Here is a 144,179-nt window from a genome sequence, read left to right as displayed (position 1 = left end):
TCAAGCAGGCACACCCAGCAGGCTGGAGGTCACAGAAGGTCCCAGGCCTTTCACCGCTACTATCTCCACAGACTAGGATAGAAATTTTGAATTTGTTCTTGATTCATATTGAAGTAATCTTTTTTTCTTTGCTGCAATTTATTCAGGTTTATGGAGCACATAAAGACCTACAAAGGCGGCCTTTTGATGTAGTTATGCAGCTATAAACTTATACAGCTGTAATAATTGCATTTTAATGATTTCTTTATATTGCCATAATTGGTAGAGTTAATGATCATGTCAACTGGATGGTGAAAAGAATGCTCTTTGCAGCCAATCCCCTTCTCATCCTCTCAGGCTCTCTAGAGAGTATGGAAAGATAGATGTTTCCTGATTCTCCTTTATCCACAGCTAATGGACCCCCAACTGGTAATCACTGAACCTCCCCAAGTTCTCCTTGGAAAGGCTTCCATTTGATACAGACATTTAATTTGCCCTTGTTTCATGAGCAAACTTCTTCACCTCTCTCTCTGGAAGGAGCCAGGCTAGCACACGTTGTCCATTCCTTTCCCTCTTGTTGCTACAGTTTCTCTGCACAGTAGTTTTCCATCTCAGGCTTCATTACTGAAGAAAGATCTGGGAAATAAAAGGGTTTGGGGCTGGTGTGTGCACGTGTGCCTGTTATTTAATCATGTCCCAAGTGCTGAGAAAAAAGTCCATCTGAGATCAGAGCTGGATGAAAGATCTTGATTTTAGCTGGAGGGGAAAGGGGAAGCTAAAAATCAGCTTGACTGAAAATTCTCATAAAATTTGCAAAATCCTGAAGCTTAAAGTTCTGCAGTGCAGAGGCACACCCATGCAATGTAAACAGGGTCAGTGAGGGCCTCCTGGAGCTGGGCTGAGGTGGGGGCCATTGTCAGTCAAGCTAATGTTGGGCTTCAGATGGGGGTGGAGGAGCTGACCCTCAAAATAGAGATTGCTTTGGGCAAGACTGGAAAATAAATAATCCCCTTCCTCCCACCTTTCCCATCTGCTTCTGGCAAAGAGAGGAAAAGGAAGCCAGTTAACTGCCTCCCTGATTTGATGTGCATTGCTCAAATTCTGGACAGCTCCCGGGGTGGGGGCTGTCAACTTGATTACTGGTGATAGCAATGATGGTGGTGGTGGTGTTAATGGGGTCACAAAAGAGGCTGTGAAAAGGAAGTGAGGGGTGGGTATTCTGAGCAGAGCATAACCAGAGCTGGTTGATGTTCAATAAGTAACTATTGATCGACTTGATCATTTAAATTGGTTTTGCAATGAGTTAGTGCCAGCAGCCTACTTCATTTCCTGTTTTGTTGAGGCTAATCTGAAAAGTGGATTTTATGCTCTTAACACTCACCAACAAGTGGTGCAGAGAGGAATCAGGGGAACCACCAGTGTGGCAGGCAAGGCCAGCCTAGTACAAATCATTTGGTTACTTTTCATGAAAATGCCATGCAAATGGCTGCAGACTGGTCTTGGATAGGGAGTGAATCTCTTCCATTCCAAGAGCTATCAACACAAAGAACCTACTTCTCTATCCCCCTAGAGATATGAGGGGATAAAAATCCTCTGAGTGGATTTACCTCTGGCATCCAACTTACAGTTGGGGTGGGAGGAAGAAGAATAGAATGAAGGAAAGATTCACAGCGTGACCATTCTGGCCTTACTTACTGAATAATTTGTTCCTAGGAGTGAAACTTGAGGGCCTTTGGGAAGACCCTCTCTTCTCCTTTCCACTCTCCAAATATCTCCTCATTTATTCTTCCTGAAATATCATCTGAAGACGTTAGGGCCAATGTGCAGCCTTTAGAAAACTAGCACTCCGTGATTAAGGGAACTGTCAGGCTGCACTGTACCTTGGTGTGAATTGGCCAGATCAGCACTGGAAAATTCTGACAGTGAGGCAATGTCAGCAGCATTGGAAGAGGAAGAAGCCGATGTAGGGAAATGGGAAGAGTAGACACAATTTGGTAGCTTCAGAGCACCGGTCTTTGGAGGAAGCCTTAGATGAGGGACATTTTTCTCAAAGACAAGGAGAAAGTTGCCAGGAGGTGAGGGAACCAAAGACATGCTTCATCTACTTTGGTGACTTTCATTAACTGAGTTGTGATCAGCGGCAGCCTCTTGTCCTTAAGTGAATTCTGGTCACTTTGTTAATCTTCATATGATCTATTGCATTCTGATTTTTCGGTAGGCAGATCCAACCTATGTAATATGACAACATGACCTGGGATTACAGTGCAAGTAGAAGGTTTTAGGTAACATCTATGTGGACAACTGATCAACTGTAAAACAAATGACATTGTGATCTTGAGCTTTATGGTTCTCACTTTTCTTTCACCATTATCTTATCTGGTCTTCACAAAAATCTGTGAAGGGGACAGGTGAGAACCAGGCATCTTAGACTCGTGAAGGGGGCTGACTTTCCTGTGGATGCTCAGCGGCTAAGTGGCAGAGCCAGGAACTTGAATGCTCAGTGCTTTTCTACACCACAGTGTCAATAGCTGAGCTGGAAACATCTCTTTTATTGAGCATCTTTCAGTATAACTCTGCCTATCAGGAGGATGAGCAAAGTGTCTCTGGAAAGGCTTGGTCTCTGGACTGTTAATTATTCAAGGCAATATACTCAGAAGAAGGATGCCGGATTCTGAGAATGCAGTTGTTGAAAATCCCCAAGAACCCCACAGCTACAGTTGTCCGGCCAATCAGGTTCTTTCCAGCCCAGAACTGTAGCCATTTGGCAACTTCTTCAAGAGTATATGACTGAGAATCAATGGTGTTGAGGTTCCTTCCATTATATCTCCTTCACTTTGCAGAGACTCAGGCATAATAAATGTGATGGAAATGCCTGCCAGATGAAAATTAGAACTGTTGGCCACTAACACACCTTTCCCCTTGGCCTCTGCCAATGTGAGAAGAGAGCTAGAAAGGGAGCAAAGAGTAAGTGACTCAGTTCAGATACAGCAAGGGACAAACTTGACGAAGTCTCTGCTTTTGTGCTTTCCCAGCTACCGGATCCTCTTTTGGCTTGGCTTGTATAAGACAGCTGTTTTAAACCCCTGGCCATTTTTAAGAGCCACTTAGAATCACCTTTTTATTAGTTCTCTTGGAATTTATTTCTTTGTTTTCACAAAATTAAAACATCCTCATTAAATCTTGAAGCTCTTTTCATCCTTTCATCTACCTAATCATACCTAGTCAACTGTCTATTCGTCTGTCCATCCAGCAAATCCAGGAAACTCACTCAGAAAGTCACTGTATCAGGTGCTGGCGGAGACCCAAAGATGAATGAAATACAGTCTTTCTATTAGTCAGGGTCCTAACTGAAAAATAGGGAGACCACTTCGACAATTTACAACAGAGGGAATTTAGTTTAAGAAATTGGTGGTAGAAGAGTTGGGAAGCCGAACAGGAGACGATGTGGCAATACAGAACTTAACAGCACTTGGATGACACTATTGCCCTTAGGCCGAGGACACAAAGAAGGATGAGATGTTATCAGAGCCCAAGGGTTGGAGTCATCAGGTGGAAGTGGAATTATGGTGGATGTGTTAGTGGGAATTGGAACCAGGGTAGATGTGTATAGTAAGGGCTGGAGCCATGGAGGAGTCACAGCTGCTGCAGAGATACAGCCTGAGGCAAAGAAGGATGGCGAGAAATTCCCTGGATTCTCCTTTCCTCATGCTTTCTACTCTCCTGACTGTACCTTCCATTGGCTGAACCCAGCCAGAAGCCTGGGTGATGCAACCTGCAGGGGCCAATTTCCCTGTCCTCACTATGATACAGAATAGAGCAAAAGAAGGGCGAGGGATGGGTCTGAAGGTAAATGGGTTTTGTGCCAGGACAACTCAGTACTGTGGGTAGGGAAGGAGAATACAGGATCTAGTTCACTCAGATCCTAGTAAAATCTGATTTTAGAACATTTTCAGGAAGGAAATTGGAACTTTGGTAAAATAACCTAATGATCCTTTAAGGAATCCAGTAAAAGATTGGGTGCTCCTTCCAACTTGACTGCCCAACGGAAGGGCCAAGTACGATTAGGGAAATTTGGGTTGAGTGTAAATAGAGCACCGTGGTGCCTCTGGCCAGTAAATGGTTGTTGTGATGTTTGATCATCAGTAATCATTCCAGTCCTTATGCACACCACACGCCAATCCAGTCAAGTCAGTCACGCTCTTTCACATCAGCTCGTCTCGGCTGGAGCTGTTCCCTCTTGCCTGAAGAGTCCTTGTCTCCCCTCTCTACTTAGAGAATTCACTCAATACCAGCTCGAATGTCACATCTCCTGGGAAGAGTCCCTCTGTCCTGCCTCTATGCTCCCCTACACTTTCTGCATATCTCCATTACAGACCTGGCACAATGTGAGCTGGTGGTTAGTTGTTTGTATGTAGGTCTCTTCCATGACTCAAGAATTCCTGGAGAATAGGGGCCACATCTTAATCACCACCCATCCACACACAGGCATAGCACAACGTCTGGCACAAAGTAATCCACAAATATTAGTTGAGAGATTGAATGTGCTATCATTATACATACAAAAAAGCACATAGAGGGCTAAATAAAACATCTGAGGGCCTCTTACCCACCCCCCTCAGAGGTGATGGTTATCAGTTATTGTGGTGGCAGGGGTGAACTGACCAAGTGAATCTCCAACTCCAATTTCCCCATGCCTGAGACCCTTGAAATATACCTTTGGAAAGAAACTTCTAAAGGAGCTGTGTCTGACGGCTGTAAGCAGCTACTGGAACTTTCCTTTTGATGTTTTATAAATGTGTCTTCTCAGCCCAGCCCAGCGCGACATGACTAGGCAGAGCTCTCGGCTGTTTTGAACAACTCAGACAGCTTTTACAGCTCGATCACTTGGGTGAATTTTTAGATGTAGAAAACATCTTCCTCCTCCATATTTTATCCTTCTTTCTTTTCTTCTGCCAAGTGAGAGATCGCCTCTGCCCTGTACCTGGCCACATCTAGACCTTTGGGTTCTTGACCTGGTCCAGGAAAAAGCACCATCAGTCTGTCTCTTTCAGGGCACCGAATCCTCTTTCTGACTCCGAGAACTTCTGAGCTTACTGACCAACTCTCAGGCTACTCCATGGCTCCAAGACCAAGGGGGCAGTGGGTCTGGATGGGAACCTCCTGTTGTTCACGTAAAATGTTAGTATTAACAAAGGTGAACACCCTTTCTTTTCAGAGTGCCAATCTTTTAATTTTCTTTTTCACATTTAACACTTCCCTGGACAGTTTTATAGACTAGAAGGAGATGCTGGTAGCCATCATCCCCTTTTTGATGAGTAAAATGAGGCCAGGATAGAAAAAAAAAATCACAGTCAGAGGCAGTGAGCAGAACCAGAAGTCAAGGTGGGAGTCCTGAGCCCCAGTGCTGGATGTCACCCAAGTCTGTGGAGGAGATGGAAACAGCTGGGGTGACCTCAGGTGCCATCAGATGAGGAGCTTGGACCCACACAGGGGACTGGTGAGGCCCCCTTACCTTGGCCGATGACAGAACAGGGACCTGGGGTCCTTCTGGGGCTCTGCACAGCCCCTCCTCTCACACCCACTTTCTCCTGCCTGCTGGGGAAAGATGGGAGATGAGCAGGGCAGCTAAGATTTTCATGGGGACCAATGGCCAAGATTTCTCTGAATCTTGTTTGTTTTTGTGGCTGTGGGCAAATTACATACTCTCTCTGAAAGTTGAATTTATTACCTGTACATGGAGAAAATGCCTGCCTTAAACTGCTTTGAAGATTACATGAGATAGGGGTTTTAGCCCTGTGCCTGGCGCACAGCAGAGCATCTATGCCTATGACGGTTTTTATCATGCAGGCTCACATCCTCTTACTTGTCCCTGGCCTTGCCTTCAGTTTGAGGGCTAGCCTGTCCTCTTGGTCACTCACTACTGGCTTCTCAGAGGACGGGCCACTCCAGCCATAGAAGTCTCCTGCCCTGAGCCCACACCCACAGCCTTCCTCCACTACCTTTCCCAGCTCCTCTCCCCCTAGTTTCCGGGTCTGAGTTGCAGGGGGATCCCCTGGAAAGAGGTTAAGAGGTGAAAGTCTCAGGGGTGAAGAGCAGATGGATGGGCTCTGTGAATGATGGCAGATGAGGGGAAAAAAGGCTGATCTAATCCAAAGGAAGGAGAGGCCCAGGGTTACTCTTTTGAAATGAATGAGTGTGTGGAGCATGGAGTGCGGGGGAGCTGTGAAGATGGTACACACTTCTGCCCAGCTCACTTGCAGATGAACAACAAGAAGCCCCAGCTGAGAATTAAGCCAGAGGAGGATCACAGAGGACTGAGCAGAGGGAGGACAGCCAGAGCCAATCTTCCTGCACAGCGTGAAGCACTGAGCCTGCCTCCAGGGCCTCTTTCCCCCTCCCACCCCAGCCCCATCATCTGCCAGTCAATTTTGCTCCTACTTGTGTTTTACAAGGGAATGTCTGGCTCGTGGTAGAATCCCAGGCACCAGCCCTCGATTTTTATCTCACATTGGGGGCTTCAAGGTGACCCAGTCACTCTCCCTTCATGCAACTTCCGGTGGGCCTCCTGGACTTAGCTGGGAGCCTTACTTTTCCCCCATTCCATCCTTGTGCCCTGTGCTATTTCTCCTCTTTGCTTTTGTTCCTGGTCTGGCTGGAGTTGAACTTTACTGCTGAGCAGGGCTGGCCTTCACTGCTGTCTGGAAAGATTGGATCTGGCTGATTGTGGACATTTCCAGACCATTTGATGAATGGGCCCCTGTAAAAGGGGGTGGCAAGTGGCTGGTGGGGAGGCCAGGGAGGAGACACTCTCCTTACGCTCACTGAAAATTTGGACCTTTCTGCAGATGTGGATTCTTCTCCTTTTTCTACCCCAATCCTCAGCTTTCCTTCCTCACTGTCACTGCCTCTTTGCCTCTACTTCCTCCAATGACTTGGTGGCTCTCAAATAACAAGTATCTTAGGGACACCTGCAGCTAGAGGAGATCTGGTTCTTAGTGGCTCTAGGGTATGCCCTGGCAGGTGACCCCCAAAGTTGGGGAGCTAGGATACCCCTGACCTGCTGCTTTGACCTGGGATGCCAGCCAGCGGCAGGAGAAATGGCAGGGTTGCCCCAGGAAGGGGTGGGGAGGGGCCACATACTGGCAAGGTGAGATATCATGCTCCAGGGAGCTGGCTCACTGTTTTGGGGGGACTGTCTGAGGATGGAGGTTTCAGAGGCTGCATCTCTTGTGGCAATGGAAATGGGTGGGGAAATCACAGGCTGGCCCATTCACGTGGCAGTGTCCACAGTTCCCCCACACTGCGCTGCTCAGATATACTAACATCCTCTGTCTTCTTAGGGTGCAACATATTTCACTGACATGGACTTTTGGCAAGCAGATTAGAACCTACCTATTGGCTACACCGCACTAGAAAGAGCCAAGTTTGTAAATTTATTAAAGATATTGGACCCCTTTCCCCACCACCCCTTTCCCCGCTATGCCCTCAAAATTTGTGCTGATCTAACCAGACACATGGCTCATGGGAAGCTTCCAGAGTTGAAATTCCACTGAAGTCCATCCAAGATTGAAAATCTGAGTCTGTGAGCAAGATCCTCCAATGAACTTGCATCTCATCTGATAATCTAGGAGCTCTGGGCCCATGAAGGAAGGCAGAGTGCAGTGGGGCAAGGGAGCAGATGCCTGTGGGCTCTCTTTGGCCTGGGCTGCTCTCACCAGGTCAGGGCTTAAGCCACATCTTGGGACACAGTGTGACCCTGCTGGCTTGCGAAGACCATGAACTAGACCCGTCTGTGGGGTGGGGCAGGTCTGAAGGAAAGAGCTGTGAGTAAGCACCTGAATGGTAGGGAGCGTGGCCCTGGGGAGCAGTCAGCATGCTTGACGGTGTGGGGCAGGGAAGGAACAGGTCTGATGCGAGGCATCCTGGCAGGTGGATTCAGCAGACAGACACAGAATCCAGCTCATGTGATTCTTAGAAGCCAGACAACCATGCGGCTGTCATCAAGTACACCTTGTTTCTTACAGCATTTATTTATTTATAACATTCTGTTATCTCAAAAGCAATCTCATGTGGCTTCACTGTGTAGATGTTACTGAAATCATTCTTGAGCTTTCAATCATCCATGTAAGATACATAAAATGAACAGTACACACTAGAACTGCAAAACTACTATAAATAGATTCATTGCACCAGAAATCTACTCTTTGACACTTTTCCTTTTGATATAATTTCACACTTAACAGAAAAGTTGTTGTCTTTTTGCATTTGCTTTATTACGCTCTCAGGTGCTTTTGAAAGCAGGGAGCAGCATTGGAGCCATCAGGCCTGGGGAAGGGGTATCTGTCCTAGGGCGACATGCAACCACAGGCAAGGGGGCCCTGAGAGACAGGGAACCGAGTTGGTCAGCAGAGCAGCAGAAATGTGCAAAATGGGCCACCGAGGGAACTTTCCAGAGGGACAGGGTACTCAAAGCCCATTTTGGCCACCACTTGTTTTTTCATCTTCAGGAAACTGCTGAACCTCTCTGAGCCGTCATTTCCTCCTCGGTAAATGGAGCGATTAATGTCGACTTCAGCAGGTTTCTTGTGAGGATGTAATGAGCTGATGGGGGTAAAGTATCTTACAGGGCCTGGCACGTAGTTAGTGCTCAGTAAACAGTAGTTATGAATAAGCTTGATGATGATGATTAGCATAATAAAGAGGTTGAGATTGGAACCTGGCCCAGCTTCATGCAGCAGGTGGGGCCGGCCGGCTGGGCCTGCAGCAGCTGGGAGGGAGCACGCGGACCTGCAGCCCTGGCAGGACTCATGCTTCTCTGGGCATCGTGGCGTGACTGCTGGTGTGGGGAGGACCGCGTGAGAAATTCTTCTGCTTGAGAAACTAAGTTCCTCTGGTCTAACTCCAGGGGTTGAGGATCTTGGGTAAGGAAAGATGAAAACTGACAGCCACAGAATGCCCCTCCCCTGGCCCGAGGAAGGATGAATGGAATATTTGAGATGCTGGAAGCCCTCCTACATGGTAAGTTCAAAGAACAGAAAATATCTTGCTTCTCTGAGGTTTCCAAACAGACTTTGCAAAAAAATGTAATTAAGTTCCAAGTCCCTGGAAATCAATCATGCTCCCAGGAACTAATACCTTGGCTTGTTGATTAGAAGTGAGGGGAGCCAGGGGCAATTACTCTCTGATGAGGGAAATTCTTTGCATGGTGATCCAAGGGCAGGGAGCTAGGGGCTAGGGAGGGGTGGGGGCGGTGAGGCGGCCTCTGGGAGCCGTGTCTAATTACACGTGACCTGTTTCTGTGAGCTGAAGTTCTCCATTGGCTACAAAGTCCATCTTCCGATCTGCACTTGAGTCTCAGGAGCTTCTCTTCATTTGTGGGGAAACTGAGTAGAAATCCCAGGGATCCCAGGGCTCACCGAGGCCATCAGTCACTGCTTAGTCCATTTCCCTACTGCCAGCTAGAGTGAGAGCAAGTGGGGACACAGGACAGCCTGCCACTTAGCCACACCTGCAGCGAGGCTCCTGGTACCCAGCTCTGCCCTGGGCACTGGGACTGGTACTTGCTCCCAGAACTTGACAAGATTTCCTTTGGAAGGAGGTAACACTGAACAGGAAGTCAAGAGTCTTGGGACCCAGCTAGAGTTCTGACTCCAACCAACCTGTGGAATGAAAGATTTGGTCAACGCAATCTGCAAGGTCCCCTCCCAGCCCAGACATCCTTCTCTCCGATTCTTTGCTGTGTGGGAGGGAATGGAGGGCAGTCTGGTGGCTGAGAGGCAGGGTGAATACGGAGAGAAAGCGAGGAGGTAGAGTACCAAGAGACAGGTTAGCTGCAGTAGGGATGATAGATGAAGGCTTGAGGACTGTGCACAGACTCAGAGAACAGTCTGCTGACAAAGCGATGCTGGCTCTGCAGCCGAGGATCCTGGAGGGCTGAGAGGGTGGTGAAGGGAACGGGAGTGAGTCAGCCCAGCACAGATTTCTCTCAAGCCAGATAACCAGTCCCAACCTGTTTCCCCCCCAGCCCCAGGTCTCTCCCAGCACCTCCCTGGCAGATCCCCCAGAATGCAGCGCGCGCTGAGGGGAGTGAAGGTGGAGAAAGGAGACGAGCCGTAGGAAACCCTTATGAAGCATCTCTCTCTGTGTCCCTCCCTGGAGGTCTAGGGCAGCTCCCAGGGGTTACAGATCCAAAGTCCCCTAAGTGCCAGTGAGGGACCGGCAGCAGTGCCGCCTGAGGCCCAGAGGGGCTGAGGGTCAGAGGCCAGGCTGGGTGCAGCCTATAGGATATGGCTGAGCACCCAATGTAGGTGATGCATTTGCCCCATATCACTGCTGCCCCAAGGCCTTCTGCTCCCTAGGGCTTGGGAAGGAGGAGGGACCGACAGGGGTCCCAGAGGGTGTGTGTGAAAGCATCTGGAGATACTTCAAAACCCTTACCATAAAAATATAAAAAGAAAATTATTACCAACCTCTTCCAGCCTGGCCTCTGAGCCCTTGACTCTCCGCTGGGCTGGTTGGCCCCACCCCACAGGCAGGAGCAGGCGGCAGCAGCTCCCACCTCTGGTAGTTCTCTTTCTGAGTTTCCCACAAAACTTTAGGCTAGACATTCTTCCTTTTACAGATCAAGCAACTGAGCTTGTCCTGCTGAAGCTACTGGCCCAGGAGAGTAGTTAAAAGCAGGCACTTTGGGATCACGAGGACTTTGGTTCAAGTCCCAGGTCACCTACTCATTAGCTGGGTGACTAAAAGCCACTTCTGTATAGGTGGAGATTCATTCCTTCATCTCTAAAATGGGCAAAAATAATATCTTCCTCATATAGCTTGTGAGGATTAAATAGAATCATCCATGTAAAGAGCTCAACATAGTACCTAGTTCATAAGAAGCTGTTTCTACTACCACTATTATTATTACTACTACTGTTATTAAGTTCCTGGCAGAGCCAGACCTAGAATCTAGGTCACCTCACTCTAGCGTGTTATCCTGAAACTTCACCTTGACTTGATTAAGTTGTCTTGGGGTCCTTGGCCTGTTTGGGGTCAGAGGCAGGGGGATGGCTGAGATGAACTCTGGGATTTTGGGCCCCAGAGCAGCTCTCCTGGAGTCCGCACTCTCACTGTCCACCGTGGTGGATCTGCATCCCCTCTTCCACTCTGCCTCTTCTCAGACCCATATCTGAGTGAGCTGAAGGTCTTCTGACCTCCCCTTAACCAAGTGGCAGCTTCAGGAGTGGAGCCCCTGGCCCCGACACTTCCCTCCTGGCACACCTGGGCCACTCTCCTGACCCGGTGTTTGTGCTGTGCCATTGAAGTCTGTTTGCTTTCCCAGCTGCTAATGGCTAATTTTCTCTGAATCATAATTGCTTTACCCCATTAGGCAGGATAATTAAGATGGGATGGTGGGCCCATTTGCTCAGTACACAGAGGAGCTGACAGCTGTCCTGGGCTCTCCCCCAGTGCCCGTCCACTCCTTCCGTTGGCCCCTCCCCTAAAACCTCTGTGATCCCCACCCTGAGGGCTTGGAAGAGCTGCAAACTGTCCACAACTCCTGAGGTCCTTCAGTCACAAGATGTTATTGAGCACTACGTGCAGGAGATCAGCCACCCAGTTTGCCGAGAGCAGGTTGTAACTAACATTTACTGGTATTAATTTACATCCATTGAATGCTTCCAGTGTGCCAGACCCTGTGCTGAACACATTATATAAATGATCTCATTTAATCCTAACAACAGTGCTACTGTTATTAACCCCAACTTATAGACGAGAAAACTGAAGCTATGAGCTGTTACATAAGTGCTCAAAATCACACCCAGTAGGAGACAGAGCTGGGATAAGAATTTGGGTAGTCTGCAGAACCAATGCTCTTAATCACCCCTCCCTGATCGGTGTGTGGAAAGGACAAAACTCCCAGTTTCCTTCTTTCTCACTCCCTTCTTCATTTTCCTGCATTGTAGTTTTATTTTTATAAACACCATCCAGGCAGCTTCTGCATTGCAGGGCATGGCGCTGAAATCTTGGTTGTTTTGCAATTAACAGAAGATTACGGATCCCCTAGGTCTCTGGTTATACCCTGAAGACAATTAAATGCAGAAAACTAAAAATGTTAAGGGAAAATAATCCTGCATTCTGAAACTAAATAGAAAGCATCAGAGGTATCTGTTGTTTTTGGATTATCCATGAGTGTGGATAATCAAGAGTTGGCTGTATTTTTATGCACAACTTAATCTGCAGTTTCTAAACAACTTCTGCGGTACAATTTTGGACAACAGATTAGTTTCAGATGAGGGACTCTTGCTCCTCCTTGAAAAGCATTCTTCATTTCAAATTGTCCTCGCTGGCAGCCATCAGGGTAAATAAGAAAGCAGAGAATTAAGCAGGGTAAATAAGAAACAAATCCTGGCTTTCAGTCGGCCCTCATTTTCCATCATAGATCTTGGTGCATCTTCCCCTTCAGGGGACTTCCGGAGCAGGGAGGAGGAGCTGGTCCAGCAGTATGGCCAGGCTTCAAGGCTTTGTGTGCAAGCTCTCCTTTCACCTTCCCAGTGGCTTCTGCTCCTTTGAGGAGCCCTCAGCCAATTCTGGAAGTGGGGTAGGCTCAGAGGGGCCCCTGAGCTTCTGGGATCAAACTGGAAGCTTCTTGTCTAGGCAGAGCACCCTGGTATGAGACCGCACAGCTACCTGCAGCAGTTTCCCTGTGCCCAGGCAGTCAGTGTGGAATAAGGATCTTTCCCCAGGGAACAAGAAAGTGGAAGGTGTGATGGGATCCACAACAAAGCAGACTGTTAGTGCTCCACAGACCTCATCTTAATCAATCTCCATCACAATGCCTGGAAGAGGGTGCATGTATTTCTACCCTATAGATGAGGACACTGAGGCTTGGGGAGGTTGCCCCTTAACTTCTTAAGGGAAGGAAAATTGTATCAGAAATATTATAGAACCATCTTCAAAAGGAAATGAAATGGGTTGCATCTCTTTGAAGAATTAAGTTACAGTTCTCTTTGTTTTGCGATAGTACAGAAGAGTCACAAGATTTTCGTTAAATAAGAAAACACAAAGAGGAGAGGTTGCTTTGGTGTAACTTGGCTGATAACCTCAATACCAGCACATCTACCCAGCTGGCATTCTGCCTTTGTGCCCATGTGAATTTGTTCTTTCATAATGAAAGCAAATGTGGATAGCACTTACTATGAGCCAGGAACCATTCTAAGGGATTTTGCTTCATCACTCACTTGCTTCATGACTTATTTAATCTCTACAACAAGCCTATAAAGTGGGTGCTTTTATCGTTTCCAATTTACAGATGAGGAATGCGAAGCACAGAATGGTTAAGTAATTTGTTCAAGGTCACACAGCAAGTGAAAGGCAGAAGTCAGATTTGAACTTGGGCAGCCCGATTAAGAGTCTGTGCTTTAACTACACCCACAGAGAATCTTCCACAGCTTTTTATGGCTCAGGGCACACATTTCTTGCTCTTCTTCGGTGGTGTGACCTTTCAGCTGTGATCTCTTGCTTGGCTCTCTGTGCCTCTGGGAATCATTCTATGTCTGTGTCCAGCATTTCTGTCTGGGGACAGCTCTTGCCTTGATAATGGAGCTCTGTAGCACAAGGGGCCCAGGTTTTTCCTACTCCCTGCATGGAGTCCAGTGCAGCACCTTGCTAGAAACCTGTATGTTTCTTCACTTGGAAAGAGCATTGCTTCTTTCTTCATTTGCTTATTTGATAAATGTGTGCTGGCTGTGCACTCCGTGCTGGCACTGGGCTAGTGCTGGGAGGTGTGGACGCAACACAAAGTCTACCCAGGAACTCTCCTCTGCTCCACCCTCTACTCAGCTCCACCCTCACTGGGGTGGGGGTGGGGCAGAGACAACTGAAGATCCAGTGCAGCCTTGACGGGAAAAGCCTTGGCACCAGGTAGCCCAGGAAAGTGTGGGAAGGGGAGCAGCTGCAGACTTTGGCTGCAGTGAGGGGTTGTGTGTTGAGCCGTCCCCGGGCAGCAGGGGACTCCAGATAACTGTCCTCAGGTCTCTACAGCCTCAGCTCTGGACGGTGGGCTTCACACCTGAATTGTTTCTGGGTTCCCCACTGTGCCTAGCACAAGGTAAACCATTAGTAACTGCATTTTCGCCTGTGTGAAGCTGCCCCCTGGCCATCATTTGGTGCTGATTACAAGGTCGAGAGCTCAGTATTTCTCAGGGAGGCTGGGGCTTATCTCAGCCAGGGTCCCCCAAAGAAAATGAGTTCATTCCGGGTGGTTCCAATGACAAGACCTCAACGAAGGGAGGGTTTACAGAGGTAAGGGTAGGGTTAAGGGAATAAACAGGGGTTAGTGAGGTACCCAGGCTAGCCCTCAGGCTGGGAGGGAAGGGTGCTCCCAGAGGAACTATGTAAAGAGGGGCGCTCTGCAGGAACTACAGTCCTGCATGGTTAGAACCAGAAAGGAGCCAGAGACGTGGCCCTGAAGCCAGCAGGTTGCAGGGAGGAAATGCTCCAGCCTTCCCTTCTCCCACCCTCTGAACTCCTCCAGGGCCTCCCATTGGCAATCCCTACCTGGAGCAGCAAGGGAGCCTGGGTGACACAGTCCCCCTTCAGGGGCACAGAAGGGTGGAGATCAGATGGAGAATAGACGCAGCTGTAAACTAAGCAGAGCAGGACCCTTCCTGACCCGCCCTGCTGCCCACCCCACTGGCATGAGGCCTGTAGCTTCTCCTCTGCAGGACGAGATTCTAAAGCAGCCAGGGCCTGGGGCTCAGGCTGATGCGGGGGAATCAGTCTCTCTCCCTCTCCCCTCTTTCCCCACTTATGCTCCAAATTTTAGAGGCCCCAGGTTCTAGACATCTGGCCCTTCTTCTCTCTTCTCCTTCCCAGCCTCTCTGTGCCTTCTACTAACCGACTTTGGCAGCCGGGCTGGCCCAGAGCCAGGGGCTGAGCCCAGGTGGGAGGCACAGCCAGGGCGTGTGTGGTGGCGGGTGCGTGACCTGGGTGGTCAGACTCTGCTGCTCAGCCTCTTACTTCCCCAAACCAAGGCCACCAACCTTCTCTGGGAAGCACACAGCCACCTGCCCTCACTGCTCAGCACCAGGGCTCCTGGCCCCTTCCCTCCCCTGTGAGGAAGAGGAAAACAGGTGTTCCTATATCTTTGCAGAGTTTCTCAGAGAGATTTTTTTGAGGGCAGGGTGGGGACAGAATAGGACCGTAGCCTGTATCTCTCTGGAGCCTGGGAAGAAGTTGAGCAAAAGACCCCTATTTTCCAGTGGCCAGCTTGGTGGGGTTTCAGTTGCTCCCTTAATTCAGTTAGTAAATATTTGGGGGCACCCACTGTGACCAGCAGTGCCCCCACCCCATCTAGTGCGCGTGGGTGAACTTTGCCACCTGACTTCATTCCAATGTGTGCCAGGCAGGCTCTTCTGATATCGGATGATGGGACTTGGTTTGCAATCAGCCAGATTTTGTCCACGTGGGCAAATAGGGACAGGGGCCTATTTCCTGAAAATTGGAAGAGCCACTTAATTTCTCCCTCTAGTTTCTCTACCTGGGTGAACGAGATACGCAGCCACACTCCCTTCGAGGAATTTTGGCTTTCCTATCCCATGGGCTCCTAATGGAGCTGTCAATCACGATGCCCTGCCTCCCACCGTCAGCACGTGACACAGCTGGCCAATCAGAGAGCCCCATCTGCCTTGGGCAGGGATTCATCTGGATGTGGGCATGGTACGCTACAATTATCAGTGGGTTTTCCCCGATTGTCCCCTCCCCTCCCCCAAGCCTGCCTTTCTTAGCTCAGCTCAGGACAACTCCGTCATTCCTGTTGCTCAGGTAGGAAATCTTGGAGTCATTCTTACCACTTTTCTTTCTGTCAATTCACATATTCATCGGGAAGTCTGCTCCATTTAAAAATATGTCCTGAATCTAATCACTAATTCCATTGTAGTCAAAGCCACTAGCACCTCTCCCCTGTACGATCACAATAGTCTCCTAATTGGTCTCATTTCAACCCATGCCCCTTGTAGTCAGTTCTCAGCACAGCAGCCAGAACGAGCCTTTTAAAATTTAAGTCAGAGTCTGTCACTTCTCTGTCCCAAACCTTTCAGTGACAACCTATTTCTTTCTCTATAACGTCATACATAATGTCCCCACAACCTTTCCATGATTGTCCATTTCTCTCTCATAAAATGTCCCTTCCCCCTGTTATTTCTCTGACCCTATTTTCTCTATTGCCCCCTTGCTCACCCTGCTCTAGTCATACTGGCCCTTCACTGTCATGCATCATGCCAGGCATACTCCCACCGCAGGGTCTTTGCACAGGCTGTTCCCTTTGCCTGGCATGCTCTTCCTTCAGATGTCCACCTTGTTCACTCTCTTGCCTCCTTCAGCTCTCTGCTCAAGTGCCACTTTCTCAGTGAGGCCTTCTCTGCCCCTACCTCCAATTTAATAATGTACTGCTTGGCAATTCTACCCACCTTCTGTTTTATTTTTTCTGCAATGATCACCATGGAACACACTATTTACATCATCTACTTGTCTCTTTTTTGTTGTTGTTGTTCCCCACCCTGCCTCCAATAGACTGTCTATTCCATAGGGCATGAGATTTACATTTGTTTTGTTAATGGTCATATCCCTGAGCCTGACCATACAGGTGCTTCCTAAATTCTTGTTGAATGAATATATGAACTTAGTGTATTGGCCCCAGGAAAACTGCCCCCTTCTGCGTGGTTGGCTCTCAGAGTACAGGTGTGAGTTCTCTCCCTTACCACGTGGAGACAACTTGCCTGAGAGTGTGGCCCACAAATGTAAGGGGCAGAGGTAGGGACACCAAGTCCTGAGGACACTGAGTCCCTGGATATACTTGTCTCCCCTGGCACAACCCATTCCTCCCTGGGCTTCCCAGTCCCCCCAGAAATTCCTCTGTGGCTTAGCTGGCTTGTGATAGGGTTGATCATTGCAACAGAATGAACCCTGGATAAGAAAGTCTGGCCCTTGGGGACTGTGTTGATTCAGCCAAATAACAGAGTCTAGGCACCTGGAAGAGGAAGCTAGCCACAGAGGTGTGGGCTGACATATGTTCTGCTGAGCTCACCCCAGACAGACAGGGCAGAATATTCTGGCTGTGAGAGAAATACTTCTAAGAGCAGGAGCTGAATTTCCCCTGCTCTGCCCTTTGCAAATCTACTGAAGGCAGATCTTCACCTGAGACTCAAAGTCACACAGGAAGGACAATGAAGACCGATAGTCCCCAGCTGATTCCAGCCCCTTTGGCCTTCTCAGATCACCATGAGTGGCAACAGGAAGGGGAGCCCTGGGTTCTTGAAAGACCTTTGATCGATCATGTCTGAAATACTAGGCCAGAATCTTGGCTTTGCCATTTATCTTGGCAAGTCACCATGTCTCCCTGGCCTCAGTTTCCTCATCTGTAAAGTGAGAAGGTTGAAATAAATTTCACCCAAACTTCCTTTCAGTGTGATGGTCAGTGGAGGAGGCAGACCATTGTGGTTAAGTATGCAGGCTTGGGTGTCAGACTGCCTAAGGTCAGTTGTACTGCAGACTGCATGCCTGACTTTTGAGCCTCAGTTTCCTCACATTAAAATGAGATTTCTAGTTGTACCTACCTCATGGGGTGGTTGTAAGAATTAAATTAGTAGAACACATAGATGGCTCAGAATTGTGCTAGGCACATACTAAGTCCTCAAAAATATTAGTTGTTGTTGTTGTTGTTATTTGCTATTAATACGATTATTGAGAGGATTTTTTCCTGGCTCCTGGAGTGGTTTCTGCTCCCATCTCTGAGAGTGACACCTTCCAAAGGCAGGGCTCCTCGCCCAGGGCTTGCAGCCACCTCACTTGTACCTGAGTCATGACCATTCTTTCCCTCTCCCTGTGGTGACTAGAGGCGGCACTAAGCTTGCCCGAAGGCCAGGAGTCAGCTTCCCCTTCTGCTGCTGCAAGCTGGGGCTTAATTGGAGAATTTCCACAGTACTTTTAGCATATTTTGCTTGGGCTAGCTTATTTACATCAACCATACATCTTATTACTGTCATAAATTTTTATTCCTATGGACATGTCTAAACTTATGGGTTGAAATAACATAATTTACATGCTGTTTAGTATGCAGATTGGGTTAATCTGCTTCTATAAATTCACCACCAGGCCTATGTAGCTGCCCTCTCCCTCCAGGACCTCAGCCTGATTTGAATATCGCACTCTGTTGTGTGGAGGGCGGTGTGAGATGCTTGCATCTTGAGTCACCCCTAGACAGCTTGTTACTGAAGTGGTCGATGGGACCTGCGCCAGGGTCCTAGCCAGGGCTGAGACCCCTTGTCTCAGCCAGGGAGACTCTTTTTCTGATCAGCTTCGCGCAGCCAATAATGATACCAATGCTGAGACTGGAACAGCACAAGCTGTATTCAATGGCCAAAGAACGGAGAAGCGGGAACCTGATTTGCAAATCAGCTTTTCCACCCAATTCGGGTGGAGACACCAAATACATAGGAGGGTCGAGGTAAAAGGGAGGGAATTGGAAAGAGTGGGAGGAATATTCATGAGTTATTGGAGAATAGGGGTGTGGTTTAGACCTGGAACTGATGCACCCCTCCTTTTGGGTTCCTGGACGGGCCTTCCCGGTTGTCGTCATGGCGACCGTCAACTGTCATGGCGTCTGTGGGTGTGTCATTTAGCATGCTAATGGATTACAATGAGTGTATAATGAGGCTCGAGGTCCACTGGAAGGCAAATCTTCCGCCATCTTGGGCCTAAATGGTCCTAACCGGTGCTTGTTTTTTTTTTCTTTTAGCAGCTTCCTCGTGAACTTAGATAAGAGTAATTGGTTTCTGTTCGAGGCGGGCAGGGATATGATTCTGGGGTGCCGGCCTTGGTAAGGCGCTGTGCACCTGACTGCGGCTGCCTGGCGCTGGCGGGCGCGGCGGCACCTCCCCGCAGCAGAGGCCTTCCTCCCTGCGCGTCGCTCCCACAGAGCCCCTCACCGTCTGAAGGTTGAGAAGCCACCCAGAACCAGGTGAGCTCTTTTCTGTCTGAGGCTGTGCACTGAGATAAGGATTTCAGTGCAGTGAGTCCAGGGAGTGGTGAACCCGAGACGCACCAGCAGGTACAGAGGGGAAGGAAGCCGTTGCAAGGTGTTATTGAGCCGGTGACCGCTGTGGGCAAGCGGGCTCAGTCCTCTGGGGCCTCGGGGAGATGGTTCTGGACAGGCCTCACATTTATCCCACTGAAGAGGGCGGAGCTGGGGTACTGATTCCATAACCCCCTGTTGGTATTGGCTGAGACCAGCACCCAGAGACAGCAACTCCCTGGGAACAGGTCAGAGAAGACTAGGGGTGAGGGCAGCAGCACACAGAAGGACACCATTGGCTTTTACCTGAATAAAGAATGATGAGAGGATATGGGCGGGGCACTGTGTTCACAGCCTCTCTTTTCCTGTTTTCAGTCCTGGTTCTGTCGCTGAGGTCTCACTCCCCTTCAGCCCCTCAGGGAGCCTTTCCTAATGGCCTATTGGAAACAACACCCTCTCATACTCTATCCCCCTCCCCTATTGATTTCTCTTTATAGCACTTATCACTCCCTAATATATTGTGTATCTGGGTTTTTTCTTGTCTGAATCATCTCAGTGCGGGAAAAGACAGTAAACAAATATTTAATGTATCAGGCAGTCATAAATACAAAAGAGAAAATTAAAGCAGGAAGGAAGAGTTAGGAATGTCACATGGGGATGGGTTGCTATTTTATATGGCAGGTTGTGTGTATCAAGGTGGTTCTCTTTGATAAGATGTCACTGAGTGGACAGAAACCTTTAGGAAGTAAGGGAGTGAGAAAGCTTTCCAGGCAGAGGAAACAGCAGGTACAAAGGTCCTGAGGTGGAAGCATGTTTGGCTTATCTAGGGCCAACATTGTGGGAGCACAGTCCTTGAAGGGGAGAGGAAGCAGATGAGGTCAGACAGGTAATGGGGAAATCTGACAGACTGTTAGGTCTCAGTGAGGACTTGGGATTTTACTCTGTATTAGTCAGGGTTCTCCAGAACCAACCGGATGTTTGTTTGTATATTTGTTTGTTTATTATAAGGATTTATCTTATGCAATTATGGAGGCTGAGAAGTCCCAATATCTGCCGTTGACAACTCAGAGACCCAGGTGTAGGTTCTAGTCTGTGAGCTCATAGGCTTGAGACCCAGAAGGAACCAGTGTTTCAGTTTGAGTCTGAAGGCAGGAAAAGACCGAAGTCCCAGTGCAAGCAATTAGGCAGGAACGCCCTCTTACTCTGCCTGTTTGTTCTATTCAAGCCTCTAAGGGATTGGATGAGGCCCACCCACATCAGGGAACGTAATCTGCTTTACTTAGTCTGCTGAATCAAATGTTAACTTCATCTAGAAACACCCCTAACAGACACAACCAAAATAATGTTTGACCAAGTGTCTTGTCTCTCTGTGGCTCTGTCAAGTTGACATAAAATTAACCATCACATTCCAAGTAAGATGGGGAGACCTTGAAAGTTTCAGAGATGAATGATATAATCAGACTTATGTTTTTAAAAGACAACTCTGGCTGCTGCGTGGAGAAAAGCCTGCAAAGGGCATGAGTGGATTAGAGAGAATATTTCAGAGGCTATTGCAATAATCTATGCAAGAGGTGGTGATGACTTGGACCAGGATGATTCTAGGTGGATGTGGTAAGTGGTTGGATGCTGGATATATTTTGAAGGGAAAGCCCATAGGACTCATGATAGCTTGGAATGTGGGATGTGAGAGGAGAGACGCCAGGATGATCTCAAGGTCTTGGGCCTGAGCAGTAAGAAGTAGGAGTTTCCACTAATTGAGATGAGGAAGACTGCCTGGAACTGGTGGTTTGATGAGCTATATTAGGTGTTAGGTTTTGGACATGCCAAGTTCAAGATGTCTATTTACACCTAGGCAGAAATGTGGATAGGCCATTGGATATATTTAACTGGAATTTAAGGGTGTGGCTTTGTTCACCTTGGTACTCAGTAAATACTTGTTGAATGAATGACTGTATGACTGACAAGGTTTCTCCCAGGAGCCTCTAAAAGCCTTCTGTACGTCACTAATTTCCATGATCTAGAGAGAGACCACCCCTAGCAGGTGACAACAAAGTGCTCTAGAACAAAACCCCATCAAGCTGTTGGTCATGATGATTTAGCTAATTCTCTAACCTGATAGAATCAGTGATTCTCACTGGCATTGCAATCACCTGAAGACCTTTTTAAAAAATTATTTATTTATTTATTTATTTATTTATTTATTTATAATTGAAGTGTATTTAATTTACAGTGTTGTGTTTCTGGTGTACAGCATAGTGATTCAGTTATACATATATATTCTTTTTCATATTCTTTTCCATTATAGGTTATTACAAGCTATTGAGTATAATAGATAAGCAACAAGCTTCTACTATATAGCACAGGGAACTCTGTTCAATATCTTATAGTAACCTATAATGAAAAAAGAGTATGAAAAAGAATAGATATATATGTATGACTGAAATATTATGCTGTACACCAGAAACTGACACAACATTGTAAACTGACTATACTTCAATTTAAAAAAGATGTTGAATATAGTTTCCTGTCCTATACAGGAGGACTTTGTTGTTATTCTGTTTTATATATAGTAGTTTGTATTTGCTAATCCCAAACTCTTAATTTATCCTTCCCCCTCACCCTTTCCCCTTTGGTAACTGTAACTTTGTTTTCTATGCCTGTGAGTCTTTCTGTTTTGTAAATAAGTTTATCTGAACCTTTTTTTTTTTTTTAAGATCCCTCATATGAGTGATATCATATGATATTTGTCTTTCTCTTTCTGACTTATTTCACTTAGTATAATAATCTCTAGGTCTATTTATGTTGCTGTAAATGGCTTTATTTCATTCTTTTTTATGGCTGAGTGTATATATATACACATACATATAAATGTATATCTTATCTTCTTTATCTGTTCATCAGTTGCTGGACATTTAGGTTGCTTTCATGTCTTGGCTATCGTTAAGTAATGCTGCTATGAATATTGGGGTGCATGTATCTTTTTGAATTAGAGTTTTCTCCAGATGTATGCCCAGGAGTGGGATTGTTGGATCATATGGTTATACTCTATTTTTTTGTTTTTGAAGGAATTTCCATGCTGTTTTCTATATTAGCTGCACCAAATTACATTCCCACCACAGTGTAGGAGGGTTCCCTTTTCTCCACACCCTCTCCAGTGTTTATTGTTTGTGGAATTTTTAATGATGGGCATTCTGACCGATGTGAGGTGATACCTCATTGCAGTTTTGATTTGCATTTCTCTGATAATTAGCAATATTGAGCATCTTTTCATGTGCCTATTGGCCATCTGTATATAGCTGAAGACTTTTAAAACATTCTATTACTCTTCTCCCTGATTCTGATTCAGTTGGCCTGGAGTGGGCCTGTACATTGGCAGTTTTAAAAGGTCCTCACATGATTATAAAGCATATCCAGAGGTTGAGGACTGCCTTAACTGTTCGCTGAGACTTAAAACAGTCAGCTCTTTTGTCAAGCCCCTAGGACAATTCTGAAGCCTTAGGCGGAAATGTTTGAAAAATACCATCAATTACCAGAAGAGTGGGGGAGGGTATAGCTCAGTGGCAGAGTGCCTGCTTAGCATGCCCAAAGTCCTGGGTTCAATCCCCAGTACCTCCATTAATAAACAAGTAAACAAACAAACAAACAAACCTAATTATCTACCCCCCAAAAAAATTAAAAAAAGAAAAGGTTTATGTAAAGAGATTTGTCACAATATTATATTTAATAGCTATAATTTAGAAGCAACCAAATGGAATATTATGCAGCCAGAATAGATGATTTTGTTGACAGTGTAATAACTTGGAAACATGCTTATGAGAGATGGTCAAGTCAAAAAAGCAGAATGGCAGATTGTGTCTACATAATGTATGCAACTATGTAAAATTATGCATGCATAAAAATAAAGCACTGTAAGGGAACAAGGAAAAACGAAAGCAGTTGATTTGTTAGTTTAATAGGATAGTGGATGATGCTTCTTTCTCTTTTAAATTATTTCTTTATTGTTGCAGTAAGTAACAGAAATAAAGAAATGGCAATATTGCTCTAAGCACAAAGCCAGATTCCCTGCCTCCCTGGAGAGAGGCTTCTTTAGAGCCTAAAAGTCCTTAGGCTTTTTTCTCTTACCATCTCTGTGACACTGAGATCAACTTCTGGACTCAAAAAGTTTCTTCTTTGCCTCTTATATGCCTCATACCTGCCAGCACAATGCTAGCTACTGCGGCCAGGGGATACATAAATCAATCACTGCTCTGCAGGAGCTCACTGTAAAGAGGCAGAGATTAACACATAAGTAAATGTTACAATAACTGTAAGACAATTCCATCCATGAGCATGTTAATAGGGATGTGAGCAAAATTCCTGTGTAAGTGCAGATAAATTTGTTCCAAGGGAATCTGGGAAGGCAGAAAAGAGGAGGTGACATTTGATCTGGGTGTTGAAGGATAAGTAGGAGTTTGCCAGGTAGAAAATGGATGGATATAGGTTGGGGTGGGGAAGAAATGGCATTCCAAACAGAATGTGTAAGGGCAAAGAGTTATAAAAGGCATAGGAAAGGTTTAGGAAATGGCAGATAGTTACATCTGGGTGGAATATATTTATTTATTAATTTACTCAACAAGTGATTATTGAGTATTTTTTGTGTCTCAGACATTGGGCTAGATATTGGGAAGACCATGAGTTATCAACCTTGTCTATGCCTTGAATACTGATTGGAAAAATAGCAGATATTTTTTAGTGCTTAATATGTATTGACTGATGTATTCCTTTTAATAGTCATATAGAAGGCACTCTTATTTCCATTTACAAATGATGAAATTGAAACTTAGAAAATTTCAAGGACTTGTCTACAGCTACACAGTCACCATGCAATGGAGCTCCTGGAGCTTATAATCTAGTGGAGGAAACAGACAAAGAGACAAATGATCACAAAGTGATGAGTCTAAAATAGAGGTCAGGGAGCTCAGAGGAGAGGTCTAGAAGCAGTCAAGGTGGACTTCTTGAAGGTGAGTTAAGCTGAGTCCTGGAGGATGAGGAGGCATTAGCTATGGAAAGTGGAGACGTGGGGAAGAAAGAGAGGTGCTTTATGGTGCTGATGGTGACAGAGCTGGTAAGACAGGTTGGGGCCAGTTCATGAGACGTCCTTGAATGTCCTGGTAGAGAGTTGAGACTTTATTCTATAAGCAATGGTGAATTAACAAGTTCTTGTTCTCTTCTTAATCTGGAGACTGAATCACTTTGGCAATGATTCAGCCACACCAACCGTGAACTCTCAGTGACTTGGGCTAATGAGGAGAAGAATGGCATAGATAATCTAAAAATAATGGACAGCGGAAAGGACTTCAGTCTGCTCCTGGAGTGCACCAGGTGATGATTTGCTGCAATGAGGGGGCAGCTGATTGGCTTCATTCATTAAAGATTCTACTCTGGTTGATGTCAGATCTGATATGATGTCGGTCTCAGTACCACAAGGGGCTGGGGAAAGAAACTCCCTTCTGGTCCAGTGTGGCAGAATAAAAATGTTAACTGAGTCCCAGTTATGCTAGAGTTTTCCACCGCTGTATCTCTAAGACATAAAGAGGACTTAGAAAGGTGGAAGTGAGCTCACTGTCCCCCAGGGGCTGTGGTTGCTGGGATGGCTGATTTTATGAAAGCTCTGGCTTCAGGATGAAGGGTGCCTTGTGATTAATACCACGAGCTGCACGGAGCAGCCAATTGAAAAATCTATAAAAGTTGGAGCTGCACAGGAAGCATTGACCCTGAAGACCATAAGCCTGGAGAGGGGATTTTTTTTTCACATTTTTATTGTGATAATGTGGAAACATTCTGTGAGTAGAATCCAGGGGGCCATCAAGTCTATGCTCAGGCGGCTGTAAGGGAAGGGGTTTTGACCCTGCTCTGAGAAAGCTGCCTTGGGGCTCAGGCAAAGACTGTATTACTGTGTTAGAACCCTCAGTAGTTAAGAGAAAGTTCTGGTTTGAATTGGGAAAGGGACCTATAAATGACTATAAGATACTGAACTAACTGTGCCCCTTTCTGTGCTGGGTACAGTCCTGGATGCAGAGACTTGAGGTCAAGTCTCAACTCTGCCGCTAAGTTGGGCAGGTCACGTCATCTTTCTACTCCTGTTTCCTTCACAGTGAAACCAGAGGGTCAGACTAGATGGTACCTAGACCTCCCCTAGGCTCAACTGTCTCCCACGTGTGGATGAGAGAAACCAAAGACCTGATAAAGACTGCAAAAGAGCAAATTTTCTCCTAACACCCAGAGTTTCTGAGAGCTGGATGTTGGGGTGGTCTGCCCTGGGTGCAAGGGATAAGAAGTGCATTGTCTATGGAGGATTTTAAAAGAATAATAAAACCAAGGAGAAGTCAGTCTGCTTTTCATTATCATGATGCATTGACAAGTCCAAGGGATGTCAGTGATAAAATACTCCTCACCTGGGGCGAGCCACTCCCCTTGTCCCCCCTCCTGGGTGTGCAGCTGTTTATCTGTACAATTCTTTTTCTATTCAGTGCTCTTTCAATTCCTCTCACTGTGTAGGGAGAGAATCCCTCTAAGGTGTTAACTCTTTCGCTACCACCTCTTAACGTTGATTTGTGTCTAGTAAGGAAGAGTGATGAGTTACTTTGAGTCCCTTTTTTTAGCAAGGAGAGTGTGCTACAGCAGTGGTTGGGAGTGGCTCCAAGGAAGCAGGACAATAAAAATGGAGACCAGAACATGGAGTGAGATGTGGAATGGGTTGGGTAGGTGGCTTAGGAAGTCAAGTTCCAGCACATGGCCTGTAGAGAGCGTGGGGACAGCCCCACAAAGACCCAGGTTGGACATATGGTGCTTGAGGACAGAGCCTGCCCCATCTCAGTTCTGATTTCTCAGGTCCTGGCTCTTTGGCTTTTTCTTGGAGCTGCCCTTTGCCACAGCTCAGATGGATTTGTTGGATACGTTCTGCTCTGCACTCCTCAAGTCACACCACCCACCATTGTTCTTTGGATTGGTTTCCTCCCTGACCTGTCTTGGGTGTCTAGAATATAAAGGGACTTTGCCACCCTTCTGGGGACTTGTGTATCCTGCATGACGCCTCCCTTCTGTGTGCTTGGTCCCTTGGTGCCCAACCTTCTGGGTGACGATGCTGCTTCAGGGTGTGTCCACACTCTCCCGGGAGCCATTCTCCATCACAGTAAAATCATTTGCACACATTCTGTGGAGCTGGATGGGCTGCTCTGCAGAGGACAGAGGGGTCTCCCAGAGAATAGGAGTGTGATGGGGGAGGAGACTGGAGAAAGGATGTAGAAGCTCAATAGAGAGATTCCTGCCAAACTAAATAAAAAGTTTTGTCTTTGTATCTATTTTGTTTTGTTTTGTTGCAAAGTGAGGGCCAAGATTGGAACCATTAAATTGACAAACAACCCATGCCAACCCAACCCAGTTCTAACCAAACTGTGAGGACTGAATTCTGGTTGCTCACAGATAAACAATTTGCTAAATTTTGTCCTTTACATCCACACAACAGACACATAGTCCCTCTTGCCCATTTATTTCTTGATTGTGATCCTAAAATGATTGATTTATTCTGGCAGGAAGAGGAAAGGGATGGACAGCTTCCACTGGAGTTTGATTTCTTTAACCCTTTCTTTTTTGACTCTAAAAGCCACACATGCTTAATGTAGACAGCTGAGGAAATGAATATTCCAGATCAAAATAACTCCTTAATGGGAATCCCATCACCAGAGATGACTACTGTCACCTTGCAGCTGGGGGATGGCTGGGGACATTCTCTGTGTGAGGGCTTGCTTGAACTGGAGGCCCTCGTGACACCAGCCATCTCTAGACCTGGTGGAAGAGAGGTTGCCTGTCCCAGCCCAACAGAAACTGCTGGCTCTCCCTTGGTTGGTCCCCTGAAGGTCTGGGATGTTGTGCTTCTTCTGACTCTCTGGCCTCTGCTCCAGTCTCTGGAGCTGTGTCGACTGTCTTTTGAAATCTTTCTTCTTCATTGTTGGCAAATTTGACATTTCACACATACACACACACACACATGCAAAATTTCTTTATTTATTAAAATGAAGTCAGTTTAAACTTATTTTATTCACAGATAATTGATTTATAACACCATACAACATTCTGATGTCGTGATGAACATTTATCATTTCTTTGGGCAGCAAGCAGTATCTCCACCCTAGTTTTGAGAACCCCCCTTGTGTGTGAACCACTCTTCTCTCGCAATGAGAAGCAAAGGGGAGAGCCTCTCTCCAGCCCAAGGGCTGTTAGGGAGCCAGCCTGTGACCTTGGCTCAGTCGCTCAAGCACCCCTGTCTCATACATTGAATCTTGAGGGAGCCATGCTAACTAAGGTCAGGAACGGTTCAGACAAGATTTATGGTGGTGGCAGAGATGTGGCACTGCGCTGTATTGGTTTTGTGTATCTCTAGGTGGCAGTGACCTGTGACAGCAGAGACGCTGTCCTGCCCAAATGGGTCTGAGGAGTGACCTGGACCGTTCCTGCTGGCTGTCCTGGGCTCTGGGTGTGTCTTGGAGCTTGCTTCTCCAGCCTTCTGTTGCTTCTGTGAGCTGTATGATGTTCTTCAAAAATACTCATCTTCTCTTAACGTTAGCCAGACTGCTTATAGCAAACAACCCTAATATGTACCATTTGATTTTAGTCTTAAAGATTCAAATGCTACCTAGTAACTCACACCATAGTAATTAGAATTTATATTGTACTTTGTAACCTCTGCTTCCCTAGGCCATGTAAATGGGGCAGAGGGAGAGGAATGGAGGGGACAAAAATAAATTTCACCGTCGTGTCCTCTGGGCTCCACGCTTAGCCTTGATAGTAGGGAACTCTGAGCCTTCCTTCCGAGAACTCCCACGTTTCTGGACTTCTGGCTGCCTCACACATCTCCTCCATTGCCTGTACCTGGAGATTTCTGGGGGCTCTTGCAAGTTTTTCACCTTTCATCCCCATCTGTGTGTGAGCTGCCTGATTTGCTTAAATCGTATTCATGAATCACTTATTCAGGCTGGTTCGTTTTTTTGAAGAGACCTGGCTATGTCAGCTGTTGCCCTGGGCAATCATCTGGGCCTCAGCAATGGCCATGAACTCAGTAGTGACCTCACGGGCAAATGCCCACAGTCCCTCTCCGGCCTATCTGCCCAAGTCTTTTCTTCTCTGTCTTTCCACTTCCACCCATACCCAGGGAAATTATTTTCAAGTCTCATGATCTTATCTCAGGTTACCCCCAGTGTGATCTGGCAAAGTGCAGGGGAGAGAGGGACAGAGAGGGGAGGTGATCTGGAAGAAATCTGTCTAAGAGCTGGAGTGGGAGCTAAGCAGAGACCTATGCACATGCTGGGGGCAAAGCCAGGACAGCAGACAGGACACAGCGCTGAAAGGTGCTAAGGATAATGGGCCCAGGAAGATCCCACCTCAGGCCAGATTGGGAGGTAAGAATGTAGTTTTTCCAAGCTCCTAGGTCTTACAAGATCTCTAGGAACCCAGGAGGCAGCAAAGAACAGGAGTCCGGGTAGGCAGATGGAGATGCAGTGTCCTGGACGCTCAGGGAAGTTTTGCGGCCAAGAACGTGGAAACAAACAGTTCTGGGTTGGAGTAGGGAGTGGTGGTGTGGAACTAGGAAAAATAGAATTTTTCTCAGACCACATCTGTATTCTAGGTATTTCAAATCTAAATAGTCCATGGTTAAGAAAGTTTGGGAATTATAGAATTCCAAATTCCTCTTTTGGAAATTTATGATTCCCATTACTCTATTAAAGGTTTTCAGTCCTAAAATTGCAAACAAAACAAAATCTGTTTAGCAGGCGAATAAACAAGATTATTTGCACAGAAGACATTTAAAAAAAAAATCAGTCCTTTCAACTTCATGAAAATTTAAAGTGGCAGCCAGCTAATTTTTTTTAAAAAAATTATGACTATCTTGCAATTCTAAAACAGTATATGTAATACATACAAATAGCTTTAAAATAGTAATAAAGTATGTTACAAAATAGAATATTACCCATCTGTCTAAAGTCCCATTGTGTGTCCCTTCTGGTTCACATTCCTCTCCTTTCTCCAGAGGTGACACCAATCTAAATTTTACCACTTCTGTTTGTATTCCCAAACAATGTATTGTTTAGTTTGACTTGTTTTAAATATTGTACCAGTTTGAAATCATCCTCTTTGTAATTTCCTATGAATTGCTTTTTTTGTCTTTTTCTTTTTCTCTTCCTTCTCCTTTCTTTCCTCCCTCCTTTCTTCCTTTCTTTTTCATTCTAAAAATGCTTTTTCTCATTAAACATTATATTGGTGAGATTCAGCTTCTTGTTTTGTGTTCTATAATTGCTTCATTTTCATAGTCACTTAATATTCCATTGTATGAATATATAGCAAGCTATTTATCCATTGTCCTATTGAACACTTGGGGGTATTTCCATTTTTTTCATTTTTGCTATTACGAACAATGCCATTGTGAACACTCTTGTACATTCTCCTGTGTACGGGCAAATTTCTCTATGATAAATCCCACAGTGTGGTTATTACTGGATCAGACAGGGAGTGTATCATTGACCTCACTAGAAACTGTTTTCCAGAGTGGTTGTACCAACTTACACCGCTATTCATATACTAACCAACACTTACAATTTCAGAATTTTAATTTTTTTGCACCCTCATGGGCATGAAATGTCTCATTATGGTTTTTACTTGCATTTCCTGGATTTGCCACCCTCACCTCGATTCTTCCAATCTTCTCCACGTGCATGGCCTGGGAAACAGAGGTTACCATTGAGTTTAAAGTTAATATGATATGAGTTAATAAATTTAGCCTTTGTAACTTAAAGATGAAAATACAGCTTATATAATTCATAGTTCTTTGTTATAGGCAAATTCTGGCTGACTTCAATGGAAAAGGAATTTTGGGGTGGAAAATCAAAGTAAACACAGTATTTATAGGAAGGCTGGAGGACCAGGCTCAGGGAAAGGACTAGAAGCCAGGAAGACCAACAGGAAGCACAGAAGGATTCATCTCCACAGGACCTGTCTAGTTATGAATCACCACTGTTTACACAGGCCACTGGTACCAAATGACATGCAAAGACAATGCATTGAATGCTGCAGCCCCTAGAGTTCCAACAACTCAATTTCTTTTCCATTTTATGCCAGGAAATTTGAGCATATCAATTTCATTTATTGTAGCCCATTGTTGAGTCCAGATTTCAGTCAATCCAGCAAATTGTTAGAGATATTCCTAACTATTAAAGCTAATGTATTAAATACAGAATCTCAGCTTAGTGTACCTGTATTGATAAATTCTGCCTTTTCCAAAGCTATGTACCATCCTCCTTGGAATTCACTCTTATACATATTTCCTGGGTTTCTAACAATATAAATGAGCAGAAACATGCAAGTCTTTTGCTGTGTATAAGCTATAGCCTCTTGCATGAGGCTTTTACTGAGGTATGATTATAGTTATGAATCTGGACACAGTAGATATGTATGCAATGAGTTTTAAGAAGAATAAGAATCCCTTGAAAGGCAGTTTCCTCAGGTGAGGTTGTTACAAGGATTGGCTGGTCTCCCTGGGCAAGAGAGGACTGCTCTGTTAGCAAGGGTAGCTCAGGGGGTGTAAATGGTTTAGTTTCTTAGATTCTCCCAAGTCCTCCAAAATGTTTCCATTTAACATCTCAGGTCCTACTCTTTCATAACCAAGGCCTAATTTTCACATATTTGAGAATTAAACTTATATTGTAATTCTGCAACATACACAGTGACATTTGGAATTTTATTTTCAGCCGTATCTGCTCTGTGGCTGTAAGAATTGAGATAATTTTAGTAATGCCATAGACATTCTCTAGCTATCTTTTGGCCTTATGGTGAAAGTTTAAATTTTTATATTTATCATTTTTACATTTTCTCTGTGTGAACTCTTCAGTGTGGTCAGAAATAACTAGCCTACCTCAGGCTCTGTAAGTCGTCATCACTGTCATAACAGTCAAGTGCAGCCTCCTGGCCTTTCAAAGCTTGCCCATTAATAAGCACTGCAATCCAAGCAACCATGAGTGATGATCTGAGAGACTGTAATGGAACTACGAGTCGTGGATCTACAGTATGCCATTTTCCGCTTGTAAGAGATTGTTACTGCACTTAAACTCAAACAGGCCAGCAACTCAATTCCAGAACCCTGTTACTGAAATTCTCTTTCTAGGAGCAATCCTGGTACTGTACTGTATCAGTCAGTGTCTGGTCAGAAATAAAGAAACCGCTGTAGGTATTTTGAATAAAGGGAATTTAATATAGAGAATTGGCTATACATTTGCCCAAGATGCAAAAGGAGAAGCAGAGGTCCTGGAGGAGTAAAAAGGAAGAAGGGCATGATACCTAAGGATTAGAAGGTGCTAATGTCCCTGAGTTGAAACCCATTACAGCACCTGCTGCAGTGCTATTGGAGAAGCTATCTCTGTTGGTTCTGAATCCATCAGAAGGTGCTGTCTTGACCAGGACTGGCACCAGAGAAAAGATGTACCTTGACCCAGGCTTCAGGAGTTCGATATCTTCCTACCTTTGGGATTCCTGCAACAACCAGCAACTGCCACACTGTTGGAGCCCAAAGCAAGAAACTTCTAGATTTGTCCTTTCTGATCTTCCAACTGGTAACTGTAGATTCCCCGTAGCAGAATCTAAAAGAAAGCCAGACGGCAACAAAAGTTGGGAAATATGGTTTGCAGACTTCAAGCCCCAGCAGTACAGATCCCAGTATAAAAGGGCAGATGTGGAATTGAGAAAGATGAGCAAACCAAGGGCACAAATGGTCCCAAGGGAAAATGGCCTGTGATTTTCATTCTTACGCTGAATTTGTTAGTTTCTTTTACGTATTTTATTACTGAAAATTTAAAACATATACAAAAATAGATTAAATTAATGAACTCCCATGCTTCTATTAGCTAATCAGCTAATGATCAACTCATAGACAATCTCATTTCACTTATATATACCACTAACCTTCCCTCCTTTATTTTGAGTATTAATAATACTTTAATAGCTTCAAAATCCAGTAAGCATTTAGATATCTAACTTTTTCTCAGTGCCCTCCCCTTCAACAGTTTGTATGGGTCAGTACCCATATTAAATCCACACATTACTGCTAATTGAAATGTCTTTAAGTTTCTTTTAAATTTATTATTTTCTCTTTCATTCTGCATCCTCTTCCCCCTACCAAAATTTACATGTCTTAAGACGCTAGGTTGTTTGTTGCACAGAGTTGATCATAGTCTGAGTTTTAATGATTGCCTCCTCATGGTATAATTTAACATGTCCTTCTGTCCTTATATTTCTAGGAAATTGGTAAATAGATACAGAGATTTGAGCAGATTTAGACTTTCTATCTTTGGGAAGACCATCATGGGTTTTAAGATTTATTATCAGATTTTAAAATTTATCTTTTTAATTTTACTTATAACTGAATTGCATTGTGTCCAGAGAGTACTGTGTGTATGTGTAAATTCTCTGAAGATTTTGAGGCTTGCTTTATAGTCATAAACATGGTAAATTTTCATCAGTGTTTCATGAATATCTTAACAGAATGCATGTAATCTAAAAGTTGAGTGCAATATTCTATAGTTATTTGTTAGATGAAGCTTGTAAATTATGTTGCTTCCTGATTTTTTTGGCTGTTCTATCAATTATTGAGAAAAGCACGTTAAAATCTCTCATTATAATAGTGATTTAGTAAACTCCTCCTTAGAGCTCTTATGATATTTGCTTTATATATTTTGAGCTATAATTTCAGTGCCTACAAGATTAGATTTGTAATGGTTTCCTGGTGAATAAGACTTTTTTTTGTATTACATAGTAACTCTATTTATCTCATTCTTCTGTGTCTTTATGTTATGTTCCAGTTATGTTTCTATTCAAAAGAATATAACTGGATTCTTAAAAAATTAGGTATGATGGTTTTTGTTTATTCTATTTACATCTGGTGTGATGAATAATATATTTAAATATATTTCTACCTTCTATTTTGTGCTTTCTCTTTGTTTAGATTTAAAAAGATTTCTTTGTCAGACTATGGAAATTCCTTTCTATTTTTAGTTTGCTGTAAGTTTATATGTTGAATTGGAATTGAATTTTTTTCAGAGTTTTTCTTAAATCTACTGAGATGAGCCTATTAGTTTCTTTGTTAATCTGTTAATGTGGTAAATTGATGGATTGGTTTTCTTATGTTAAGCTAGCCTTACATTCCTGAAACAAACCAAATTTGGTCATGACTTTTCACTTCTATCTTTTATTTGTGCCTTCTTTTCCTCTTTTTTTTTCTTGTTCAGAGGTTTACTAACTCTTTTTTTCAAAAAAGAGTTTGGCTTAGTTTATTCTATGTTATGTTTGTATTCTATTTTATTAATTTTGTCTCATACCTTTACTGTTTCATTTCTTTTCTATCCTTCGGGGTAATGTTAAAAAACGATTAAAAAAAACTTGTGGTGGATGTTTATTAATTTTCAGCCTTTCTTATTTCCTAAACTCCTTTGTTAGGTATAGCTTATCTATAGCTCAAATTTTGACATACGTTATTTTCACTATTATGAAAATTAGAATATTTTCTAATTTCTATTATAATTTTCTCCTTTGATGTACAGACTATTTAGAAGTGTATTGCTTTATTTCTAAACATAGTGATTTACCATGCTCGCTGCTGATATCTACCTCAATTGCTTTGTGATCACAAGACACACTCTATATTATTCTAATCCTTTGAAATTTTTGAAACTTAATTTACAGCCATTATATATTCTTTGTGCTTTTGCCACTGTTCTACATGTGTTTGAAAAGATTCTGTATTATGCAGTTGTTGAATATAGTGTTCCATATATGTCAGCTAAGTCAAGTTTGTCAATCTTACTATTAAAATATTTTATACCTTTACTGAATTTATTTGTTTAATTATGGAGAGAGGAACACTAAAATATACCATTATGATCTGTCTAAGTTGTGTCAATATTTGCATTCTATATTTTGAGACCATATTATTAGGTACACACAAATTCAGCATTATATATTTTTGGTAAATTGAACTTATCATTATTAAGTGTGCTTCTTAATCTTTTATATTGCTTTATATCTTAAAGTTGATTGATATTAATTTAGCTACAGTAATTTTTTTTTGTTTTTTCAGCTTAATTGAGATATAATTAACATATAAATTGTGCAGGTTTAAGGTGTACAGTGTGATAATTTGATACACATATATATTGTGGAATGATTACTATAATAAAGTTAGTTAACACATCTATCACCTCACATTAAAATTAGTGTGTGTGTGGTGAAAACATTTAAAATCTACTCTATTAGCAACTTTCAAGTACATTAATACAGTATTGTTAACTGTAGTCAATTTGTTGAATATTAGATGTGCCAATTAAAAAAAACAGATTTCTTGAAGTATAATTTACAATAAATTACACATATTTTAAATGTATAATTTGGAAAGTTGTAATATTATATAAATAACCCATGAAATCATCACCACCTTTAAGGTAATTGATTTTTAAGGGATCCTTGATTCTTTTTCTCTTTTTTCTTTATTTTTGGGTAATTTCTATTGCTATATCTTCAAGTTCATTGATCTTTTCTTCTTCAATGTCTAATCTGCTCTTAATCCCATCCCAGTTCTAACATCTGTGTCAGTTTGGATCAGTTTTGATTGATTAACTTTTCTCCTCACTGGATTATATTTTCCTGCTTCTTTGCATGTCTGATAATTTTTATTGGATGCCATACACTATGTACTTTACCTTGTTTGATGTTGGTTATTTTAGTATTTCTATAAATATTTTTGAGCTTCTCTCTAGGATGCTTTTAAATTACTTAGAAACTAGTCTTTTCAGAGCTTGATTTTATGATTTGTTAGGTGAGAACAGGGTGGTGCTCAGTCTAGGACTAATTATTTCCCACTATTGAGGAAAGACCCTTCTGTGTACTAAACTCAGTACCCCATGGATCGTGAGGTTTTCCAGTATGGCTGGGGAGAACAGGCAGTATTCTCAGCTGTAAGTGATTGCTGGGTACTGTTTCCTCTGATCCCTCCAGCTGCTTCTTTCCCCAGCTTTGGGTAGTTTCCTCACTGTGTACAGTGATCAGTACTCTTTTGAATGCTGGAGGGAGACCTTCTGCAGACCTTTGGCGTTCTCTCTCTGTGTAGCTCTCTCTTCTCTGGTGTTTGTCCTGCTAACTCTCTCTGCACTGACCTGCTTGCACTCCAGCTTTATCTTCTCTCCTCAGGGAGTTCTCTGGGCCTGCCTGGGTGCCCTTTCCCTGCGCTGTGGTTGGGAATCTCTCAAGTCAGTATGCTTGGGCAATTGCAGCCTTATCTCCTTGATTTTCATCTGTCAGGGATCACTGTTTCTTGTTATAGGATGTGCAGTGTCTTGACAACATTTCCTTCCATATAGTTTGTCCGTTTTGGTTGTGTTATAGGAGGGTAAACTAGTCTCTGTTACTCCATCTTTGTTGGGAGTGGAAATCTACCAGCTTTATTTTGGTTGGTATTTCCATCGTTTTCAACCTCTCTGTATTTTTATGTTAGTTAGATTTTATTTCTTCTAGAGCACAGTCTTTATTTTTCTCTTTTAACTGGACAATATAGTTTATTTACACTTAATGTTATTACTGATATATTTTAGTTCAAATTTACCACTTATTTTCTGCTGCCTATTTTCCTGTGCTATTATTTTTCTTTCTCTCTTTTTTTACTTTCTTTTGGATTGGGTTTTTAACATCTTTGCCTTTTATACCTCCACTAATTTGGATGTTATACATTCTATTTCTATTATTTGAGTGATTATCCTTAAAATTATAACGTGTATTTAATTTGTCAAGGAATAATCTTAATAAGTAACTTTATCCCTTCTTATTTTTCATTTTTGACAAACATACTCATTTTATATTCTGTCCAATGCCTGAAGTCTTTGTGGATCTAATTTATGAATTTAAATTGTGAGATCATGCTCACTGGAGCTTAATTGTGAAAATTCTCTGAGCCTAGGCTTAAAATGTATTACTCTAGAGAGAATTTGCATTTGCTGTACTCTGTCTGGGATTATGATCAACTTGAGACCTCTTTAACTTATTATTGGGCTTTTAAAAACTTTACAAAAAGTGTGAATTCCATACATATTCTTCCTGAGTTGGTGTGTCAGGGGAGACCTTTATAGTTCTTCCTTTCTTTGGTTTCAAGACTCAGGCAGGCAAACTTCCTTTTGTCTCCCTTAATGGTGGTGGTATTATTATTATTATTATTATTATTATTATTATTATTATTATTATTATTATTATTATTATTATTATTATTAATTTCATTGAGAGGATCAGCTTCTAAGGTTCAGACTCATACAAGGGTCTCAGATTCACCTTCCCACCCTCTCCAGGAAAAGTCTTTTAAAAGGAAGCTCCAGGTTGCCAGTGACGAAGAGTTAGTTGCAGGGCTGTTGGCTGCTCAGCACTCAGCTCTCTGGGCTGGTGTTTTGTCTGCTTTTTTTGGCTTATGAGGATTCTTCCTATTTTTTTTTTTGACTGTCATGCCACCCCTTCTATGCACTATGCATTTAAAAAGATATTTTGAAATATTTCATACAGCCTTCTTGGTTTCTTTGTACTGGATGAATTTTTAAGATCTCTGGTCTGAAAAAATGCCATAAATGGAAATCAGAGTCCTCATTTTATTTTCTACTCAGTTGCTGACATCCTCCAGAAAACGTTTCTATTAACAGCTGTTTGGGAGCTGCTGTGTCACGGTGAGCTAGGGTTCAGTTCAGCTGAAGGAAGACCTTTTTGTTAGTGTGTCCAGGTGGAGTGTGCTGAGGAGGTGGCGAGCTCCTTGAAGGTTTTAAAGTGCAGAAATGATCTTTTAATTGGTAATTTTGGAGAGCAGTTTATGTATCAAGGACAGAAGAATGGGGAAATAAACAACACAGACATCTGTTAAAACTCATAGTTTGTTGATATCGGTGGTACTACTGATAGTGAGTATAGTGACAAAAATGCACCAACATCCGCAAGTCCCTATTGTATATGTGGCACACATTGCACTGGAAACTTATGCAAATTTTCCATTTGTTTCCTTACAACAATCTTACTGTGGTAGGTAATTTTATTGCTAATGTTCAGATGGGAAAAATGAGGTTACAAGAAAATTAATTTTCTAAGGTCACATGTTGAGCCACTGAGTCAGAATTAAAATTTGAGTCAACTGACTTGAAAGCCAAGGTGCTTCCCTCTACACCATACTGCCGATAGTCCCTGCGACAGGACAGCAGAGAGTGGAAGGCTGTCATAGCCGTCTCCCAGGTAGTTGAGCAGATTCTCTGCTGCTCTTGCTTTAAGCTCCTGCATGTTCCTCTGCTTAATTCCTCACCATTCAGAGTCTCAATTGCTGTTTGAAAGGAAGAATTATACACAACCCCAAATCAATTTTGGCTAAAAAAGGAGAGCTTCCAAGTACATGCCACTGGGGGATCACATAATGGCTTCACTTTGATTTTTATTGCAAATGCTTAGAGATAAACATGGTAGTAAATATGCTACCCTGTTTAGCAATTTAAATATTCTCTGCAAGCTCATTAGGTTCTGTCACCTCTACACATACGGCTGCTCCTTGCGTGGGAGTGATACTCCACCCCTAACAACCTGCTTTCCCCAAAGACAGATGTTGCTGGGCTGGGGACCTGGTGGGTGGGTGTTCCTCACACTGAGGGCAGGGAGTTGGGGAGGCAGCTCTTTGAAGGAATTACTGATAGTGTTGCTGCCGTAAAGAGCCTGACTCTCTTTTTGATGTTCAAATGCCGACAGCATTTTCAAAACCACTCCGCTTTCTCCTGGGCTAGTTTATAAGAAAGCCCAGGTGCCTCCTGCTTTGGCATCCGTGGGAAGCTCAAAGCGCTCAAGCCCGAGTCCTCAGTCCAGCCCCATTCCACAGTCACCACGAAACCCCAATCCAGTTGTCCTTTTCCTGATTGCTCTCTTTCAAGTCATTTTTGGCCTCTTGGGAGCCTACCTTGCTCTTCCCAGAGAGTCTCATTACGTGAGCTATAAAACTTTTCATTTATATGTCTGGCATCAGCAATTTTGACTTCAGAGCCAAATTTTGGGTAGGGATGGCCCATTCTTCCTCTGTGGAGTGATCACAACAGTTGGTAAAGGGAAGATTGAGCAAGAGATGACAGGGACCTATGTTTCTGGGGTCCTTGGCTGTCTGTACCAGGCACTGATGACTCCGCAGGGTTCCTGAACACAGGGCATGCAGAAGGCAAGGTCAGGCAAATGCCCCAGTTTTATTACTATGAGGTTTTGGTCCCAACCCACTACGTGTTCCTCTGGCCACATGTTTGTGCCAGCATGGGCGACTCCTTTTGCTTGGGCTGGAGGCAGCTTAGAACCAAGAGTCAAGGCAGGTTGAGCTGCTGAGCCTCTCCCTCCTTGAGTCTGTGCTCAAATATCACCTGTCCCCATCAGGACATTGAGAGCATGTTAGCCAGCAAACAGTAGCTTGATGTGATGTTTATCTAATGCCTAGAACTTTCCTCTCTCCTACCCTTTCAGGATGAGGAAACATTCAGGCATAAGCATATTCTGAGATAGTTTTACCTATTTGGATTCTTGGAAATGAGAGAGGGTGTCAAAAAGGGAGAGAAATGGATGAACATCCTCTAGCTGGAGCTCAGTACTGAGCTCTTTAACTGTTTAGTCTTCTGGGATGTTAGTCTTCTGGTGGAGGGGAGAAATAGAGAGAGAGAGAGAGGGAGAGGGGAAGGGGAGGAGGAGAAAAGCTAGACCAGACCCTAGCACTGGTATCAGAATGGAAGTCCCTGACTCTATCCAGTTCCAAGCAGTCCTCCAGATGTTAAAGAGAGGAATGGGCAAAGGGGCAGAGTGCATTAGCCAGTGCCCAGCAGATAATTGGGACTTTTCCAAATCCTACTCTGCCAGGGTGATGAGCTTGTGAAATTAGAGAAAGTAAATTTCAGGATACAGAGTTTTACTTCTCTTCTAGTCTGGATGCCTTTTATTTCTTTTCTTGTTTTTCCTAATTGCACCTGAAGGTACTATACCTTCAGAACAATGTTGAATAGGAGAGGGGAGAGCAGATATCCTTGCCTTGTTTCTGATCCTAGGAGAGAAAGCATCCAGTTTTTCACAATTTAATGTTACGTTAGCTGCAGGTTTCCCACAGATGCCCTTTATCAAGTCGAGAAAGTTCCCTTCTAAGTTTGCTGAGAGTTTTTATAATGAATGGGTATTTTGAATTTTGACTGAAATATTTTCTGTAACTATTGAGATAATTATATGACTTTTCCCTTTTAGAGTGTTAATGTGGTGATTATAAGGATTGATTTTTGAATGCTAAACTGATCTTACATTTTGGAGACAAACTCTGGTCATGATGTATTATCCTTTTTTATACATTGCTGTATTCAATTTGCTTAAATTTTGTTAAGAATTTTTGTTTCTGTGTTAATGTTGGAAATTAGTTTGTAGTCTAGCTTTCCTAAAATAATCATTTGGTTTTGGCATCAGGGTAATCTAGGAGTCAGAATGAGTTGGGAGTGCCCCCTCAACTTTTATTTTGTGGAGGAGTTTATGTGAATTAAATCTTTCTTAAGTTTTTGGAAGAATTCACCAGTTAAGCTGTTTAGGCCCAGAGTTTTCTTTATGGAAGGTTTTCACCAACAAATTTCTTTCATAAATACAATACTGTTCAAGCTACTCCTTCTTGAGTGAGTTTTGATGGTTTGTGTCTTTAAAAGAATTTGTTCATTTATCTAAGTTCTATTTATTGGCATAAAGTTTTCATATTCGCTTATTCTCTTTTTAATGCCTGTAAAATCTACAGTTAGGCCCCTTTTCTCATTCCTGACATTGGTAATCTGTTCTCTCTCCCCTCTCCCCACATCAGTCTGCCTAGAAGGTTATCACTTTTATTTTAAAAGAATATTTGGTTTACTCCAGTATTTTTATGTTTTCCATTCATTGATTTCTGTTCTTATCTTTATTATTTACTTCCTTCTGCTTATTTTGGGTTTGCCCTTTTCTCATTTCTTAAGGAGGAAGCTTAGGTCATTGGTTTTTAAAACTTTCTAATTTTCTAATATGAGGTTTTCAATGCTGTAAATTATCCTGTAAGCTCTGCTTTAGCTTCTAAAAAAAAAAAAGGAATTTTCATATGTTGTGTTTTCATTTTTTTTTAGTCAAAATGTTTTCTAATTTCCTTTTTGATTTATTCTTTGGCTTATGGAGATTAATTTGAATACAATTATTTAGTTTCCAAATATTTAGTCATTTTCCATGTATCTTCTGTTATTAATGTCTACTTTAACTCCATTGTGGTCAGAGAAAATACTCTGGATAATTTTAATCCTTTTAAATTTATTGAGACTTGTTTCATGGCCCAGAATATGGTCTACCTTGGTCAACGTTTAGTGTGTGCCCTGGAAAAGAATGCATCTTCTGCTGTTGTTGGGCAGAATATTCTGTAAATGTCAGTTAGATCAAGTTGGTTGATAGCATTGTTTGTGTCCCCTATATCCCTATTCCTTTTCTGCTTACTGCTTGTATGAATCATTAGAGGGTAGTTGAAATCTCTGACTAGATTGTGGATTTGTCTGTTTCTTCCTGCACTTCTGTTTCTGCTTCATGCATTTTAGAGCTTCATGCATAATGGCTCATGATGTCCTCTTGATTAATTGACTTCTTTATCTCTGATAATTTTCTTTATTCTGAAATCTGCTTTGTCTTTAATGGAGCTACTTCTGCTTTCTTTTGACTAGTATTAGCATGGTATATTTTCTTCATTCCTTTACTTTTAATATATACTTAAAGGGTTTCTTGTAGACAATATAAAGCTGGGTCTCCTCCTCCTTCTCTTCCTCCTCCTCCATTTCCCCCTCATCCTTCCTCTTCTTTCACTCTGGCATCTCTGTCTGTTAATATGTTTAGGCCATTCACATTTAAAGGGATTATTAATATAGTTGGATTACTATCTACAAAATGTGTAACTATTTTCTATTTGTTGCAGTGTTTCTTTTCATTTCCTTAAAAAAAAACTTTCATTCTTTCTGCTTTCTCTGGTTTTAATTGAGCATTTCATATGACTGTTTTATCTCAGCACATTAGTTACACTTCTTTAAAATAATTTTTTTTTAGTGGTTGTGCTAGAGTTTGCAACATATATTTACAATTACTCTAATTCCACTGTACTGCTTCATGGGTGGTTAGATATCTTATGACAAGGTTTTCCCATTTTCTTTCTTCTACTTCTTATATTATTGCTGTTATTCATAAGTTATAATCACACAACGTATTCTTGCTATCATTATTTTAAACTAACAGTCAGATAGAAATAAGAAATATAAAGTTTTTATTTTACCTACATTTACTCCTTCTCTAATATTCTTCTTTTCTTTAGGTAGATCTAACTTCCTGACCTGTATAATTTCCCTTCTTTCTGAGGAAGAAGTTCTTTTTAAATATTTAATTTTTTTTCAATTTTTAGTTTTATTAGGTAGAATTGTTACAATTTGGCTGCACATGTACAATATAAATACATATACACAATATACTGCACATATTTTTAAAATTTACATATATGTATTGTTTATTGTTTCTAAGAGCTCTAGCTTTTTCAACTTACATAAGGAAGAACTCCTTTAACAGTTCTTTCAAGGCAGATTTACTGGTGACAAATTCCCTCAGTTTTTGTTTGCAGGACAGAGTTTTAGGTTAGTTGCTTGTTTTTATTCTCTCTTAATACTTAAAATATTTTAATCTAATCTGAAAGCCCTATGTTTTATACTGGTGTGTTTACAGTACTTACATTTATGTGATTATTGGTATGGTTGGGATTAAGTTTGCCACCAAGTGATTTGTTTTCTATTTGGTCCTTGTGTTCTTGCACCCCACTCCCATTATTTTTATCTTAACTTCTTTTTTTTTATTAATTGCATATTTTTTATTATTTCATTTAATCTTCTTTATTGACTTATTAGAATGTATATTTTGCTTATGCTTTTGTTTTTTTAGTGATTGCGCTAGGGTTTAACTTAACAGAATCTACCTTTAACTAATATTAAACCATTACGTAGATTGTATAAGAACTGTACAATAACATGGTTTCATTTTTATTCTCCCCTCCTTGCTTTTATGTTTCTGTTGTTACACATTTTATTTTTACATATGTTATGAATTCCCAAAATGTGTGAAAACATTTAAACAGTCAATTATATTTTAAAGAGTTTAAAACATTAACCCTATTTTATATTCATTCTCATATTTACCATTTCTAGTGTCTCCATGCCATTGTGTAGGTCCTAATTTCCATCTGGCCTTGTTTTTCTTCCATGTGCAGGTTTTTAACATTTCTTGTAGTACTGGTCTACTCATGAAAAGTTATCTCAGTTTTTGTATATCTTAAAAGCCTTTATTTTGTCTTCTTTTGTTGAAAGACATTTTTACTCTATAGAATTTTAGGCTGACAGGGTTTTTTCCCTTTCAGTTCTTTAAAGATATAATCTCACCATCTTCTGACATGCATGTTTTTTCCAGTGGGAAGTCTGTTGTCATTCTTGTTTTTTGTTCCTCTGTAAAATATAGCTCCTCCAACCTCCCTTTGGTTTATTTTAAGATTTTATCTCTGTTATTACTTTTCAGAAATTTGATGATTATGAGGTTCTTTTTTTTAATTAAAGTACCATCAGTTGTAATGTATCAATTTTTGGTGTACAGCACACTGTCCAGTCATGCATATACATACATATATTCATTTTCATATTCTTTTTCATTAAAGGTTATTACAAGATATTGAGCATAGTTCCCTGTGCTATACAGCAGAATTTTTAAAATCTGTTTTTTATATATAGTGGCTAACATTTTGTAAATCTCAAACTGAGCTGCTTCTATTTGTGGGCTTGTGGGTTTAAAAAAACTAGGATAAATAAGAGAACGTTTCATAGGTCAGGTTCTATGGAAACATATCCTTAAGTGGAGATTTTCATGAAGGAGGTTTATTGGGGCATGCACTCAGGAAGCAGGACTGTGCAGAGGGAAAATTTGAACAAATCCAGTTAGAAGAGAGATCCTGGTCAACTGCACGGGAGTCTCTGGCCCTGAAATGACCATTCAGAGTTTTCTCAAACTGAGACAAGAGGTCTGAGCCCCACATTTGCTGGTCATTAGGTGTGGGCTGCCCTCAGCAAGGTGACATAATTTCAGGTCAGGAGGCTCCGTTTTGGCCAAGAGAAATTTCTGGAGAGGGATGCAGCTGTAAGTTACCTATGGCCAGTTCTCCTGGCAGTTGAGAGAGTGTATGTCTCACTCCTAAAGGGGAAATAGGAATACAGTGCAGCTTCCATGACAGCAGTGCTTCCTTCTGTAATGAACTTGAAGTCATCAGTGCTGGAGGTGGTGCTATAGATTCTCAGTTCCTGCAGGATACAGTATTTTCCATTATTTTTGGCACTTCTATCAGTGATGGCCTTGGATTGTTACTCAGCTGCTTTGTGTTTACAAGTCTTATCTTCTCCAATATTTATAAGCTTCTAGAAAACAGGTGCCATCTTTACTACCCTGTGGCTGCCAAAGTGACCATCACAGTATTTTTTTGCTCATTTATTAGTGGAGTACTAACCCTCCAAAGAATCTTTTGGATCACCTCTTCCAAATTCCTCACTTTACAACTGGGTAAACTGAAGCTGAGAGTGGTTTGTACAGTCAATCAGCATCTGACCTGAGACTAGAACCAAGATCTCTCAGCTTATAATTCAGCACTCTTTTCACTGTGCCTGGGTGTGTCATAGCGAGTCATCAGTAATTAATACATAAATATAATTGAGCATCTACTGTTCTACCTCTAGTGAATAAACAGTCCAAGTAGACTTTATGTGAACGTGAATGGCATTGCACAGAGGTTTAAGGTAACACAAGATCTGAAGGAAGACTTAAAGATCCACTCATACAGTAAATTATGAGTAATATGTTTCATATTTGTAAGCAAATATAAATTTTAAGTATTCATATGCATTGAAAAAGACTGTAAGGGTATATTTCAGCATGTTAACATTTATTATCCCTAGACTGTAGAGTTAAGAGTAATTTTTTAACTTACAGTTAAAAATTTTTGACAATAAATATATATTAATTTGTGCAATTTTTGATAAAGCTAAATTAAATATCTAGTCCTTAAAATCTCTCTGACAAGTTGCTTACCATCTCTGTAGCTGACCAAATCCATCTTTGGACATCACTGCCTCTTAGAATATTCTTCTATTAAACTGGAATCTGTTTCCCTGGAGTTTTTGCTTTTGATCCTATTTTTAGCTTGTGGTCATTCATTGGAAGTTTTTTTCTTATTCTATGTGAAAGGCCTTCAGACATATGAAGACAGTTAGCCTATTCTCCTTCCAGCCAAACATATCTTATCCTTTCCTCTTTTCAACTTTAGGATATCTGGTGATGGCTAAAGAGCCACACTGGGAGCCACCTCAAATTAGACCTAAACAGCTCTCTGGGAGCCCCAGCCGGAGAAAAACTGTTAGGTGGATCCAGGGTATCCATTGCTGGTTTATGTACTGAATGAACGTTAATCAGGTGCTCAACGTGCACCACGTTATGAGCCGGGGATACAGGAGTACATGTTAAGATGCTTCCCCTGGGATTCACAGTCTGGGCGAGGCAGATTTATAACAGATGATGATCATGTAGCTTAATTAAGAATATAAAAAGAGATCAGTGGGAGCAAAGGGTTGTGACCAGTTCTCCTGGGGGGAGTGCAGAAATGTTGCAAAGGAAATGGCATCAGAGCCATGTGTTGAAGGAAGAGACTAAGTTTGCCGTGGTCCAGTACATAGACAGACAGGCTGAGGCAAACATCCTTTCCCTGGGGAGTTTTGCTCCTCCAAATACAGCAATGGGTTTCTTCGTGGCTCCTGCCCAGGCACAGAGTTTGCTGGCTAGTCTATTTCTTAGGCAGGGTGAAGAATGGGAACATGGCAAGGGCATGAAGCTACAGGGAGATAATATAACCTAATAACCAAGTCTCTAGGTATTTTCCTCTCCCTGCTCCCAATTTGATCAAAGAGTTTTCCTAAAAGGAAGGTGAGAGACTAAGTCAACTTTTCCCATAGCACTTGGGAAATCAGGTTCAGCCAGAGTGTACTTTTAGTCAGACTCTCTGAACTAAATAAATCTAAATCATTTTCTCCCCATGCCATCCCATTCATAGAAAACCTGCCCACCCACAGCCTACAAAAGGCGATTCTAATTATCATGTGCCTCTACCTGTATAATATCTGATTGTTTTAATGTAGACACCTGACCTTCACTGAGCTAATAAATGGGTCTTTGCAGGGAATATAGAAGAGGGTGTAGACTGAGACATTAACCTCTAGGAGCTAAGCTACAAAATTCCAGCAGTAGAGTTGGGGGGAGGGGGTGGCCACCATTTCAGGGCATTTGTGTTGGACCATGTAGAAATGGGGTGAATGAGCACAGAAGCTGGTCTGAGGAGAGAGAAAAAATGAAGATAACATAGAATAGTTGAAAGACGATTTAGGGTAGAAAGAGGATAGAGGGAGAAAAACAGAACACATCAACTTCCCATTTCCTGTAAAGCCCATTGCATCTTCCTTTCTTCCTTTTTTTTCTTCCTTCCTTTCTTCCTTCCTTTTCTTCCTTCTCTTTTCTTTCTTTCTTTCTTTCTTTCTTTCTTTCTTTCTTTCTTTTTCTTTCTTTCTTTCTTTCTTTCTTTCTTTCTTTCTTTCTTTCTTTCTTTCTTTCTTCCTTCCTTCCTTCCTTCTTCCTTCCTCCTTCCTTCCTTCCTTCCTTCCTTCCTTCCTTCCTCCCTCTCTTTCTTTCTTTTCTTTCTTTCTTTCTTTCTTTCTTTCTTTCTTTCTTTTCTTTTCTTTCTTTCTTTCTCTTTCTTTCTTTCTTTTCTTTCTTTCTTTCTTTCTTTCTTTCTTTCTTTCTTTCTTTCTTTCTTTCTTTCTTTTCTTTCTTTCTTTCTTTCTTTCTTTCTTTCCTCCCTCCCTCCCTCCCTCCCATCCCTTCCTTCCTTCCTTTTTCTCAGTTCTGTTCTAAGATATTCCCCAGGGTGCTTAAGATAAATTCCATTTTATCCAAGTTGGCTTGTGTGGACATCTCTTCCTTGTAACCAAAATGTCCCTGAAGGATTTCATATACTTAGTTTACCTCTTTAATTCTGTATGGTGACTGAAATAATTAGCTTGAACTGGCCCCATTTCCAGACCCCCTGTTGTCCTGGCTGTGAAGCAAGAATCCCCTTTGGGAGAAAGACCAACTTCTATGGGGACTGATATTTGGCTAATAATGATTCATGGCATCAGTTTGGAAATGTGATCTCGGTTACTACTGCTTGCTTTCTGCCCTCTTTACAAATGTCTGGTCTCACAATAGGCAGGAACTAGCGGCAGCTGGCACTGGGACTGCCTGTGGCTTTGAGGACTGTGACACTGTTTATTTCCCTGGTTGTAGCCCTGAGAGGGTGGCTGATTTCCTCAGAGGGTAACACCCGAATCTCACACTGCAGTGCTGGAGAAGTCAGAGAGTAGTCACCTAACATGAGGACAGAAATGCAGAAAATATGCTCAGTGTCCCCTGAGCCACATGTTAACTTTAATGCTCTCCAGCTCAGGTAGTTTCAATTAATTTGCACATTTTTATTAAGCATCTACTGTGCATCAATGATCTCATCTTTCTTTTCCTCATTTGCTCCTCTTCTGACTCCTTTTCCTTAATTTACATCCCAAGAACCTTTTCTTCTCCAATACTCCCTTGGGTTACTGACTCATTTCTCTGCTTTATTGCTGAACTTTCTCAAAGAGGCACCCACAGTTGCTATCTCTATTTCCTTAACCTTTCACTAACTCCTTATCTCTGTGCCATCTATCTTCTGCTTTCCCCTTGATACAATTTGGTTCTCCGAATTTCCTGTATCTTCACCATACTTACTTCTTAAGTTATTTGAAGTGACTTTCGGTTCCTTGTAACTTAACTATTTCTAAGCCATTCTCGTTTCCTCAGTTCACCTCTCTGGGCTCTATACAAGGACTGGTATACTCTGTTTTTCCCTCAAGCACCTAAGGGAATGGGGATTTCTCTGGTACAGACCAAGGGGACCTAGGAAAACCCAAATCTGGTCCTGCCTTAGCTACATATTTTCCTTTTGTGTCCTTGTGGTGGCTGCACACACACAGCAAATGGGAAACCCTGAGCCACTCTGTTACTGGATGGGTACCTCACCACAAGTAAAATTTTTTGGTAAAATTGGTTAGAACATGCAGCTTGGGCTCAAGTCCAGGGAGAATCTCTCTGCAGCTGGTTTTCAAGCTTAAGTAGGCGATGGCTCAGGGACTGCTCCTGAGACAAGAAGCAGAAGAGAGGGCCAGTCAATGGCCTGAAATCTGACCAGTGAGATCAACATTTGACTCATTCCCCACTGGGGCCTTGGAGAAGGAGCTCAGGGAAAAGGGTAGGGATGGCAATGGAGACCTCACTTCCCATAGAGTGACCAGAATGAATTACTTATAAAAATTATTTTCCTCTAAGGTTTGGGTACATATAAAATTAATAAAATTTGGCATTTACCACCTATTGATCATAGCCCATTTTTAATATGCATGCTAAGATATTTAACTCTCTATTTGCACTTCAGTAACTCTTGCCCCAAAGAATGATTCTCAAAGTAATTTGTTATATAATTGTTAGGTCATTTATTCACAAATTTGTTATATTATTCATCCATTCAGCAAATGTTTATTAAGCCAGGCAGTAGAGATAAAAAGTGAACCTGTAAGGCAATGCCCCTAGTCTAAGGATTTCATAGTCCATGGGAAGGAGAAAGGGGTGGGAAACAATTCAGAAACCAGTAAATGTCATGAGGTGTTGTGAGAAACAGTCTGAACAGCATCCAAGGAGAAAACAAAGGAGGGGGGCTCTGAGCAGCTGAGTCCATTTCCTGGTTCCCCTTTTCGTGTTTAGCTCTAGCCCAGGTAAGGCTCTTTTGACTTTGTCAATCAGAGGAAGCAAAGCCCTTTGGGCTGGGCACCCCAGACTTGGTTTTAAACAAACATCCTCAGATACAGATCATTAGTGCTGGAAAAGTCCAAGAGGACATTTGGCCAGTCTCTTGAATTTTAGGAGTTGGAGGCCCAGAGGGGGAAGGCATTTGTCCAGTGTGACCAGCCAGCTGATAACACAGCAGGCCCAGAACAGAGCCATGACCAAATCCTGCATTGTCTGTATTGGAGGGACCCTTAGAGATTTTCTAGTTCAACTCCCTCAGCTATAGGATGAGGAAACAGACCCACCAGGGAAGGAAGTAGATTGGACCAAAGTTGCAGAGGGTCAAGGGCAGGGCCTGAATCCCGGGGCTCTCAGCCCAGTGATCCCCCATTGATGCCCTGCCTCAGACTACCTTACACCCAGCTGGGGGTCCCCAGTCCCTTTCTGGAAGATGTGTCCCAGGGTCCCCAGCTCAAGAGAGGCTGTTCATAGGTCTCTGTTTAATAGTGTTTCCTGGCCTTGGTTTCCAGACTTCTCCTCTCTCTAGCCTTCCCTGGGTATGAACCCTGGATCAGTTCCTGGACCACTTCATTCTTCTCTCTTCTCCAGTTATAAGCTTTCCATAGCTTCCTGCTTCTCTTGACCTTGACTGGCTCATCCTTGGTCTGATCTACTCTCTCTGGTCAGCTTCCCTGACCCCCTTGGCCATTCCTCTTCCAACCTCCACTCCTGGGACAGTTCCTGTGTGCCCAGTAGCTCTGTCTTCCTCAGACACATTCTCTAAGCTCCTGCCATGAACTCTTAACACAGAGCCTCTGTCTGTCTGGTCAAGCCTATGTACCCTTTCTCACAATAATGCTTTCAAATACAGTCAGTAAAATAGAAAAATAAAAGAAAGACATTATTCTGAAAAACACTTACCCAAACATTAAAAAACAAATTTGTAATATAGCAATATATGTGCAAATTTTTAGTCTGTGTGCTCAATAAAAATATCCAATGGTGAGTCCAGTGACTTCTGTGATGTTGAAGTAGTGATAACTACAAATGATATTGCAAGATATCTGTAATCTTTGTAACATGTTATGAAAATATCTATAATTTTTATTACTGACAGAAGTCACAGTTACTGCATATACTGCTGTAATTTGTTATCTACATTCACAGTTGAAGAAAATGCTAAATTTCACTTAGAATTTAGTAAAAATGAAGACATAATATTTTTCCCATCCAAATTCATGGACCTTGATGAGCCCCTTGGCCATTGCAGACTTCAGGTCAAGAAGTCCTATCTTAGATGGTCACAGGGCTTGAAATGCTGTATCTGGGAAGATATTACCTATATTTATATCCCCAGACCAGAATTTCTGTAGGGAAATCTCATAGGCATCGATGAAATTCAACATGTCAAAAAATAGATTTTTGGTTTTATTCCCCAAAATAGCTCCTCTTCATTTTTTCTCATCTCAGTAAATGTCACCTCAGTCCTCCTTAGTGCTAGAGCCCAAACCTTGACATTCATTCTTTAAAAAAATTTTTTTATTGAAGTGTAGTTGACTTACAATGTTAGTTTCAGGTGTATAGCAAAGCACTTCAGTTATGTGCAAACATATATATATATAAAAATATTTTCAGATTCTTTTCCATTATATGTTATTATAAGAAATTGAATATAGTTCCCTATGCGATATAGTAGGTCCTTGTTTTTTTTTAAAATCTGTTTTATATATAGTAGTTTGTACCTGTTAATCCCTAATTCCTAATTTATCCCTCTCCTGCCCTTTCCCCTTTGGTAACCGTAGTTTGTTTCCTATGTTCATGAGTCTTTGTAAATTGGTTTGTAAGTAAGATTTGTATCATTTTTTTTTAAGATTCCACATATAAGTGATATCATATGATGCTTGTCTTTGTTTAACTTACTTCACTTAATATGATAATCTCTAGGTCCACCCATGTTGCTGCAAATAGCATGATTTCATTCTTTTTTATGGCTGAATAATATTCCATTGTATATATATGTATATACGTGTGTGTGTGTGTGTGTGTGTATATATATATATATATATCAATCAGTATATATCACAGCTTCTTTATCCATTCATCTGTTGGTGGGCATTTAGGTTGTTTCCATATCTTGGCAATTGTAATAGTGCTGCTATGAACATACAGGTGCATGTGCCTTTTTGAATTAGAATTTCCTCTGGATATAAACCCAGGACTGGGATCATATTGTAAGTCTATTTTTAGTTTTTATGGAACCTCCATACTGTCCTCCATAGTAGCTGCACCAAATTACATTCCCACCAACAGTGTAGGAGGTCTGACAGTCATTCTTTACTCTTCCTTCTTTTTCACTTTTACTTCTGATTGATAAATCATTCCATCATAAATTTATTCACCAAAATTTTCTCATCACTTATGATATGCCAAGCACTGTTACAAGCCTTGGGGATTCAGCAAAGTATAAGACAAGTCCTTGCTGTTATGGACTTATGAGACATTGTTGTAAGACATTGACAGTAAGAAAATATAATATATATATGCCTCTAAATTACCTGCAAAATATTTCTCCAGTCTTACTGCTACTTTCCATATCCACAACCACCCCTTCAGTCTAAACCACTTAGACTCTTCGCTTGTAGTTGTCTCCTAACTGCAGTCTCTGTAGCCAATCCCTACATCCAAAGATTGTTCTGCTCCAGTCTTTCTTCTAGGCAGCAGCCAGAGTGAGGGGAGGATCATGTGCCTCCAAGGCTGAAACCTTTCAATGACCTCCCACCACACTTGGAATAAACCCAGACTCCTTACCTGGAGGGCGCTGTGCGAGCACTGGGTACACTGTCCTCTCCTACGAATCCCCTGCCTACACTTGGGCCTCACTGGCTGTGCAGCTCCTTCCAGGCATCAGTTTCCTACCTTAGGACCTCTGCCTGCCTCTAGGCCTGGCTGACTTCTAATCACCCTTCAGATCTTAACCTAGTTAACTTTTGTCTAAAATGCCACCTCCTCAGAGAGCCCTTTCTTCATCCTTCAATCTAAATTATGTCTCTCTCTTACTTTCCCTTAGAGGAACTTCTTTTCCTTTATATAAAGAGCTACTAGTTATAATTATTATTTTATACAATATTCAAGTGTCTATTTAATGTCTGTTTCTCCCACTAGACTGCAAGTTCCAAGAAGTCAAGAATCTGGTCTCTTTTGCTCACCAGTGGTGTAACAGTTCCTGGCATGTTGTTGGTGCCCAACAAACGTGTAGCTGTTGAATGAATTATGAGTTACTACACCTTTCATCTCTGACATCTGCCCCCAAACTCATCACGTATTCCAGGTTCATGCTTCTTCTTTTATGTGCAGGCATATTAAAATCTCTATCTATACTTAAATTATTCCTGACTTAATCAGATACAGTTATTCTCAAACTCATCCATCCATTCATTCCTTTAACTATTATTTATTGAGCACTTTCTAATTACAAGGCACAGTGCCAGACAGTATGTAAGATGAAAGGATGAATAAGACATGGTCCTTGTCCTTAAGACATTTACAACCTAGAAGAGGATTTAAGAAGTTATCCAGTAGTTACAGTGGGAAAATGGGGGCTATGTGCCACGATTAGCATGGTCAGCCGCGATGGAGGTGCAGAAGAGGTAGGTAATATTTCCAACTAGAGATTTCAGGAAAGCTTTCCTAGAGAAGGTGGTGTCTGAGTTGGGTCTTGAAGAGTGGGGAGGATGTAGACATCCAGGGGTGGCAGGGGAGGCTTTCTAGATGAAAAAATAGAACAAACAGTGTGCAAAAGCAGAAAACACAGAAATATAGTGGTATTGATGAGTGACCCACAACTTAGGTGACCTGCAGGGAAGTTACGGAAGGCAACATGGGGCAGGTGACATTTTGTTCTTTATTTGATACCTACTGGGGTATCAGCAAAGATTCCTGGACCAAGGAATAAAATTAGAGTTAGGAGGGAACACTGGAAAGAACTAACTGCCTGTACGATTTTAAAGTAGGTTGATTTTTCTTATCCAACTAAGAGATCAACAAAACAGAAGGGCAGGAAGAGCTCATGGAAGAAAGATATCCATGTCATTGGAGTGGAAGGGGAAACTCTTGTGGAGAGAGTGGTACCTTCCTTTGGTTTCAAACTGAGACCCTGACTTTATGGACATTAAAGGAGTGAAATGCAAAGTTATGACAGCTACTCTTATCCTTGGACTGAGAGGCCACCAATTCCACAACTGGGCTGTATTAGTTTGCTAGGGCTGCCATTAGAAATACCACAGATTGTGTGGTTTAAACAACAGAAATTTATTTCTCACAGTTCTGGAGGCTGGGAAGTCCAAGATGAAGGTGCCACCTGATTTGGTTCTTGGTGATCTTCCTGGCTTGCAGACAGTGCCTTCTTGCTGTGTCTTGACATGACCATTCCTTGGTGTGTTCACATGAAAAGAGGGATCTCTCTCTCTCTCTCTCTCTCTCTCTCTCTCTCTCTTCTTATAAGCCCACCAATCCTATTAGATTAGGACCCCACTCTTTGACCTCATCTAACTTTAATTACCTTCTAAAAGACCCATCTTTAAATCAAGTCACACTGGGGACTAGGGCTTTAACATACAGATTTGGGGTTAGGACCTAACATAGTTAGGTCCATAACATGGGGCAAATCAGTCTCCACTCCTTTAGAATCAAAGACTGCGCAGGCCTCTAATTCAGGGGTTTCTAAGTCGTTTCAAGGAGCATCAGACATGCTAAAGAACACATTCTTGGAGCCTTCCTCAAGGGACAAAGTGCAAGTTGACTCTACATGTTTTCTGTATTAGGGCTTCACATAAGATTTCCTCCAAAGAAAAGATTATACTGTTAAAAAAAAATACTACGAACCCCCTGAGCTAATTTAATGAGTTAATTTTACCAGAGGAACAGAGGATTCTGAGATTCAGAAAGATGATGAGACTTGCTCACAGTCGCACAACACGGTGGGGACTCATTAGTAGCCAGTGAGCAGAACTGGAATCCTGTGCATGGACTCCTAGCCCAGATTTTGCCCATTATTTCTCTTAGATTCCTCCAGGCCCAGGAGAGGAGCCATGGATGCCCCCACTGTGGGCATGACTAATGGGGGCTCCTCCTGGCATAGAGTGGTCACTTACTGAAGAGCTTGTCCAGCAGGGGAACTAGTGCCTGGGGACTTCAGCAGGACACTGGTCTTCTATCTGTTCTTCCTTCCCCTCTTGGTCTGCCTGCCCAGACATGCATAATGAGATGACGGGAGTTGTGGACTATTAAATAATTTAGGTGTTTTTCTTAAACAAGTGTGCCCAGAAAATTATGCCATAGATGTTACTCTACGTGCTGTCAGCCACTCAGAGGAATCAGAGGAATCTGGAGAGGGGAGAGAGAGATCCTCACTACACAGGGAGAGGTTGATGTGCTGAGGGTTTTCCGATCAGCTCTAATCCTTTAAGGAGCTAAAGACACATAATGAAGACCAAGAACAGAGCTGTTGGGACAAAGGAAGAGCCTGTCTGGGGCTCCTTCTGATTCAGAATGTCAAGACTCGGGGTGCCAAAGTTATTTTTGAGGAAAAAATTAATTTTTTAAAATTTGATTTCCCTTCTGTCTAAAGGAGAGTGTGAGAGAGTGGCAGAGAGCTCCACATCTGGTCACCCCTGGTCCCTGAAGTAAGGGCTCCTTGACTTCCCCTCGTCCATGGGGACGTATCAACCCAAGCTTCTCAGTGCTCTTCTGAGATATTGTCCTTCCAGATGGTGAAATGCTTTGCCTTTGGGCCATCTCCCTTTCATTACTCACTCATCATCCTTCAGGTCTCAGCTTGAATGATTTCTCTTCTCTACAGAGAGGCATTTCCTGACCACTCTGCCTCCCTCATTGTTATTCTCAACCTGACACTTTTCCTCTCCTTCCAAGCACTTAACCCAGGGTATAATTATATATTTATATATTTGACCTTTGCCTTTCCCAGACTCTGTAAGTTCCACTCAAGGGCTGTGATAAACACCAGTGTATTATTGGTGCCTGAGAAGTGTCTGGCACATCATTGGTACTCAGTGAATATTTACTGAATGAATCAGTGTGTTTTATTTCCACTAATATAGAAGTTGTGTTTTTTTTTTTCTCACTTTGTTGAGGATCAGTTGCCTGTGTCATTTATGTTACATTCAATCATCTTGGTGGATGTGGATTTTCAGCTTAGAGCCAAGACATGAAGGGGTGTGAGAAATGATTTTAGTCTATAATTGGCCAATGAAAGATCAAATCTTGGAATGGATTTCCTGTGACAAATTCACTCACTTAATCTCTCAGCAAATGTTTATTGATCAAATACTATATTACATGCACTGTAAGAGTGCAAGGGATACAGCATGAATAATGTAGAAATGGTCTCTGTCTTCATAGAGCAGATAGAAAAAAGTCAACAAAAATCAGCGAGCTCTTGAGAGCATAAACAGTATGATGAGCTAGGGTGGAGCAGACTTCATTGAGAGGGGGCCAAAGAACACTGCTCTGTACCAAGACAAGCGGGATAAGAATGTACCAGCTGTGTAAAACACAGGCAGAGGAAGCAACAAATGCCAGAGCCTGAAGGTGGCAATGGCTTAGCTTGGTGGAGGGACATAAAAGAGACAAGAATGGCCAGAGTAGAGTCAGCAATGAGGAGAATGGATGAAGATGAGAATGGTCACAGAGAGCTCTGAAGCCATGATAACAAGTTTGGATTTTATTAAAAGAGCAACAGGAGCCATGGGAAGATTTTAAACAGAGGAGTGACATGATTTGGTTTATATTTTTGAAAGGGTGCTGGGTGGAGACTGATTAAAGAAGGACAAGATGGAGCCAAAGAGACAAGTGTGTCCACTGCAATAGTCAGAGAGAGAAGAGATAGGGGCTTGACCTTGGGTGATGGCAGTGGGAATGAAGAGAAGGGGACACTTGAGATTTATTGGAGGTAGAATTGACAAGTTTCAGTGATGGATTGAATGTAGAGTGTGAGGGAGAGGGAGAAATTGAGGATGACTTTAGTATGACAAATGGCCCTTTCCTTGAAGTCATGCATCTTTTCAATTTGCTACTGACTTGACCTACCCTGCTTTCCATCATTATAAACCATTAAGACTTTCACTTTCCCTCCTCAGCATCACTTAGATTCCACATTTAGCATCTTAATTCAGTAATGTACAATCTGTATATCTCATATCTTGAACTTCACAGCTCATTGGGCCTCTTTAAATGGTCTGCAACACATGTGAATTAAACATGGCGGGCAAACTGAGAGAGACTCTTAAGTGGTGGACACCCCTACTCTCTTAGCCAAGTGTTCTGAGCAGAATCCAGGTCAGGCTTATGACTGCAAGGTACTGCTGATGGCCTGTGTCTCAGCAAGTATTTTCAGGAAAAATGGAGAAAGTGAAGTGTCTCAAGGAGAGAAGAATATGGGGAAATGAAGGCAGGAGAGAGAGACAAAGTCTGAAATATCAGGGACTGGTAATCAAGCATCTTGACCAATTTGTGATAATGGGTTGGATGAAGTGATTGGTGTTTTATAAGTCAGACTACGTATGTGTGTAGACACAGAGCCAAAGGGAAGGGAAAGAGGCAGCTGGGTGGGGAGAAATGAGATGAGGAATGGGAATAACTGCAGCCACTATTTACTGAATTCTTATGTTTGTCTTGCGTTGTGCTAAACCCTTTAGGCAATATACACTATTTAACCCTCACAACGCCCCTGTGAAGATTATCTCCATTTTATAGATGAGAAAACTGAGACTTAAGGAAGTTTAGGTAACTTGCTTAGAGGCAATCTGCTACTAACTGACAGAGCAAGGAATGAAACCCAGATTAGTGTGACTGCAAAGCCTGTGTGTTTAACTACACTACACTGCCTTCTTCAAACTGAGAAGGACTAGATGGAAGGCAGAAGTGGGGGCAGGTGGAGAGAGGAAGAAAGAGCCTAAGAGTACAAATGTACTTGATCTTGCAAAAAAGTAGTTGAGTAAAATGAAGGAGAGTCTAACCTGAAGGGAAAAAAAAACAGATTAGTATACGACATGAGAGTGGATCAAATCTTATGAAATTTCAGATGGATACGGTGGGTTAGCAGCCTTTCAGTCTATTTCCCTGCTGGCAGTAGGCTCATAACTTCTGTCTTTTTTGCCATTTCTGCTCCCAGCCGTGAAACTCTCTATCCTGAGATGAGCCAGTAGCCCCTGACACCTCTGACCCACCCTGGGAATGGAGGGGTTGTGGAGAAGAGAGGTGTGGGCATTGATTGCTGAGTGAGGGAAATTCATGCTAGATGAAAGATCCCAAAGGACCAGAGCTGTGCTGTAATTAGCTGATATTTATAACTGGGCACAAAGCTACTCATGTTAGATACTCAGTTTACCTGCTCTTGCTCCACATTTTCAAAGAAATTCCCCTAGCATCACTGTGGCTCCTAGAACCCAGAGCACATTCCAGGAAAAGGCTATTTCACTACTCAAAGAAGGAAGACTAGAAAAAGTGAAGACTCAAAACTTCATCTGTGTTCTGGGTTCACTGCTCTCAGTCTATCAGAAAATATTTACTGAGACCCAACTAGATGGCAATGTGTTGATTAGTCTCTATTAGTCTCTTGTGTGAGCCTTGGTACACTTGCTATTGATGCAATGTCCTGTGCTGGATAGCACAGCCACACACAGTGAACCCGACAGATACAGATCCTATCGTCATGAGGCTTACGGAGTACTGGGTGGATAAACACTGAATGAAAATTACAGCTGTCAAGGTGTACCACAGTACATAAGAAATATAAGCATTCTGACATTCTGGCATCAGAAGACCTCAGTTTGTGCCGTTAAGTGGCTCTTTGATCATGGATAAGTAATTTTTAATCACAGTGAGCCTCAGTTTCCTCATCTGCAAAATAGAGACCATTCATTCATGCAATAAATGTTCACTGAATAGCTCTGGGAGCACTTTGGCTTGAGTGACAAGAGAAGGCATTGCTGCAGACAGTGTTTGAGCTGAGACTTGACTGATGGGAAGGCATCAGTCACATGGAGGTTGGCGGTGGGGGCAGGTATTCCAGATGGAGGGAATGTGCTTGCAAGGGCTGTGTGATGGGAATGAACGCAACCCTGTCCTCTGCAGCATAAAGGCAGAATGCTGTGAACTGCGGATCCAAGAGTGGTTTATTATTGTTCTGTCCTCAACATGTTAAGATACAGTTATTCTGAATCTCCAGCCCTTTCCTCAAGGAGCTTCCTTTATAATTAGGGAGGGACTCTCTAGGATCTTTAGAGAAGATTTCAAGTTGATGGATAGCAAAGTGCTAAATGGTGGGACTGAGAGAGAATGTGCTGTGAAAGGTGAAGCTGGCAAGGGAGGGAGGTCATCGTGGGAAGAAATATGTACCCCCTTTGTTACAGAGGTATAATACTCCAAACCGTGACTGCAGTCTGTGCCAGAGATGCCCCAAGCAGTGGGAACCATAAATACAGCCCTGCAACACACAGATCCAGCCTTCCTGCCCCTGGAGTGGAAAAGCCATGTCGTTGCAATAGTTTGGGCTCCCTGTGGAGCCAGTGGCCTTGGGAAGAGCCCTTGTGGGGTGTAGGGAAGCAGAGGCTGAATCCAGAAAGAAGTAGGAGGGAGAAAGAGAAGATTCGAGGGGGCGAGAGAAGCAGCCTGCCATAAATAGGAGGCTCGATTGGTTAGACTCTTGGTTGTCAGAACCCAAGTTCTCTCCTGCCTCCTGCCCTCTGCAAAGCCCTCAGGACTATGGATGACGTGGTTCATGGAACTGGCTGTTTAATTCTGGCTTTATTTCAACTCCAAGATTGGATTTTTTTGCTGTAACCTGTGTTAGGGACCATATGAGCATTTCAAACATCTGAGGCCCACATACCAATAAATACAAGTGAAAAAAAATCAACTCAAAATATGTTCTCTCTGTCTCTTGCAGGCTGAGCCCCAGGGGTGACAGCTGCAGAGGAGGTGAGGGGTCCCCACACTGCTGCCCAGTTGGCTGGCCCCCAAGCTCCTCCTGCAGTGGCAAGTCTTTGACCACACTGGCACTTCCTTTGAAGGGACCTACTCCACCTGAGGTGGCCTTCTCACCTCTGGAAGGAGGCCAGAAAGCTGCGGTCTATGCCTTGGTATTGAGCACTCTAGTTTTTCTCTGAGATGTGATGAAGAATTTCCCCTCCAGCAGTATGTGGCCCAACTGCCTGGGGAGGAAGAAGCAGGCCCTTCCCATCCTCGGTGAAACGGAACCCTGTGTTGTAGATGCAGTGGCTTCATGAGGAGAGTGGCCTTGTCTCTCAGTGAGTACAGATGTCCCCAGGGCAGGGGAGGGGGCAGACTTGGGTCTGATAGACTGTTAATTCCCAGTAGAGAAAAATCTCAATTCACAGACGAACCAAGGTGGGAGGGAAACTTCCTGACATTAACTGGACACAAAACCAGACAACAAAGGAGAACAGAATCAGCTTTTCCGTGAAACTGGAATTGGAGAACTGTTTATTTATTGGTGCTATTGCCTGAATTCAAGGAGATGGACAAAATGGCCTCTAGGTCAACTCACGGGTGCTTATTGAGCACCTACTGTTTGCCAAGTCTTCTCCATCCTGTCTTTTTTTCCCCTAGAACTGGGCTGTTCCTCTAGAGCAGGATCAGAAACCTACAGCCCTTGGGCAAAATCCAGCCACCTGTTTTTGTCAGTAGAGTTTCACTGGAACAAACCTGTGCCCATATTTCTCATATCCACTTTTACACGACACGTGGTTGAGTAGTGTGACAGAGCTGAAAATACTTGTAATTTTGTCCTTTACAAGAAAAGTTTGCCATCTCTGCATTCAAGACTTGTGTCCTGACAAAGAATTCACAGTGTGGGGGTGGCTGGGGGAGGTGGGTGGGAAGGGAGAAGGGAAGTGATATGTGTTGAATGGGACATTGATGTAGTGATTCAGCTGTAAGCCCTGGAATCACACAGACCTGGGTTCAAGTCCTGGCTCCGTCATTTACTAGCTGTGGGTTTGGGGCAAGTTACTTAGCTTCTGTGTACCTGAGATTCCATGTCTGTGAAATGGCTCTGACAGGAGTGCTTATCTCAGAGGGTGGTGATGAGGGTTGGGGTGACTCATGTAAGCACTGCCTAGTGCATAATATGTGTTCCGTAGAGAGAAACTTATTTTTTATGACTAATCTGATGTTCCAGGCAGTAGGCTAAGCACATCATGTATATTAGCTTGGTTAATCCTGGTGCCGCCCCTATGAGGTAGGTATTATTATTTCCACCTGTCAGGGAGGGATCCGTAGCACAGAACATTGCTTTAAGTCACAGGACTTGTGGGTGGCAAAGTGGCCAATGTGAACCTACATCCTGCAGATCCCTCAGGAGTTAAAATGGTAGAGAAGCTCCAGGAATTGCAGTGGGGGCAGGGGAGGGGCCCAGGAGAGCCAAACCACCCTTCAGAGCTCATGTCAGCGCCCGCCCCAGCTCAGAGAGGAAACCAGATGATGTTTCTGAGCAGGCACAGAGGAGTAGGGCTTCTCAGAGGGCCAAGGCAGGCTGCACCCACCAGGCTGTGGAAGAAATGGGCCTCTGAGTATTTCATTTTGAGAAAGGGAGCAGCAGTGACCCGTGTGTCAGGGAGCTGACAAGGTCTGCTTTGGGACATGGGATGGAATTACATGGTTTCCTCCACCTCCTGTCACCTCACCTTTAATTTCCACCCACGGTCTCTTCATGTCATCCCAGGACTGGACAGAAAGTGCCTGGATTGGGAAGGGGAGGCTAGACCTGAGATGAGGATGGTGTTTAATGGGTACAGTGGATGGAGAGCGAGGGAGGGGTGGGTGGTGAAGCTACCAATTGGTGTCCTGTGGTTAAATCATACATATTTTAAGGCAAACTCCAGAAGCTTTATTCAGTTACCTGGGTCTATTGATGTCACTTGGGCTGGATCAATATATCTTCCTGGAGAATTCAAAGGAGAAAAATCTATGTGGGGCCTGCTCTGTAGGGAGAGCACGTTGGTGGCAGAGTGACAGCTCCGTGAGGAGAGTGCTAAGCACTCACGCGTTGATGTCTATGCCATCCCCCTGGCCCGAGCCTGTGCCTACCAGCAGGTGATGGGAAGGAAGAGTGGGGAGGCTCATAGGTTCACACACCAAACGATCCAGCACTTATTGAGCTCCTATGGCATGTCAGGCTGTGTGCTGGACACTGGAGTTTTAAGACTAACGGGACACCATGACTGTCCTTGAGGGAAGAGCTCTGGGTGTGCTTTGCCGATGGAGTGGCCTCTGAGGGAGACATCAGCTTCCAAGGCTACTGGCAGAGCCAGGGTGTGGAGCTGACGTCTTTGCCAGCTGCCTCCGTGATGCTTTATGGGATGACAAAGGCATAGGTTGTGTCTCCAAAACGAGCTCCCACCCGACCCCTAATTCCCAGGGTACAACACAACACCCAGGCCTAAGGCGGAGTCATCAGGGTTGCTTCGTCTCACATTATTTTTTTCCATCTCCTGTTCCTCAGTTCTCTCTCTCTCTCTCTTTCTCTTTTTTTGCACCCACAAGTAGTAGGGCTTCATTAAGCTAATAAAAAAGGCACTAGGGAAAAAGGATGACAGAAAACCACTTGGGCTTTCCTGAGTGCCACAGGGGGAGCATCGGCTTTGCTTTCCTTCCCCGCAGTCCCAGCTGCCTCTGGTCCTGTGGCGGTGGAAGGGGGAGGGGTGGGGTGGGAGAAGAGGCAGCAACAAGGACGTGGAGGGTGGGTCGAAAATACCCTTACCAAGTAGCTGAGCTGAAGCCCATGCTGCCGGCCCTGAGGCCATCTCCTCACCCCTACATGCCCTCCTTGCTCTTCCACTCACGCCGACTTTTTTTTTCATTAAAAAAAATTTTTTATTGTAGTATAGTTAGTTGACAATGCTGGTTTCAGGTGTAATGCCAACTTCTAATACACTGCAGGAATTACAGTCTGAAAATTGCTGGTTTGCTATGGAAGAAGCGTGCCCACATAGAGCGGTGGGACCTTTATAAAAGGGAATGCCGTAGATTCCTTGACCTGTATGAGGTGCACCCAAACATCATGACAGATCTTTCCTATATCTGGTTTAAGTCCTTTGTGTGGTGTCCAATGCCACAGATCTCTTGGAGAGGAAGAATGGAAGAGATATTTGGGATCATGATCATTTATCTTGCATGGCAACAACTCAGGAGGGCTTCTCCAGCCTGAAAATTTGTTCTGTTCTTAATATGACATAGACTTTGTCCTGCGGTGCCTCACACTTTGTAATGCAACCCATGTCTTGGGTCAATGGGGTATGAAGCAGAGAGAGGTGTGGTCCTAGTCCTGGGACAGCTGGAGGTAGGGAGAGTGTGGATTCAGGGCTGCTATGGAGGCTGTTCCTGCATTTTGATGGCTGAGTACTAAATATATACTTTTCTCTCCAACCTAAGCCTTCTCCTGGGAGAGAGTAACTACTCCCTGGTTTTCAATCTTTGCCTTCCATGTGCTCTTAGAGCACCAGCTATCTGGCATTTGACCTCTGAGGGAGGCAGTTGCTGGAGTGCTTCTCTGCCCATGGAGGAGCCCACATCCACTGCAGGTCTCTGCTAGCTAGGTTATCAGAACAGGGCTGCACCCAGCATGACACATTAATTAGTTAATGTGTGGAATGTCCAAGACTCAGCCTCCCTTGGTGGGAGAAAGAAGGGAGAGAGACAGGGAATGAGAACACAGGTCAAAGCTATAAATTACTGTGTGCTGTTTAAAGCAGGGTACTTAGGTCCTAGGCATTACACTTAATTTCTCCCCAACATTTTGTTATAGAAAAACCTGAACATACATTAAAATTGAGAGACTTTTACAATGAACAGCTGTATACCCAGTACCCAAGTTCTGTCATTATCATTGCACTATACTTGTCCTAACACATAATCATTGATTTCTTCCTTCTTCTAGCCATCCTTCCAACCATCTCAATTCCCACCCTAGACCACAGACCAAATGAATCAGAAACTCTCGTGGTGGCCTCAACACTCAAACTTTTTGACACATTTCAAGATAAATTGGAGACAAAGTGGAGGGTACCCTTCCCCTAAATAGTTCATTCGATAAATATTTATTGAGCACTTTCCAGTGCAAAGCACTGTTTTTAATGCTAGGGACACAATCTTTTTCACAGCTGATAGACTCAAGATAGCTATCACTGAGTTGAGAGAGACAGAGAAGGGAGAATGCAAGGAGGGAGAAAGGGAGAGAGAGAGGCATAAGAGCAAGAAAAGCAGGGTTGAAAACTGACCAGAAGCAAGCGAACAGAAGTCCATTAAGTTTTTGAGATGCTTGTACTTTTAAGAGATTCCACAGTGTCTGTCCAGTGGGATTTAGGCATTTGTTACTAGATCAGGGACTGCTGTGTGTCTTTCATTCTTCCTCCTTTTCACTGGGAATGATTACTGCCGTTGCATTGTCCTTGTTCTATCACTGTGTATAGCACTGTGTATAGGCTGCTCTCCAGGGTGCTGAGGCCAGAGCCCATCAGTCTCTGCCAAGGATGGACCCATAACAAAGCAACCCTAGCTGTTGTGTAGACACTTGGGACCCCAGGGAAAATTTCAGAAATGACCTTCTTGGGCTTTTCAAAAAAAAAAAAAACTGCTTTCCAGATTCCATCAATGCAAAGAGGGAAAAAAGAAAGTGTAAGGGAATGAGAGAGTGAGAGCCTGAAAGTGATTTTCATTGTGCTACTCTGCTGCTTCTCACCAAGTCCGGCAAATAGTTAGACCTAAATAAGCAGCATTAGTCACTGAGTGGTGTTCCCTGTAAGTTTAAAGGGTTTAGCTGAATTAATTTTGATATGTAAGTGAAATGCTTTGTGACATTTAGAATGGTGATTTTTAAAGTGTGGCCCCTGGATTAGCAGTATTAACATTCCTGAAAACCAATTATAAATGCAGATTCTCAGCTTCCACCCCAGACCAACTGAATCAGAAACTCTGGAACTGAGCCCGCAAGTCTGTTTGAACAAACCCGCCAGGTGATTTTGGTGCTTGCTAAAGTTAAAAAAATTTCTGCATTTAAAACAATGGTTCTCAATGCTGGCTGTACATTAGAATCTCCTGGAGCTTTGTAAAATATTGAGGCTAGGTCCCACTGCCCCTCCCCTCCCACAGGAAAATTGAATCAGAGTTTGTGGGAATGATGTTTAGTCTTTCCTGTGTTTTGAAACTTCCACAAGTGGTTCTAATGTACATCCAGTGTTGAATCACTAGCTTAAAAATTTAGAGAACAGGAATACTATTCAGCCATAAAAACTGACAACATAACACCATTTGCAGCAATGTGGATGTCCCTGGAGAATGTCATTCTAAGTGAAGTAAGCCAGAAAGAGAAAGAAAAATACCACATGAGATCACTTATATGTGGAATCTAAAAAAAAAAACCAAAAACATAAATACAAAACAGAAACAGGCTCATAGACATAGAATACAAACTTGTGATTGCCAAGGGGGCAAGGGGTGGGAAGGGACAGACTGGGATTTCCAAATGTAGAATAAATAAACAAGATTATATGGTATAGCACAGGGAAATAGATACAAGATCTTGTGGTAGCTCACAGCAAAAACAAAATGTGACAATGAATATATGTATGTTCATATATAACTGAAAAGTTGTGCTCTACACTGAAATTTGACACAACATTGTAAAATGACTATTACTCAATAAAAAAAAGTTAAAAAAATTTAGAGAACACATAGAAATATCCACTGAGTAACAGGAAGATACAACTGCCAATAATGTGACCTCTGTCTATCAGCTTTGACCTTCTGGGCCCTGAAACCTTCCTGGGGTTCCTTGAAGACTAACTAGACCCACCATAGCTGCATAAGGACATCTCACTGATACGAAGTAGGAGGATACTGAGGATATTTGTACAAAATTGACAAAAGTAAGTGGAGTTTTGTCATATAGATTATAAGGCCTAATTTGTAACATTGTTTAGGCCAACACCATCAGATTACAATTCTGTTGAGGGCATCACATGTTGATTCCTCTCTGATTCTGCCCCCAACCCTGTACCCCTCAATTCCCTGATTCTGGATGGACAGGGAGGCACAGCCATGTGGAGTAGAAGTCATGAAAACAAAAGGTGTTAAAACTTTTCTAAACTATCTGGAGGAGTGAGAATTGGGAGCTCCCAACACATCACTTCTCCACTATTGTAGTGTATAGTTGGATTTCCAGTGGGACAGGATAAAAGGGGGAAAATATATGCTTTGTAAACTGTAAGGCAGTCTAGAAATTTAAGGCAGTATTAAAATGTTTTTCTTCTTGCATTAATAATGATACAAGTGGGCATCCTACAGCAGTGTGTTCTGCTTCTAAAGGCATCTGAATGCTGCATGTTGAGTGAAGCATCTTAGCAGCATTTCCACTGAGTTAGAGTAATAGGAGCTGTAGACTCAGTTGAAAGTTTAATATTTAAGACCAGTGTTTCATCTGCTGGTCACTTCCCTGGGTTTTATAAAAGGATCCAGATCTGAGGTCCTATAAAATCCTATTTGATTACATCTATTTTAAGGGCACTATAAAATGGTATTTTAGAAGGAATTAGGATAGGTTTGGGCCATTTGGGGGGCAATGCAGCTAAAATGCCTTTCATCTGTCTCACTTGTTTTTCCCTTAAGTCTCAGAGACACTTTTAATCAGTGTTTTAGAAACTGGATGTCATTTAAAGAAGTTGAGATTTCAATCATAGCAGGGGTGGTGCTGGAAAAATTTTTAATACATTTATTTCATTTCACTTTGAACAGATGCCAAAAGGTATTTCTTTTTGCATCTGTTTGAGAGGCACTGAAAACTGCTCCCTTCCAAAGTTGCTTCTAGATCCTCCATGCTATTCCCCTGCATTATTTACCATGATGAGCACTCAAAATAGCATTAGCCTGGCAAATATAGGGCATGGGGCGGGAGCTGGGGTTGGGGAGGTAATTACCCAGCCCATCATGGAAGCTGTGCCTGAGTTAAATAGGAAAGTTGAGCTCCTTCTTCAGGCATCATTCAAATTGGAAGAGATTTCAGATCATTTAATCTTGTAAGCTTTGGATCACTGTAAGCGAGGTTAGAGGTTAGCTTGGCAATATAACCATTTTCTCTGCACTGCTGCAAAATGCAATGGAGGGAAAAGTTGATGGGGTAGCATAGCTCATATCCAAGGCTGGCTCTTGGCAGTATTGTGAAAAAGAGTTCTAACCCTGCCATCGTTGTCTTTGTTCCATGCTTTTTTGTCCCTTTCTGTATTCTTTATCTCAGGGCCAAGACTAGAGTGAGGCAAGCATGGTCCCTAGGGTAAAAAGTTTAAGGAAGCAATCACTCTCAGGTTTGTTTAAGTGCCAACTCTGTACTTACATGAACCTGAGAGTGATTGCCTCTTTAAATTTTGAACCCTGGGCACCATGCTTGCCTCACCCTAGTCCAGGCCCTGCTCCACCCTCTCTGAACACCTAGTGTTTACATACTAGTGTCCATATGTCTTCCCTACTTTATCACCAAGAAAATCATCTGATAAACAAACTCATTCCAGAGTGTTGGTAGCATATTGAGCTACTCATTTTCAGGAATACATGTGTGTCCAAAGAGGATTTCTGGAAAGGCAATGTTTAACTCAAAGAAAGATCTATTTTAACCTTAGTGATCTATCCCTTAAGCATTGGAACATTCCTTGTCTGTATCATCTACTAGGCACTTGGAATATCCTCAGTGAAGTTGTAGGCTCCCTCAGGGTCTTATATTCTTAACATCCTCCACAGCTCCTACTTTGTTTTGCATCAAATAGGAACCACTGATCTACTGATATAACTGAGACCTTACGGATGCAAATTTAGATATCAGTAGGGGATATATTTCAGGGATGGGGTTCCTCCTTGAGCTAAGATATGGATAGGAATAACCACCACACAGAATAGAAAATGAAAGCTATGAAAGAAGTGCCATGGGAGGAGGAGGAGACTATCCCTGTACTAAGGAATCAGTGAATGTTTTATGCAGGAAATGGACTTTGCACTTAGTCTTAAAGAATGGGTAAAATTTGACGCTGCAGAGAAGAGAATATAGGCACCTATTGCAGGCAGGTGGAACGGCATAAATACAGGCTTGGAGATGAGAAAACACAGGGTATTCCATAGTGGCTGCACCAGTTTACATTCCCACAGACAGTGTACAAGGGTTACCTTTTCTTCACATTCTTGCCAACACTTATCTTTTCTTTTTTTAAATAATAACTACCCTGACAATTGTGAGGTGATATATCTCATTGTGGTTTTGATTTGCAATTCCCTGATAATTAGCAATGCACACCTTTTCATATACTTATTGGCCATTTGCATGTCTTCTTTGGAGAAATGTCTATCCGGTTCCTTTGCTCATTAAAAAATTCTGGTTATTTATGGTTTTTGGTTTTGTTTGTGTTTTGCTGTTGAGTTGTAGGAGTTCCTTATATATTTTGGAAACTAGCACCTTATCAGATGTATAGTTTGCAAATATTTCCCCCCAGTTTGTAGGTTGCCTTTTCATTTTGTTGATGGTTTCCTTTGTTGTGCAGAAGCTTTTTAGTTTGATATAGTCCCGTTTATGTATTTTTGCTTTTGTTACCTGTGCTTTTGGTGTCATATCAAAGAAATCATTGTCAAGACAAGAGGTTCCTCAAAATATTAATAAATAAACTGACCATAAGATCCAGCAATTCCATTGCAAATATATCCAAAGAATTGAAATTGGGATCTTGAAGAGATACCTGCACCTCCATGTTCACTGCAGCACTATTCATAATAGCCAAGACGTTTTAGAAACAATCTAAATGTCCACTGAGAGATGAATGGATAAAAGAAATGTGGTGTATATACATACAGTGGAATATCACTCAGCCTTAAAAAAGAAGGAAACCCTGCCATGTGCAACAACGTTGAATGAACCCTGAGGACATTATGCAAAGTGAAATAAGTCAGACACAGAAGGGCAAGTGCTAATGATACCATTTATATGAGGAATCTAAAATAGTCAGACTCATAGAATCAGAGACCGGAATGGTGGTTGCCAGAGGCTGGAGGGAAGGGGAAATGAAGAAGTGTTAGTCTATTAGTCAAAGGGTACCAAGTTTTACTTATGCAAGATGAATAAGCCCTAGAAATATACTGTTCAGCATAGTCCTTACAGTTAGCAATACCGTATTGTATATTTTAAAATTTGCTAGGAGGATAGATCATATAATGTGTTCTTATCACAAAATGCATACAGAAATAAACAGGGTGGGAGAAAGCTTTTGGAGGTGATGGATATTTCTGTAGCATAGATTGTGGTGATGGTTTCGCAGGTGTATACTGATCTCCAAACTCATAACTTTGTGTACATTAAATATGTGCAGTTTATTGTCTGTCAATCATACCTTAAAAAAGTGGGTTTTTTTTTAATGAAAGCATAGGATATTTATTATGGAACAAGAGATTCAATTGACTAAGGGGAAGGACTCATGGAAGTAGTGGAAGATAAAGTTGAAAAGAAATGTTGGGGTCAAATTATGAAGGGCTCTGAATAAAGGCTTTGGATGCCATCTTAAGAACTATGAATTCCAGGTCACAAAGAATGATATAACTGGGTTGAATGTGTTTAATTTGAGGAACATGGAAATGGTCCCATCCACGTATACTATCCCTCCCTTTAGCCCAGTAGAGTTTAATTTGACTTTCCAACAGCTACTAAATCATTTGGAGTAACATGTCCTGGGGATTGGACAGCTCCTGAATATAAACATTTATTCACCCTTTAGTGTAAACTAGTAAAATGGCCACATTCCTTGTAATAACTCATGAAAATCAGACAATTTGGGCTGTATTTATAAAAGGAGGCACTGTCTTTGGAGGGCAGAATTTGAGAGTATTCTCTAATATGGTACTTGGGGCAACAGACTAGGACCATGAAAAGATAACAACACACTACAGGAGGCAGCCGCAGAATAATACATATCAATGATGATAACTAATTTACAATTCACAAATCAACTTCACCTCCTTTATTTCATTTTATACTCACAGCTGTTCCAAGAGAGGGATGAGACAGTGTTATTTTTATCAGCAAGGACACTGGACATCGCAGAGCTTCATGCCCAAAGGTCACGAGGTCTCTGAAATCCAAGTGTTCTGTTCACCACTCTACAAAGCTCACCTATTTCACATTCTTGCCAAAGCCCAGCCCTTCAGGGAGTTAAACCTTTGGTTTTTCTATTAAATGCTATCTAAATGCTATCATGTATTTGAGATTGCCACCCTTGAAGCCATCAACACTGACAGATCTGTGCATGACGAAACAAGGCAGCTCAGCTGGTCCTGGTGTTGACCTTTCCATCTTTGAACTTCTGTTTATGTTTTATTTGTAGGTAGATTTTCAGGCTAAGTGGAGTAGAGAGAAGGGATATGAGTGGTTACAGAGGCTGAAAGAGTTTTATTATTTTTATCAAAATGCAGAATATTTAATATTACATTTGTTGCTTTGGCATGTTGCTGGCACTTGGAGGGAGAGAACGTGGAGTCAAACCATTGCTAGAGTCCTGATTGTGCAGTTACTAATACTGCATGACTGATAGGCTCATTACCCCCAAACTCAGAGCAGCTCATTTTCTGTTGAGTCTCTGCATGGCTCTTCTCGCCATGGAGACCTCAGCTTCCTGACACTGGAGGCTGGAGCTAGAAACAGATGCTTGTGGATCTCACTGCAGCCCCAAGGGGGCTGTCTGAAAGCTTGGGGCTGGTGTGGCAGGAAAGGAAGCCCTTTGATAAACTCATTCTTGCACGCAGGGAGGCAGAAAGAAAGGGATCTGCCAAAAGAGAAAGAGCCCATGAGTCACTTCTGCAGTAACATAGTTGACAGAACATTTGCACCCGGGTTATCTCATCAAGTCTTCAGGACAACCCAAGGAGGCAGGCAGAGCAGACAGCACCTTGAGGAGACTTGAGGCTGAGAGAAGTGAAGTGCTTCTCCCAAAGCCATCTGGCTGGAGAATGCCCAGGCTAGCGCACGAACGCAGAGCACCTGAGACCAGGTCCAAAGTGCTTTCTGCCACACCGTGGGCTTTCTAGGGAATGGAAAGCTCTCCAGACTCAGAGAGCACTCTTGTTCTGTTTCACCCCACTCTGACCATTTCTTTTTGAAACATTGGCAAGGTGCACTTGTAGTTGTAAGTTTAAATGTCCAACTCTGGTGTCACCATTTCCAAGAAGCTCTCCTTCTTGACCTTCAGTCTCAGCTTGGGATTACATGTCCCTCCACCGGACTCTCACCTAACCTTTACCTTGATGACATCACTTATTGCTTATTTGCTTACTTATCACTAGTTGGTTTACTTGGTCTCAGCTACGAAGCTGTGAGCTGGTCTGGATCTGGGTCTTATTCATCGTCTCTCCCTGGTGCTTAGAACTATTCCTAAAACATGGTTGGTGGACAATGGAATTTGAGCTAAATGCCCTTGTCCGAGTCCTTTGTCCCTGCATGCAGGTAGGATCTCTCTTTCCCTCTTCACATTTTCATGTCTCCTACTCCCCACTCTCAAGAAAGGATCATATGCTCCCGCTCACTCTGAGCTTTGAGTGACTGAGAACTTGAACTCAGGAGCATTCCTTGAAGTGTCTGCCTTTTAAAAATCAGTTGACACTACTCTTGTAGAATTTCCAGGGCTGGGAATCCAGTAGGCATTTTTTTTTAGTGGTAGCAGTGGTAGGGGTGTTGTCGAGAGAAAGCTTATGTTCCTCTGATGTATCACTGCAATGCAAAGTGACCAGATAAAGGGGAAGGTGTGTCTCTGAGAGCACTGGTCTCTTATCTGTGAGAGACTGTGGGGTACATCTATCAGAACAGGAAGTGTATGTGTGTGTGAGTGTAAATACGCACCTGTGCTCCCTTGAGCACTAGAACAAGAAGGAAAAGGAGAGAAGATGAACCATGCACAGTCTATCTCTCCCCTAGAGACAAAGCCATCAAAGAAAGGGCCCCAGAGGGAAGAAGCCTAATATAGTTGGAGCCAGCCACCTTCTCCCTTCTCTGCCTTTTTTCTCTTCTGAAACATCTGAGCAGACCCTGGCCAGCCCTCATGCCCATCTGGAATTTAGGAATGCCTAAATCAGATCACCATCGGCCTCCTGGATGGATCCAATAAACTTCCCCAGTACGGAGGGCAGTGTGGGCATAGAGCAGGCTGGAGGAAAGGACTACACCAGTCTGCCGGGGAGAACACAGAACGGCATTCATTCACTCTCCAAAACACCGTGGAAGTTTAATGCCCACAAGCACATGCTCTGGGCACTCAGTCTCCGGTCCTTCTGGGTGCACACACTCTCTCAGTCACAGGCACACTTGTTCGTTACTGGTTTAACCACCCTGTGGGGTGTGCCTACCCCCTCCGGGTGCTGGGAGGGTTACTGCATGGGGGAGATTGCACTGGACAGGCCCCAGGACCTCACCTGCACCTCCCTTCCTAACGCTGTCCTCAGCCCTGCTTAGGCTGTAAGCTCCTAAGGGCAGTGTCTAGGTCTTAATCATCTCTCTCACTCTAAATATCTTGAGCAATACTTTGCCCATCAGTCTTACATACACATTTCTTGAAGGAATAAATAAATAAATTTTAATAGATGAAGTGCAAGATATGGCCTCTACCTTTAAGAAGTTTAAAGTCTATTAAGGGAGAATATACTTAAAAAGACTCCCAAGATCTCTTCCAATTGTTTTAATTTGTCTTTTGTGAAATATCTACAATACAATGCAGAATGGAACCCATTTCATAAGAAGTCTGTATATTGTCACAAGAGAGAAGAAACTCAGCTTTAGATTCAACCAATTATTGAGTATCTGCTATTTGTCTGATAGTATTCCAGGCACTTCTGAATTATTACCTCATTTCAGTTTGACAATAATTCTTATCCAGGGTGCACTGTAGCTTAGTGATAATAGTAGGTATTGTTTACCGAGAGTTGCTCTGTGCCAGGCAATATGCTGAACCCTGTGTATGAATGCTCTCATTTAATCCCCTGCAACACGCCTGTCACTAGGATATTATTTTTCCCTTTTAGCAATCAGGAAACTGAGGCTGAAGGACAGTAAACAGTGTCCAAGAGGCACGGTGGTAGTTACTGGCTGCCTTGGGGCTTGAACTCTCTACCTGTCTGACATCAGTATCTGGGCTTTACATCACTTTGGCTGGGATGGGTATGGATTTTGGGAACACGTCCTACGTTTGGTTCCTGACCCATTGCTTTCTGGCTACATGATCTTGGGAACTTCATGTTCTCTGAGCTCCAATTCCTTGATTTGCAAAATGGGAATAGTAAACACTACTGCAAAAGGTCGTCGTAGGATTAAATGAAATGATGTACGTCCTTGCCGGCCACATAGTAGGTGTCAATGCCTGTTAGTTCTCATCTTTTTGAAAAGAAAGTAACTTTAAAAAATGGACCAGCAAATAAGCACTTGTCCTTCAAACCTGCCCTGCTGGATCACCTTTCCCTGCCCGGGGCCAGATTCTCTAGCTTTTCCAGTCCCTTTCAGATATTAGAAGTTTTATTTTCAGGTATTAAAAAGGCCAGGTGGATCTAAATCAGTACTTTCATTTCACATCTAATTTAAGCTTTTCTCTTTCTTCCCTGCCCGTGCTCAGTAACCAGCGGTGGAGTAGGGGTGGGGTTGTTTATTCCTTTTAGCTTCCTGCTGCATCACATCCCACCTACTCATCACTGCTTGGGGCTCCTCTAGGGCTGGGGCTGGAGAAGATATAAGAGGAAGGAGACATCGGACTGCACTGGCGCTGCTGTAATTTGGTAGCAGGGTCCTCCACATGCTCTTTGGGTGCTCAATGCTGGCTCTGGGGTGCTTTTGCAGGTTCTTTAAAGGCCTCCCTCATGGTACCCCAACATTGGGGCCTCTGGATGACCTCCAGTGACTTCCCCTAGGCTCCTTCTCCAGTGTCACCTGCTAGCCTCTGTGCTGGGGGTCACTTCACCCCAGCAGGTAGTCCTCCAGGCCAGATTCCCCTCCGAACAACTCATGTCCGGCTCCTGCTGTGACATCCATTTATCCCAGGGAAGGCTCCACCAGGCAGGACACTCAGGCTTTCATACAGGCGGCTCCAGCCTACCCTTCTCCTTCTGACTCTGCCAGGTGAGGATCCAATGCCAGTCTCCCGTCCCTATGCCCCTCTGGCTCCCCAGGTTCTCCAGAAACTGTTGCCCTGCTTGGCTCCTGTCCCAAGGAGCAAAAATTTCCTTCTCCCCTTTGCAGTGCCTTCTAGAAGTGATTCTCTTTAAGGCTGAGGTGAGGGGGCAGCAATCAGGACCACTTTCTAGGCCAATAGCTCCCAGTGGAACCCCTGCCTGACCATCCTTGATTAACCTCCCGCCTTCTCTTATATATGAGATTGAGGTGGGTGATGGGATAAAGGTCACAGATTAAATTTCCCTCTTTCTCAGTAAGCCCTGCAGATGATACATGTCCAGGCACCCTCTTTAGAAAGTGTGGGCACTTAATCATCATTTTCTTCAGTTTTGGGACTTCAGTCTAAACACCAAAAGAATAAAAAAAGTTGACATGCAATTACAGTTCTCTCTCTCTCCCTATGTACAGTGCATGTATTTTTCTAACTCAAATGGTACTACAAGAGTAGCAACAGGAAAGAGCAGTTGCCTCTCTTATCCATCCTGTCTCAGCATCCCTTTTCACCAAAGCAAACACTTCCAACTTTTCTGCTATTTATTTTGATAATTATATCCTTATTTCCAAATAATATACATTTATGATTATTTCTTGATTTCTAAATTTTAGATATTATTGTCTTCCTAATGCAGAAGAGGAGAATTCAGATCTTTTCACTACACTCCCTCCTTGCACCCACCCCTACCACAAACGTTTCCTTTCCCCCACCTTCCCCATGTAGTTATGTAACATTTGGGGATTAAAACGTGTATCTGTTACTGTTGCTATGTAAATGTTAACATTTAAACCACATAGTGTACTGATTATGTTTCTGTTCTTGAATAACATTTTTTCCCCCTAGAATCAATCTTTGCTCATTTAGTTGTTTGCTTAGTATGTGATACATAAATAATTCATCTTCACACTCCTTGACGAAACTATCAAACTCCTCTCAATAAAGTTGAACACATGAGACGATCTGTTCTAACTTTTTCTAGGAAAAATACCTCAAAAGCCTTCAGCTATCCTGTCCTCTCTGGACTGGCTACACTCCAGGGCTTTCTGCACGGCTCTTCTCCTGGGAATTTCCTTCACTGAGAAATCAAGCCTTTCAACTATGTTAGAGCTTCTCTTTCCTGATTTGATCTCTTTCTCTTTCTTGGGTTTTTTTTTTTTTTTTTTTTCCATTTTGATGGAATGCATTCAGGAGAAAAGCTCATAATGGGTAAAGTTTTTCAGACCTTGCTGAGAATGTCAGACAGAAGGAGAGAAAGTTTGGTTGGATAGTGAATTCTAGGTTAGAAGCAATTCTTTCCTCTCAGAATTTTAAAGGTATTGGCTTACTGTCTTCTAACTTCCAATGTTTCTGTTGATTGATCTAACACCATTTTGGTATCTGATTTTTTTAGATCTATTTTTTCCTCTTTGTCTTCTTTTTATCTTTACCTTCTCTTTACCTTTTTTATTCTGAAATTATGTGTCTTGATATGGTTCTTTAAAAATTCATTGAGCTAAATGTGTTATGTGTCCCCTCATTTTTTCTCTAGAATTTTTATTAGGTGGATATTAGACCTCAAATTGATTCCTCACATTTTTTTCTTTCAGTCAGTTTATTAAAGCTTTTATTTTTGCTCTTACACTTTTAATTTATAAACATTATCTTATGGCTTAAAAATTTTTTTTATAATACTTTTCTTGTTCTTTGTAATATCGTCTGTTTTAGGAAATTGCAGTTAATTTTTTTTTTCTGTTTTCTACATTGTCTATTTCCTTAAAATTTATCATTTCCATTTGTTTCTCTGGATTCTTTCTTCTAGTATTTAGATTCTTAGTTAATCTCCAAGTTTTCATTAAGGTGACTCAGTCCTGCCCTCGACTATGCCTGGTGTCCCCAAGTCCAAAGTCTTCTGTAAACTTCTCCAATGAATAAACTTAACTCAAGACTTACGCAGCATGGTGGTGGTTTAGATTCTTGGCATCTTGACTGCAGGTGGATCTGGGGTTCTGAGCTTTTTACATAAACGTTGAAATATCCTGTCTTTATCCCCATCCCTCACACTTGCCTGCAGAGGGACCTGGAAGCTGTCCATTCTTGGATCTTTTTGTGGTTTTGTGTTGATGTCTCGGCTTGGTTTCCTCAGGAACATAGCCTTTATGTACTGTATACAGTCCCGGGGATGCAGAAGTCAGGAAACTGGGAGGGAGGCAGGGAAGGAGGGGGAGTCAACGCGAACATGTGTTACTGTGCTGGCCCCCACTTGAGTCAAGGGCAACTGATTCTTCAGTCTTGCAAGACTGACTTTCAAAAATTGCACTTTGGTACAATCTATCTGAGGGAAGGAAGCAAGAAGAATGTATCCACTGGTCCCTTGCTCCTGCTAGTCAAACTTACACCCTCTAGGGAGTTAATTTCCCTGCAGCTCTGAGTTGCTTCTGAGGGGCACTGAAGCAGTCCCATAGCCCCAGCAGGAAAGCTCCTGGGGGCAGCCGAGCAGTATAGTGCAATCGTGAGAGGGGTGCTCTTGGATTCTGCCTGAGTAAATTTGCTTAGATCCCATGCACAGCTGGCCATGGTGCACTGGATGGTGAGGATCAGTGGTGAAAGGCGAGACCAAGATGCTTAAGAGGCATTTGATATAGGTGGGGACCAGCTTGCCTCTCATTAACTTCCTCACTATAGAAATTTAGGTTCCTCCACTCTGCTAAATCAGCTATCTCTTTTCCATCTGCTTTCTAGTTTCTGAAATTATGTTGCTATTTCTCACTTGCTGTGCTCTCTATTTCCATGTTCTTTGTCCCTGTGGATTTTTAAAATAATTTTTAATCATTTTAGAAATTTCGAGTTTTGAGAGGAAATAGATGCAAAACTTGAGTGTTTATTTTCTCATGAATCAAGGTCTGTAGCCACCCACGTAGAATGATTTTTATGAGCACCTTGGTCTCCTCTGCCCACTCTCCATTCATTCTGATCCTTAAAGTTCCATTTTTTTCTTTTTGTCCCTGGTGTGAAAGTAGTCCTTTATGTCTATGTGTGGTGGGGGTCCATCATCGAGCTTTCTTGGTCACTTGCTCCATTAAAGAAGGTGGAATCTCTTTGGATGTGCGGTAGTGGATTCTAGAAGTGTTCTAAGACAGTGGAACTTTAGCTATGACTCAAGGGTTCCATATGATTTCCCCGGAGAAAAATGGTATGTGGAGACAGGTGGGACTTTCCAACATAAAGAAGAGCACGGAGTAAAGATGGAGAAGTAGAAAGAGCACATTATGCTCAAAGATTGGCAAGTAGCTTTGACTGGTGTTCGGGGTATTGCTGGGTATGAGGTTGGAGAGGTTGCTTTTGGAGGGCCTTGCATGCCAGCTTGAGGAGTTGGGACTATTCTGTATGCAATGTGAGTGCTGGAGTGCTGAGTGACCCAATCCTGTCAGTGCTTTGGGAGGATTAACCCAGTAGTCGTGGCCTGGGACCTAGAGGAGGTAGAACTGGAGGCTGTGAATGACTCGAGGAATGTGGTAAAAATTTTGAAGAGAAATTGGGGGACAGACTTAGAAGACACCAAAAGAACATTTAAAGTTTTGCTGAGCAGTTCTAAGCCTTGAGGGTCAGCTTGCATGTGCTCCATGTGGCCAACTTCCTGTCATCCTTCAAGAGTCATTTCAAAGGTCACCTCCTCCAGGAAGCCTTCACTGCCACCCTCCCTAGGGAGACTCAGGGGCCCTTCCTCTGCACTGCCATTGTCACTGGGCTTGGATCCACCATAACACTTAGATTAAACTGTAGATATTGAGCTTGTCTGAAAGCTCCTTGTGTGTAGGGCCTGTGTTTTATTCAACCATGTGAACCCAAAGATTAGATCAAGTGTTGCCCATGGTAGATGCTCAATCGATGTTTGTTGAATTAGTGAATGGTAAGTCTACGGGTGCCCTGTTAAAATGTATTTCCTGACATTCTCTGGCAATGTTCAGCAGCTTGGAGCAGGAGCAGGGGAAGCAGTCAGAGGAGCTAGATCAAGATCAGGGGCTGGCATGGTGGTTCTTAAGCCATTGGGACTCTAAGATGTCAGAGGGGGCAGCATCAAAACAGACTCCACAGACTCTGTCTAGATCAAGAGGTACCCCTCGTGGACATAGGCGATAGCTGTAATTGTCAGTAGCATTTATTGATTACAAGGGAGCATTTCCGTTCCTTGTGTCATGAGGTCGTGACAACCTCTGAGATAGGGATGGCCTGTGTTATCACACCCACCTTACAGGTGAGTCAGCTGGGTCTCAGGTCACACAGGAATATGAAATATCAAAATCAGAACTTGATCACGTATCCAACTTTCCATTCAAGGCTCCTTCGGCTTTGTCACACGCACCTCTGACACACGTACACTTGGCAGGTGCTCAGGCGAGCACGGACAAGCCTGCACTCACTGCAGTGCCCACAGAATCACAGAGCCTAAGAGTCGGGGCGGTAACAGTTCACTTCATCCTGAGTCTTCCCCAGACCCAGGTCTCAGGCTGTCAGGCTGCATACGCTGCCAGAGAAAGAGGAAGGGAAATCAAAGACTCTCCTTGACAGCTCCCATTAAGTGAAATATGAGGTGAAATGGAACGAAATAAAACTGGGGAATGAGATGACAGGGTTTTTCTATCTGATGGAAAACGTTTGAAAGCCATTGGGCTGATTGCCACCCATTCATCCCCCGTCTCAGCTGGCGCAGACCCTCTGTGCCGGTCCCTTCCTCACCAGAGAGAAGAGATTTTTGGAAAGGGGGTGCTCCTGCCAAGTCAGTTCGGAAGAGTGCCTGTGTCATGGGCAGGCTTCAGGCCTCCTCTCCACTAGTTTTCTGACTTCAGCTGCTAAGTTCCCATTCCAGTGTGGCCCTGCTCCCAACACCTTCTCTTTCTAGTTCCTGTTTCCTATGTGGTCTCCACCTTCCCAGAGCAGCCCTGCATTCCCAGACCTTGTTCTCCCATTCCCAGCAAGTCCCCTCATTCTACAGTATTCACTGAGGGGAGAGTACAGCTCAGTGGTAGAGTGTGTGCTTAGCATGCGTGAGGTTCTGGGTTCAATCCCCAGTACCTCCATTCAAGAAAAAGAATTAAAAAAAAAATAAATAAACCTAACTACTTCCCCCACCAACAAACAAAGAAATTAAAAAAAAAAATCAACAGCAGCCCATTCTTTGGATCACCCTTCATTTCCAGATCATCCCATATTCCAAGCCCATTTCTCTCATTCTTAACTCAGGCTCCCATTTTCAGGGCAGTCCGGCATCCCCGAGGTCTAGTACCCAGTTCAAAGAACAACCCACGGGTTTCCCAGGTCACTCTCTGCATCCCTGGCCCCACCTGAGCTCAGCCCCGGTTTGTGGGGATTTTGGTGGGTTTCCTGGTCCCCTTAGCCCCCCTCCCCCAAGCCAATCTCTTCATTTTGCCATCACCTCCTACCCCCTGGGTGAGTGAGAACCACAGAGCAGTTTGCAAGGCCTAGGGTATGAGGAGCTATAAGACCACTGAGAATTAAAACAAGTTCAGACAAATCAGCTCCGGCCTCATGGAAGGGTCTTCCTAATTTTCTAAAGCTTTATTTCAATCTGAGCCCATGAAGAGGCTTGATAACTTTTTTCTCTGTCTTCTCCACCCCTGACCACCATGGCAGGGACAGGAGTCATTGCCACTTTCTGTTAGGACTAGATATGAGAATTACCTTCCCTGCTTCCCTCTTTAATCCATGCTTCTCACATCAATACTAATCATCCTTCCTGAGTGCCATTTTTATTTCATTAATTACCAGCTAAAAGAAAGTCCATCCTGGTCCCTAATGCTCTCCTTACAGATCTTTCTCCATGTATCACAAAATAGCCACTCTCGCCTCTCTCCTGTCTAACTACTCTCCTGCACTTGACATCAGAAAGACTATTTTCCTCATCTCTTGTGCACTAGCTCTGTGACCTTGGGAAAGACATGAAGTTGCTGTGCTTCCATTGAAACTGGGGAGTCTTATCTCGTGTCTTTGAGAGTTGAGAGAATGTGTCTGAAAGTGCTGAGCACACAGTGCCCAGTAAGAGGTCTGCCTTCCTCTCATCCGCTGGCTCTGTTAGTCGGTGCCAGGCCAGCCCAGGCCGGTCAGCCCCTGCCTCCAACACATGGCTCGCTCTCCACTGAGAAAGACTAACCCACTGAAATTGACCCAAGAAAAAGAGGGCTTTCAGGAAGGACACGCAGGTATCTCTGAGGGCCCGGGGGCACGAGGAACAACGGGGAGCTGGAGGTCAGCCCCGACAAGCCCTCTCTCCATCGGTCTGCTCTGTGTGGTGCCGCCTCCTCTCTCCTGTTCCACTCCACCAGCCCCATCGCTCCCTGCAGACTGGCTTTCCTGGCATAGTGTGCACATGGCAGAAATGGCCCCCCAGCCCCGCTTGCCACGCTCCCTCAATCCGAGTACCGAAGACCAACTAACCCCTGAGTTCCCAACTCCAAACCTGTGATGCCACATGCCCAGTTTGCCTCCTGTCCCTCTAGCCACTCCTCCAAGCCTTCTCAGGGTTACTCCCCTTTCAGCCTCTTCTGCTCCCGTCCTGTGCTAGCTCCCTAGGTGATGTGGGGAGGGGAGCAGGCATGACCACTCCCAGATCTTCACTGAGCACGCTGATGATTCCCAACCTTTAAACCTTCCCAAACCCCTTTTCTGAGCTCAAGACCCACGAATCTAGTATCCTGCTTTGATGTCTTCATTTTTTTTGCCTCAAAGGCACTTCTAATTTCATATGTGCCAAGCAAAGCCCATGCTCTTTCCACCCATCCCACCACCACCACCATCCAGTTAGGTACTCTCCCCATGTCCCACATGTCATTATCCACCCAGGGGTGAGCTCTCTGTCATCCTTGTCGCCTCCTCTTCCTTCATTCCCTATATCTAAGCCATCATCAAATTTATAGATTTTACTTCCCAAATATCTCTTGATTCAGTCCTCCTTTCTCCATCTTCCTTGACGCTCTCCTTATTCAAGCTACCATTATCTCTTTTATTTATTTATTTATTTATTTTTATTCATTGTAAATTACTACTATGGCTTCTTAACTAATCTCCCCTGAGCCACTTTTGCCCCTTCTCTCATATGCTGGGCATTCTTTATATTGGGCCAGAAGGAATTAAAAAAAAAAACGAACAAATCTGATCCTTGCTTAAAACCCCTTAATGAATTCCCCTTGAGCTTAGACTGGTTGTAATTATCCTAAATAGAATTGTGATTTATCAACCATCCTTAAATCAAAAATCCTAAATCCTTGACATCCTGCCTTTTCTGGCCTGCCTGTCCCTCCAACTTCATCTTTTGGGTGCTCTCTTGACCCTTTACTCCCTCCATTCCTGCCACACTGGCTGTCTTTTAGTCTGGACCAATGAGAGCAAACTCGGTGGAAAAAAAATCTCTGGGCAACCACCCATGATGGTATATTGTTAAAGCACCAGTGCCTTGTGCTGGCTTCCTCTCTGCCTTTGCCTTTCCTTGGTCTTGTTTTCAGTTTCTTAGAAGTGGTAATCTCCCTCAAATGTTGGGCCTTTACCCAGGAAATTATACCCTCCTACCCCATTGTGTTTAAATCCTGCTCAGGCCTCTGCTCTCAGCTAAAATAGCACTTCTTCAAAGGAAGACTTTCTTGATCTTCAACGTTGTCGGGTCAATTTTGTCAAGCAGTCTCAGCATCCTGCCCTGTAACTGTCATCCAGAGCACTCAATTATCACAGTCAAATTTTATAATTTCCTCACCATTTGATTAATACCATTCTCTACTAGAATGTGGTTTAGATGCAAAGAGGTCATGTCTAGTTATTTCTCACTGTTGTATCCTCACTGTCTAACTGTATCTTCTATTACTAGGAATTCAATAAAAATGCATGAATGTCCCACCTTGGGTTGAGTCCATGCCTGGTCCCTTCCCCTAGGGCCGTAGAGATTGGAATCTAAGGGAAGGTGGGCCAAGTCTGTCAACTTCCCATGAGCAACAGGTACTGACAAAGGCTGGGAAGTTGTTGGACACCATGAGTGTTGGAGATTTTCAAGTTATTAAGAGTCTGAGTATCTCTCTAGATTTTCAAGGTGCATAAAATATCCTGTATGAGAATAAAGGGAGTATGATAGTAATTGGACTGTGAGAAAAGGACCCATCATTCTTTATGTCCGTTGGTACAATGAAGGTTCATTCACTCATTCAACAAATATTTACTGAGCCTCTACTGTAGCCTGGCATATAGTAGGAATCTACAGCAAACAGGATGCCTCTAGATGTTATTTGTTATAATCTTGTTTCCACAGTTCTTGATCTGTCAAGAATTCCCAATTTGTCAGCCTGACAGTCGAGAATATATTCTTCCTGTGGTCATAAACTCACATTCTTCTCGATTCTGAGAATCACCCATCTTTCTCCAATAACACCTCCAGTCCCATAAATGGCTCCCTGATGCACCTTCAGGCTCCAGATTCTGAGCAGCAGAGACAAAAGGGAAACTGCCACCAACTCAAACGTCAGACTGAAAACCCATTCCCTGTAAGCCCTCGCTCCGGGATTTTCTAGTAGTCTGGGTGGAGGGCACTTTCCACCAGAGCCACCAAATTTGCGTGCTTGTGGAAGAGAGGAAGAAAGGGAGGGAGGGAGGAGGGGAAGGAAAGAGGGAGGGAGGGGGAGGAAGGCAAGAAAGCAGGAAGGCACGAATTACTGACCCAGGCTGAGCTGTCCCCAGACCTCTGCTCACTCTTGAAATTGTGATTCCTATCATAAACCTTCCCCTTGGAACAAAGATGTTCAGAGCATGTGGCTTTTCTTTTCTACAGTGTTGTCTCATTTGTCTTCCCTGTCTGAGGTGAACATCTGTTGAACAAAATTGATAACAATAGGGGAGCTGATATTGACATGGAGCAGAATGCATCATCCATCCAGATGCTCAGGAGCTTGGTCCTGGGGATATTTCCTGGCTAATGGGGAAGAGCCAGGTGGGCAGGCTGGGTGATGGGCTGGGTGGAATTCTTAGTTACTCAGCCCATTAGCTCTTGCTGCTCCCCTTTTTGCTTGTCACTTTCCATTTGTTTTCCTTTTGTCCTTAGTCAATTCATATTACGCTGCCTTCCTATCCAGGCGTGAAGTTACCTGGTATTGTTCCAATTCCAAACCTGCCTGCTTATTAATCTTGACAATGCACCTGTGGTTTCACTCATTCTTACTTCAGCTGCTAATCCAAACGATCCCATCTGTGCAATGTATTGGCTTGTTAATATCAAAAGGAGAGTTGGGAGCAAGGCATACTCAGTCACACTTCCGCTGACCACTGGTCAAGGTAAGCAGTTTGTTAGGTAACCGACATGCAGGTGAGGGAAGCCACAAAACTGGTGCTATGGGTCATCAGAGTTTTAACTTTAGTGGCTACATGGCCCCTTGGTTCCTCTAAGGAGTGTGTGTGTGTGTGTGTGTGTGTGTGTGTGTGTTATTTGGGAATGTTTTCCAAGTGCTTACCTGCCCTTTGCAACTTTTCTCTTGGAAAGTGTTTCTTGGTGTGGTACCCAGAATACCTAAATTGGAATCTCCTGGAAGGCAGGGATTTGGGAGGTGGCAGGCTTGCTAAAATGCATATTCACAGGCCTCCATGCCACAGACTCAGGGAATGTGAGTGTCTAGGGTGGGGCTCAAGTCTCGGACTTTGACAGGCTCCCCAGGTAGTTGTGATGCAACCCAGGTTTGACAAATACTTGGATGGAGAATCTGCTGCAGCATGATGCAGCATGGGGGGTGCCCACCTTGCGCATTTTCTGCGGGATAACTCTTTGTTGTGGGACCCGTCCTGTACATTGTAGAATAGCATCCCTGGCCTCTACCCACTAGATGCCAGTAGTACCCTCTCCCATGGTTACAACCAGCAGAATTGTTTTCTGACATTGCCAAGTGTCCCCAGCAGGGCAAATTCACCCCCAGTTGAGAACCTCTGATGTAGAGGAGAGAGCAGAGGAGCTGCAGTTGGACCCAAACAGTTTACATCTGGGCTCTGCCACTGACCAGCTGAGAAGCTTTGGGCAACTTACTTTGCTTCTCTGAGCCTGGGGTTCTTCATCTGTAAGATGAGGAAAATGATGATACTGACCTCACAGCATTGCTGCGATTACTACAGAGTGAGTGCTCAGCAAAGATAACTTTCTATCTTCCCTCCTGGAGAGGATAGCAGCTCTCAATGGCCAGATGTTGGGGGCTGGCTTGGGGGACAGGGAATCTTTCTCTTTTGGGGACAAAGAGGCATCACTTGGTGAAATAGAAGAGTTACTAAGCATACTGAAGGCAGCTTTGGCATTAGTGGGGAACAGCAAATATCAGAGTGGGAGACAAAAGCTAAAGATGCCCTTAGGTGTGCCCAGGTACCAGTGTTGACCACCTGCCCCATTGGCCCTGGGGGCGGTGGCCATGAACCATCCCACTGCCCTTGTGCTCTGCAGCCCCATGGCTTCTGTGACCCACTCTGTGGCCTGCTGTGTGCTCCCAAGTGGCTGATGGGTCTGCAGGCCCCTGGCATCTGCCTGTGCTTCTTCCTCCCCTCCTCCCTCTTGCCCAGCTGGGGCCACGCAGCTGCAGACCCCAGGGTTCCCAAAGCCCCTGCCCCGCTGGCCTGCATTCTGTGGGGCACAGGAAGGCTGCATTGTAAGATGTGTATTTTTAGCTGCCCTCGCCCCCCGATGCTTATTTTTAGCACCCAGCAGAGGGCTGGGCAGCTTGGCAGGTTGGGTTGTGATTGGCTCCTGACTGCCATGCTGCTCTGCCAGCCCAGCCAAGTTGGCTCAGCTTCGGATGGGATAATTACAGTAGTAAATTCTGGATTTCTCAGCTCCAGCTTCACCAAGGCGGTGGTGATCACCATTCAGGAGAGTTCATTTTCCCTGCACAGGATTTGAAAGCCTCTGATACCATAATGCTCCAAGTCTACGGGATGGAAAAGGAACCTAGGCTTGCAGGAAACACTGAAGAGCCAAGAAGAGAGCCAGAGAAAGAAATGGAGACACAGGTAGAGACCTAGGGACCTCAGAGGAGAGAGGGAGGGAGCTAAAAGCAAAGACCAATTTACCAAACCAAAGTAGGGGAAGGTTTGGTGATAGACATATGGGGAGAGAAGGGCGCAGACCCAAAGGAAAGAAAATAACAGAAAAAGACAGAGAAGAGAGCAAATATACAGCCCCAGCGGCCAGGCTTATTGAAGGTTTCCAGGTGCTGGGTACTGTTCTGAATTCCTCACCGTATTGTCTCTTTAAATGTTTATACCTCCATACCTGGGTTGTCAAGACCATTTTTTCAGAGGGGAGAGTGGATGGTTAAGCAGTTTGCCCAAGATTATGCAGAATGAGTGGTGGAGCCAGGACTCCAGCCTGTGGCAGACTGCAGGGCCCCCACTTGGCTGACGTGTTCGCTGGTGGAACAGCACATACAGACGCAGGAGAGAAGAGCGGGGCCAAGGTGCACATCCGGCTGTGACAGTCTGCTCAGCCCTTGGAGGCTAACACTTCGTCTGTTTCCCTGGGAAGACAGCTCTCTGAAATGGGCACCATTGATCCAGGTGTCAGGACTGAATTACAGCACTTCCCTGAAAGTGTGTCACGCTGTTCGGGTCCCTGTGCCACCGCTGAGGCCGCCTGACCCGCTTCACATCAGCAACCAGATGATCACAGCTCAGCTCCGTTTCTCTGTTTGGAAATACCATCTCCCACCATGTCATTAAGCTAATTGAATGGGTCAGCTTTTCCTAGGACAGAGGTGGGGCCTGAGGAGAGTGGGAGATAATAGCTTTGGATTTGCTCATTGTCATTCACGTCCTGATCCAACGCTGCCCACTGCTCTGCTCTGGAACCACCAGATCCTCTCGCCCCTGCCAAGGGCACAGATGATAAATGCTGTGCATGGAGAGGAGTTATTCTTGCTAATGATCTTCGCCACAGAAAACTTCAGCCCCTGATAGGAGACCCCCAGTTCATCTTTCTCTATTTGCTGAGGCTTCAACCAACAGAGGCAGCAAGAAAGCTGTTTCCAACAACAAGGGCCTGCCGTATAGACAGCCATCATAAGTCATTCCTTCTACTCCTGGCACCTGCCCCTCCCATCCCCTCATAGCCATCAGTCTCCATAAGTCTCCTGAGCAGGTGGAGATTTATACAGAAACTGTGGCTACCCCTGTCTGTGTGGCCCCCCATTGCCTCTGGCATCTTCGGGAAGAGAACCGTGGGGTTATATGAAGCTCTATTGTATTTCATTACATTATATTTCTAAATCAGAACATATGAAGGGGCAGGTTGGTGCTTACAGGGCAGTGTCAGTACAGGAGGCAGAGAATGGAGTCTGGACCCTCCCCTGATCTGGAGGGGTGTTAGGAGAGGGAATATGTGGGGGTCATTTTTGAGGCCCGATGTGTGTCATTTGTTGCTATTGTGGGGCCCTTTGCAGACTTGCTGTCACTATTGAAAGGGCAGATGCATTCTAGAACTCCTGCCTTTAGGGACGTGACAGGGTACCTGGGGAGGGGAGGCAGAATATGTGAATGCGTTGGCACAGTGAACTGGTTATTAAAACACTAAACCACTTCCGTACTAGTTGGTAAATAGTATAAGTGGTTGACACCACAGACTTCCATTTGTTGTTGCCCAGAGGTGGCTGGGATGGTGGTTAATGAGGTCTGGGAACAGTGGGGAGCAAATATGGCGGACTCCCAGCACATACTGAGCAGAGACCATGGATCCTCCTCCAGCGTGGCGCAGCATTGATGGGACATTGGAACAGGGGCAAGGTTGGCAGGGTTGGTGGCAGCATAATAGGGAGACCGAGGACTGGTATCCAGATCTGGGCCATTTTGGAGGCATTGGCATCAGGTTCACACCCAGACGTGGTGTGACTTCTGCAGGAGGCTCCCAACCCTGGGGACCGCCTGCCTAGCAACTGAGTAGGAAAATCACTGGAAGAGTTTGCTGCAGTCCCTACATCTGATCACAGTCAGGGCCATCATTCAGCTAGTGACAGTGGCATCAAACAAAAGGTCACACCAACAATTATTTTAAATCAAAAAATGAGTAGGGTATTATTGACTTGATTTGATGAGTGGCCTGTAGGACAACTCACACCACTTGTTAGGTGGTTTTAGTTAGAGAACAACAAGGAATAGAGCTTAAATTTTTTAATTTATATATTGACTTACATTTTGATTTCTATTACTATACTGGTAATTGAATATTTTGAATATTACCCTTGCCCAGTTACATGCACTCCAAGTCCAGGAAGAGGTTCAAGGTCAAAACAGCTGACACAAACCCAGTCCCACAAACCCAAGCAGGAAGCAGGACCACAGAGAAAGGGGTCGGGGCAGAGGTCACAGTCAGAGAAGGCTTCTTGGGAGAGGAATTTTAAGTCAGATTTGGAAGATGAGCAAGAACATTCTGGAACATTCTGGAGCAGAACGTTCTGTACGTGGGGCATGAGGGAGCAGGCACTTGGCACAGGACCCCTCCCCCTCTCTTAGAGGACAGAGCTCAGAACATGGAGACCTTGGGGCCTGCCAGTGGCTGCACCAGATACTTGACCTGCAATGGCCTTTTGAAATCTGAGAAAGAATAGCCACCTTCGAATCTTTGAAAGGCTGGGAACCATTAGAGTGGTTACCGCCTCCATAAAGAAGGAAATGGGAGATAGTGAGTCTTAATTAATAGTTTCTTGTGGCTTATTCCTGCTTTGATCACAAGGCTGATATTTCCGCAGTCTATTACAAACTTCATTAAGTTTATTTGCCTGCCAGGTGCCTGCCCTTTCTCCTGTCCTGTCCTGTCAGAGATAAATGACCCCGGTGGCTCAGCTGGTCCCTTCTAAGCATTGCCTCAGACCAGGGATGGGCGCAGGAGACCTGGAGGGACGCCACAGTGCAGCCCGTCCAGAGGGGACCAGCACGTGCAGATGGTTCTCCCCAGTCTGCCTTCTACCACCAGGATGGCGAGCTGGCATTCAAAGCCAGGCTACCGATCAGAATTGAATTCAAAGTACTTACGCACACCCATGAGGTATTTCCTGGAGTTGAAAGTGAATCAGATAATGTGGACTCAAGACTGTATCCAGGCTGGCTAGATGGTAGAGCAAACAATTTATCATGACACTCATGGAATCTCAGCCTTGGAAAGGATCAGAAAGCTCACCTCCTCTAGCCACCCATCCGAAGAAGCTCGAGTCCTTCTGCTCAAAAGATTGCTGAGACCATGCTTGAACTCCTCCAGTGGCAGGGAGCTCATTATTCCAGAGGCAGCTCATTCCATCTTCAGACAGCAATTACTGAGTCCAAAATCTGCTCCTTCTAACTTCAGGCTTATGGTCCTAGTACTCTCAATTGAGGCAATAGGTTAAAAAAGATAAAAACTAATTTATCTTCCACAAACCTCATCATATTTGAAGAGAGATTCTGTTGTTCCAGGAGTATTCTCTTAAATCTGGATAAGAATGTCAATTTCTTCACCAATTCTTCACAGTATGTAAGTCATCTCTCCTTAAATATGTCACTCCAAGAGTTGACAAAATAACTCCAAGTATGGCTGGACCAGCACAAAGCAGAGCAGGTCTATCACCTCCCTTGTTTTAGACATTATGCTTCTAATGGTCACATCGGCTTTTGTGTCAGTCACATTACTCTGCAAATGAGCCTTCTGAGACTTACACATGGGCCAATAATAATATTCTACAAAGTGTGCCAATTTATCAGAGCCAGGAAATAGCTTAATGGCATTGGTAAGGGTGGTATTGTATGTTACTGATGATGACTGCAGATAAACAAACCCCAGGAAGCTTTGCCAATTTACCTGGGGGATTGTGGCATAGTAAACTGATGATTATTTTTCGGTTTTAAATTATATTAATTAATCCATTAATTGACTGTGTTTAAGAGAATGATTTTTAGGAGTGTGTCAAATCTGTTCAAACTAGAATTAACAGGTAACTTATTTGCCATCAGGACAATTACCCAAATAATAAGCTATTAAATGCACATTAACATATAATAATTGTGTAAAGAATAACTAAGCAATTAATTAACATTTAATGGAATTCATAGTAAATTAGATAGCAAGACTTATTAAATGTCAATTAACCATATTAGCTACTGACATCTAACTGATTCAACATGCAAATGCTGATTGATTTCTTATTTCTTACAAGCTTAATGACTTAACAAAAATGTATTTACATATTTAGAGATTCTTGAAGTCACCAGACAGCCAGCCATAAGAGTGGCTGTCTGCATGATGGTTTGGAAAAAGAAATTGATGAATGTTTAATTTGGGGCCTCTTCTCAGCATCCCTTTTTACTGTATTCCTTTTGGAGAAGTTTTTAGAGGGGAAGAGTGTGCAGAGAGTTTATGTGGAGGTGATCCCGGGGAGCACTGAGAGGGAACGGGGGAGTGAGTTAGAGAAGGGACAGAGCCTATAAAGAATGCCTTAACGGGCAAGGTTCTGCTAGGGCAACCCCAACTCACTCTCCATGGGACCCTCGGAGAGAGTGTGTGAAATGAGAGGCAGCAGAATCTCCCTGAGAGACCGGGAAGCTCTTCTTAGACTGACTCCCACCTTAGATTCTGTCTGGTTCTGTCTGTCTGGCTCACTGCTATTGTGCCATGTAAGTTTCATGTGAATGTCCTTTGATGGCATCCATTTTTTCAGTCCCCAAAATGTTTAGAGCCCAAGCTGCAGGGAGGCCAGAGAGTCTCAGCTGCAGGAACATCCTGAACTAGGATTCTCAGGCTGCCAGGACTCTTCATCCTGTGCTCACTCTCATTCATCCCAGACTGACTTTCCCCACATCAGAAACATTGCCTCAAGCTCCAAGTTTTGCATCGTTGAGCTCCAAGCTACCAGGACGAAACGGCTCAGAAGTACTCTCTCTTCTAAGTCTGAAAACCCAGGGAACTGAACTAGGATCAACTTGGGTCAAATGCTCACATGTAGACCAACCCGGGGCACCAGCACTGCTGAGGTCACGCTCCCAGGAGAAGAGCAGCGGGGTGCTGGTTGGTTAATATATTTTTGTAATTCTTGGCATTGAGAAAAAATGCCTTCCAGAATAAGAAAACTGTTTAGTGAGTTAATTACTTTGGACTCTAAAAATATTATACTCCATTGGTCTCTTCGTTCTTAACTCTGCATAAGTTGTTTGAAGTAGTTTCTTCACTTATGTGTTGAATTCACATAACAAGCCTTATGATGTAGGTATTATTATTGCCAATTAACAGATAAGGATACTGCAACTCTGAGACTGAGGACATTGCCTAAGGTCTTACCCTAATCTGTGAATGGTAGAGCCTGTCTTCAAACCCAGACTCAACTGACCTCAGAGTCCATATTCTTTATTCATTCATTCATTTGACAGTACTGTGCAATGGGCACTGTGCTGTGACCTAGAGATACAAAAGACCATGACACTGACCCCACCTTCAAGGGGTTATAGAATAGCTCCAGCAGTGAGGAAAGTGCTAGGGTACAGATAGACAGGGGGCGCTATGTGGACATAGGAAGGACACTGAAGCCAGCCCAGGGTGGAGGTCACCCAGAGGTGGTGGCATGCAAGTTCAGATCTAAGCAATGAGTAGGCACCCAGCAGGCAAAGGGGAGTGGTAAATGTATTTTAGGCACAGGGAACAGCTTGTACCAAAGCCTGGATGGGAAAGTGAGCAAGTGGTCTGACTGAGAGTGTGGAGGGAGGAGGTGGGGGTGCTCAGATGCTGAGAGGAGAGAATGTGGAGGTAAGCAGGGGATAGGCTAGAAAGGGCCTTGAAGGTCTTGTTAAGGAGTTGGACCCATGTTGGACCTCTTGTTAAGGAGCTGGACCCACCTTCATCAAAGGGCCTGACTTTGACTCAGTTCTGGATTCTGGACTGAAGGATATAGTTGGTGGGCAGGAATTCTCTCTGAATTTGTAAGCCCCCTTCTTCATGTCGGGAAATGGCCTGTGTGATGCCCACCCATGGCAGATGCCCTGTACGACCACACGTACTCACAGGGAGACGATGGGAGACAAGAGCTTGCCGCATGAGAGTCACAACACACAAGCTTTGGTGCAAGTCTAGGCTCTGCTATTTACCATATGTGACATTGGACAAGTTTCTTAAGCTCTTCCTTACCTATAAAATAGAAGACTGGACAGGGCTACTATGAGAATTAGATTAGATGCATACAAGTGCCTGTCCCATGGTGATAAACTCAACTGGTGTTAGTTTGCTGCTCCACAACCCTTCCAACATTCAGAAATCACAGTGCACATGCACCAATAATTGTCTACATGAATAACAGGAAGGCTGTGCAATTGCATCTTCAAATATCCAAAGACAACAATTATTTGCCTATTAAGCTGGCTCTTCTCCAGGTTAAATATTACCTTCCCCCAAGTCATTCTTCATATGACACACTTTCTAGACCCTTAGCACGCTGAACGTCTTCTCAATAATTTCTAGTTGGTAGTTGTTCCCCCAACAGGTGTCTTGGCTGGAACTGGACCAGAGTCTGGATATAGTCTAGGGAGAACAGAGCACAGCCAGGCCATCACAGCCCTTGTTCTGGGTTCCATAATCCTGTTGTAGCAGCCTCTGCTACTGTTACCTTCCGAGCAGTTATACATGAATGGAAGTGCAAATGGGGTTTGTGCCCAACTCTAACCTTCTCATTTACCTTACCTCCCCCACCCCAGGTCTTGCTCATTTAACCTACAAAACTGCCAGGCCTCGAGGAGAGGATCAGTCTTATTCAGTCTGGCTGCAGCTCAGCACCAGTGCATGGTCCTGGGCTTTTATGTAACATGGATGCAGCATGGTGTCGTGGAAAGTGAATTAACCATTGAATCAGTTGGATCTCTGTTCAATGTCAGCTTTGAAATATAGGCAACAAGACCATCGGCAATTTAGTTAGCATCTTTAGGCCTTAACTTTGCCATCTATAAAATAAATATAGTGGGATTGTTGTAAGAACAAAACAGGTTATGGATGGAAAAGTTCAGGCATGTGTAGGCATTCAAGAAGACTTTGCCTTTCTCTGTACTTTGCCTTGGGCTCTGGGGTACAAAGATGAGGCTTAGTTTCTCACCTAGAAGGGAAGAAGACCTAATTTTAATAAAATGTAGCATGTATAGTGATAGGAGTCAGCACAGGGAGCTGTGGGCTTGACATATAGCAGGTCCTCAGTAGGCATTGGATGAACAAATAAATAGTCCTGCCATCAATACAGGTGTCCCAAATCTTGTAGTTATACAATTAGTTTTAAAGAAATAGAAGAGCAAGGCTTAACGTTTATCTGATTAAACTGATCTAATTGGCTTTAACCATTATTCCAGCCAATGAGAATATTTTTAGAGTGTTCATTCTATCATGTTGTACATGATCTATTGTATTCAGCTGTGTCACCTAAAGGTCTGGCTCTCTTCCAGTTTATTACAAACATGTTGACCAGGACGGCACAGGAGAGAGACCTGTGGCAACCTACCAGAGACTTCCCTCCAGGTTATTTTTTTGTGCCTAGGATAGCTGGGCATTGAAAAACCTATTAGAAAAACATTCTGCATATGCTGCTGGAAGTCCTTTCAGGGGCCCCAGACTGGTGTGTGGCCAAGCAGCCGTAACTTCTAGGCAATGACAGCTCTCAATCAGCATCCTGGTTAAACTGTTAGGTCAAAAGAACTGGACATGCCTCCTCCCATTGCCATTAACTTGCAGAGAACTTTGCACTCTCCATCTTTTTCTGATCCACTTGCCACACTGCTGCAGGAAGGATCCATGATTAAACTATGTCACTTAACTCGCTTAAGACCCTTCTGGAGTAAACTGCCTGAAACACGAACTCCAAACTTTTTAAACAGTACAAAAGGCCCTCCATGGTTTAGCTCCTGCGTATTTCTCTGTCATATTTCCTGACACTTCATTCTTCATAATTTAAACTCTAGGAATCCTTAATTGGTCACACTGACCCACATAGATTTCAGTATTCTACTACCACACTTTTGTTCATGCATCCTTCTGCATGGGATGCCTTCTTCTCTGCCTGCCGCCTTCTCCTTGTCTGTTCCACTCAGTCTTCCAGATCAGGGGACAACTAACTCCTCTGCCTACCGCCTGCATCTGGGACTGGGTTCGATGGCCCTTTAGGATCTCCTATACTCCTGAGCATAACCTATTATTGATGTGCTTAGTACACTGATGCTAACCATTTGTCCTACTAGACTCAAAGCACTTTGCATGGAAGGACCAAGTTTCAGTTATTCAAGAATTTCCAGTTACTCTCTTCAGGCCCAGCATGTGGTGAAGGTGCAATAAAGAGTTGTTGAAGTGTGTGTGTTCTCAGAGCATTTCTACTAAGTTCTGATGATTTCCTTGAGAGTTAGAATAGAGAGAATTTGTAGGTGGAAACGAGAGAGGTTGAGTGACTTGTCCAAGCTCTCCCAGCTGGGATTAGAGTCTAACTTTACCTCTTGGCTCATAATATCCACCAATAGCAGTACTGCCTTCCTGCGTCTGTAATATCCAGAACTGTGAGTGTTTATGGCCCTGGTTTACCTAGGAATGCTCAAGCACTATTTTGGAGAGAGGAGGTGAATTTGCAGTGGGATGTAAAGGACAAGCCACTGAGTTTATCTCTGGCAAGGGTGTTTTCACCCTAATGGAGCATTCTTGGAGACACCCTGCCTTATCCTATTGGAATGTGTCTTATTGGTAAGATTTTAGACACTCTGGCAACTGGCACAGGAAGTACCACCAAGAAATGGATCTCTCAGTGACTGTGAAATCACACAGAATAGGAAACTGTCTTCTCCAGGTACCTGTAGAGAAGTTCTGTGTAGTCCTGAGGAGCTGGCTGCATGCTAGGTTTAAAGGTTGGAGAACATATTGGAGGACTGACAAGGGGGAAGAGAAGGATGAGCTGGGAGAAGAGATCCCTGGTGTAGGGCCTTTGAGAGTAAAAGTCAAAGGGTACACCCTTCCCCCGCAAAGGTTTACAGAAAAGATGGGCTACAGGTGAAAACTCTCACTCATTTAATCTAGGGTGAGATCCAGGCTGCACCACAGGTCTCTTAAGGATACTGAGCACAGTAAGCTGCCCTCTATGGAGCGATGGGCCAGCAATCTCTCGCACAGACAGAATATTTATGAGGTGGCCCCTTGCATCTTCAAGGCAGGCTTTGAACCCAGGTTTTTCCCCACAGCAGAGCTTTTGATTACAGCCTTGGGCCGCTTCCAGCTTTGTCACTGGAGGCAGCTTTAGTCCTGATTGTCCCCTGGTCCCGATGTCAACAAGGAACAGGAGGCTGCCCTGAGGGCAGCTGGCCACCACCTTCATGTACAAAGCAGAGTTCAGAGCCGGTGGACTCCTGGCCAAGAGAGTTCAGATGCTCATCCCTGTATGGAGGGTGCCAGGCAGAAATGAGGTCTGCAGAGAGAGTGAGGGGAAGGGAGCGTGGGGCAGAGCCTGTGTCGATCATTCAAAACCAAGGGAATTATATGGGACATTACCCTTGTATCTTCGGGCTGGCAAAGGCACCTCAGGGACTGGCTATAAGATGAAGACAGATTGTTGGAGAGTAGCTTCCCTCTCCATGTTTCCACCGCCCACACCCACAAACCTCAGTGGTTGCCCAGTCCCCTGGTCTCCTGAGAGGTGAGTCACCTTCATGCCATAATTGAAGTGCTAATCGCCACATCCTGTCTGCTGAATTTCTCCCAGCAGGACACATTGCTGGGACTTATAAATCTGGCTGGCAGTGCACAGAAAGGCAGCTGGAGTGGGTGGGCTCACCCTTACTCAGCCTTCAGCCTTATTCCCCACTCTCCCGGCTGGCTGTCAGAGACTATACCCTCCTTACCCTTGTTGCCTCCTATTTCAGCTCAGCCTCTCGTGACTACCTGACTTTTGTCCCCTCCTCTGCCCCTCTCTCCCCGCCCCCCCCCTGCCAAATTGGAAATGGATGGGGGCTTCCTGGTCAGGACCTGGGAGAGCTCCAAATCCATCCAGCCTCCTTCAAAATGCAACCACTTGTCGGGGGAAGGGGGCATTCCTACTCGATGGGGCTCCTAGACTGTGTTTTAGGCACCCTCTCACCACTGTGTCCCCTGCTTACCACAGAGCCAGAGTTTTCCTTGCCCTCCACTCCCTAGTCCTGTCTTTGGACATGGCACAGGGGCCCAGGGGCCCAGGAAGCAGTGAGATCTTCTGATTAAGGAAAGAATCTTCCATCTTGTTTGGTTTACTCATTCCCTCTTCCCTACTATTTGCTCTTTATTGCTTCACTCTGCCTCAGTCTCCCTGATAAGTGTGGCTGACAGCCTTTGATGGGTCTAGAGTCTTCAGATCACAGGTCGGGTGTGAAATGTACTCATTATCATTTTGGAAGGGGTGGGAAGAGGTGGAGGGTGCAGTCATGACTTGACATGATTAAATGCTCCCCAGGGACAGGACAAATGGGTGATTAACCCTGATTTCTTTTTAAAGGCCCCTCCCGCCCTGCCTATGGGCAGAACAGTGTTCACACATCCAAAGACAAAACGTGTGGCACCTCGTCAGTTGGGAACACATGTGGTGGAGATGGAAGGCTGTTAAGGAGAGGGAAGGAGAAGGCAGAGTGAGGAACAGGTTTCCAGGATCAGAACTGGCCCATCTGCAAATGCCTTCAGGTCACAAGAAGAATGAAAAAGGGAAAGCGGGAGGGCAGGAGCGGTGCGGATCTGAGCCCCTGGAATCTCAGTGGTCTTGCCTGATATCTGTTGGTCGAGCACTGTCCACACGCTCTGTACACGGCATCTCCCGTAGTCCTCACAAGCACCACTGAGAAAGGCATCGTCATGCCCACCTGCTGATGGCTCCGTAAGGAGGACTGAGAGGTGCTTTTAAGGAACATCAGTATGGCCATAACAAGCTCTTTACCTTTGTATAGACTTTTCAGTTTACAAAGCACTGAATACCTTTTTTTTTTTTTTCATATTCATGACAACCCTGTGAAATAGTCAGGGAAGAAATGTCCATTTTATAGATTTAACCGTGCATTTCTTGAATCCTACTGTACTGAATGCAGACAGATACTTCCTCTTCCAGGAGCCTGAGGTTAGGTGGTGTTTTCCACAGAGCAGGCAGGGTAAATCCTTTAATGAAGATTCATTGAGCACAAGATCTGAAACCTCAGACCACGACTGGGGCCTCATATCCCCAAGAAAGGCTGGAAAGTTGAAGTTAATTAAAATCAAGGCAGGGAAATAGGCCCTCACCTTTCTCTAAGCAATCTCCACTGCTGCTTTATGCAGTACTTCCCACACCGTCCGATGGAGCACACGGACTCAGAAGGATCAAGGCCATCACCAAAAGACTCATGTCTACTAAAGGCTGGGGGAGGACATGAATGCGGGCCTTTTGGATCTTGGTGCAGTCATTTTTCCACTCTGGCACTCTGTTTACTGAATGATCAGGGGTCCTGATACTGGCCAAGGCCCAATGTCTTTAGGATAGTGACTTTTGTGCTGGTCGGGCCAGCTTTATTACTACGCTTGTCCCTCTATTCCTTCTTCCCCTTATCCACTGCTCCTGCCTCCACGGACGTCCAGGGTCCTCATGATGCCCCAGTTTGCTTTGAGCCCTTTCTAAGCTGCCTCAGCAAGCACTCCTCTCAGGCAGGCTACCAGGCCCTGGGCTTGGCTCTCTGAGAAAGTATAGATGCTGGTGCTGTGATCCAGGGCCTGACCCACTGGCAGCCACTGAAGTCTGAGTTTGGGTCTTAAAGAGCCAGGTACTTCTGCCAACCCCGTCTCCCATCAGCGTAATTAAGCCTGGGGACTGGAGCTTTCAGGGCCTTACAGATGCACATCATCTAAGGTCAGAGATTCTTAAGGAGTTCATTGCTTTGCGTTTGTTTCTGTTTATCATTACTGGGTTTTAAGACTCCAGATGTCTTTGGAGCTCAACCCTTGATTGCAAATGGGAGCCAAGTAAAGATGAGACAGACTTCTTGGGTAGGTTAGGGGGCAATTAAAGATCAAGATGACTAAACGGGGAAGACAGGCATCTTGTCTTCTTGCCAGGACTGAGTTAAACATCTGCCTTGCCTGACGACTCCCGTAGCATCCCAGAGGAGAGCGAGAGGGTGGGAGAGAGGACTTGTTACTAGCAGTGCTCTTTTAATGGTTTCCAGCTAATTCTCAGGCTTTTTAGGAAGGCAGTCATGGCACCTGCAAATTGTGATGATCATGTTCTTGCTTTTCAATATTTACTACCTTTACCCACCTTGGTAAATTATTTAACCTTTCAGTGACTTTTTTCCGTATCTGTAGAATGGGTATAATAATAGTGTCATCCCAAGTGGTACCAGCAACTGAAGGGTTATTGTGTGAATTAAGCAAAACCTGAAAAGTACTTGAAGCGGTGCCTGGAACATAGTATTATACAATCACATTTTAGTTATCTTTATTATTATTTGCACATCGTGTCATTTAATTAGCTAGGGCTTTCAAAACACTGATACATAATAGTGAGTGATAATAGGGATCTTTATGTTGTTTCTGAGACTTAATGGGGCTGTATCTAAGATGTTACAATCAAGTCTGACGTTGACTGTTAGTGTGAGACAAAAAAGAAAGAGAAGCTTCCTGATCTTCCTAGGGTGTGTCTTCCATCCTCTGGAGCATGTATGACTAGTGCCTCCTGTGCACTGGTTGCCTCTTGCTCACGTGATCTAATTAGCCTGATGCCATCAACACCATGGACCAGCGTGATGCTCTGTGGCGTGACTGGATGTTCCAGATCTCCTTAGGCTGGAATTATGACAGAAGGTAGCAGAGTAAAATAAGCCAGGGGCAAAACTGTAAACTAATATGATCTGTTCCATGGAAGCGTGAACTGTTTCTGATTCTCTTTCTTGGTTGGGGCAGAAAAGAATGCATTTGCCATATACCTTTGTTTGTATTATTTTTTAGATTCCATATATAAGTAATATCACACAGTGTTTGTCAGACTCACAGATACAGAAAACAAACTACCAGTGGGAAGAGGGAAGGGGAGGGGCAAGGCTGGGGTAGAGGATGAAGAGATACAAAGTCCTATGTATAAAACAGATAAGCAACAAGGATATATTGTACAGCACAGGGAATTATAGCCATAATCTTGTAACTTTAAATGGAGTGTAATCTATAAAAACATTGAATTGCTATGCTGTACACCTGAAGCTAAGGTAATATTGTAAATCAACTCTGTTTTGATTTAAAAAAGTGACTGCATTTGCCACATCAGTGGGTGCATATTCTATGCCTTATTACTGTTCTGGCAGAGACGTTGACACAGCCATTGGGCCCGGGGCCACCAGTTGGTTGAGCCTGTGGGAGTCTACAGTCGTCCTCTAGGATGCATCCAGGTTCTTCTGGGGTCGGACTGGAGAATTAAATAGAGGTATGAAAGGACCTACCATTGTGCATCCATTAACCTTCACCTTCCCTCCAGGGATGCTCTCTTATTTTTTATTAACTATGTTGGCCAAAGGGGGTCAGTTCAGGGACTGCCCCTTGGTCTTCCCCTGATATAAGTTCTCACCTCACAGGCCAAGGACCCACTGTGGTGTTTACTCCAACTGCCAGTTACGTCAATCCCAATGATATACTCAGCGATCAGGGAAATGACCGCCAGGTGGGCTCACAGACCCAGTGGACCACTAGAGGCAGACTGGTAAGATTGCACTGATTACCTCACCCCTCTGTGCCCCCAGTCTTACAGGGGCATGATGAAGGTACAGATCTTCCTCAGCTCAGGATGGGGTTACATCCTGATAAACCCACCATAAGTTGAAAATATAAGTCGAAAATGCATTTAATACACCTAACCAACCGAGCATCATGGCTTAGCCTAGCCTACCTTAAACACACTGAGAATACTTACATTCGCCTACAGCGGGGCAACATCATCCAACACAAAGCCTGTTTTATACTAGAGTGTTGAGTGTCTCAGGTACAGGCATAGCTTGTTTTACTGAGCTTTGCTTTATCTCACTTGACAGATACCGCATTTTTTACAAGTTGAAGGTACGTGGCCATCCTGCATTGGGCAATTGTTGATGTCATTTTTCCAACAGCATTTGCTCACTTCATGTCTCTGTGTCACATTTTGGGAATTCTTGTACTATTTCAAACTTTTATTATTATATTTGTTATGGTGATCTGTGATCAATCATCTTTGATGTTACTTTTGCAAAAAGATTATGACTTGCTGAAGACTCAAGTGATGGTTAGTATGTTTTAGCAATGAAGTATTTTTAAATTAAGATATTTACGTTTTTTAGACATAATGCTATTGCGCACTTAATAGACGACAGTATAGTGTAGACATAACCTTTATATGCACTGGGGAACCAAAATTTGTGTCACTTGCTTTATTGCGATACTGGCTTCATTGTGGTGGAACCACACCCACAGCATCTCGGAGACATACTAATACTGGACTGAAAAGGACAACCAGAATGGTTGTATGGGTATGGAATGATTGCAGCTGTATTAATTGCTTAGCCTTGTGATTGTGTAGCTGACTAGGGGCTGCGGCTTGCTGTAGAGCATCACAAGAGAATATCGTACCACATATCGCTAGCTTGGGAAAAGATCCAAATTCAAATTTTGAACTAAGATTTCTACTGAATGTGCATTGCTTTTGCACTGTTGTAAAGTCAAAAAATTGTCAGTGGAATCATCGTAATTCATCGTAATTCAGGGCCCATCTGTACAGGTCAGGGTGTCATTGTTAACTTGTGTCCAACGTCCTTGAAATGTTTGGGTATTTACCTTTTTCCAGGGTGCAGATACTCAAGTAAATGTCTCTAGGCCCCTCTGGGGGAAGGACTGAAGGAGTCTTTATCGCATATATTTCCCGTGTTGTTGCAGGTCCCTTCATCCTGGGGCCCCAGCCACATCATCAGAGAATTTCCAGATCTGAAAATTGCTGCTGCAAAGGATCAACTTGCAGCAGCTGACCTCCTCCTCCTGATAATACATTCTTACTTTCTTTTGATTGCATATATTGAGCAGAGCCCTTGTTGGCTGCCCATCTGCGTTGCCCCTAGAAGCACCGAGTTCTTTTACCATCCCTATAACTCTCTGTGGGTCAGATCCCTTGGCTGTCACCCTGACTGTGCCAGTCATTATAGTAATTGCAACTTTCTGGCTTCTGGTGGTTAAACGCTGTCACCTGACTTCTATTGCTTGCCATGAGGGTACTTGGAGGGCATCTCCCTTACTGCTAATCAGCCAAGCGCTCTGACTGCCTCTCCTACCGTTAGCCCTGGCCGGCAGAGAGGAGCCACAACTGAACTTAACAGTGATACAGGCAGCACTCTCCCCAGAACACTCCTGATGGCCTGAGCCCTCCCAGGTCACGTAATCCTTAAGTGAGTCTTCTGGCCTCATTTCCCTTAGCCTTTATCTCTGCCTCCATCCACCCTAGCAGTTTATACATTTCAACTTTGCTCAGTGTGGGACTTCATTTTTTCCTAAGCTTCTAAGAGTCACCATAGAAGATAGTTTTTCCTGTCCCGTGCAGTCCTTACTAGAGGGTGTTAACTTTTATTTCCTGAGAAAGTGCCCCAAAGTCAATGAACCCTTGTCTGTCCAGTCCCTTTGAGCATGCGTCTTAAACATTCCATCCTGTGGGTACTTCCTTGGCTCTTGCCTGAACAGATTAGCTAATTCTCACAGCTCCTTTGGAGTACAATCTCTTTCCTCCCTTCTCAGGCCCAGCTTTCCCCAGCTGGATGCTGAGATTTACACCTAGTTATCACAATGGCAACCAGGAGGAAGTAGGGACAGCTCTTGAAGGGTGGCCTTGTGGCTTTGTATGAGAGAGGCCTCTGCAGTACCTTCCCATGAAGGGGAAGTCCCGTCTCTGAATAGGGAAGGCAGGCCACTCTGCAGGCTCAACAGGGTTTGCAGAGACAGTCCTCTGAGGGGTCCATGTAAAGGCACCACCCCCTTTCTCAGGGTCCCAGGTTTTCCCAGCAAGGGCCCTAACCTTAGCACAACAGAACTGCCTTGGCTGAGCCATCAAATGGTCTTTGAAACTGCATGACCCTAACTATGAGATCCTGAGTTATATCCATTCTCCCACAGCAAGAGATAATGGCCTCTACCAAAGAAACCCCTGGCTCTCAACTGAGTTTTTAACTATTAACCCTTAGGGGCTCAGTGTGCCTCTGTAGAACATTAGTGCAACCTGGTAATAAGCTGCCAGTCCCAGTGACCTTGGATGCCTTGGTCCCCTGCACCCTTTAAGTGCCAGGATGTTCTCCTCCCCTTTAACAATGGAGCCCCTACCTGGTGCCAGGGACTAGCCATGGCCCCACATATCACCCAATAGGGTCTTCCTTTCCCTCTGAGCAGTAAGAGATCCAGTCTCAAAGCCCCATCTCCAGCCCCTGTTTTCTTGGACCACTTTTGGAACCAACTGTGTCATTTGGATGCCAAAATGGGTTAAAAGTGCAGGAGATTAATCAGAAGTATGCTCGTGAAAGACAGTGAAGGGAGGTCTGGAGTAGGCAGGAAAAGCCTTCACACCGTGATGCAGATGTGACCCTGTGAAAGAGGAGGAGGAAGGAAGGGAGATGGTCTAGGAAGAGCCTGAGGCTGTGGTGCAGCTCTGAGGAAGTTTCCAGCACAACGGAAATATTTGGTGCAGACAGTTCTCCTAGAGGAGTCCCACATGGCAGAAATGGCCAGGCCCCAGGGTTCCCTCTGTGCTCAGGGATGGACTGGCTGCTGCCCAGGAAGAGCATGACCTTGGCTGAAACAAGGCAGGAGCCTGAAGGTGCTGTGGCTGGAGACTGTCACCAGATCTCAGAGATGCACCTCAACTGCCAAACTATGGCATAACAAACCCCCAGTCATGTCTTGTGATTATGTGAGTCTAGACATGGATAAAGAGCTAGTAATGTACACACCTCGTAATTAACAGAACTTACCTTTCAAGAAGGGAGTAAGAGAACTGAAGGAAGAATGTTCACATTTTATTCCATATATTTTTGTATTGCTTTAATTTTTGTATTAATTTATTCTCATAAAATAATTTGTGTGGCTAAAAGTAAAAATATAAACTTAACCTGTGAATCCTTTTTTAAATCCTTTAAAAAACATTTTAAATTGAAGTGTAGTTGATTTACAATATTAGTTTCTGGTGTACAGCAAAGTGATTTGGTTATACATACACATATAAATATATATTTTCTTTTCAGATTCTTTTCTGTTATATGTTATTACAAGAAATCAAATATAGTTCCCTGTGCTATGCAATAGGTCCTTGGAGTTTATCTATTTTATGTATAGTAATATGTGTCTGTTAATCCCCAACCTCTAATCTATCCCTCCCTGTCCTTTCCCCTTTGGTAACCATAGTTTGTTTTCTATGCCTATGAGTCTGTTTTTGGTTTTTAAATAAAATTTGTATCATTTTTTAAAGATTCTATGTATAAGTGATACCATATGATATTTGTCTTTGTCTGGCTTACTTCACTCAGTATGATAATCTCTGGCTCATCCATGTTGCTGCAAATGGCATTATTTCATTCTTTTTTATGGCTGAGTAATATTCCATTGTGTCTGTATACCACATCTTCTTTATCCATTTATCTGTTGATGGATATTTAGGTTGTTTCTGTGTCTTGGCTATTGTAAATAGTGCTGCTATGCATTCAACTTTGACTTGTATTAACATCCCACCTTTGCTTTTTTAATTTGCATTTATTTGATGTATCTCTACCAACCTTTTTACTTTTTATCTTCCTGATCTGTTTTATTCTAAGTGTTTCCCTTGAGTTTAAAAATTTTAAACTTGAGTTTTTTGTCTTTTGAAAGGGATTTTTAAACCTATTTATTTTTGTGGTGATAACATCTTTTTGAATTTACTGCTATCTTTTTGTTGTATGCTATAGCAGCTGGGTTCCTATCTGTACACAACAGAAACCTAATCTATCTAACGCAGCAGGAAAAGTACATATTGTGGGCTGACTGGGGAGATAGAGAACCAGACTTAGAGAATAAGTAAGAACTATGGAAGGCAAGACAGAGCTGAGATCATGAGATCATGCTCCGGGGTCATGCCAGAACCCTGCAGCTGGATCTCTGTTCCTGCCACCTTCGTATGGAACTATTTCCACCCCCAAACAATCTCTGACTGCACCTGCACTTTGTGCCGCTCCTCACTTTCAGAGCCAGAGTTTGGAGCATCTGATAGGCCAAGCCCAAGATTCATACCTGGCCAGATGCCAAGGAAAGGATGCTCTGATCCCTCCAGCTTCCATCCCTGGAGCCAGAGTCCAGCCAGATGCAGAACAGCCAGGAAAAACAAACATCCACTGTGTATGCTTTGGTTATTTATAACTTTTTTCCCTATCCTTTGGCACTTAGGCTTTATTTCCCTTTGCTTTTGAAAAATCATCTCCAGTGTTTAAAATCATAGGTACCACATTGAATACTCTTACATTTCCAAAGTGTACTTTTAATTTTTATGCTTTTTGTACTTTTACTTTTGTGTCTCACTGAATATTTAAAGTCAACAGTGAAATATCATCTTTGGGTGTCCCATATTTAAGACTAAAATTCAAACATTTCTTTTTTGTTCCCCTTCCCAATTCATTTCAGCAAACCTGCTTACAGTCTTCTTTAAGTCCTCTCTCAGTTTTACCTTTTTGCCTTCTGACTCTAAATTCTAGGAGTGTTTCTCAAATGTGTCCTTCAAATTATTGATTCTCCTTTCTACAATTAAAAAAAAAAGGTCCAGCTTGTTACTTACCTCCAAAGTAGACTCTAATTATTTTAATACACACTTTTACCTTCCTTCAAATTCTTCCATATATCATTGATCTCTCTTTTAAGTACATTCTTTTATTTTTATTTCATTGTGTACTGAGTTTTCGTTCATGTTTTTTGGAGGTACTGTATTTTTGCATTCTATTAAAACCATCAGATTATTTCTGGAAATTTTCTTCTGTGTCCTGTAGTATATCATTTTTGGAGGTGTACAGGTAGAATGACTAAAGTTTGGATGTGGCACAAATTATTTGGATATGGTAGTGGTTTTAATTTTCTGTCTTGATGAAAAGATCATAAGTCTTATATGATTGCAGATGAAATAGGATCAACAATCACTAGTTTTCTTTTACAAATGCTTTGATGTACATTTGATAATTTTACCACATTTCTAATAGAAAAAAATTTGATCTACTCTCCCTTTGCCCTCCGCAACCCCCAGCTGGGCCTCAGAGCTCCGCAGGTGCTCACCAGTACACCTCTCTCTGTGTCTTCTGGGTGACACTCCTCTTTTCCCTTAGGCCCCCTATCAGCCATATTCTTGAGCCTTTTGCTCGCCTTGAGCAAAGCAGGGACTCCCAGGCTTGGTGTTTTCCCACAGGCAAGGTGTGTGGACCGTCTCGGCCTCCTCTCTGTGCACTGGGGCAAGTCAGTGGACAGACCCCTGCACCTGACTTCCAGTCTGATTCTCAGTGACGCAGCTTCTCCTGCTCCTGTTTCTGGTCCTGATGTGCTGTATTAATGGACATACTAGAACTCACTTTCTTACAGTCTAAGTGAGACACACCCCCACTTCCTGCCCCGCAAGGTGCTTTATAATGTCTCTTTCCATGAACTCATTCATACTAGTAATGACTTGTTTCGTGTTTGGCATGTTCCACTAGACTGGCAGCTCTACAAGGATAGAGTCTTTGTCTGTTTTGTTAACTGCTGTATTCAGAGTACTTAGCACACAGCCTGGCACTAGTATATACATAATAAATATTTAGTGAATGAATGACTGGATGGAAAATTATAATTAGCAGTATGTATAGCAGCCAAGATTTTTCTTATTGTTGCTTCCAGCTACCACAACTCTTTTTTTTTTTAAGTGGGTCCTAATAGTATCAGTTAGGAACCAGAGAATGACAAATACATCATGTTTTCCAAACTTTTTAGGTCCTCTCCACTTTGTGAGTGTATCTGGGTAGACGATATTCTATAGCAAACAATTTCAAAATCTCAGTTTATTGATAAGATGATCGTTTATCAGTCACATCCCAGTTCAGTGTGTGTTGGTGTCGGGAAGTGGGTCAGAGGCTAGTTCTACTCATAGAGGGACCTGGAACCCTCCCATCTTGTGTCTCCACCCACTTCTACATGTTTGGAACCCTCTCCATTCAATCAGAGGATGGAGAAAGAAAGCATGGAGGATTGTGCTTGAGAGGTTTTTACGGGCCAGTCCTGGAGGTGGCCCATATTATTCTGCTCATATTCCATTGACCAGAACTCAGGCATGTGGCTACATCCAGCTGCAAGGAAGGCTGTAAAATGTAGCTAATATGTGGACCCAGGAAAAAGAGGTGAACACCAGCAGGCTCTGCCACAATGAGGCAAAACCTCCATGTGATGAGGTTAAACCTGGGAAGGGGTTTACATTCCAATTCTGCTTGCCTCTTAGAAAGCAGAGATTCCCTCCAGATTCTGTCGCTGAGTCATCCATCAATCTTTGTTTCCAACATTGTGAATTTTTATCCTTATCCATGTTTCCATGGGTATTTTAGTGGGGAAGTTGATAAAGGCTTCACTGGTCAATGTTAGGTTCAATTTTAAACTGGAAGTTCTCTTTGAATCCTCCCTGGTAGATGTTTTATTGTATGTTGTTTTGTTTTGAACCTAAATGAGAAATTGTACATTTATTTCCATTACGATTTACTGCATTAGAGTCAGACCGTCATTCAGCCTGCCAAGACTTCTTTGTATCTTCATACCATCCCCCAGGTTACTGTTGTATGTTCTCCAGGAGACTGCAACACATATAACCTAGATCATTCTTTTTTGGGCAGATGGAGATGACTGAGTTGGGTAGAGAGAGCTGGTCTCTCTTTTATAACTTAGGGGCTGGTTGACCAAAGTATTTGTAGCAGCTCCCCTTAAATATTCAGCTGCCCATGGCCTTCTCCTGCATGGTTAATTTGTTTGCTTGGTGACATTGTTAAAAAGCTACAGAGAGAGAAGGAATCGCATGCAGGGAAAGAAGCATGAAAATACCAATCACTGTACCATTAAGGGCCAGCCCGTGCCCCATCTCCTTCCTTCTTTCTACCCTTGGCCGCACTGAGGCCAAGTTTCCGGGATTATTTATTTACCTCTGCTTAGATGGGAGAGACTGTGGTCTTTGCTGGAGGCTCTGGTTGGACAACAAATATATCTAAATTGGGAAATGAATGCTAGGTGCAATGGTCAATTTTATGTGTCAACTTAGTTAGGCTATGGAACCCAGATATTTGGTCAAACACTACTTTAGATGTTTTTGTGAAGGCACTTTTCAGATGAGATTAACATTTAAACGTTAGAGTAAAGCAGATTATCCTCCATAACGTGGGTGAGTGGCATTCAATCAGTTGAAGGTCTTAAGAGGAAAAAGCCTGACCTTCCACAAGGAAGAGGGCAGATTGCCTTTGGACTCTAGCTGCAACATCAAGCTCTTCCCTGGGTCTCCAGCCTGCTGGTCCACCCTGCAGATTTTGGACTTGCCAGCCTTCATAACCACATGACCCAATTCCTCAAAATACCTCTTTTATTCCCTCTCTCTCCTTCTCTCTCTCTCTCCCCACCCCACATTCTCTGTTGGTTCTGTTTCTTGGAGAATCCTAACTAACATACTAAGCAATCACCATCACCTCTCCTCTAGAGATGGAGACAAAAGCACCATCTCCAGACATCCCTCTTTCCTTTTCCCTCATATGTTTTTCCTTAGCTCTTCCATGGTTCATCCCCTGCCTCCTCATCATCGTTGTTATCACCATGGCCATTTATGAAATACTTTTGCTGTGTGGGATATTGCATGGTGTTTATATGTATTATACAACGTATTCCTCACAATAATCCTATGAGGTAGAAATTATTATTATCTTCATTCTACAGATGAGGAGAGTATTGTCCAGGGAAGAAAACTGATTTGTCCAAGGTCATGCTACCAAATGAAAAAATAATTTTCAAACCTGAGATATCTAACTCCAAAGCCCCCGCTTTGAATAATCATAGTACTATGATATCTATTACAAACCCTATTGTACAGGTATTACAGAAATTAAAATTTAGTATGCAGTGATCCTGAGAAGTTGAGTGTCCACCAGGGCCAGGGCTTAGAGAGTACCCTCGACACAGAGAAGTTAATACGGCCATGGAAGAGCACTCTATGGAGATGCTCAAGTTCTGGCTCTATTACACTTTCTATCTGTATAAACTTGGACAAGTTTCTTAACCTCCATATTCTCAGTTTCCTTTTTGGTAAAATGGAAATAACACTATTTACCTATGTGGTTTGTTGAGGATTAATTGAGATAAAGTTTGTAAAATACATGTTTTTAGACATCTGCTAATTATAGCCTCTCAATAAACAAAATAATCATTTATTAAAACAAAACAAAACAAAACAGAAAAAGAGGACAATTGAAGAACAATAGGCAAAGCCATAGATGGAAAAAACTCATTGGCCAGAAGCACAATGTTCATGAGAGCTCTGCTCTCGCTTCTGAGGTTCAGGGTCAGTGACTCACTCAATTACTTGCTGCCGGGAAATCTTCAGCAGTGCCCCGCTGAGCACCAAGGCAGGACAGAGGAGGCAGCAGCTAGTCGGGGAGTTTTGACCCTTCAAGTGGTGGCATTCTTGATACTATTTTGTTGTCACTTTGTCCTGGGCTCTGACTCTAAAGTCACATTCTAGAAAACCTTCTCCTTGCCCTATGCTTTGTAGCTTTGACCCTCAATAGAAGGAGGGGAGGAAAACAGCTCTGAAAACAGCATTTCCTCTGCTGTTACAAATCTTTAAGAAGATCTACAAGAAGGGCAGTCGGGTGATAGATGAATGACCCCCAAAGGACCTGGGTGCCCTCCCTTTGGTGTACAGAAGGGAGATAATGTATTCCGGCACTATCAGAGGCCTCAGTGAAGGATTCTAAACACTTCATTAAAATCTCACCACCAATTCTATTCTATCCTGGGGCTGCTAATGAAAGGGAAGAGTCATTTACAAACCTGAGCTGATGAGAACTACCCTGGCTCCCAGGGAGAAGACTGCAAGTGGCCTGTGTCAGCCAGGTGGCTTTACAGAAAACCCAATCACATAATCGAAGTCTCTGTAATTCAGTCTCAATTACTCCACGGTGTCCCACCGCCCCAGCCAGCTGCAAAGATTGTCCTGCATTTGGTGAATTACCATCTCCCTCCAAAGAGCCATGCTAAAGGAATTTGACTCCATTTACCGTATGCTGCCTCTTTTCTTCCTTTTCCTGAGAAATCATTTTTAAATAGGACCCACTCATTTCTCCTGCAACCTTGAGATACAGCCAGATCCCAAAGAGGGAAGCATTGGCAGAAAGTCTCGTGCATGTAGATGAAGATCTTTGTACCTGAGCAAGCGTCCCGGTGACCAGGATGGAGTTGGGTGTAGTCACCTCACTCCCTGACCAACGAACAGTCTGTGAGATGTTTGGAGGCTTTGAACTTTGGCTGATTTTCTTGGGTTGGTGGTTCTTCCAAAAGGACAGGACCATAATTTTAGCTTCAATAGGCAATGAGACAGACATGAAATGTGTGGGTCTTTGTTGTTATTTTCTCAAAGGTGTTGAGCAGCACCCAAGTTCTGCACTAGGATCTTAGGAAGACCTTGAATATTCCTTTTCCCTCTCATGCTGACTGGTTTCTCCAAAGGGTCAGGAGTATATCAGATCTGAAACTGGATAAAGGATGCCAAAAAAAAACCCAAAAAAACCTCACAAAAAATGCCACAGAGTGGATCAAGTTTAGCTTAGTATGTCTTAAGGGGAAAAGCATGTTCTCAGGACTCAGGGGTGCTGAATGAGTTCCATACCCACCAGTCTCATACTGTGAGACCTCAGACCAGCTGTCTAAACTCTCTTAACCTCAATTTCTTTATCTGTAAAGTGGGGAAAGCTATACTTGCTTCCCAGACCGGTGAGGAAATAATGAGATGCACTTTGTAAATGTACTTTGTAAATGCTAACATGCTTTACAAATATAAGTTATTTTTGGTTAAAATGAAATATTAGACCAAAGCTCTGTTTGCTACATTCCTCTTACTTCTCCTGATCCCAGCTGTTTAGAGAAAATCTCTTGGTCGTAAAGTCAAATGTCAGAAAAGGTCCTCGTTGTGCTCTGTGACTTGCAAAACAAATTCTTCAAGTAAAAGAGGCCCATTCTTTTTTTTTTTTTTTTTGTCTCCAGGGTCTACATGAAGAACAATGATAACTCCAGTTAACAGGTGCATGAAACTTTTTCAGTTTTAGTTTAAAAATCAGTTTTCAGTATGCCTCCTATGTGTGCACAATAACAATTCTTGGGCGATGCTTTTGAATAGATGCATGCCCATTTTATAAACAAACTGTCTGGGCACAGAATCATCTAGCATTTAAGTGGCAGATCCAGGACCCGATTGGAAATCTTTTTAACCACAAGTCCCGGTCTTTCCAGTACTGTTCCCCACGCTGCACTGACTCCCTGTGATCATACTTAGGTTGTAGGTCAGAGAGGGACTCAGGTCCCTTGTACAAGAGTTTGCACAAATCAGCCCCACTATGTTAGAAAAATCTGCCATCCTAGGGGAGAATCTGTTGCAGAGTCCAGATTAATTAATTAGTTAATGTTTAACCCACCCAAGAGTCACAGATTCTACTCTCAGGGAACTCACATGTAATACACAAGACTAAGTCATAGTCAACAAGGGTCTCCATAAAACTGTAGTGTCAGATTGTGTTTGTTTGTGGTGGTGATGATCACCATTTGGTTGGAAAAGGAGCTGGATCAATCCGGGAACCTTCCTGGAGAAGGTGACCCTTGAAATTTAAAGACAGTAGGTAGAGTGACAAATATTCTATAAATTAGGATGACTAGGACTCAAAGAAATGGACTGGAAGTGGAGACAAGGGAGTATATGTTTTCCTGCTCTACAGCCTATGGATTTTCCACTCCACCTTAACTATAATATAAACTTGAAATAGACCCAGTAACTATAAGCTAATATTTACATAATGTGCTGGTACATAATGTGCTTGCAAAGCACTTTGATTGTTGTTATTTTTCAGAATTTAATCTTCAGAGAAGTTTTGTCAAATAGTGTCTTCATCTGGGTTTCCCTGAAAGCAGAGCCTGAGATGAAAGCTCTTGCAGCACCCACTTATTAGGGCATCAAGCCCAGGGAGCAGGAATGAGAGAAGATGGGAGATAACCAGGGAAAGAGAGAGCACCAATATATGGATGCAGGATGGGGCTGGCAGCTGTTACATGTGACTGACGGTTTGATTTCATGGCATAGCTCTCTGAGAAGCTATGTAAATTACATCTAAGGATAGTCAATCTGGGAGGAAACAGGGGAAAAAATGTATCCACTGACTCCTTTCTCTAACTAGTCAAAGATTTGCCCTTTAGAGCATTAATTCCACCCCCCTTTTGGTGTCAAATATGTGGGTGCCCAGCAGACCTTGCAGCATGCTAAGCCTTGGGGACAACAAGAAAGCTCAGTATAGGAAGGTGAGATATCGTATGACTATATCCACTTAGAGTTGGTAAAATCCCATGCAGAGCTAGTTAACATAGTGATGACTGAAACAAGGGACAGAAGTGGTACAAAAGAGGGGTCTGATACAGTCCACCCCATTCACTGCTCAGATCTTCTTGTGCTCCTGATTATATCTGGATCCTATTTTATAATATGGAGCCTCCATTTTTATGAGAACAAAATTACCTTAATTCTCTCCTGAGAATTGAGGTACAAGTCCAAATAACCTGAGAGTCTTTTTTAAGGTGGTGGCCAGGAGCAAAAGAGTGAAAGCAGGAGGGTTAATGAAACAAGCTAGAGTCCCTTTTGCTAGTTCTGATTCCAAACCAGAGTATGATTGATACTCATGATTTCCTCCATCATCTATTCTAGCTAGATTTCCCTTAAACTTGGTCAACACTTCAGTTAGTCTGGATTGCTTGTCTGGTGGAGTGACCCAGACTTTCATCCACAAGAAGTCTGAGCTCTTGTAGAGGTATAGTTGCTTCAGCTGCCCATTTACCATCATAACTTGTCACAGAAGCACTAGAGATTTCCTAGTAAAGTTTCTTAGCTCCCCAACATATTCCCCCTGCCCCCTCCCTCCTCCTATTCTCATTATTTAGAAGCAACTCTGGAGTCTCACAGTAAGAAATTTTGATTACCCTTACAAGTTCAGGAATTTGGTGGCTGGTCTATGGCATGAGGACCCCAAAGAGCAGGCGACAGTCACAGTTTCAAGTTCAGTGTAGTCCTTACTGTGTCCTTGAGTGGAAGCTTACCCCACTGTCTCTTGATAAATAAGTTCTCCTACCTAGTAGAAGCTAAAGTTGCAGGGTGGAGTCAGTGAGAGTGAGGGTGAGAGGGCCAGTCCCACTTCCATCTCTTGGCTCCTGAGTCCATGTATTGTAGCTGTTGGATCCCAGCAACATATAATGGTCTTTGGCTCAACATATACTACATTCTAAAGGAGAATGTTCTGAATTTATAAGTATTATTCCTAAACTGGGACTTAAGATGAGTCTTTAACCGATTATTCCCTCAATCTACTAGGTCAGCAGATTTGATTGACAGGGTACCTGATAAAAACAATAAAACTAATGGTCACATGTTCATTGCCACACCTCTTTTGTTGTAAAATAAGTCCTTTGGTCTTAGCAATGTCATATGGGATACCATGTTGGTAAGTTAGACATGTATAAGCTCTCAGTGCTGCTATTCAGAAGGAACTGATCAATAATAATGGTTCTTGTCTCCTCCAGGGTGGAAAGGGTCCAGTGTAATTGACCCACTACCATGTGCTTGACCAATCTGTTTGAGTAATAGTATTATATCAAAGGATTAGTGCATTGGCAGTGTGTAGACCAGCCTTGGTGAGTGACAGCTCATACTGTTGGTCCTGTGTATAACCTCTATCCCTGTTACCATGTTCACTTTGTTAGTGGGATCATTGTGCCAACACTGGAATGGCTGTAGAAAAGCTTGATAACAATCACAAGATGTGACACCCATTTACCTGATTGTTCAGAGCCTTCTCTGTGGTGAATACTCTGGTGAGCATTAACTCAAACAGGAAGATCTGCATGCTTTGTTCCCATTCCTTAAGACTTCATCCTCTAATTTTCCAAACTTTCTCCTTTTCAATGCTTGACTAACCAGCCAAGTAAATTACCAATACCAAAAATTCTGTGTGTGTGTATATATATACACACACACTTCAGGCCACTTCTCCCTCCATCCAAATGGATGAACAAGTGTACTGCTCCCAGGTGTGTCCTCTAGGACAATTTCTGTTCTCCATCACACTTAGGGCCATCCCTGAATGGGGCTGTATTGTGACAGCAGTTCATTTCCTATTAGCATCAATATACTGTGTTGAGTCATCTGTGAACCTGGATGACATTTTTTGCTCCTCCATCAGTTGTCATAGGGAAACCCCCATGAGGCCATAGGTTTGAGAGGAGGAAGAGACATCTGTGCACTAGAGGTAAATGGTATGGAACTCTGGGCCACGTATCCAGGTGATTTATTTGGTCTTTTTGAGCTTGCTTGATTCTAAAAATATGATTTCTATTAGACAGTTGATTGTTACTGTGTTCTCTTGACCTTATGGCTTGGTGGATATGATAATTTTCAGCTCATGATGGGTAGCTCAGGTCACATAATCACTTTATAATCCAAGGTCAGGCATTTAGTTTCTGCTAGGATCCAGTAGCATACCAGGAGCTGTTTTTCAAATGAAAAGTAGTTCTCTGCTGCAGAAGGTGTGGCCTTTTTTTCAGTTCTGGACTTTAATTTTCCTGTTGAAGCTTGCCAATTGCAACCTTGTCCACCATGGATATCCTGAACACCACTGGATCTGCTGAGTCATACATCCCCAATGGCAGTAGGTTATTCTGCCTCTGGGGCTGGTACAGAGCTCTCTTGTTCTTGGCCCTATTTGAAACTGACAGCTTTCTGAGTCATCCAAAATTTTGGTCAGAGCATTATTCTCTAGTGTGGTATATTCTATCCTCAAATCCAAAGAAGTCTATCAGCACTGGCTTTCTTCAATGGTAAGAAGTACAAAGTGTAGCAACTTGACCTTTACCTTAGAGAGAATGTTCTGGTATGCCCCAAACCACTGGACTTGTGAAACTTTACCAATATATCAGGCCCTTGAGTCTTCCTGTGGCTTCTCTCTCATCTTTTAGCATGCACGTGTCTTGGGGGCATCTAGAATAGTTGCCTCTTCCTGCTCACTGAGTCCAGTTGTAAGATGTTATTAAGAGTGTACCATAATAATGTTTTGTGAAATTTTAGGGTGATCAAAATCTCCGTGGACTATATTGTGATGGAGAGTTAACATAGCCCTGAAGAAAGACAATTGCTGTCTCTATCATAAACAGATAACTGCTTTTATCCTCTTTTTGATGGGGATTGAGAACTATGTATTAGCCAGCTCAATAGCTCATACCAAAGGCTGCGTGAGTCTGCCTCAACAGAGAGATCACACCCAGGACAGCAACTCTGATTGGAGTTACTATTTACTTAAGGTTGTCGACCATCAAATGCCTACATTCATCTGTGTTTTATAGGGACAAAACTCCACTCAGGTAAACTAAATGAAGGTCTGATGAGACCATCACTCTTGCATCTTTTAAACCATTGATGGTGGCACTACGCTCTGCAGTTTCTTCTGGTCTATGTGTCTGATTACTGTTTTGGTCAGTGCAGAAGGTAGGGAGTCAGTCTATTTCAAAGGCTTTTACTTGGCCATGACTTCCATTAATGACCCTTATTTCATAGGTCAGAGAGCAATTGTGAGGACTCAGCCAGCTGCTAAGTACCTCTACCCCAATTATACTCTTGGAGACCAGGGATACAACCATAGAATGGGTCTGCAGACTAGGACTAAGGCCAGGATTCTGTGTATCACCTGGCTTCCATGAACTCTCTACCTTTAGGACTGTGATGGCCTTTCATGTCCCATGGGTCAATGTCAGAATCCATTTACAGCAGTTCTTGAAAGGTCAGGGTATTTGCTTTTCCCTAGTGTGGATATGCTCTAGCAAAGGGCCATGTGTCCCTGTTGGGAATCAGAGGAATATTTACCACGTGTACTTACAGTGGCATTGCATGGTTCTCACTCAAGGACACCCAGTCCTATCTTCAATCAGTGGGCTCTGTGTCTGTGTGCTGCCTTAGATCAAGAAAGTAAATAGAGACCATGACTCTCCACTTTGATGGCTGAATGACAGCCTTCTGCTCACCAGCTCTTGAACATTTTTTTTATACGCAAGTTGAGAAACACTCTCAAAGACTCTAGGAGCATCATGATATATTAGCCACTTCCCAGTGGTGTGCTGAAGCCAGTTCATATCAGTTCACAAGAACGGAATGTACATGTCTCTTCTCAACTTGATGGTCAGTGAAGTCAGATGGGTAGCTTGAAAATGGCCACGATGGGACTATTTCCACCATGGAACCTGGCAAATGCTACAAATAAGGTCTTTGTTTTCCTTCAGAGAGCTGGTTGTTAAACACCTGCCAGCATATCACCACCACTGTCATAGATTCCTAACATCCAAAGCAATCTGATTTCTACTCTGGCCTTGCTGCCCAATACAGTAATTATGTCCACCAAGCCTCTAATGGTTAAATGCAGCCACTTAACTTTTACCACCCCTCTATCCTATCAAATTCATTGCTGCTAGGAATCTCAGTTCCATGGCAGCCTCTCCCAACAGCAATTTTAGTTTACAGGGAAAAACCACTGCTAAGCTTCTCAGAGATGCTACTGCCCCCCTCACCCAAGTGTTCCTTAATGCTTTCGTGAAGAGGTTGTTGTCTAGGCCGTCCTGGAGGACATGCTCAGGTGGGTTCTTAAGTCTTATAAAGGGCATCCTTTATTAAACATTCCTGCTTTCTTGATCCCTTGTGATCCTTTCTTCAAAATCACACCAAGGAAGTTCCAAAATCTCCACCTGATTTACTGTAGGCCATGTGACTGTGCTTCACTGCTCAAGCTGTGCTGAGATCTGATCCTGGTTCTTTTCCTGGGGGCTCTGAGGGATAGCAGAGGATTTGGAAGAGAACAGTCATCATTTTGCAAAGCATCTGCCTCAAGTAAAGTTGTTACGAGCTCCCCAGGCAAGAAGAGGCTCTTCTCCCCTGGCAAGGGAGAAGGAACTACTTTTGCCAGCTTGCAGGGTTCTGAGGAATCTGAGGGTTCGAGATTCTCAGACCTACCCACTCAGACGCCCCCAGTGCAGGTTTTACAGTCTCTCTTTTTTCCTACCTGAGCCCTGAGTCTAATGTAGGAGAGTGGAAGCTGGGCATGTATGCTTATTGGCAGGTATAGCACCTTTACAATTACACCCTGGGCTTGGTTCAGCATTGTGTATCCTGAAGCTTTAGGCAATGAAAGTCTCCTTACAGCTGCCATGAAAGGCCTCTGGCTTTCACGTGGTGCTTTGAGCTGGCAGCTTCCCCGCCCTATCATTTTCTTTAGTCAAGGTTTCCATTGCAGTTAACAAAAGCCAGCTCACTCCATATAATTATCAGTGCTTCTCTACTTTTCCAGTACCACAGCCCTCACAAATGTCAATACCTCATCCTGCACTTCATCTCCAAACATGAAGTGAAGGTTTAGTATTTTTATTTCACTGTGTGGTCCAGGTTATCTCCACCCTGATCGCTCTTAGCAGTGGGATCCTTACTGCCATCAGACTCTGAGTAATCCACTTCTAAAATCCCATCCTGAGAGTCTACTTTCTAGGGGCAGCTTTTTACTCCTGTTACCAACTGTCTTAACTTGAGTTAAGAAAACAGAAACTGAAAATGAAAAGTAGAGACAAGGGTTTATATGCTGTTACTTTGTTAGCAAGTGTAATCCCAGGGAGTAATGAGATCAAGATGGGTGGCGCAGGGAAGGGGAGAGTTACTTCGAGGGTATGTTATCAACTGGCTGCTATAAAGTGTGACTGATTACTTGACTTCACAGCATAGTGTGAGAGAAGCCACGTAAGTAACATCTTAGCAACATTCATCCAGAGAGAACTGGGGAAGAATTTACTCATGGGCTCCCTCTCCTAGTGGTCAAGATTTTGCTCCCTACGCACTAACTCCCCTGGATTTCTGGGTGGCATGTGTGTGTGTACCAAGCTGGGTCCTGAGATATTCCATGCCATGATGTCAACAGGAAAGCCCTAATTTAGGAGGCAAGAGTTGTGCAGCTGGGGCACAAGCCAAGGCACTGTTAGGCTGTGGCTACGGAAAGTCAGGTGGAGCTCAGAGAAACCTGGAAGCTTCAGTGGTACATGAGATGAAGGTACATTGGGTGAGGCCAGGGTGATCTGAAGTGGCACGTAAGAGAGTCTGATACAGGTAGGTAGATTGGACTGTGAGTTCCTCGATGGTAGAGACCATGTCTTATTCATCTCAAAATTAACGATTTAATTAACATGATTCCTGGCACACAGTTTTATTGATCAGTAAATATCTGTTAATGTCAGTTAAGTGAGTGGCATTATTTTCTCCACTTTTTCCCCCAGTCTTATTGAAATATAATTGACATACATCACTGTGTAAGCCTAATGGTTTGATTTACACGTTATGCAAAATGATTACCGCAATAAGTTTAGCTAGCATTCATCATCTCCCACAGATACTATAAAAAGAAAAAGCAAAAGAAGAAAAAGCATCGTGTGATGAGAATTTTCTCCATTTTACAGATGCAGAAAACAAGGCTCAGATGGGGCCACCGACATTCCCAAATCGAACATATTTGGTTGGATAAAGGAGCGGAGGCAGGAACTCTGGATTTTCTCTTAGCTGTGCTGAAGGTAATCAACTCCCAGTCAGCCCCTCAATGGCCATTCCTTGGGAGAGTTAAAATTTCATTTGGCTTTCCCAAGCCAGCTCCTTCCAGAACTCAAATAAGCATTGGAAGGTAAACTGGCCACCAGCCATGGTTTCATGGGATGTTTTCCAAAACACAAGACCATCCCAATCAAAGGGCCTGAGAGCAAACATTAATGAACTTTAGTTCAGTCCCTACGAACCAAGGAAGCCCTGAGCTGACCATGTTTATGTTACCTCCAGACAGAGGGTTGTTCCTGCAGGGCTGACTTCATGCCCCTCGCTGCTCTTCTCATGCCCAGTTGACTGCGTTGTCCCCTCTCCATAGTGGCCAAGCCACAGGCCCCTCCCTCTTCCTGGCCTCAGGAGCCTTGATCGACCTCAACCTTCCCCAAGACCTGGCAGGGGAGAGGCAGCATCTACTCCTTAATGAGCTGTCATTGGAGATGAAAGATGAGTCTGCAAAAGCTCAGAGCATTCCAGCTCCCCAGCCTGCCAAGTGCAGGGAGGGTAGGCATCAGGAGAGAAGTACCTTCCAGGGCAGGTTTCTGTGGACCCAGCAGTAAAGGCAGCTGCCTCCTCCTTCCTCCCTCCTCCTCCTCTTGCCCCTAAGTGCTCCCTCCATGACATCACCGTCTGCAGCAGACTGTTCAGCTGCCTTTTTTCCAGCAAGACAATTTGTTGTGTGGTCTGGGGGTGCAACTTACTCCTCTTTGCAGCAAATGGTGGGTCAACAGTATTTTCCAAGTTGGGTGTGACAGGACCGTAAGTAGAAACAGATTTCCCAGAGCCCCCAAACACTTTGTCCTCCTGAGCTGGGAGGATCAGCATCCTTCCGGGTAGATGTCCGGCAGTTTCCATTCTGCCCGAGCACTGGCCCTCATCTTTCATACCAGAAGCTCAATAAGATGATGGGCTTTCCCTTTTAAAACCACCATGCTGGTTAGAGGTTAAATGTTTGCATGCAGGAACAACATCCAAGATCAGGCTAAAATCTTTGGAATCCATACATGTTCCTGTTTAAACGCTCAGGATGCTAACCTCTCTCTGCGCCTTTCCAACCTCAACCCCAAAAGCCCTTGCACCAAGCAGCCGGGGGCTAATAACTGCTGCTTCCAGAGTTTGGAAAGGGTTGGGCACTGTGCTAAGCATTTTACAGATAGCATTTCATTTCACCTTCACAATAATCCTATTTGGTAAATTGTTTTTGTCAGTCACAAGAAGGAGGTGTTTGAAGGCCAGAGAGCTGAGTGATTTAACACCACGTCATTCAGTCTGAAAATGGCAAAATCCAACTTGGATTCAGGTCTGCAGATTCTATACCCCATTCTCTTCGCACAACCACAACTCTACCTTTTAGGCAAATTAATAAATGAACAAACACTGACTGAACACCAATTATGTACCAGGCTCTGAGCTAGGAAGTTTCACGTGGTATTCTCGTTCACCTGACGACAATCTTGTTTTACATGAGGGGGAAATGAATTCCTGGTACTGGGATTTGAATGCTGCTTGGCTCTAAGACTTTTCTTTTACTTTCTTTTTTCCTTCCCTCCCTCCCTCTTCCTTTCTTCCTTCCTTCCTTCCCTCCCTCATTCCCCAATTAATTATGTATCAATTTGGCTAGGGTTAGAATCTTATTTTGGCATTGTTAAGAGAGAATTTATACATTGTGTCTAGCTCAGTGTTTGGCAGGGGGAGGCACTTAAATAATGTTGATTCCCACCCCACCTCACCCTCAAATCATCTAGAGAAGTTTTATCCCTACTTCCTCTTCGCTCCCTGGTGAGTAGAAAAGGATAGCTCTTTCCGAGCTCTGTATGGGGGAGAGAGCTGTCTCCTCCACTTGGCTGGTGTTTCCTCTGCCTGGAGATCTGTGCCTTGCAGACGGTCTAGCTGGGCCCTTTCAGGGCCGCTTGGAAGAGCTGGGGCATCCTGTCAGCACTGGGGCTCCTTTCTGCTAGTTTCTGAAGAATTAATGAAAAGGGAAAGTTTGCAGGATCTCCATACACAGGCTTTGTTTTTTCCTTCTTTCTTGTTTTGCAAAGAAAGGCTCCTGCTGGCCTTTTAAGCCCAAGGAAAACTTAACAAACACTTACTGCAAACCACCTTGCTTTTTACCCACATTAAATAGCCTCCCCCACTCTGGAGATTCGCGTCCCAATCCCTGCAAAGGAGCAGCAGAGGCGGCAGGATATTGCGGCTCATTATGTTTCTTTGCTGTGTCAGTCGTCTTTCCCAGAGGGGGATGTAATACTGTCTTCATAATACTCAGCCCCTCTCACAAGTTGGCAGCTTCTTTCTCTCAACTTATATTCTTGGCTAAGCATGTGTTCACAGGGATTTCAAAAAAGCCTCCCCAAATTCCTGTTTACCCACTTTCTCAGAGCATTTCTGAGACAGCACAAGGATGTGTTGGCTCTGAGGTTTGGCTTCCTCTTGCTAATGAGGCTCAGGCTGAGCACCGTCCCCAGCCCTCGTGGCGGTGGGGGCGGTGGGGGAGTGCAGCTCTGCCCTACTTCCTTTGCCCTGGCCTGACCCTGTCCCCACTGGATCTGGTCATGTCCTCCCAGTCCTTGGCCCAGGTACCGCCTCTGAGTATCCTGCCCAGATCTGGACCCAGTGTGGGTCTCCACACTTGACTTTGGAATCTCACAAGCTGTTTATTTAATTCTCAGGGCATCTCTGGCCTTGCCATTTCTCCCAGGTCCAGTGGTGTTCTGTGCATCTTTGTTAAGAATGTTAAGAGTTCTTTTCTGATGGAAGTCCCCTGAGTTCTGAGACTGATCTGTTTTGATGAATTTTATTTTTTAAATTGAAGTATAATCAGTTTACAATGTTGTGTTAGTTTCTGGTGTACAGCATAGTGATTCAGTGTTTTTTTTGTGTATATATATATATATATTCCTTTCATATTCTTTTTCATTATAGGCCATTACAAGATATTGAATATAGTTCCCTGTACTGTACAGTAGGACCTTGTTGTTTATCTGTTTTATGTATTTTATACATAGTAGTTAGTATCTACAAATCCCAAGCTCCTAATTTATCCTTCCCTATCCCCTTTTCCCCCTGGGAACCATAAGTTTGTTTTCTATGTCTGTGAGTCTGTCTCTGTTTTGTGAAGAAGTTCATTTGTGTCTTTTTTTTTTTTTTTAGATTCCACATGTAAGTGATATCATATGCTATCTTTCTTTCTCTTTCTCTCTTTCTGGCTTATTTCACTTAGTATGATGATCTCCAGGTCCATCCGTGTTACTGCAAATGGCATTATTTCATTCTTTTTTATGGCTGAGTAGTATTCCATTGTATATATATACACCACACTTCTTTATCCAGTAATCTTTTGATGGACATTTAGGGTGCTTCTGTGTCTTACCTACTGTAAATATTGCTGCTATGAACATTGGGGTACAAGTATATTTTGATAAATTTTATGATGCTAAGTATTGAACCCTGGTTTTGGGATCTCCCCAGGAATAATAAAATAATTCACTTATATAGCTCAGGCACTGTTCTAAGTGCTTTATTCATTTAATCCTATTAATAACCCTATAAAGGAGGTAATATTCTTCTCCCTATTTTAAAGATGAGGAAACTGAGACACAGAAAGATTAAATTACTCCTGCAGTGCCACATAAACTAGGAAGTGGTAGAGCTACGATCATAATCCGGTCATTCTCATGCTCTTAACCATGACATCAAAATTCTCTGAACCAGTGGGTACCTGAGGCTAAGCTGAGGAATGGGCCCTGGAGAAGGAAGTCTCTGATTTGCTTTCCTGGACTTTAGGGTCCATGCGTGAATCCCCTCCACTCTCATCTCAACATCCTCATTTCTCCTCACTCTCATAGCGATTCTGCTCCAGCCAAGAGAAACCGCTCCCTGTCCACCATCACAACCACACCACTCCCTCTGCCATCTGTATTTGTTCATCCGCTACCTCTTTCCTTGAATACCTTCTTCCTCGACCCCAACTGAAATCTCACCTTGCTTTCCTCCCCAAATTATTCCCAAATCTTATCTACTCCAGGAAGATATCCTTGTTTTACTCAATCCTTCCCATTTCTTGATTCAAATTCATTTGTTGCTCTTTGGGGGAAGTATGGGGGAGAAAACCAACTGAGAGTATTTTCTGGGTGGGTGACACTGGAGACCTCACTGGAGAGAATCTCAATCCAAGGTGGGACAGCCTCCTTCAAGCCCCAGGAGTCTACTCTTCTGTCACCTCATCCAGTGCTTCATTCTTCCATGAGCAAGGCCCTGTATTAAAATTGGGGGGGTGGGGTGGAGCTAATATAATAAGGTTCAGTCTTTCCCCTAGATATACTTGCAGACTAGCACTGGGTTGATAGTATAGGTACATAAATAATTACAATTCAAGAAGCAAGACGTCAGTGTCTCAGCAGAGACATCCTGTGCTGGACGGTCCTGAGATGGGAGAGATCCCCGAGGTGGGGGCAGGGAAGGAAGCCCAAATGGCAGAGGTGGCATCTGAGGGATGCGTTCATTTTGCAGACAAGGTTTTCAGGGCTAAGGGACAATATAAAATTGGCAATGCAGAAGGAATATTTGGGATTGAATAAAGAAATCTGTGTGAATTAAACATGAGCAATAAGACTGGAAATGTAAATTGTGGTCAAAATAGAAGGAACCTTACGTATGAGAGCATACTTAAAAATCATAGCTATTAGAGAATAAAGAGTCAGGATTTTATAGTGCATGCAATCAGCAGCCTTTGTAGGCTTTTAAGGTGGGGAGGGAAATAATCAGAATTCTGAGAGCCACGTGGAAGAGCTCAGGTGTTAACAGCTATTGTAGAGGCCAACAGGCCTTTGTAGAAATCCAGCAAAGGGATCATGGCCTAAGCAAAGGCAATGGCAGTGGGAGTGGACAGAAAAGGATGAATGTGAGATGCATTTTATTGGTAGATTAAATTAGATTTGCTATCTGACTAGATATGAAAAGGGAAGGGGTAAAGATGAGTCCAGGACAGTAACAGGTTTAGGAAATTAGGAGGAAATGGAGATTTTGGTAGGTAGGGGTGGGATGGGAAGAACTGATAATGAGATCAGTTGAGACCTTTTGGGCTTGAAGTGCCAAAAGAACCTCTAGTAAAACCATTAGCACACAATTTGGAATTGTGACAAAAGCTGGGGCAGGGGTAGTCCTGGTGGTCCCTATCAGAGAGGGCTACTTGGGGCCATTAAGGATTTGGATCTCTGCTGCTACCTCCTGCCCAAGCCAAGGACAGGTATTTCCTGATCTACTTCTCATTCAGGTGAAAGCGCATGTGGTCCACAAGCACCACTGTCGTGGGTTTCTGCCTCAATTTAATGACTTATCTTTTCTTCCCAAGGTCACCCTGACCTCTCTGCCAGGATCCTGGGCCACAGGGGAGGAAGCTCCTGGATGGAGATACTGATACCTGGTCTTTCCTCCAGCTCCCATTCACACTTTTTCTTAATGTTACTCACAGAGTGACTTTTCTAACGTGTTAGGGAGAAAAATGCCTTGTTAATTGCTCTCTACTTTTCATTAACTAAATCTAGAATCCCTGCCCCTTCATCAGAAAACTGCAGAATTAGGAACATCTGTTTGTCTCTCCATTGACATTACTGACCTTGACACTGATTGAAATTAGTGAGAAACTTCCTTTTTGAGCTATTGTCCCATAATAAGTAAACATGATATTAATTTTCTAAACATGCTCTGTTGGGAATAAATCTTTGACAAATGTGCATCCTTGCTGAACATTACTCACTCTTCTGCTTTTCTAGAGGAGGAATCTTTCCTTGTTTTTGGCAACTTTGAGGAGTGTCATTGAATTGTCCAGGAGTTGAGGAGAATCAGGATGAGAGAGAAAGAGGAAGAATAGGAGAAAAAAAAAACCTACTTATTTTCCTTTCAACAATAATTGTAAACATTTTAGAGTTAGTCATCATTCCTGAAGAACACTCATAGATATTAGTTCTTTGGATTCTCAACCCATGAGGAAAAAAGATAAGTTCAGTCCAAAAGCATTTACTGACCATCTGCTATTATAAGCCAGGAAATTAAAAGTTCAGGAAACATGAAAACAAATAAGACACAGAGTAAGACCCATAACAGAGCCCATAGTCCCAGTGGGAAAGACAGATAAGTAATACAAAAAAAAAAAAAAAAAAAAAAAAAAGTAGGGTCCTATGAGATACGTAAAATAGTCCAAGGATGTACAAGGTTTAGAACCAGAACAAAGACTCATTTCTCTGGTATAAGGTAGAGAGTCCACAGGGGATGGGCTTCTTAGTAAGATTTTGAAAACAAACGGAGAAATTATAGGAAACTCCAGGCAGAGAATTCACGGGTGCAAATGAGTGTAACAGCATGGTGTATTCATAGGGTTGTGAAGGGTCTTGCCTTGCTGGAGAAAAACGGGGGGAGGTGCTTCAGGATGTGTTGGAGGGTCAGGTGGCTTTCAGGAGAGGTAGACGGGAGTTAACCATAATTCCATGAAGTACCTTGTAGGATGTACTAAAGAGCTTGGCCTTTATCTTAAAGATTGAAGGAAAGGCAATAAGAGATGATTAAACAGAACCTAACTTTTGCAGGTTCTGGGATAAAAAAATATGAGTTCAGTTTGGGACATATTATATTTGAAGTTTCTGTCTAAATTAAGTAAATATATATATATATATAAATTAAAATATTCAAAAGGACATATGGGATTTGTTCTCAGGGGACAGTTTGGAGAGGAAGAAGGGGGATTCATCACATAGATGGCAGCTGAAGCCAGTGTAGAGGATGGGCTTCACCAAGGAGAGTGCAGAGTCAAAGGCAGAGGTCTGGACAGCACTGGGGACATCAGCATTCAAAAGGTAGGCAGAGAAAGAGAAGCTTGTGAGAGAGATGAAGAGGAAATGTCCCAAGCATTAGAGGATGACAAAGATAAAGTGAGGTCAGGAAAATCAAGGCAAATTCAAGAAGAGGTGCAGTTATCAGAGTTGACTGTAGAGAGGTCAAGCAAATTCTGGACTAGAAAGAGTCCCCTGGATTTAGCAAATACAAGAATCTCTCAATGGGAACAGTAAGAATCTTGGTGGAGGACTGGTAGGTGGAAACGCAAATGAGAGATGAGAAAATGGAGGTAGAGATTGGAGTCTACTCTTTTTTAAAAAGCTGAATTGTAAAGAGAGGTGAGGGTGAGGGAAACACTGAATCAAGGGAGTTTTTATTTATTTATTTTAGGATATGAGAGACTTGAGCAAGTTTGTGTGATTGTAGGAAGGAGGAAGTCTTAGAAGATGAAGATAAAAGAAAGAGAGGAGCTAACTGAAGGAACAAGGTCCTGTTTCCTGAGGAGGTGGGGGAGTGTGAGTTGGGATAAGACGCAGAGCACAGGAGGAAGTGTGGCCTTGGGCAGGAGGAAGGGCAGCTCTTCCTCCAAAGGAAGAGGGAAAGCGAGAAGGCCATTGTTAAGGCAATAGGTAAGGAAGTGGAGGAAGAAACAGGAAAGGAGAGGAAATCAATTGTTTTGAAGCTAACATGAGCTGATCTGGTGAAATCACATTACAACTTTTTGACCCAGCATCACTATGATGGGAAATCTCTGTACTACAAAAGCTTTCCAAGTTCTGGCTAGTAGCCTGCATATAAGACAAAGCCAGATGCTGTGGTCAAAGAATATGGAGGATTCTTGGAGGTGGTATCAAGGAGATCTTGCCAATAATGGGAATGTTTCAAAAGGAAAGTACAAATGATTTTCTAATAATAAAAGCTGGTTAGGTAATTTTTGTGTAGGTGGTTGCCCCTAATTTTGCATCTCCTGACTTTTCCCCAATCTCTTGTATAGCTCAGTTGAAAATTAACTCTAGTTAAACATACTACCCCAAAAGCAAATTGGGCAAAGTCTAACACTTCATGGATTGATCATTGAAAGAGTCCCTCTTGCCTCACACACACATATTGCAGCCAGCCCCTGGCCTTAACAGATCTGCTATTCCCAGTGGAGGCTCTTTCTAGAGATCAAGTCTCTTCGAGCACTGAGAAGTTAATTTGGCATAATTAGAAGATATGTCAACTTATATTGGTTTCCTTCCCAAAGAATCGGGAAGTATCTGTACCCTGGAAACAGCACCAATTCCCAGCCAGAGGGTGAAGGTAGTTTGACTTTGTTACACTCTCCCGTTCTTTTTCTTTCTATGGCAGCTAGATTCTCTTCTCTCCTGACACCTCCTGATCCTGCCATGAAAACTCACTTTCAGTACAGTAGTCATTTGCACCTTAGTGTGAATCTAGGGAACTGGTTTATGCTCTAGGGGACATGGTTACACGACTTCCTTTTTAATTGTAGGATTTGATCTGTTAGAAGGGTTGGACATTCAGAAGCAGGAGGGGACCACAACTTCTCTTAGCACATGAGCATCTCCTCTAACTATGTTTATGGCTGATTTTGCCTGGAAATATGGCTCCTACCAATGATGGGGCAAATGGAGGTCACTGGGGTTACTCACATCCCAAATGTAAACCATGAGGACTCAGCCTCTGTGACCACTGGTCTTTCCTTCATCCTGCCCTTGTTCTAACCTCCCAAATCTTCCAGACTAGGCGGAGCTCCCAGGCACTTTTCTGGGGTGAGAGCCCAGCAATGGCCAGAGCCTTTGAAAATTCCTCTCTGGCATCCTCCTAGTTTTCCTTCTTCAGGGTTCTTTGTTGATGGAAAATGAGTGAAATATAGCATAAATACATGGAAACAAATAGAATTCTTTGTTAGCAGAAACACAATCTTATTTTATTTCTTTCTCCAAAACCCTTATGAGCACCCTTTTCTTCTGTCTCCTTGTTGAAACCAACGTCTGTTGGATGGCCCTGGCCCTTTTAACTGTACCTGAGCACATCTGGATGCCTGCAGTTCAGATGTTGGGACTGTGCTTTGTATAGACTATTTCACTCAAGCTTCATCTTCAGGCAAACAACTGTGTCTTGGAAAAGTCCTGTATCTCTAACCTTATTTCATGCATACTTCATACCAAAGGATGAAAAATTGGAGTTGACACCATGTGGATTATTTATATGGGTAAAATCCCACCAGGCTGCTCAAGATGTAATACATGCATTTGCTATTCTGCTACTCTGGCCCTAGGAAAACCAATTCCACTTGACACAGGAATCAGTTGCCCCTGAGAACACAATTCCTTTAAAATTTTCAAGAGACTCCAGTGGAAAGACTGTGGAGCTTTGAGATCTGGGTCTGTCCAGCTCCTGGGATGCTGTGATTCAGCATTCCTACATAGAAGTTTTACCAAACACTAAAGTCAACATCTGGAATAGAATCTTGGTAAGATTGAAAATTGAATTCACCCTCAAATATTACTAGTCTCCCTTTTCCTGAAGAATGCTCTAACACCAGGGAAGCTAAGGGGAACCTGCACCAAAAGTGGGGAACTCAGAGAAGAACACTCACACAGTGAAGTACAGATTTTGTATGTTTTTTCCTGATTATACAAGCAACAGTGATATGTGCCCACTGAGGAAATTTTGGAAATTTTGGAAAGAAAGGCATAAAGAAGAAAATTAAAATTACTCATCATTCCTCATTCCATCTACCCGTAACAATCTGATGTATTTCCTTTAATCCATGTGTATATTTTACAAAATAGAGGCATATCACATGTATAGTTTTATATCCTGATTTTTGCACTTTGTATCATGAATGTAACCAGTTTGATTATAAAGTCTCAAACTCATCAGGGTATAAACATGGAATATTTAACTTTTCTAGTAATTGTTACTACCATGCTATATTAAATCTCCTCCCATTGGGGAGAAGACAGCCTTGACAACAGTTCAATCTGTCTCCATAACTTTTAGTCATATTCAGTTATTAAAACTGTTTCATTTTTATTACTAAACCTAGTATTTCACATTAAAAATTTCAATCCTGTATTTGGTTGATTCAAAACTCTCCTCAAAATTCCTCCTATCCCCAAGGGACTGTCTAGATCTGTAATGTATACTGGAAGAGACCGTACGGAGGAGGCAGAGGGCGTAGTCTGGTCTTCTCATATATCCTCTCTCTTTTCTCTGCCCTTACCCCTCCTGTATAGGGATATACGCAGGGGAGCAAAAGGGAAAACAACACCTCCTATGTGACTGTGTGATTTATATAGGCAACAGTGATATGTGCCCACTGAGTAACTTTGGCAAGTCGCTGCCCCTTCCTGTTGGTTGTCACCACCACTGCAGCTCTTCGCCATCTAGTCGCTAAGATGGGCAGAGGACCTGACAGTCCTGCTGGTGAGGGGCCTGTCCCCATGGTACTCCTTTTTGTCTCCAAGTTCAGCATACCTACTGTGCTGATACACCTTCCATGGCCCTACTGTGTGGCCTGTGGGCACAGGAAATATCTGGAGGATACTCAAGGAGGTAGTTCTTGTCCCCTCATCACTTGGCAATACCTCAGTACTCCCTCCCTTGCCCCCAGTGTTCTCCTCCCAGCTCTAGAAGAACCTAAGAATGAGATGTCAGGCTCTCCTTCTTGGATATGCCCCCAGTACTTGTAAACCATTCCCTTGGGACCCACTCTTTTAGCTTGAAGGTGGTGATAAGTTTCATTTTCATCATCTTTTCTTCCATGGGAAGATAAAGAGTGGATAAACGCTCTTGACAAACACTATACTCCCTTAAAAAGGTGACTTTATTTTATAGCTTCATGATAAAAAGTCACCAGATCAGTTCAACTTTTGTCAATTTTGTTAGTTTGGGAGTCTAAAGATTAAGAAAGAGATCTCCTTTAAACTCAGCCCTTATACTATATAATTATTTTGTTTTCATCTATTCTCTGTCTCTGCTGTAAACTGCTCTATTCCCAAGGGTAAAGTTCTCAGTCAGTACCATCCTAGTACAACAGCACTTTGTGAACATCTTTTTATGTTTCAGTCATACAGATTACCACATTGTTAAAACATTCATATTGTGTATGTATAAATACAACAGACACAGCAAGGGCAGGGGTGCTGGTGAGGGACCTTGACTTACAGTACCAAATGACAAAGAGAAAGGGGATACTAATATTAAAATACATGGGAAGAACTACTAAGCAGGCTGTATATTTATTTTATAAACAATGCTGCAGTGAACATCTTTGTTCACATTTTATATAATTTTCTTAGGGTTATAGCTAACAGTTATTAACTACATCTTCTATGTTGGTATTTTGCTAAGCATTTTAAAAGCATTATCTTATTTAGTCTTCATAGGATATAAGTACTATTACTGGATTGATATACAGAGTTTGTTTATTTAGTCAACAATAATGTTGAGCCCCTACATATGTCAGGCACTGTTCTCAGTGTTCTCACTCATCCCTACCTGCTCTGACACGGGTGCACTGCACCAGTACTGAAACTTGCCATGTGACAGTAGTGGGTGGCTAGAAGCGGGACAGGGAAATCTCTCCCTCTCCTTTGCAGATTGAGCATATCCCTAGGGTTCCAGTGCACTAGACTCAGGTTCCAGGTGCTCTCTCTTCTTTCCAGGAATAGAGTCAAAAGTGCAGGCTATGTCAAAAGTCATCAGGAGAAGGTTCAGGAGCTCCTTGCATTGTTTGAAGGCCTTTGAAGAGCCAGAAAAGTGTAAGTACTCTCCAAGGTGCTGAAAACACCAGCAGTCCCTGTGCGTGCACAAAAGATTAGGGTCCCTGTATTTATCACTTGATTTTCTAAAGAGTCAGCAGGATAGACGCTTTATCTTCCAATCACTGTTTAAGTAAGGAGAGAACTGAGTTCTTGAATTTCCCTCCTTTCTCTTGTCCCTAGGACTAGATGGTATTAAGCTGTAGAAGTAACATTCATGTCATCTGGGGAGTGACCCATACTTCCTGGAGAAGGGGGAGTGGGAAAAGGCACTTAAGATATCTGAGTCCTTGGTATCCCTGGTTACCATTGTGTGAGTCACAGGTGTGTTAGAGGGAAAGAGAGTAGGAGGAATGAAATAGGTACTAGATGCTCTGGGTAATCTTTTCTTTCTATTTACTCAACACCAATGCTTTTGTCTTTGTCTTCTTCTACTGGGAAAACATTAGGATTTGGACAAGAGGCAGATATAGCAGTAAAAAACTTGGCATATAGTCTCACAGTCTCAAGTTTGATTTTCATAACCCCTATATGTATGACTTAGGACTGGATGTGGCTCCAAGCCAGAGAAAACAAAACAATCATGGGCTAACAGGAGTTCATTTTCCTCATACCAGTCTAAAGGTAGGCAGTACAGGGCTGATGAAGCTATTCAAGAGTGTCATCTAGGGCCCAGGTTCCTTTTCTCTTCCTGATATGGCTTCTTAGCATATGATTTTCATCCTCAGGATTGCAAAATGGGTGCTGCAGCTCCAAGCTTCATGCTCATGTTACAGGCAGGAAGAATATGTGAGGGGCATAGTAAATAAGTCTGTTTCTTTTTCTTTTTCTTTTTCTTTTTGGAGGGGGAGGAAATTAGGGTTTTTAAAATTTATTTTTTAAGGGAGGTGCCGGGGATTGCACCCAGGGCCTCCTGCATGCTAAGAATACACTCTGCCCCTGAGCTATAGCCTCCCCCTTAAATAAGTCTGTTTCTTAAAAAATGTTTCCATTTATTCACCCAGGATCTTTGTCTTACGTCTTGTTGACTAGACTCTCTTATTGCAAGAAAAAGTATAAAAGACAATATTTTAGCTTTCTAATCTTTATAGTAGAGGAAGGCAAGGGAGAAGCTAGTTGTAAGTGTGATTGTCTGTCTCATTGTCTGTGTGACCCACAGAATCACTTTGATTCATGTCTCTATAAAATGGGGACGATGATGCCTACCTTTGTGGAGCTGTCTTGATGTTTCCTACCTTGTAAAATTGAGATAATGTATGATGAATCCTTATCACAGTGCCTGGCATGTCATAAGCTCTCTACATACCTTTTAAAAAGAAACAGTAGGCTAGATCTATGTTCACAGACTATGGAGAGAAAGAAATATACAATTCAGAATAGGGTCCCAGCCTCTCACCCTAGAATTTCTCACTTAGCTGGGAACTTGGCTGAATTCTGGGAACTTATATTCATAATCTCTATTGATGGCAGCGGGCAGGGATCAAGAGACTACCAGCAATCTTGGTTCCCTCTGCAGTGTTGGTTATTACACATGGGATATTTAAGAACGCACCCAATTGGGCATGATGTTTGTGCTGATCTGCCTCACTGTCATAATTGTTTCCCTGAAGAGCTGTGAGTAAATAAAAATTTGGTTAATATCTTTAGATGTGGAATTGATAGATCTGGATGTGTGGTCTGGCTCTGCCACTTACTACCATTGTGACCTTGGGGTTAATCTCTGTGGACTTCAGTTTACTCATCTGTAAATTGAGGACACAACCACTCTTACCCACCTCAGAAGGTTTTGGAGACCAAATGAGACAATGTATACTAAAGCCTTTTGCAAAATAGAGGTACACAAATAAAATGCAGCTTTCAAATATTTGGGAGGAGCTGGAGGTACATGGAAGAAGGTGGAGGCTTGGTGACTCTCATCTGTGAGAAGGCTCTTTCTTCTGTTAATACATTCATCAGAAGAGGCCCAACCACTCCCATCTCCTCTAGATTCTGGGCCCATGGGCCCAACTAGGCAAAAATGCCAAATGGGTAGTTTGTCTTCATCCTCCTCCTCCCATTCTGTGACCACCCCACTGCTGCTCCAGGACATCTGTGCTCTCCAACTCTCTCTAGCATATCAGACTCAGTTCCTTTGTGCTGGACAGGAGGACAAGAATGCTTACAGGATCAGGCAAGGGAAAATTAATTTTGTTGAACCCTAACATGTGCTGGCTGCTCTGCTGGGTGTTCTAGATATCTGATCTATTTTAAGTTGCAATACCCTCTTTTCAGATACATATTTTATGCACACACATATGTATATAATTTTTAAAATGAGAAAAATGAGGCTCTCTTTAAGAAAAGATTAAGCAACTTGCCCATGGTTGCAAAGCTAGTAAGTGGCTGAGTGAGACTGCAGTCTAGCTCTTCAGCTAAAGAGATCAGAGGGCATAAACTGGGAGACAATTTGCCCAGTGTTGTCACTTTACAGGTGCCTATTCTAAGGGTTGGAGCATTGAGGTGGCTTGCCCAATGTCATGACAATTAGCAGGGCTAGAACTGGATTCCAGATTTCTGAATGGCCAACCGAATGAATGTCTACTGTGTGATCATGCAGTCCTGACATCAGCTGAGGGATGGGAGTGGAGCCTCAGGGCACCAGGGCCACTTCCCACCAGAAATCACAGGTGGTGAAGTGGTTCCTATCAGATTAAGTGTTGACAGACTCTTCCGCTCCCTTTGAAAATATATCTCCTCAGAGAAAGCCCTACCTAGCCATGCTCCAGCTTTCAGTCAGAATCTGGCGGGGAGGGAGCAGAGAGAAAGGAGAACAGAAAAGAAACGAAAAGCAAGAGAGAGCAAAACAGGCAAGGAAAAAAAATCAATGCCTCCTTGCAAGCAGGTGGGAGCTGTGGTTGTGATGAATATTTACCGTGTAGCGGTCTAATGATTTTAGAAATGTTTTTCCGACTGTACTGAGTGCTTGTGGGATTGTTTTTCAAGAAATAAAATACATTAAAGCTCAGTCATTAAGAGCTTAAAGGAGGAGGCAACACAGTCTCCAAGCCCATTAGCACACCCTGTAGTTAAGTAAGGGCCTCATTCCTAATGCATTTTTAATTTATTCTGTTTTGTAAAATAAAACTTTAAACTGCTCCTTGTACTATCAAATTTGTAAGCATCTCCCAAGCCTGTCCCCAGCCATGGAGCTCTGGTGAGCTGTGCGGTGGTCACAGCTGAGCTGAAGTCCAAATGCCCTCCTGCCCTGGGCTTCCAGGTGGCTCTGCCCAGCTCAGCTCTCTGCAGGAGCTCAGCCCAGCTTCTCCTGGCTAGGGAAGCCATCCAGCCCTGCTGGGGTTGCTGCTGGAGAGGGAAAGGAAAGAATTTCAGACTGAAGGTAGAACATGATGGCTTAGTCCATTAGAAAATCTGTGGGTCTAGGAAGAAAATGTGACTCTGGAGCGAAGGACCTCTAACACAGGAATTCACCTTCTCTTAGGACTTTGGAGACCCAGGAGAGCAGCCTGCCTGAAAAGAAAAAAAAGAGGGGCATGAACTCCAGAAACCTGAAATACATTAGCTCATTTGGGTGTCTCAATGGCCCTAGGATGTAGGCATTCACTTCTTTCTTAGCCAGATGGGAGAACATGGCTTAGAAAAGCTGAGCCACTTGTTCAAGGTCAGAATATCTGAGAGTAAGTGATGGGGTTCACCTGATTCAGGTTAGGCTGACTCCAGGGCTCTGGGGAAGTCAGAAGAGGGGATAATAAGATGGTCACATAAGGATCCTTTTTAAGCACTGCTCCTGTAGAGAATTTTGAACTAGGTTGAAAACTTGCTTTTTCTCCTGAAGAAGATAGAAATCTGCCTGCCTGAGGTACAGCTGACCAAGGCAGTTTGGGCTTCTCTTTTCCTCTTTCTTCCTTAGCTAGTTTCTTCCTGTAAATCTGCTCCCTCTTTTTTCCACATCTCTGCTCAGATGTCTCCCTATCAGAGAGGTCTTCCTTGACCACTCCCTCTAAAAAGCCCTCCCTCCACCACCCGGAATCCCTATCTCCTTATCCTGCTTCAGTTTCTCCACAGACCTGTCATATCTACTTATTTATTTGCTTATTTTCGGGCTCCCTCATCAGACTGTAAGCTCTGTGTGGGCAAGGGTTTCATCTTTTTTTTTTTTTTTTTAATGTTTAAGAGTTTCTGGCATCTAGTAGTTGCTCATAAATAATTGCTGAATAAATAAATAAAATTCCTAACTCTTGGACCCATCTCTCACTGCAGTTAACGGGTGGCAATTTGTGGGTGACAGTAACTCATCCATGCCAGCTTGGGACGATTGTACAGGAAGTTGATGCTTCCAAGACAAACAAACACCCTCAAATCATAGGTTCTCTGAATCCACAAAGGTGCCTCAGGGATGAGCCAAACCAATTCTCTCATTTTAGAAATAAGGAGACAGCCCAGAGAGGTAAAATGATATGTTCCAAGTCACACAGCTTGTCAACGTAGATCTCCTTATGCCCAGTAGGATTCTCTCCACACACCAGGCAAGCTGCTACTGGGGTTAGGACCCTAATCTCTAGTGGCATCTAGGCATTTTCAGAGATCTGCACATCCTCCAGTCTTTGTGGGAAGCCTGGGTCAGTTCTCCAGTTGAGATAGGTTGTCGGGTTAGGAGGGGTAAGGGGCTGAGACCCTTGCTGAATCAGGCAGAGATATCCAGGCGCTGGGGCTGCATGCCCGTTCCTTGTCTCTGCTTACTGACACTACCTAACAGCCATACACCTGGCTGGCTGTGACCACAGCCAGTACAGTAGGAAGCTGCCTTTTTGGTATGATTTCTGAGCTCTGGCAAAGAACCCTTACTCCATCTCTGCTTTTCCACAAAGGCTAAAAATCCTTCAACAGAATACAAATCTTGCTACAACCACGATGAAAGGAAGGCATCTTTGTTCTTCTGGGAGAAAGAGGAACACACTTGAAGTCACTCAAAGGGGTAGGTGACTATGAGAAGATCAATAGTGATTCCCTAGGAAGGGACAGGGAAGCATGTTCAAGGTGTTAGGGCAGGAAGACACTTCTCGCCCACCACAAACCTGCTGCTCACCCAGGTCCCCAGTGCTCCCTCTTCTGCCTCTCCAGTCTGCTGCTCTGTCTCCCCTCCCTACCTTGGGCACCCAACGCAAGGTAGTGACCCAGGTGACATCTGGCTGCCTCAGAAGAGCCTCTTCCTTGGGAAGAGATTTCTGGATTTGCAATTAACTATGAGGAAGAAACACATTTATTAAACATTTATGTGTGTCCAACGTTATGTCAGCTGCTTTCACATAGTCTTTCAACCACGGAAGACAAATGAGATTGTTTGAGTTGAAAGATGAGAAATCCTGGGCTCAGAATGGTACATAAACTTGAGCAGATAGACTCAGACCTGGCCAATCCAGGCAACTCTGATCCTTAAGCAAAGGGACTGCCTCCTTACCAAACTGACCACAGTGACTGGGTGGGGTGGTGGCCCGGCAGAGCCACTCTATCCTGGACATTCTCCCAGGGAGTCACCCCAGTGAGTGTCCTCCAGGAGCCAATCTGTGGGCCACGGGGAGGAGAACTGCCGAGAAAATTCTTTGAAGCAAAAGCAGTTACCACCCCAGCTTGTTACTGTCATGGTGATCCATGAGGCCAGCTCAAGGCTCTACAAAACCATCCTCTGATCTCGGGAAGATGCATACTAATGGGTCAGATTACCAGCCCTAACTTAATTGCTGTTTTTAATCTTCATTATTGAGGAGTAAGCAGTGGGTAGAACTTCAGAGTTTCTTTTCCCCACACCAGGAGATGAGCATCAGCCTCGGTGGGGCCAAGTCTAGTACCTAGTGGCCTTGTCCTCTCTCTCTAGTGCTACCTGGACTTTCCTCCTAGGATGACACAGGAATCTTCTCCCTAACCTTTCTTGAAAAAACATCTTTTCTATTTCTCTTGATAGCCCTCCTCTTCCCCTACCTCTGGTATTTTTCAGCTTGGCTCACACTTTATTTTCAGGATACCAGTACCAACAAATCACTTTTTGATTTCCATGGCAACTTGCTGTACACAAATTTGTTGATAAAATAACCCACAAGCACAAGATGTTGGTGGTAATTGGGTGGGAGAAGTGGCCTCCGCTAACAGTCAGCTCTGGGACCTGTGCTGGCCTGCTGGGAAATGAGGACTGTTAGAAAATCGGGCCTTTCAGCTCAGGAGTCTAGCCTTGTGAGTTCAATTGTTTTACCAAAGGAAGAAAATCATAAATTTGGAAAAACACAGCTTATAGTAGAGACAACCAGGAAAGGATGACTAGAGGACAGTGTATGGCAACGAGTGAAGAGGGAGGTCTGGGGTGTAGCACAAAGTAGGTTATAAGGGGATGAGGGACTTAATAAGATCACAATGAAAGTCTTTGATGAACTCAACTCAGATTGAAAAGCAATAACAGAATACTCAGGTCATGTGAATCCATCTATAAATCAGCTTGTCTATTTTTCTGCCTCTGTGTAATTGTTCTTGTAATTCAGCATAGTCAACCAATATTCTCCTCTATCCTGAGAGAGTATTGAGGAGGGTGATGTCTGGGAATCACAAGAAAATATCTGGTCTAATGACCTTCTGGTCTAGTCCTTCTTGTGAGAAAATGAAGGCCCATAGAGATGAAGTGATTTGTATGTCATAGAACTATTCTATGGCAAAGATAGAGCTGGAGTCTGGGTTTCTGAACTCTTAAGTTCAGAGAATTTAACAAATGCATCCACCCACTTATTCTTCCATTCATTCATCCATCAATCCATCCATCCATCCATCCATCCAGCAATCCAACAACTCAACAATCCTTTCCTAAACTTAAAGAGCTGGAGTTCTAATGTACCCTAAACCAAAATTTATGATTGGATGGTTAATAATTTGTAGTTGTCACTTAATTATGTTCATAATCTTCTTGCCATTTATTTAATATGAGCCCAAAGCACCTCCCCAAAGGACCTTCTATCCATCAAAAGATGAATGGATAAACTAAATGTGATATATCCAGTCAATGAAATATTACTCAGGCATAAAAAGTAATGAAATTCTGAGCCATGCTACAATGTGGGTGAACCTTGAAAACATGTTAAGTGAAAGAAGCCAGACGTGAAAGATGATATATTGTATGATTCCATTTATAAGAAATAGACTGAATCGGTAAATCCATAGAAATAAAATGCAGATTGGTAGTTGCCAGGGGTTGGGAAGAGAAGAGAATGAGTAGGGACTGTAAAATGGGTGCAAGATTTTCCTTTGGGGTGATAAAACACATTCTGGAACTTGATACAGCAGGTGCTTATACAACATTGTGAATGTACTGAATGCCACTGAAATGTACACTTTTAAATGGTTAATTTTATGTTATGTGACTTTCACCTCTAATTTAAAAAAAAAAAGGACTTTTTATTTCCTTCAGGTTCTGGGCTGGGGTAGCAGGGGCAGGAGAAGGGAGTCCAACCCCCCCCCCCCCCAAGATACAACCGAGAAGCTCTGTGCGACTGCTTCTGTGCCTCACAAACAGGGTGATTGATTTTCCTGCAGAAAGGGCACCCTAAAACCAAAGGGGCCTGTCCCTCTAGGATCTTGACACCTGGGAGCCTTATGGCCTCAGGCCCCAGGAGGGGAATTTGGTGGGTTCTCAGCATGGGCCCAGAGCTCTTTCCATAACCCCACCAGAGGCAAGGCCACAGTAACAAAGCGAGGAGGGGCCACAGACCTTGAATTTAAAACAGAAACCTGAATTTTAAAACTCTTAATGACTTTAGTTGCTGTCACTATTTTAAACAGATTTTTCTCTCTTATGCATTCAATTATTATCATCGGCACTAGCACACGGGGGAGATTTCAACATGCCTATTAAAAATGTCGAGTTTATTAGGCACTCGCTCAAAGCTCAGTTAATTTGGTTGTTTTGTTCTCTATTCCCCTCTGCTTTTAATTTATTTATTTCTTGATATGTGTGTGCATGGCTAATCTAAACATATGGATTAAACTTTTCTCCACTGGTTTTAAAATACTGTAATGAATTCTGCAGAGGTTTGTAACTGGAACGAGTGCTGATGGAGGGGAGGGGATACCTGTTGGTTCTGCCCAGGATGCCACCTGCTGGACCTGCCCGTGCTGAGAACAGTTCTCTCCTCTCCAGTCAGTATAAACGGCAAGGCTCTTGGCCTTGGGATTTTGGTTTCCATTTTCTTTTTGTTCTTGCTGACAAATGGTCTCTTCAGCGAGTTCAAATGAGTCATTATTGACCTTGTGCCTCCAAAGAGGCTCTGTTTACTGTCCGCAGTCATCCACTTTGGATGGTGACTTCTTCATTCTAATTGCCTTTTCTGGTGCAGAGTTAAAATAAATAAAAGCAAAAAGAACCACTGAGAGTGAAGAGACTCAAGAAATGCTGTTTTCTTGCTTTGGCTCAACTGCCAAAGGGTGCATTAAATATTTTGGGGCACCAGAGGATCAGCCAGCTTGTGCAGGCATGGAAAAATATTCAGTGGTCACTGTCACACCTGTCACTGCTTCACCAACCAGGGTTAGAGAGAGCTGGGGGTACACCAGGCACCTTCCTCAAAAAGCTTTCTAAGCACTTAAGTTCACCCGCTGCAGGATCAATAGTGCAGATGTCTGCTCTGCAGCCTACAAGGGCCACACAATCCTTAGTGCATTGGTGTGGGATAGTGAGGTCCCAAGACAATCTCTAGGAGAGGAAATCGGTGATTTTATATGATCCATCAATTGCCAATTCTCTCTTATAGGGTCTCCCTGGAAATCATGGTTTTCTTGGTTTTCTTTCTACCTTACTGTGTAGGCTAATGTTCTTTTCTCATTCTTAAGTTGGAGTCATAGCTAGCTCATTTTTAACCTTTTTTATTTTCTACTATAAGTTTCAAAGCTAGAAACTTCACTCTAATTACTGTTTTAGCTGCATCTCACAAGTTTTGATATGTAGTATTTTTTATCAGTCATTTCTAATTTTTTTTCATTATGATTTTTATTTGATCCATGAATTGTTTAGAAATGTGTTTTCGTTTCCTAAATGTGTGGTCTTTTACTATTTCCACTTTCGTTTCTAATTTCTAACTTAATTGCATAATTGTCAACTAATGTGATTGCATGAAATTAATATTTCTTGAGACTTGTGTTATGGCCTAGAAACTAATCAATTTTTGTAAATAGTCCATTGGAGCTTGAAAAGAGTGCATTCCCCATTTAGTGGATGCAATATTCTGTGTGTGTCCATTAGATCAATCTTTTAATTGTGTTGTTCAAGCCTTACCAATCATTTTGTCTGCTGGATACATCAACTGCCTAGAGAAGTATGTCAAAATCTCACACTGGATGCTGGATTCGTCAACATCTTCTGGCAATTCCATCAGGCTTTATCTTTACTGCAATTGCTGATGTATTTAGATTTATTTCTACCATTTTATGCTTTTAGTTTTTGTTTTTTATGTTGATTATTTAGGTACATATGCTACTTTGGGGGGGTCTTTTGTCCCTTCTTTATTTACTTAGATTAAAACTTCACTTTTTAAGAGCAGCTTCAAGTTCACGGCAAAATTGAGAGGAGGGTACAGAGAGTTCCTGCGTACCCCTTGCCCCCACACACGCAGAGCCTCCCCCATTATCAAGATCCTCTACCAGGGTGGTACATTTGTTACGATTGCTGAACCTACACTGACACATCATTGCCACCCAAAGTCTATAATTTACATTAGAGTTCACTCTTGGTGTTGTGCATTCTTTCGGTTTGGACAAGTGTATAAAGACATGTATTCATCATTAGATTGAAGTACTTTTTATGTATTTATTCTTTCATTTTTCTCTCTACCAGTTTGAAAATTGTCCCCCCCCCCTTTTTTTAATGAAGGTACTGGGGATTGAACCCAGGACCTCATGCATGCTAAGAATGTGCGCTACCACTGAGATACACCCTCCCCCCTGAAAATTATGCCTTATATGCTTATTCTTTTAGTGATTGCCCTAGATATTTTAACGTGCAAGCAATTTAATAATGTCTAAAATTATTCAGTAGCTCTATCTTCCTCCTCCCAAATTTAAGAGCCTTAGAATGCTTTAACTTGCCTCACCTCTTTTCCAGCTAATACACTATTTTGCCTAGTATTTTGAGTTGTAGCTACCTGTAACCTCACAATTCAGACATGGTTATTTTTGTTGCTGTATTCAATCCATGTTTATTTAGATTTATCCACACATTTCCAGTGTAGTGTTTCAGCATTCCTTCCTCACCTTAAGACATTCCATCTGGGATCATTTTCCTCCTGCCTAATGGACATTCTTTTAGAATTTCTGTTCCTGAGAGTCATTTGTCTGAAAATGTGGTTGTCTCACCCTCATTATCAAAAGATGATGTCACTAGGTATGGAATGCAAGTGATTCTCTCGGGACACTGAAAATACTATTCAGCCAGTTTCTGACTCTCACCATTACTGCTGAAAAGCTAGCTACCAGTCTAATAATCATTCCTTTAAATGTAATCTCTCTTTTCTCGATGACTTAAAAAAATTAAAGTATAATATATTTTTTTACTTTAAAGTGGTAAGTCACAAATGTACAGCCTGCTGCATTTTTACAAAGTGAACACGTTCATGTAGTCACTACTCTGAATCAAAAGTGAAAATAAAACCTTACCAGCACCCTGCGGGCCTCCCTTGATCCTTACCCACCTCCTCAAGGATAAGTATTATTGTCACATCTGTCTTCATAGACCAGTTTTGCCTATTTCTGACCTGGCCTATCTTTTCTCTTTGTCTTTGGTGTTTTGCAGATTCACTCTACTTTGTCTAGATGAGGATTTCATCTTATATATTCAACTCAGCATTTGTTAGAGCTCCTGAAACTGAGGTCTGGTGTCCTGTAACAATTCTGGAAAACTCGCAGCCATTAACCCTTCCATTATTGCCTCTTCCTCGTTTTTTAGTTCAGTCAATTCAGTGACTATGACAGTTTTTACCCTATGTTTCAGGTCTCAATCTTTATTTCATACTGTTATCTCTTCGTCTCTCTGGACTATATTTTAAATCTATCTTTCAATTCACTGATTCCTCCTCCAGCTGTGTTGAATCTACTGTTTAACTGTCCATTGAGGTTTTAAATTATATTTTTCACTGGTCCATTGAGGTTTTAAATTATATTTTTCACTGAAAAGAACTGTTTGCTCTTTTTTCAAAGATGCTTGATCATTTGTTAAAAGTCTCTTTTTCTGTGCTAGTTATTTTCAAGATTCTTTTTTTTAATATCTTGAAACATATTAAGCATACTTATTTTATATTCCACATGAGATGGTGCTAGTGTCTAAAAGACTGATTCTGCTGTCTATTACTTCTGCTGGATTTCACTCAAAGTGCTCTGTTTCCTTGTATGTTTTATAATGTTTGATGATAACTTCATGGTCATTAAAACTTCATCTGGGGAAATTCTGAAGCCTCAGGTGAAATTACATTCTTCCAGAGAAAGTTTGTGTTGGTATATGCCAGGCACTTGGGAACTAAACCTAGCCAATGCCATTTGAAATTAAATTTTCTGCCTAAAGATTTGGACCACAGACTCAAATGAATGGTTATCAATCTTGGGAGAGGGTTTTTTTCCCTCTTCCCCACATCAAGTCAAGACTTAACAAGTCTCCTTACTTTTCTCTTATGCATAATGGGTTTATTTTATTTTTAAATAACTTTACTTGAAAATAGTTTTATACTTATAGAAAAGTTTCAAAGATAATGCAGAGAATTCTCATATACCTTGTACCTATTTTTGCCTATTGTTAACATTTTACATCTGTATGCTAGGGGACATTTGTCAAAATTAGTAAACCAATATTGATAGATTAACCAAAATCCATGTTTCATTCCTATTATCTTAGTTTTTATCTAATGTCCTTTTTCCATCCCAGAATCCCAGCCAGGTTATCACATTACATTTAGTCATCATGTCTCCCTCGGCTCCTTTGGCTGTGATGGTTTCTCTGACTTTCCTTGTTTGTGATGACCTTAACCATTTTGAAGAATACTGGTGAGGTATTTTGTAGAGGGTTCCTCTACTGGGATTTGTCTGATTTTTCTTCATGATTAGACTGGAGTTGTAGGTTTGGAAGAGGAAGACCACAGAATGGTCTTATTTTTCATTCATTCTTTCACCAAGGATACAGCTCTCTGTGCTCTCACCTTTATGTAGTCTTTCTTGGTAGACTGCCCATCGTGGGTGGCCCTAGGCTGTATCTTCTGATTTCTGAGTCCTCAGCAGCCACCAAGACAGAAGTTTGGAGTCTCCAAGGATGGCAGACATTCCAGCTGAGGCTCTTGTTTCCCTCCCAGGATGGTGACTTTCACTTTGGTTTTGGCCACAGTGACCTGTAGAATCCTCATTTATTTTACTAGCTCAGCAATTTGCATAGTCAAGTTTTCTTATATAGTTTATCCAGGTTTAATGCTGTTTCACTGGGAGTTATTCCGGAGCTCATACTGCTGGAAGTAAAAGTGGAGACAAGTCTGATCCCACGTAAAGCTTCAGCCTCATCTCTCACCACATCTCTTTCCATTTAGTCAATAAACTTGTATGGAGCATCCCTTAGGGGCCAGCATTCTCTTAGGTACCAGAGAACAACTGATGTACAGCCTCTGTCTTTCTGCAGCTGACAGTCTAGTAGGGAAACAGCAAGTGCTGGAATGGCACAGGGGAGAAGCCAACGGGACAGTGTGGGTGGAGCACAGAGAACAAGGCAGAGCCCTCCGAGGGAGGGCGAGAGAATGCTGGAGCAGTGGGAGGGGTCAGGCCAGGAATGCCTTGTAAGCCATGCTGGAAATGTTAGATTTGGTCCTAAGAGCCCTGGGAAGCCAGTGAGAGTGTTTTGATCCTGAAGTATGACAATGATCCAAGGGGCTTTTTAAAAAGATCTCTCCAGGTTCTGGAGAGGGTATATCAGACTTTGGGCTGAAAATCTAGTGACAGGGCTGTTACAGATATTGGAGAAATATTGAGGAAGTAGAATGCATAAGACTTGGTGATGGTTTGAACAAGCAATAAGAGGAACTAGAGAGGATCAAGGACGTTGCCCAGGTCTCTGAATAGAGCCACTAGAAGGACAGTGACACCATTACTTGGGAAGAGAACACTGACGACAGGGATGGAGGTTTGTTGGAAACCAGGGTGTTCAGCTTGTAACGTAGTTACTCTAAGGTGCCTGTGAGGCAGCCAGGAGGTGTCATATAGGTGGAGGTTGAGGTCCAGAACACTGAGGTCTGAGTCAGAGAGAAAAATGTGTGAATCTTGCTGGAGGTCCTGAGGCCAAGGGAGAGGGAGGAGGAGAGACTGGTGAGGGTCAAGAGTGAAGGGCAGGGGAGGAAACAGGTGTCACTCTCTCAGGGAAGGGGCATGAGGGACAGGGGTTCATGAGACACTTCCTCTTACAAATGCTGAGAGAGGTTGCATTTTGGTCTCAAATGTACATAACACAATGACTTATAAAGCCCTTTCTGGGATGTGATCTTATTGGAAGCTGGTCTTTTTCTTCCTGTTGGTACCACTCTCAGCCTGGCTCCCTCTGCTGTAGTCATGTTATTTCTTCCTTTTGTCCAATGCACCATAAACTTTCTTGCCTCAGGACCTGTGCCTTCAGACACTAAGGCCACAAGACATTAAGAGAATTCCTCAGGCAGAGCTATGCAGCCTAGATCTGATGCTATACCTTCTGGCTTTTCTATTATACCTGGGTGCACCCTGGCGCCCTCTTCCCTTTAGCAAGATAAGCTGGGAGGGTTTGAGAACTGGTGTGAGTGGGGAGTGTCTGCTGGGGGTGAAGGGGTGGGGTGTGGGGGGTTGGCATTGCCAAAGTATGTGCAAGGTGGGAAGGGAGGTAGGAGGCTGTGGGTTGGGCATGGGGAGGAAGAGAATGCACCTTCATGTGTGTGGGGAGATATGGGGGTAAGGGTGTAGGAGGAGGGGGTGACATAGGTCAGGTGGTTAGGGGTCTCCAAAGACAAGATATTTGTCTCATTGATCCTTTCACATAGACAGAGTGCCCCAGGTCAGAAGGCGCAGGTGACATGAGACAGGTCCAAGGACCTGGGAAGTAGCCTTGACTTGGTGGGATGACTCTCATAGCAGGGAACCCCAGCCAAATGCACCTCTGGAAGTATTTCCCACTTTGAATTCCAGGCTGATGGAATCCCATGACCCACTCAAGCATTTGGGTGTACAGAAACTGACCAAAGGCCCTCTGAGCATTTGTGGAAAGGGGGCCAGTGTTCTCTGGCTGGTCTCCCTGCAGCTCACAGGAGGGTTGGGGCAACAAGTGAGCTCTGCAGACACAGGGCAAATGCCTGCCTCCATCCTCTCCTCCCACCCTCCCATGCCCGCCGTTGTGACTCCCCTCCAAGTCTAGACCAGTCCATTCATGCAACAGATACGTATTGAGCAGCTGTTATATGTCAGGCACTGGGATACAGAAATGATCCAAACGTGAGTCTTTCCTTCTAGGAAATTAGGAGAAGAGATAAGACAAGAACTCAAGTGGAGGTCATGGAATAGAATGGGAGAGGCACAAAAAGAGAGACACAGAGGAGTTCCAAGGACGTTTGAGAACACTGCAGATCCTCTCTCCCTCCCTTCCTTCTTTTGTTCACCAGATATTTCTTGGGCTTTATTGGGCACAAATGTTTGATGAACAACAGCGTGGGCTCTGATCTCTTCCTAACTCCTTCTCCCCCCCACTTCTAGCCAAGTCTCAACAGGCAAGTTACTTAAAGTCCCTGTGGCTCAGTCCTCTCATTTGGAAACTGAAGATAATAATAGTATCGATTCCAGGAGATCAATGTGAGAATTAAATGAATTAATATACATCAGGTGCTTAGAATGTTTCCTGGCACATAGTCACGCTCAGGGCCAGATGTGAGCTATGATGGTGACAGCTGTGACAACACTGATGCTGGTGGTGTGACAGGAACACAGTGGATAGATGGTGAGGTCCGAGCTCCTGTTGCTTCTGACTGGGGCAAGGGAAGGAGAGAGAAGGAGGAATCAGGAAAGGCTTCCTGGAGAATCCGGCTGTGAACTGAGCAGCTTGGGAGCCGTACGATGGGATCCCAGCCTATTTCAAGCCAGAGCAAATGTTTGGAGGTGGGAAGGAGGGAGTACGTGTGCAGAGAGCGGTTCCTGGGATCCTGTCGAAGAATCATGCAGAGACAGGCCAAGGTGTTAGGAACTTACTCCATTGCCCAAGCCTGGCCCTCACTGAGGCCCTTTTCACGCAGCAGGGACTGAAGATTAATGATGCAGTCAGAGAGCCAATTCTTCATCTGGGACAACTGGTTTAGGACTCACTCACCCTCTTCCTAGCCAGCAAGTATCACCTTAGCTTGTGGGTGACATACTCTGAAAGCGGCTGACTCCTGCACCCCACCCTGCTGAGCCCGACCTAGAAGGAGACTCAGAGCCCCCGCAGCAACCGCCCAACCCCCAGGCACTCCTTTCCCGCCGGCTGCTGGAGGCAGGAAGCCCCTCTTCTCCACAGGAACTGTCCAGCTTACCCCGGGCCACCCTGCCCGGCGGGACAAGGCCTGGATTTCTCAGCTTCCAATGGGCTGCCTCCCTAACGTGGCCCAGGTTTGGGATGGCAGCAGGCTGTGGGCTCAGACTGGCCTGCTGGGTTTACCGCGTAAGCCTCTTTGAGCTTCAGTTGCCTCATTAGAAAACAGAGATAATAATAGCACTGCACAGGCTAGCTCTGAATGTCAAGTGAATAAACACATATGGAGAACGTGGCGCAGAATAGATGCTCAGTCCCTGCCAGCTTGCTTTCCCTTCCTCGGGGCTCTCAGCCTCCTGGGCTCAGCTATTCACCTGCCATCTAAATCGCCCTTCGCTTTCAGATCTGGACATCAGTGGGGGCCAAGGGGCTGTGGGCTCTCAGAAAAGAAAGAACATAGCCAGTCATTACATCATCACTCTTTCTTCCTCCAGGAGGCCTGCCGAGGTCGGGGTACCCAGAGCAGAAGTGGCTGCATGAGGTGTGTCAGGGTAAGATCTACCTGGGGTGAAATGGCCAAGTGGGGAACACCATGCCCCATCTTTCCCCTCTGGTGTCCATGCCCAAGGTTTTTTTTGCTTGTTTGTTTTGCTCTGCTTTGGGATCATGAAGTGATCTAGGTGGTTATTTAACCTTGAGCATTAACTGATTGGAGGGTTTAATCTGCCACCCCTCCCAAAGGCACTTTCATGCGATAGCGCCAACCATCCTAAGGCAAAGTTAACTCCAGGGTGGGTTCTGAAGGCCTTCATGGGGAAGGGCATTTGGGAGTGGGAGGGCACAGAGGGCCGTCTGTGTCTCCTGAGAGCCCCTGGGTTGAGGACTTCCTACACCTGTAAAGGGGGCTGCGAAGGGTCCTGCCTTCTGACGCTCAGCCCGCTCTCCTCTAGGCGTACCTCCTGCCTCGAGGAGGCTGTAAGACGTTGCCTCACAGACCTCCCACCACAGGGAGGCAGCTGCCGGGGTCCCAGCAGCTGCAATCTGAGATCTACAGCCACCTTTGTAGCCAGGCACGTTCCCCACGGGCCATTCCCGCCCTTTGGCTGGGCCCAGCAAATTCTGCAGCAGATTCATTCCTGGGAGACAGATGACTCCTTTATCAGTGCCTGTGGCTTAAGGACTAAGTGTCCTTAGACTGCTTGGCAGTCTACCTGATCAGGTGGACTCGCTCCCTGTCTCCTTCACATGCGATCAGATTACATCACCATCTGACAGCTCTTCCTGCCTCCCCGACTTCCTCCAGTATCACCATGTGGCTTTCTTTCACATAAGCATTCTCCCTAACAAAATCCTTGCACCTTTAATCTTCAGGGACCCACTCTAACCCCCTGCTGCATCCCTTTGCCAGCAATGCCCTATTAATGCTGTGTATCTAAACCCACCCATCTTCAAACAGACCTGGACCACTCTCCAGTAGCTGAGCCCGATGAAAGGTTTTCACCAGGTTTAACTAGGAGATACCATCTTCTAGAAAATTTACAAGGGTCTCAGCCGAAAACCAGATAGAGCAGAGGAATATTTATCCAGCATGTCCAGACCTCACCTACCTTTGACAGATGACAATTCAGCAGTTTAGAAATGTTAATGTCTACAGCACACAATGCTCTACAAACCCAAATAAAAATAAAACCAAACATATGTTGGCTTATGTTATCTTATTTTTAATATGTGATATAAAGTATGACAGGAAACAAAATAATTCGTTAGGTGTATGTGCTTTGTCAAACCAAATAACATAAATATATGGTGTAAGTTGATTAA

General features: G+C 43.5%; 1 long non-coding RNA gene across 1 annotated transcript; it reads left to right on the top strand.

The window, feature by feature from the left end:
• The first annotated feature begins 58,052 nt into the window (after positions 1-58,052).
• On the top strand, positions 58,053-142,909 carry LOC135322160 (uncharacterized). Its single transcript, XR_010382526.1, has 3 exons — positions 58,053-58,407; positions 115,115-115,225; positions 142,853-142,909. It is a non-coding gene; the product is annotated as an uncharacterized LOC135322160 (long non-coding RNA).
• Positions 142,910-144,179: the final 1,270 nt, after the last annotated feature.

This window comes from Camelus dromedarius, chromosome 9 (genome assembly GCF_036321535.1).
Source record: "Camelus dromedarius isolate mCamDro1 chromosome 9, mCamDro1.pat, whole genome shotgun sequence".
Lineage (NCBI taxonomy): Eukaryota > Metazoa > Chordata > Mammalia > Artiodactyla > Camelidae > Camelus > Camelus dromedarius.
Note: the sequence above shows the minus strand (reverse complement) of the source record. Positions and strands in the feature narration are given on the sequence as shown.